The sequence below is a fragment of the Balaenoptera borealis genome, assembly GCF_965194805.1.
Source record: "Balaenoptera borealis genome assembly, chromosome: 9".
In the NCBI taxonomy this organism is placed as follows: Eukaryota; Metazoa; Chordata; class Mammalia; order Artiodactyla; family Balaenopteridae; genus Balaenoptera; species Balaenoptera borealis.
In genome coordinates, this window is record NC_138873.1 from 11,227,223 (window position 1) to 11,371,401 (window position 144,179).

Sequence of the window (144,179 nt, forward strand, 5' to 3'; positions counted from 1 at the left end):
TTATGAGTTATATTCCATTGTATAAATATATTACCATATATTTATCCATTCAACAGTGAACAGTTATTTGAGTTAATCTAGTTTGGGGTTCTGTTACAAAACTGCTAGGAACAGGGAGATCAGCTCGGTGCTTTGTGACCACCTAGAGGAGTGGGATAGGGAGGGTGGGAAGGAGATGCAAGAGGGAGGGGATATGGGGATATATGTATACGTATAGCTGATTCACTTTGTTATACAACAGAAACTAACACACCATTGTAAAGCAATTATACTCCAATAAAAATGTTAAAAAAAAAAAACCCAAAAAACTGCTAGGAACACTTATATACAGGTCTTTGTGTAGATACATGTTTATATTTCTTTTGGGTAAATACCCAAGAATGAAATTGTTCTGTCATATAGTAAGACTACTTAAATTTATAAGAAACTACCAAACTGTTTTTCAAATTATGCTACTATTTTGCAAACCCACTAGCAATGTACAAAAGTTCAAGTTGCTCCACATCCTTGCCAACCCTTGGAATTTCAGACCTCTTAATTTTAACCATTATAATAGATGTGTAGCAGTATTTCATTGTGATTTTGATTTGCATTTCTTTGATGATTAATGATGTTGAGCATCTCTTCATGTACTTATTGACTATTTATATTCTTTATGAAATGTCTGCTCATTTTTTTGCCCATTTTTATTGAGTTGTTTGTCTTCTTATTCTCAATGTTTATTAAGACTTACTGTGAGAACAATGACATAGAAAGCATTCCTGCACATTTCATAAAATTGCTGTTGAAATTATATTTCTTACATTCTTCAAACATGGTTTCTTGTATAAGGAAAATTTACCTCTTCCACATAGCTAGTGTGAGCTTTTTCATCATGAAATGGGAATTGTATTCTCTTAATACTTCCAGTTTTGCTTTGGACAGAGGAATTTCAGTGCTGAATTTAATGCTTAATCATGGATATTATGTTATTCTAGGTTTTTGATATAAGTGATCAGCCTCCCACATGATCTATTTTTCTATTAAGTGTTTATGGTTTTATTGTGTACAAACTTTTAATTAAGCAGCTCCAAATTTCTTTTGAAAGTATCTCACTATCTCACTTTCATCATATTTGAATATGAATAATGCTACTTCTGATCCAACACAAGGGAATGCCAAAAATTTTCATTAGTGCCCTGACATTGTTTTTGGTCTTCTTGGACTGATATAGTCCAAAATGGCCTTTATACAAAACATGGGCACCCAAGTAATTATTTTCCTGTGTTTCTCTAAATAGTTACATTTTATCTTGAATATATACAATGATTTATATGTAGAGCAGCATTTCTAAATATGATATATAGCTTTTAGGCTATGTGATGAAAGTATGACATTGTTTTCTAAAACAGAGTACATAAACTTTTTCTTTTTGAATTTATATCTTTCCTTATAGATAAGGTTATCGTGTCAGGAACTGTATCTTATTAAACATCTTTATATTTCTCATAACCCTAAAAGAACTCCCTGTGCATAAAGTACCTAATAAATATTTGTTAAACAAGCGTTAGATAAAGGAGTAGCAGTAACGACTGACTTCTGTACACCGGTCTTTCGCTTATTCAGAGGCTTATCTATCCATTCTAGTTCTGTACACCGGTCTTTCGCTTATTCAGAGGCTTATCTATCCATTCTAGAGAGTCTGTGGCTGTGCTAAGCCAGCTCATCTCAGATACCAAGAGTTAATTCGCCATAATAAAGTCAGCAAGAGCATTGCCAAAGAGGCCTGCGCAGACCCTCAAGTAAGTAATTAATTCTGGCTGCTTTCCGCTCTCTAGCTTTCATCATTCTTAATGTTATCTAATTGTAAAATTATTCTTCAAACCTTCCTAGTATAAAGGAAGAAAATGCCCAGATCTAACCCACTTTTCTTGAGGGCATGTGTGCCTCCTGCATCTTGGGGGAAGTAGCCAAGATGCTGCTAATTAAGGGTGTGAGAACACTTGAAAACTTCTGATCAACTTTCATAAAACAGCCTACAAAAGACTTCTAGAAAAACTCTTTGTGTGAGCACAGAGCTACCATTCTAGGGGAGACATGGGGTTGCCTCCACAGCTTCTCTGGCCTTCAGACCTTCACACTGACCTTGAGGGACCCTGGGTTGGCGGGGTGCACATAAAAGACAAATGTGTAAGGAGGAGAGAGAAGTTCCTGGCCCGGCCTCTAGTTACTCCTGCTATTGGGGGTGATAAAGAAAATCTCGGCGACTCTTCCACTTTGTAATATGCCAAGGCTCCCATTGTCACGGGTTTTTAATTCATGTCAGTACAGACAGATAACTAAAGTCTTCACCTTTAAAGGGCTCTATTTTATCCTTGTGTCTTCTTCCTTCAAACATGAAGGCCCTCCTGCAGACAAAGTCATTTCTCTATCCATGACTGTGGCAAGAGAGACCAAGCTGTCTTTTCCACTGTGATTACCTGCCGAGACTGTAGGCCTTGGGGTCCCTAGGTATCCTTGGCAACGTAAGTGCAATGCACTATTAAAATAATGACTATTTTTTTCAGTCTAGTTAAAAAATAGAAGGGACAGCCTTGGATGGCATACTGGTCAGGGGGGAAATATCTCATGTGTCTCTGGGGTGAGATAGAAAACTAAGGGCTTGACCTCTTTTGGCCATTAAAGACCTCTCCTGTCTCTGTTTCCTATAAGAGTAGTGGTAGTATTAATTCTGTGGCTGGCTAAATTCTAACTGGGGTAATTATTCTGTCACCTTATACTCCCCTGGAGATTCAGTTAGAAAAGTTACTCTTTGATCATGTTCTTAAATCCAACCGCGCTGGGCTTTGTAACATGGCAGGTGAAGAATGGCTATTGGATTCCGCATGCCTCCCTCTGCTGTGTGAGTGATGCTAATTCTATGTATGTATTCTGCTGAGTGCTTGGGGATCCTTCTGGGGCAAGCTGCTGCAGTAAGCATGAGCTATTATTAGTTGAGTCTCCAAAAAAAGAAATTGTTGTTCTAGCCTATATTCTTTTGATAAATTTTAGTTAAAGCTCCCAACAAACAATTATCAAAAGAGTGGGGAAGATTGCTACAAGTTAAGGATTGTTAGGAGTTCAGGATATATATATATCATGGCAGAGCTAAAAATAAGTTTTTTTCACATGCGACACTTTTTCTTCATAAATGTCCCAGGCGACCTATTGGATCATTGTTGTTTGTTATTGATTAACAGTCTCCCATGCTGATATGGCCAGTGAAATGGGGATACTGGGGGCGGTACCCGAGCTGGGCACCTTTCAGGTGGTTTGATTTAGAGCCAAAATTTATTACTGAAGATGCTTTAACATTTTGGTGAGGGAGTCATGGAGACAGTAGCTATAGACTTCAGTGAAACTTCCCAAATGCTAAATTATTAAATTCTTAAAAGGAACAGCCTAACTACAGAGTTTACAGAGCTTAAGGGCCTGACGAGCACTGAGGGCTTAAATAAAATGTGTGACTTAATGAGGAGCCCACTTCTGACTCCAGTGTAAATTCACGCTTTCAGCGATAGACACCCACATATATAATTTTAGGGGCAAACCTAAACACAACACAGATGCTTATATTTTTTCAGTCTCTTCCTTTGTGTGTCCTTTTCTTTCTCTATATTTATTTTGGTAACTAAACTTATAGAAATAAGTTAGCAGTTTTTATAACCTACATGGAAAAATCTAAATGTATAGTAATTAGGGGTTTGTTTTATAAATCGGAATATGTAGCAAAAAATAATAACATAGAGCCCCATTTGTGAGCATGGAAAGATGGTAAGAAATCCAGTTACAAAATTATATTTTTATATAATTCCATACTTTGTGAAAGTATATATTTCTGAGCATGTATGCTGCAAGAATTAAGTCTGGACATTTACACCAAACTTTGTGATTATCTCCCAGTGGTTTGGTCATTTTTATCTTTTTGAAGTTGTGCTGAATATAGTAATTTATATTTTATAATGAATACCAAGTACTATGTAAAATGAATTAAAAAGAAGATCACAGAGAAACTATAATCCCAACCACTAGTACAAGAGCTTAGGAAAGAAGAATTCATTTTATTGGACTGTATCGGTTATCTGTTGTAAAAGTCAGTAAAGGATTGGTTTATTCTGAATATGGTGTTTTATTGGTTAGGGAAAAAAAGCTGCTGGAGAATTGCTCAGAGGTGATACTTGTCAAATGAGTTTAAATTCTGGGGTTCCAAGTAGAAATTTCAGCAAGACCCTCAAACCTGATTTAACCTTGGATGATCATGTGACCAGTGTGTCTTGCAGAGGGGACCCAATTGTGCTGAAGCTGCAGGTGATCCATCCTCCTTGGGGTGATGGGGCCTGAGAAGGGGCTGGGCAAGTTGAAGCAGGGACCTCAGGGGCCATGTGAAGATGAGGCACTTGGGAATCCTGCAACTCCTTGCACTGCTGGCAGTAAATAATAAATGAAACATCAAAGGAATGATACAATTTAATCACATATATGTTACTACATAGAACCTTATCTAACCTTCTACTGTGAGAGACCAAAAAAATTTTTTTAGATGTTACCTGGCAGAAAGTCCCTTTAATCTTAGTATGAAAATAAGTAAAATAGCCGCATTTTTTAGTAAATGCTTATTATGTCAGGTGTTCTTCCAAGAGCTTCACATGCATTAACTCAACACTTACAATGAGGCTAGGAGGTAAACGCTGTTGTTGTGCCTCAGACACACACACTGGGGTCCAAGGAAGGTAAGTAATTTGCCGAAACTTAGACAGCTAATATATAAATGCTGGAGTACAAATTCAAGCCTTTATCTTTCCCTTCCAAGCCCATGTATTCCTCCATCATTCTAGAAATAGTTTCCAATGAGAATAGCCTTTGAAAATTTTTCTGAGATTCTGTATCTTCACATGTGAAACAAGTACACTAATGTTGACTTAAGAACTGTGAAGGTCGCGTGAGCATTTGAAGTGCCATTAGCTCTTTGTAGCTCTTAGATGGGTGGGCGCTTAGGCACTAGGCAGGCGATGGTTTCAGGCTGTAGAAACACCATATCCAGATCTTGCTAGCTTCTTTCTGCAAAAATTAACACGGGTATAAGTAATGGAATAGGCTTCCATTACTTCAATTACTTCAATTTTCCCCATCTTTTCAAGCCATGGTTACTACCAATTCAATGACCATGCTTTTCAAATAATAACTAAACACATGATCTGATAAATTATTTTTTTCAAGTTTTTGAATTTATGTAATACATGTTTATAATTATAGAATGTTATAGAAGGGTGTAACAATTATTTTTTTCATACATAGAATGAATCCTTTATTGAAAATGACACTGCACGAAATTTCAAATTATACTGCAAAAACTCAAGCATATGATCACCAGACTTTGAACAGATATGATTCATTATGTAAGAGGGCTGGGGGATATACCAGTAGCTGGCGTCAGACTTCCTCTTAGAGAGTATCTTGGTCGGGAAACTACCTAGATGAAACCTGCTTGGGGAAGTGAGAACAAGTGGAGACATCAGAGGTGGGCTCCCTGCATGAGACCAGAGAAGATGCAGATTAATTTTTCATCTCAAACAGAGGGAAGAATATGAGGACTAGTCATGAGAATAAGGGAAGAAGATAGAGAAGCCACAAAGACAAAGAGATTCTGAGACTGCTGCTGTGTAAAAATCCATCCTCCATCTTTCATTGCCTGGGAATCTTAATAAAGTCTATATTCTTACAGGTTGTGTGTGGTTTGAGATATTCGAAAAACTCATAGTGGCTGAATGAAACACTGGCATCAGTTGCAGCAGAACAGAGAACAGACATGAAAAAGCAGAGGCCCAGAAGGTAAAGGGATCCATGAACAGAGTTCAACTTCCCTCTCTCCTTGCTTGGGGATTCTTAGAAGTATGAGGGAGACCTTAGGTCCTAAAACCAAAGTATGTACAAGGGTCGGGGAATGTGAACTGAAAGCACCTAGAACTCAAGGGTCAGGGAGGCCCATGTGATATTTGAATACATTTATAAACACACTTTGATTGGGTCTTTGCAACTTTTTACATTAAACATGGGATCAAGAAGGAATAAAGATTCCTTCTTTATCCCATGGCTTGGAGTTTAACTTTGTAGGATATTAAGACTTTTGTATAAAATAAAACAGAGCACTCATGAGCAGAATTTTGGTCACAGTTGGAATGATTTTTTAGGTAATTGGAATTTTGCTTTATAAAAGATGCTGATACCCAGCAATATGGCTTCCATATGTCCCCAACCTGACATTTAATGAGTTTCTAAACTGATTACTGTATATAATAGTCACCATGGATTCCAGCTGTAAATGACAAGCATATCAACCCACTAGTAACTTATATAATCCCTCTGACTTTGAAATAGTCCTTGCTTTTCTCTTGGAGAAGCTTCTCTGTCTCTTTCCCTCCTCTCTCTCATTAAACTACAGTTGCTTAGATTATTCCCAGTGATATCCTGTGACAGGGATATAACCAGTGTGGGAGCTTAATCCTCCAGCTATGGGATGCCTATGGGCACATGACCTTTGTACTGCATCCCAAGCAGCCTGACATCTGGTGGATGGACAAGTGGGTAGGTCTATCTTGATGCTCGCAGAGCCATGAGGGCAGGACTAACTTAGCCACTAGAGGCTGTAGGGGTCAGAGGATCTTAGAAAAAGTTTAAGCTGAATTGGTACCTCTACTTCTTTATATCCCATTTATTCCTATGCCTTATTTCTATCCCCAAGTACCCAACCACCAACTCTAAAGGGTATCGTTGGCCTCCTAATTACCAATCACAATGACAAATTTTCATCTTTATTTTACTTGATCTCAAATTTGACATTGATCTCTCTCTTTCTTGATTTTTATCCTGAGTTCCCCAGTGACACTATTCTCTTTTGGTTTCTATGTTTCTAACCATACACCTTAATCTCTTTTAATGGTTTCTTCTCTATTCTTTTTTTTTTTTTCATGATCTGATGTATTTCCTAGGCTTTAGCTATCATTCCCAAAACACTGTCAATATTTTAAAAAATGCCCCCAGACTGATTATGTATAACTCTCTACTAAATGTCTACAACTAAACTATTTATTCTCAATCTCTTTCTCCCCCTCCCAACCCCTCACATCAAATACATCACCAGGTTTTATTTATGCTACTCCAGTGACGGTTCTTGTCTTAATTTTATTCTTTATGCTTGAGTATAGTTCCTCTTTATCATCTTCCTGGAATATAATAATTGCTTTAAATCATGTCCTTTTTTTTTTTTTTTTAACCCTCTCATACCATCCTCTACACTGTGGGAAGGTATCTTTCTCACATGTGTAGCAAACCGTCACAATGGTGGGTTCTCAACAAATACATCTCCCGGTATCCATGCCCTTGAGTAGTCATGACCTCTACTGGCTCTGGGATTGGCCATGTGACTTGCTTTGACCGATCATATATCATCACACACAATGCAATTGCAGGCTTAAGTGCTGGCACATCAGAGCTTGTCCTTTAGAAATCGTCCCTCTTGGAATCCAGTCACCATGCAGTGAGGAGGATGGTCTAGAACTGGCTGTTGGAGGAAGAGTGGCCATGTTGTGGGCAACGAGGTGCTGCAGCCGACAGTCAGCACCAGGCCCCCAGACATGAGTGAGGTGTCTTGGATTTTCAGCCTCAGCTGAGTTCCCAGCTGAATGCAGCTGCATGAGAAACTCCAGCTGAACCTACATGGAGAACTGCCCCGCTGACCCATGGAATCATTACAAATGATAAATTTCTATTATTTTTACCCACTAAATTTTGAAGTGTTTGTTATGCAGTAATAGAAAGCTGAAACACCACACGTGAGCTTAAAATCCTCTGTTGGTTTCTAATTTCCCGTGGGTGACGTTAAAATTCATTTCCATGTCTTGTCAGCCTGTCAAATCAGGACATAACCTGATTTGCACTCTCATCTCCCATCTTTGTACCGTTGCACAAGCTGTGTCCTCTGCATGGAGGACCGTCTTCTTCTTTCCCATGTGGTCAGGCTGTCACCCTTCAAAACTGTGTTCAAATATCACCTCCTTTGTTACTTTCTCCAGGCGGTTAGCCACTGACTCCTCTATGTTGCTATAGCACTTAGTACACGCATCTTCTTTATTGTCCGTGACATGCTTGTTTATATTTGGTTTGGTTATATATTTGTCTATCAATTTGTTTTTCCAATTGAACATAGAGATTGAGTGGTCTGGTCCCCACTTACCTCTCTGGCCTTAGTTTTGCTCTCACACTCTGGCTGCTGTACCCACATTGAATCCTGTTCACTCTTCCTGGGTCACTCTTCCATGCTCATCCTTCCACCACCCTTCATCCGCAATTCCATTTTTCACACCTCTATTCAACTGTTAGTTTCCCCCATAGACATCGCTTCCTCAGGACAGCCTTTCCTGACTCTGCAAGGCTGTAGTAGATGCTCCATTTGTGTACTTCTTTCACAGTGACTCTGCTTACCCCCAAAGCCAGTTCTTATTTCACCTCTTTGCTTGTCTGCACCTCATAGGAGAACAAAAATTCTTAGAATCAGAGAATGATTCTTCCTTACACTTGAATCTAGAACAAAGCCAGCGTAGAGTGTGTATTGAATAGGTATTTGCTGCAACAAAGAAATAAATGAATAAATAAATGACGTTCTTCATATATACCAGCCACACATCCTGAATTTTTAAGGATAGTTATGTTTTCGAATGTTCCATGCCAGAGTCTCTACAGGCATAATCGCACTTGCCAAATTTTGGTTTGGAAAAATAAGATCCATGTACCTATAAGAGTAAAGTATAGTGGGGATATTGCCTTTCTTTATTTGGACTATTCACTTAATGTAGCCTAAACTTACATTAACTTTTATTAGCAACCATACCATACTGTTAGCTTATAATGAAATTGTGGTCAAATAAAATCCCCAGGTCTCTTTCACATGAACAGTTGTCAAAGTGTATAAACAAACTGGTTGAATTAATAGCTGGGAACAGCTAATAGGGAAACCCTATTGCTTAAAATGCAATTCTTTCTGGGCCAAATGTTCGCCCATCTTAACAGTAATTGCACAGTGCATTTGCAGCTAAGGCCTCATTAAAACTTCATGCTCACCTGTGCTTAAGCAGCACCGAGGATGCACATGGGTTAAGGCAATGGCCAGGTGATTGCCTCCTGGGCTTGCCCAATTGTGAATTTCAGTTAGAGCCACAAAAGTCTGTGCCTTTGTGTCATGATTTATTATAGGGAGCTTGTATCCCAGGGGAATTTAAGCAATTCAGAAGCAGCGGGAAGAGACAGGGAGGCAGGTGAGCAAAGAATTGAGCGACTGTTAAAGGTATTGTGACACCTTGTTAATTATTAACTCTGGCAGCAGGCTGTCAAGTTAGCCGGAAGGGGAGGGTAGACCTAATTAAGTATCCAAACAGCATTTCTAAGGAGCAGATATAGTCCAGAAGCAGGCAGTTTCCATGGAGTTGGGCATAAAAAAGTCAAACACTTTGAGTCTTAGTGAACCTGGATGTATTCCAGAAACACTTGCAGGTAAGTTCTGTGTACCTGCACTGGTTTCCAGTTGGATTCATGGCACAGGCCTCAAGCTGCCTCCATTAAAGAGACACTATAGGATTGATGGCCAATTTCTAACCCAAGGTAAGAGGAATGGTACATAGAAGAGAAGGAAGAGATGAATATTTGGGCTACATTAGGGCAGTTGTTTAAATTACCTTTCTGTTCAGTGCAAAGTCACTGAGAGGGAACCCTATGACATGACTGATTTTGTAAGAACTCGAATATAAAATGACTCTTTTCTGCAGGATACTTTGGAGAAATTATACATATAAGATAGTGGGTCTCACTAGATCAAGGGGATAAAAATCTAGAGGTTGGGTGAATAGAAAAATGCAACTAGGAGGAGGAGGCAGAGAAGAAGGGTTCTCATGAGAGAAACGACGGCCTCCCGGGGCAGGTCTGCTTTCTGCTCTCAGGGGTCGCTGGGGCTCCTTCATAACTCTTCCTCCTTAGGCCAGCTGCCTAACCACGTCACCTGAGATTCACACGCGTAAGATAAAAGATGGCATCTACTTCCCAGAGTTATCATGACAATTCAATGAAATAGAACACATTAATTTCCCAGGACAACCCTTCTCTCCACTGCAGGAGACTGATAAACAGAAGGCACCTTATCCACACCTGCCATTAAGCCGCGTAGGAACTAGCGAATAGGAGGACTTTTCAAGGAGGAGTGGCTTCAGACGTCTGCGGGCCACTTCCTGAGGTAGAGAACTTTATATTGTCTGCCATGCTCGGCCAGGCACTATGCTACTTTCCAATGCTGTCTCTGAGCTGGGTTGCCACAGGTGCGCCCTTTACAACTAGAGTGGGCCCTTCACATAGACTTGGATGTGAAGGGTTCCTTCTAAAATTGTGCAACATGCAGTCTGCAGAACTGAACATATACGTGGTCCCTCATAAAGTACTTTAAGTGTTTGTAGATTTTTTTTTCTTTCCATGAAAGTGAAATGTACACATTACAGAAAACTCAGGAAGTACAGAAAAACCAAGTGACAAAACTATTCAACTGCTCAGAAACAATCCCTCCTACAGGTTTAACGTGTTGGTCCATTTCCTTCCAGACTTTTTTCTTTACATATTTACCCCTGGCTATTTACTAGCTGTATATTCTGTTCTCCTTCTGACTGGGACTGACCCTTAAGTCATTAATGTTAAGAATGAAAGAAAATCTCTTGTGACTCCCCCTGTAGGATGATAAATTCAGAAAACTTTTTTTCTGACATAATCTGAAGTATTAGAGTTAATTGCTGATACGTTTTTACATTATATATCTTCTCTTTAAGGTTTATTATTTTGATATCTGTAAGTCATAAAATAAAATTAAAATCTTAAAAAAAAAGGAGATAGAAACAAAAGAACCACTACCGTGATAGGTTTAGAACCCACAAGAAGAGTCAGGCAGAGCTGATAACTTTGAAGACCTACGTGTCTCTGTTAGATGCTGTGGTATTCAAACTTATTCAATTTGAAATAAAACTTGAGATTTACATTGCCTCATGTTGTTAATCCTTCTTTCTCATTCAGGATCACCAAGAGTTACCGACTAGATAGTGCCTAGTGGGGCTCAGCTATAAATATTCTTAAAAAAAGAAATTGTTAGAGTGCTTTACAGTTTACAACGTGTATTTACTTAATGCATTATGTTGAACCTCCATAATGACCTTTAACATTTAGGCATCATTGTGTTCATTTTTACATATGAGGTCACTGAGACACAGAATGACTTAGTTATTTTTCTCGGGTAACCCAACTGGTAAGTGGCAGAAATCCATGTCTGAGAGCCTTCTCCAAACCTGGAGACTGCCAGGGCAAGCACTTGACCTGCCTAAAAGAACAAGAATGTCAGTGGGCTACAGTTTGGGGTCAAGGTTGTGAGCTGTTTTGTGTATGTTGGAAGAGTCATGGTCTTTCATTGAAGAGATCACACACTTTATTCACTTTAGGTTCCAAGTCTCATTCTCCTCTTAAAAAAAGAGTCAATAAGTTTATATAATTAGTGTCTACAGAATAAATTTATATTTTTTTCTCACAAGTGTTACTTTTGAACTGCACTGAGCACATCTACCCACAAATTCACTCTTTGCAGAAAAATAGCACATTAATTGCTGTATTAATACATTTTGATTTTTTCTATCTAAATTGTTAAGTCAGAAGAATAAATAGGATGAATCAGTTCTTAAATTTACAGAGTGGGGCCCTACAAGAGTACATTTACCTCAGAGTTTGGTATGATGCTAAAGGGTTTAAAAAATAACTTAAAAAATACCTAGTTCTGTCACCACAATTTTCTTCCCTTCGTCCTGTATGTAGAATATATAGATATGTGATAAATTTGAATATATATTTATAATTATATAAATTATATTATAATATAATACAATATTATATTATAAATATACATATAAATTATATAATATTATAAATATATATATATATAAATATAGACTATGCAATATATCTTCTGCTGTCACTAAAATGGGTTGACTCACCCAGATTAACGCTGATGTAATTTATCAGGGCCTTTAGTCTTCTGCATATACAGTGATGATATTGTTATTCTCTTCTTTCTATGTCCTTAAGAATCTTGATCTAAGTCTCTTCTAAAGGGTAAGAAAGAGAAACTTCAGAAATGTGTATTTTCCTAACAAACTATCCCTTTATTAAAAAATTAGGATCAAAAGAAAAACAAGAACTTATTCTCTACTGAAAGGATATAGGTAATGATAATCCAGTTTAAAGTGAGAAATTTTAAAACACCACAGAGGTAATTTTGAGAAATCTGTTATCACCTTCTATAAGGTTCTTTATAACTAGTAATTTACCTTAATTTAGGATTACAGCCCAAGTTTAATCTTTCTATTATATTAATTGATTTCCAGATTTATTTCCAATTGATGCTGTCATTGGGGCTGTAACCTGAGAAACAGAAAGTGGAAATTTAGGTCTTCGTGCCTTTCCAGAATATTTTTTGATCTTCTGATATTACAGGTGATGAAAGTCGCCTAGCATCCTTGCTTTTTCAGTAGGAGGTAGAATTTAATGTGTAATGGGAAGTATTTACTGAAACTGAAGATTTTGTTAGGTGAGGAAATGGTTGCTGCTGAGAATAGTTACATTTTAAAGGAACTATACTGTTATAAAATACTGTACTTTCAAATCAATTTGGAATACAAAATAGTAAGTTTTTCAGATAAACCACTGTGCTTGTTTTACTGTTACCTACATAATCTATAACTGGAACTTTATGAGTTATTTGACAGTAAAAATATTTATATGTTTTCTTTGTATTATGTGTTATTGACATGAGTTATATCAGCAGGTCACCATCTTATATTCCCACCGCCTTGTGAGATATAAGAATATTTTCAGAGTTACTGTAAATCTGCTAAAATTCCTTTTCTAACTTGATTTCTTCAAGGATTGATTTTGGATTTGCCCGAAGGGATATCCGGCAATGAACTAAGGGCTTTTATAAATTACTCCATGTAAATTCTACCACTTCTGTGTAAAGCAGATCTATTGCCTGTTTTGCTGATGAAAAGACTGAACCTCAGACCAGTTCAATAATGGACCTCAAATCATGCAACTTAGTACATAGCAGAGCTGGCACTGGAATCCGGGTTGTCTGGCTCCAAAATCTGCCTTCATGTCTTTTTTCTGTGTCTTACTTCTTCTATATTCCCCAAGAGTTGGGTTAACTTTATGAAAGTCTTTAGTTTCCGCAAGTTGGTTAAGTAAGTAGGATCTTTACTTATCATTCCCCTATACTGGAGTTCTTATCCCTCAATATATTGGCATTGAAACACTTGGTGTTAGGACTCCTCAGGCTCCAAGTGTGCAGGGAACCCTGGGGAGAAATCAGAGGGTGTTAGCATGCACTTAACATAAGTATCACATTTACATAGCAACTGATTACATTTACATTTCCTCACCTGTCAATTCCAGCCTCTACCCAATCAGGTGGCAAGTATAGAAAACACCTAAGAAGAGATGAAGACATAAAAGAATTCACCCGATTTCTTTTAACATAACCAAGTCCTGTCTTGTGATTTGCAAAAAAGACAAAGTCATTTATGTCTTACTTTGAATTCTGTGGGGTTACATATTTACATTTTGTGAGTAACAAAACTCTCATTTTGTCTGTGTTAGTCAACAAACGTGGATGGCCAGAAATAGGCTATGCTTTTGGTATATGCTCAAGTAATATGAACTAGGGCTATGCCACACTAAATGGAACGCTTTCTCTTTTTTAAGGGGACTGGGACGGGTACTCAAGTGCAATGAATATGCACATAGGGTTGTGACAGGTCTTGGTTTGAATCACATCCTGACCTCTTTGTGCAGGTTATGGATCTGTTGATAGCCTCAGTTTTTTATCTGTAAAAGAACGGTGGTAATGCCCCAGAGAGCGGGCAAAGATTAAGAGTGTAATGCACCCAGCACAGAGATTACAGTGGAAAAAATGCCAGTTACCCCAGGGGAGCAGAGTTCTTTCCTGCCAAGGTGTGCTGTGACAGTACATGGCTTTCATGTCCTTGATCTCACGGTGCCCTCATTTTCTGATGATTGGGATCAGGCTCTTTAGTATTTATCTCCTTGTTAATTGAATGACTAGTTCTGGATAATGGATAATTCTCAATTTTCTATTTTTAGAAAGTGTATAAATAGCTAAATTAGATTTAGGCAAAGTGAGCTGCAGTATTTGATATGCTGAGGACATAATTAGGTTGCTCCGTTTACCTACACAGTCGCAAGCAAACGTTAACTAATTAATCTGTAACAGACTTTGATGAACCTTTGAACTAGATAAAAATATGCCAGTCATGGCAAAGTTCTACTCTATTCTTTGAGAACTTTCAAAGGACTGAAAGTGACTAATATATTTGGCTTTATAATATCATCTGCAAGCTCTGATTTTACCACCCTGAAATCTTCGGAGGTTTCTCACTGCGTCAGAGTCAAATAAAAGACATTAGGGTAAGCTAAAAAATAAACCCTTGTGCCAGGAATCAGAAGACCCACGCTCTGGTTCTGGCTCCTTTCTTTACCCTTGGTAATCTTGGACAAGATGTGCAGCCTTCTGGATGTCAATTTCCTCATCTGTGACGTAAGAATAATAATCACCAGGTCGGAGAGAGGTTTGCAGGCCATAGTGTCTGTGAAAATACGTCTGAGAGTCCTAAGTGCAGGCCTGGTTGTTAGGTATGGCGATGAAAGCCTTGGGGTGTCTCCCCCTCTACCTCCCGGGGCCCTCTCCACCTTCCAGAGCCCTCTATTTTCCATTCTTTGGACCTTCCCTGCAGTGATTTACTGTCTCAGGGCCTCTATTGACATTTGTTCCGGTACGAGAATGCCCCATCCCCAGAAACTCACCCATCAAGGCCCGGCTGCAACGCTGCAACTTCCATAAGTCCATCACCCATGCTCTCTGCCAGTAGGAGAGTTTGCTCGGCTGGCTCCCAAGGCATTGTTCATTCTGTTTATTAGACTTACCACATGCTGCCTTGTTTTATATTATCACATACAACACCAACCTATTTACCTTATGTATCATTACCATTCTTCTCTGGATTTTCACCTACGCCTCTTTTCCTCCTGGTTCCGAGAACTAAACCCACTATGTTTGCCTCCAGTACTGTCCTTTCTCATCTCCTCTGAGTAGTTACTCAATCATGTGGGGTCCCTTTCCTTTCCTTCCTCTCAGTGGAGCTCATGTCCTCAGCCCACAAACATACCTAGATGTCCCCAACCCTAACACAAGTTCCCATTGCCTTCCTTTCCCGGTCAAGGTTATGAAAAAGCAGAGTGCAATGCTGCCTTAATTTCCTCTCCTCCTCACTTTTCCACCCTTAAATCGGGGCCTCATACCCACAGTCCTCTAAAGAAACGTTTCTTTGCCATTTCTGCAGCTAAGCCTTCTCTTTGCTTGATTGCTCTTTCTCCAATTCATCCTAAATTCCTCCGCTAACTACTTCTTTTTCAAATGCAGTTCTTACTGTGTTACTTCCCTCCCTCACAGAAAACCTTTGTCTACAAAAGAACCGGAATTCTCAAAAAAGAAACAAAAAATGGCCAATAAACATGTGAAAAATATTCAACCTTAACTAGAAAGCAAAGAAAAATATCTTATAGTTTGATCCATTTTTTCACCTTTGTTATTGATAAAGTTAAAAAAAATATCCAAAATAATTGAACTTAGGGCTAAAAAAACACATTTTAGGAACAGTGGTTTCAGTGTAAATTGGTACAGTCTTTCAGAAATCCTCATAAATCGCACATGCATAATTTCAACCAATTAAATTCTATAAGGTATTGTAATTTCTTATTGCATTATTGTTTATAATAGCTAAAACTTGGTAACAATTACGTGACAATGGAAAGCACATACCCCTACAATAAAATACTAGGCAGCCACTAAAAAGATTGTGTACAAATACATTTATTGACATGAAAATATTTTATAATATATATTATGCAAAAATTTTTTTAAACGGCATGTAAAAAACTTTCAGTTTCAGAAATATTTACTCAGGAACTATTTATTGAGTACCTGCTCTGTTCCAGGGTACTATTCTAGGTGCTGGGAATATGAGTATGTATAGCAAGTTTGGAAGAATATATACAAAATATTAATGATAGTGAAGGTTTCTAGGTGGTAAAATAATTTTTAGGTTTTCTACAATGTATATGTACTATGTATATGTACTATGTACTATTTCTACAGTAACTCTACAATTTTGTAAATACCAATTTCTTTAGAATAAACATCAGACTCTTCAATGTCCTAGTCATACTTTTTCTTCCAGCCCTACTTTCCATAAGTCTGTCCACTTGACAGCTACTGTATATTTCTGTTTGTTTTATCTGTCCCCTGAATTTCTTATTATATCTGTCACATGGGACGTTCTTGCTCCATCTTGTCATGGCCAAATCCTATATAACCTCCTTTGTAGGCGCCCAGCAGGAAGCAATCTGCCTCATCTCACATATTCCCATGTCTCTGGTCTCTCATAGCATCTCTGTCTCTCTTCCTCCCATGACCAGACTTCACGATCTTTGAAAGCAGAGCCCATAGTCTTTTCTTTATTCCCAAAGGGGTGCTCACTGAACAAATTGACAAATGCATGCGTCCCTCTGTAGATTATACATTCCTTCAGGGCAGGGAATCTTATTCTTCATTGAGTCTTCTACACCAGTATTCACACGGGGCACCATTCTTGAGCATGAATACAGGCATGAAAACTTACAAGGAATCAAAGTCTAGATCTTCAGCTTCCACGTGTACTCAGTCCCCAAACTGAGAATGCAGGCTTGGGATTGAGGTGCCATTCTGGTGCTCCTGTACCATCTCCTTTTTTTAATCACCTTCTCCCACTTTACTAAACAAATAAACATTGCCCTAATATATAAATGTCTCCTGGGCATCAAAGTAAAGAACAGTTGGAATTTTTTCATGCAATCACATCATTTTTTCCATCCCCATCACCTACAAAGTTCCACGAGAGTGGTGGCTTCTTATTCCGTCAAAGTGACAAATTCTTAGCTAAGCTCTTTGCTCTATCTATCTACCTATGTATCAATCATTTTATCATTCTCTATTTTACAATTAGAATACAATAGGGAGAGGGTTGTCATGGAATACATATTAAGACATTCCTTTGAACCGAAAAGTGAAATCATACATTTTCAGGCAGAGGGGGAGTCCAACTGGCCTGGTAGATTTGACAAAGAGGAATTGTTTGCCATTTAGTTTATATGGTGGACGTTCTTTTCAATTCAATGAGCTAAGCCTGAATCTTTGAATGTTGACAGAAATATATTTAAAGCATGAAATGAGATTAAAATATTTTATTGTATTAGCAAAGAACTTTTGAAATGAAACACTTTGTTTTAAATAAATCTTTCTTAGTATATTGTGTATAAAATATTAGCATGCTTAGTGCAACATACCTCCAAGTAAAAGAGTAACTGATATAATTAATAGTCATTTGATATGTCTTGGTAAATCCTTTAAGTTTCTTTCCTGGAAACTGTAGAAGAATGTGTTCAGTATCTGGGTAAAGGTAAAAAAAAAAAAAAAAAATCCTTTTGCAAGTCATGTGTTTTCTAATATTTTGCTTTCCACAGAATTGAAGGAGATCCTCAACAAGTTTTCAGCTCATCGTGAAAATGTTTGATCATAGATCACTTAGTGGTATTTGCATATAACTTAGAGTTTGTGGATTTGAGTGACAGTGCTATAGCAAAATTTTCATTCTTATCTGCTTACTTATGTCAACAAATGTTTTCAGCACTACAACTATGAAAATGACATTGAAAATGGATTTAATGCCAATACTATATAATTCTAGCAATAATGAAGCATTTATAAAATTTAACTTTTATTTTTTAATAATGACTCGTCAAGACTTATAATGATAATGATGAGTCAATGTGGAAGACTATTTTAGTACCTAGACCCTGATGGCCAAGTGAAATAAGTAAATGCATTTTAATTTATATACCTATTTTACTGGCAGAAGTGAATGATTAAGTATAATGAAAACATCAGTTCAAGAAGAAAAAGGAACAATGTAAAAGTACTGACTCTTGAAGAGCTTGTTAATAGTTTTTTTTTTTTTAAAGATTGATTGATTGATTGATTGATTGCTATGTTGGGTCTTCGTTTCTGTGCTAGGGCTTTCTCTAGTTGTGGCAAGCGGGGGCCACTCTTCATCGCGGTGTGCAGGCTTCTCACTATCGTGGCCTCTCTTGTTGCGGAGCACAGGCTCCAGACGCGCAGGCTCAGTAGTTGTGGCTCACGGGCCTAGTTGCTCCGCAGCGTGTGGGATCTTCCCAGACCAGGGCTTGAACCCGTGTCCCCTGCATTGGCAGTCAGATTCTCAACCACTGCGCCACCAGGGAAGCCCGTTAATATTTTTTAATTGATGGTGGTGGATAACAAATTGCTCTGGTATTTATTTATTTATTTATTTATTCTTATTCAGATTATTTTCTCATATAGGTTATTAAAGAGTACTGAGTAGAGATCCCTGTGCTATACAGTAGGTCCTTGTTAACTATCTGTTTTATCTGTAGTAGTGTGTATATGTTAATTGCAACCTCCTTATTTATTCCTCCTCCCACAACTTTCCCCTTTGGTAACCATAAGTTTGTTTTCTAAGTCTGTGAGTCTGTTTCTCTTTTGAAAATAAGTTCATTTGTATCATTTTTTTAGATTCCACATATAAGTGATATCATATATTTGTCATTCTCTGTCTGACAATTCACTTAATATGATAATCTCTAGGTCCACCCATGTTGCTGCAAATGGTATCATTTCATTCTTTTTTTATGGCTGAGTAATTTTCTATTGTATATATGTACTCCATCTTCTTTATCCATTCCTCTATTGATGGACATTTAGGTTGCTTCCCTGTCTTGGCTATTGTAAATAGTGCTGCAATGAACCCTGGGGTGCATGTGTCTTTTCAAATTATAGTTTTCTCTGGATATATTGCCCAGGAGTGGGATTGCAGGATCATATGGCAAGTCTATTTTTAGTTCTTTGAGGAACCTCCATATAGTTTTCCATAGTGGCTGCACCAGTTTACATTCCCACCATCAGTGCAGGAGGGTTCCCTTTCTTCAAATCCTCTCCAACCATTTGTTGTTTGCAGACTTTTTAATGATGGCCATTCTGACTGGTGTGAGGTGATACCTCACTGTAGTTTTAATTTGCATTTCTCTAATAATTCGTGATGTTGAGCATCTTTTCATGTGCTTTTTGGCCATCTATATGTCTTCTTTGCAGAAATGTCTTTTTAGATCTTCTGCCCATTTTTTGATTAGGTTGTTTTTTTTGATACTGAGCTGCATGAGCTGTTTGTATACTTTGGAGATTAATCCCTTGTCAGTAGCATCGTTAGCAAATATTTTCTCCCATTCTGTAGGTTGTCATTTTGTTTTGTTTATGGTTTCCTTTGCTGTGTAAAAGCTTTTAAGTTTAATTAGGTCCCATTTGTTTATTTTTGTTTTTGTTTTCATTACTCTAGGAGGTGGATCAAAAAAGATCTTGCTGCAATTTATGTCAGAGTGTTCTGCCTATGCTTTCCTCTAAGAGTTTTACAGTATCCGGCCTTACATTTAGATCTTTAATTCCTTTTGAGTTTATTCTTGTGTATGGTGTTAGAGAATGTTCTAATTTCATTCTTTTACATGTAGCTGTCCAGTTTTCCCAGCACCACTTATTGAAGAGACTGTCTTTTCTCCATTGTATATTCTTGCCTCCTTTGTCATAGATGAATTGACCATAGGTGAGTGCTCTGGTATTTATACTCAACTTGATGCATTTCCAAGAGGGATGTAATAATTTTATTTTAAAATGTCAATAGTTGCAATAACCAGAAATTAAACCCTTTTCAACAATTTGAATTTGTGATAAAAATTCAGATATTGACCCAAAAATGTGTGAGAGTATACCTGGGTTTTCAAAATTCTTTGGGGGGACATGAGCAGAGATAGTCAAAAATAATTTGCCCTATAAGACAGAGTGCTTTGCACTTCACTGGTGCTCAATAAATGTTTGAGATGGATTAAATCTAAAGCAATAATTAATAGAAGGTATAAAACACTTATGTTATCTTTTCAAAATCCTGTACAGATGGAGTATAATTCTTGGCTAATTTCCTCCCAGTAAAGAGTTTGGTCCACTGGTCATGGTGAAGAGAACAAAAGTGATGGCCCAGTTTTCACCTCCTGCATGGCTCATATGCTTCTCTGGGTTTAATTTAAAAATATGAAAATAAATTCCCTCAAAATTTATCATCTTCTTGACTATAAATAACAACATTGGCCAATTAATCTCTATATTGGAAGCCTACATTGACTTTAAAATATTTTCAAATGTAGTAACTAGAACAAAAGTAACTGAGGTTGTACCAGAGAGACAGGCTTTGACATTGGATATTAGCCAGGGAGTTCAGGCTCACTTGTGGCTCACAGCCCCACATTTTTACAGTTGTGAAGACCCAACTTTACTCTTTGTAGTAAAGGACATATCATCTCATTTTGAGCAGAAGTGATCTGGTCATGGCATTCTCTATTTAATTTTGGTAGCAAATTCTGCCAACCAGGGAGTATTATTAACAACTTTGTCAGAAAAAAAAAAAATGTTGAGCCCACCTTAAAGGTGTTTCAACATTTCCAGAAGATTGAGATGAATGTTTATGTAATGTTTGCATGTGAGTGACTCAGTCTTACCTGAGTCTTTGTCCTTTCACTTTCACCCTTGCTCATGGCCACTCCACCCACACTCACCTCATGCCACTCTTCAAACATGCTCTGTCCTCTGCCTGCATAATGTCCCCATAATAATGGGCTTACTCCTTCTTCTTACATTCAGGCCTTTGCCCAAAAGTCACCTTTTCTGAGAAAGCTCCCCTGACTACCTGCCTAAAATAACACCCTTCCCATCACTCTACTGTAGTACTCTCCTCCTAATAATTATGTTGGGATGAGAGTCTTAAACTGGAACTGTCCCAGACAAAGGGGCCTATGGTCATCTATTCACAGCACATATCACTAGTTGACTTTGCTGTCTATGAAAGTTCCTTGAAAAAAAGAGATTTGTTCACTTGGAGGATTGGCTGGCACATGGTGGGCCTTGATATTTGTTGAATAATAGTAAAATTAGCATCATATACCAAGAATTGTTGCATGACATTATTCTCTGACAATATAAATTTTAAGGATTATTAATACATATTGCCAAATTGATTCCAGAAAGATTTTTATCTTTCAGCAATAGTTTATGATAATTCTTTTCTAACATCAATCACTAATATCTTAATATTGTTACTAATTTGATAGACAGTTCCAATGTGCATACCTACAATTACTGGGAAGAATGAATGTGTTTTTGTTTGTTTTTTTTACATTTATTAGCTATTTGTATTTCATCTGTGATAATCTTTCTATTATTTTTATTAATTTTCCTAACCAATATTTATTGCACCCCCCATTACATGCTTTGCAAAATAGGAGGTAAAGATAATAATTACAATCTATGGTCTCTACACCCCAGAATTTTATTTAGTCAGTGAAAAGAGTATATCATATGGGGAATAATAAGTATGAGAAAAATTTAGAAAATGACCTCACTGAGAAATAATTAAGGAAAAAATATTCAAAAATTTTAAAAAAGCAAGTTTGGAAAGCATCTGCATAAAGTCCTAATTCAGCAAGGTTTAGTTTCTGAGACACACAGATTTAAAAAATACATCCACTGTTTCCTAATTGATTTTGCTACATCTGCATAGTGGATGAGAAAGAAGCAGAGATTTTGAAAGAGGAATCTTTCCACTCCCACTGATCATAAAAAGGGAATGGTACAGAAAGGAGCTAGGTACAACCTGTCTAATTCCTACTGGAAATAATGGAATGAGTTAAAATCAGCTATACCACTTGGTGCTATGTTCATTGGATTGCAATTAAAGTGATGTCATGTGTTATTTGGCAAAGGAACTCAGAAATAACTGAGTTCTGCCCTGTCATAGATACCTCTTGGGGTGAGCTTTCTAGGGAAATATAATCACGAGAGAAAGACTGACCAAGACTGACAAAACTGCCCATTTTTTTGCTTCAACTCTGGCCTTCATCCTTAACAGACTCCAGCCAGTCAGCTGTTCCTGGACCATTCTTCCTCTCTGAGCCACATGGCTTATACCCTAAACCCAATCCTTATTCATTAAAGTTACCAATCTTGTTGGCAGAGCTAAAGTAGACCTCCCAAGCTGGGAGGAAATATAAGTAAAGAGAGATAGAGAGAAAAGGAGGGAAGGGGGAAGGTGTCTGTCTCAATGCAAAGTCTCCTGCTCCAAGCTTTATCAAACCTGGACCCTTGAACCTAGAGCTGCTCTTTGATACAGGAGAGAGTCCAAAGTGGGAGACAGAGAGAGCTAAAGATAAAGAGAGTTGCTTGGGATTTCTCTGAGGGGAAATAGCTTTGGTCCTCATTACCATTCTATCTGCCATGTAAGAAACAGAGACCAGAGAGGAAAAATTCACATTCAGGTGCTGTCACCTTCATCTCTCTGATAGATGTGCCAGTACAAAGTCCTAGGGTTTCAGCCATTCAGATCACAACTCTTTTTCCTCGGGGTTAGGCATATGACCCTGATTCATTCTTGGGGATGGGTGAGTAGGGGTATGGAGAAGAAAGCAGAGATGCTCAATGAGCTTCTTCTGGAGGTCAATGCTCACCATTTTGATGAGAGATAAAGATGGCATAAGAGGAACAGGCCAATAAAGAGGAAGCTTTGCTCTCATCTTAAATGAGGCGAGAATACTCAGCAAAATTAGGTCTAAAGCTCAGAGAGATGCTCTTTGCTGCAAAAGGGTAACACTTGAAATAGAGCCATCTGGGGATTGATTAGCCTGAAATTTTCAAGAACATCAAAGGAAACTGAAAGTTAACTGGGAAAACATCAATTCTCCTTAGAGTTAAGAAATTTAGGGAAATAAGAACTATACATCAGAAAGAAGAAATATTTTACATACAGATTTTTAAAAACTCATTTGTTTTCCTTTATTTGAAAGTATATTTAACCTCAAATGAAAATGGAATTTTTGGAGTCAGAAATTTGAAACTAGAATGAACATTTAACAACTATCCTGATCTTCTCACATTGTAGATAAGGAGGCTGAAACATGGATATCACTAAGCTAGACTAAATCCAAGTTTCCAGGCTCATATGCAGAGTCTTTTTTCACTATTACAGTGGATGACTATGTCTTGCAAGAGAGCAACTTTGTTTAAAAATGATAATGAAAGGCCATGAATGAACCTAGATATATATAAGTTTTAAAAACAGGTTCTGTGTCTCTGATAAGTGAAGAATTGCATCACCAAACTAACCAAAAGCACAGTTTACTGATAGCTTAAACAATCTGCAGATATGTGATCCATTATGCTCTCACAAAGAAAAACTTTTTTTTTTTTTAGTGCTGATGCTAATCAGTAAAGCACATATAAATGTATGAAGCAATATAACGTAATATAATAGTATTTTCTATATGCTGGGCTTTGTTATAAACATTTTACATGTTTTATTACATTTTATCCTTGTAACAACCCAATGAACAAAGTGTTTTTATCATCTCCGTTTTACAGATGAGGAAACTAAATGACAGAGATCGAGTCACTTGTTCAAGTTCACAGTTTGTTAATGACGGAGCCAGCATAAGCTGGGGGAATAGTGTTGACAGAAAACTGCTCGTAAAATCTGAAGGAGGGATCAACTACCACTTCCTGTAGTAGAATTTTATTCAAAATATACCACAGTGACCCCCATCAGAATCTGGGCAAATGTGATATTTGCAGAAGATAATTTAAAGAATGTGTTATTTTGCTATTCACTCAGTTATTCTTGATTTTCGTTTTAACCAGACTTGATCAGCAGAAGGTTACACAATTGAAATATACCATGACCACTCATGGAATTGTCTTTACAGACTTTCAAGATCATGGCTTTGCCTTTCTTGAAGGGTATTGCAAGTTCAGTCTCTTCTTATATTTTGTTTAAGAATGTTGTTGAGGCATTGTCTAGTATACTATTTGGTGCCTGTTACCTGGAGCTCATTGTGAAAAAATTACTTTAGAAAATTGTGCTGGAGAAAGTTTGCTTCTCCTATGATAATTTTTGTATTTGAGACTGTTGCTCTCTTCATTTTAGATGCCAGGGAGCTTAGAATCAAGTTAGAAAATGATCTATTACAATTATGTATAACCATTATGGCGGAGGCATCGATTTTCACTTGCTTCTAGGTTTGACTCCTCTCTTTATTTATTTTTCTCTTGGACACAATTCTGTATCATCATATTGTCCCCCCAAGCACTCCTTCTCCCTCTCCCTTTCCTTCTCCTTTTACTTCTTCTTTACCATTCTGGGGATATATTCTTGTTGTAAACCACCTCAAATCCATTGTGTAATCATGTTAGGTACGAATAAACTAATTCCCACAATTCTACATTGAGTGTAGGGACAAAAATCAATGTCTAAGAACACTTTGAACCAGAACCTTTGAGATCATTATCGTTCAACAACAGTAAACCACTAAAACCTTTATTAAATGACTAATTACACAACATAACATGGAAAAAAAAACCACATAAGTATGAAGAGTAGGGTTACGAAGATCTTAGAAATAATTTTGCAGAGGACGATGCTAATGCTTCAGGAGGCTAAATGGTTTGCCTCGTGTTACTCAGCTGGTTAGTGGCAAAGAAAAGAAACTAGAGAACAAGCATTATTTATATACTCAGTACATAAAGCTGAGTCCAATATTATGGTTTTTAAAATTCAAATATGGTTGATTTACAATGTTGTATTATGTATGCTGTTCAGTTTCAGGTGTACAGTAAAGTGATTCAGTTATACATACATGCATATATATATGAATATAAGAATACATATATATCTTCTTTTTCAAATTCTTTTCCGCTATAGGTTATTACAAGATATTGAATATAGTTCCTAGTGCTATGCAGTAGGCCCTTGTTGGTTATCTGTTTTATATATAATAGTGTGTATCTGTTAATCCCAAACTCCTAATTTATCCCTCCCCTCTCCAATATTATGTTTTACATCTCTTCTAATATACTAAGAAATAAGACTAATTTTTTAGTATATAAGGCTAATCAATAGTCTAAAAATTAAAATTTGATTTTCACTTTATTTCAGCAAAAGCAGAATGTAGTTAGAGTCTAACAAGGAAGCCACAGGAGTATGGTCAAGTCTGTAACAGAAGGATGCATCGGGAAATAAGGGAAGACAGAGGATGGACACCTAGCTTAGGCAAGAAAGGCCAGAGACAGCTTCATGGATGAATGACCATTGAACTGAGCCTTAAGAAGAAAGTGGGAATTAACCAGATGGAGAAGGCTGGAGACATTTGGAAAGATGGGAAAAAGAAAACAAAAATAAGCAGGAATTAGAACACAACCAAACCTCTTCCTGAAGCATATGGCAGTTCTTGAGGATCTTCTGCAAGAAAGGGTCCATGTTCTTGCTTTGGAGTAATTTCTACAGAATGGATTGGAGAAGAGGTGATAGTATGGGCAGGAAAACTGGTCAGCAGGTGATTGTGAACATTCAGGTGAAAAGTAAGAAGGATCTGAACAACACGGTGGCACTGAGGACAGGGAAGAAAAAATACTTTTGAAAAGTAGTAAATGGATATGAAACTCTGCAGACCTTGTGATCCAATCAGGTTGGCAGGGGGTGGGGGTGGGGTGGAGGAGAGCAATGAAGGACGGGGGGAAACATCCTGACTCTCAGGCTGGCAGCTTGGGTGACTGTGTATTAGGGGCACCACTCCACAAGAAAGGAGAAGTGGCAAAAAAAAGTGAGTCTGCAAGGAAGTCCATTGTTGAACATACTTATGTGCTGTTATTAGATGTTCTAGTAGAGATATCCAATTAGCTTTGTGTGTCTGGTACTGGATTGCCATGGAGTGATCTGCAGGGTAAGATAAGAATTAGGAATTTTTACAAGCGATTACTCTCAGTAATTTTTGAAAACTTGCATATATTATTTTGCAGGAAAAAAAAAAAAATCTCCAGAATTGTGATATTTGTTTAGGGCCCTGTGGTGTGTAGGTAGTCTGTAGCATAAGATGAAACTGCACAGAGAAAGTGTATAGAGTGAAAGAGATCTGAAATATTGACATCCCCTCCCCGTGTTTAAATGTTGGATGGAGAAAGACACCCCCAAAAGAAACTGAGAAGAAGTAGTCAGAGGGGCAGGAAGAAAACCAGAGGGCTTTATGTCAGAGAAACCAAGAACAACATTGTTAACTATTACAAAAATTCAACCAAAGAAAAGTGTATTACAAAACAAAGGTCAATGACAAATAATTTTTAAAAATAGAATAGAAACTGTCCCTTTTATTTTGGCAATTAGAAACTCATTGATAATATTATTAAGATCAGTTTTATGTAATATCTCACACAATGCAAGGACCAAACTGGATATACAGTAGATTGTCAATACTGCTTACTGAACCAATGAGGGGATTTTCGCTTCAGGTTAGCAAAGAGAGTTTGGGGTGTTTTATAGGAATTCTGGGTAAGAAAAATGCATAAATTCTCATATGATTAGCATATACCTGTAAAATCAAGATGGCCGTTGGGTGTTTTACATCAAGCAAATCATTTAAGCCTAAAAGTGGGTTAACTTTTAAAATAGGGTAAAAAAGTTCAGTTCAATGTTTTTCTCAGTCCAATTATTTTACATAGACTTAAACAATGAAATGAAGATTCAAACTGGGGAGGGAAGCATGGACGTTGGAGGGTTACATGGGAAATTTTATATTGAATCACCTAGTGTGATTCTGGGTGTGTAGAAGATGCTCATGAAATGATCACCATCAATATCATTACAATATTTCTGGAATTAAAATGTTCTCTAGTCAAAGGCAAGTTGTAGAATCTAATGGTTCCTGCATGATGTGCCTAAGTGGAATTATTTGGGGATTAATCTCAAGGTATTAGTTTTTTTTCTATTGAAAAATATGTTCATAGTAACACTGGTGTGAATGGTAATAAAGTTGAATTATTGACATGATAGCATTCTATTTCCTTGAATTTCTGCTATTCTGGAGACATTGTCAAAATTATCCTCTTAGGCATTCATTCTTTTGTAAATATTGCAGTTCCCAAACTCAGTTGTACATACATAACTATTCTTGCAGGGAGAAGGGTAGAATCAAGAAAGAGAGGGAGTTGGGAATCACTGCTGTTATTCTTTATGTCAGCAAGCATTACAGGCATTTTTTAGCAGCCTGTTTTGGTCTATTGCTTGTTAAAGCAATATGAAAAACTATGTAATTATATTCCACGAATAATTGATATAAAGAATGAATCACAATCATACCTTGTATTTTTTTCTCTCTCCTTTCAAGCCTTGCTCTTTTTACAGTAGCTGCATGTTGGTTCTAGGCTGAGTGCCAGTTGTATCAATTAAACAGTAACTAATTCAAGTACATTTGCAATCTGTGTTTGAAATGCCAGCCCATACAGTAGTTACCAATTAAGCATGAGGCAGATTAATGGAGGCATTGTTCTCCTGGGCTAACTCCACCACATTGTCATTAAGCAGTAAGCCCTAGTGAACCAAAGACTTCGATTTAAAGGGAAAGGGAAACACATGCTTACAAAAAAAGAAGTTGGGTGTTTATAGCAAGCAGAATTATTTAACAGGAAAGGTGGCGGATAACCTTTTGAAGAGAGAAGAAATTATGGCTGTTTAGTGTTTTTCTCAGTCCCTTTATTTTGCATAGATTTGATCAATGCAGAAATATAAAGTGGCAAAATGGAACGGGAAATAATGGGAATGGATCAGACAGACAAATGGCACCTGTAAGTTCACAGTTCTTAAAACAGATGTTCTTTTCAGCTGGCTATAGTATATTATTATCTCCAGGAACCCTGAAGAGAAGGTACAAAGATTCACTAGGGATAGTGGAAATGCAGTGTATTTACTGTGCAAAATACTTGGCTCTGTACCCCTCTGCCCACCCCACCCACTCTTGCCCATTTTAGGAGACAAATATCTGGGGCATTTTAAATTTATAGGCTTATGATTTTTAGAACCTAGTGTAATCATTGCAAAAAAAAAAAAAAACTGGTTTTGGCACTCACTAAACATTTAATGATTGTAGTTCATATAGAACAAATGGAAAGAGATTGAGAATTTAAAAAGGAGTAATTTATTTCTGTCCTCCAGCATGCCTGAATTCCTGTGGAAAATTCCTTTTCCTTCTTTCTTGTTTCTTTCTTTCTTCTTTTTTATCTTTTTGATTGTTTTAGCCAACCACAAAAAATTTGATGCCTAAAAAGACATTTGGTTCTTTCTTGTTAAGGAAAAAGGGTTCTATTTTTGTTCTGTGTCATTTTTCCAGTGGGCTCGATGGAGTTAAACAAAAGGTTGATCCAACCCTCAAGTTGATCAGTTTCCCAAATCTTTAAAAATGACACAACCGATTGTATTAGTTTGATAAGCAATATTTAAATTTTATCTAAAGAGCACAACTGCTTTTTAAATGCATCCACTCACCAAACTCTCCTCTATTTCAGTTTTCCACCTCAGTCCACCCTACTGCAATCCAGAACCGCACCCCGCCCCAGCTGGACATCTCCGCCAGGAGTATCAGTTCAAAGGTAACATTCAAAAGTGAACTCACCACCTTCCAACCCCATTTTTTTGTCTTTCCCCTCTCTTGGCAAATGGCTCTTTGTCTGCTCTCAGGAAGACACTGCCCACCCTTCTGTGTGGACGGGGAGGAGGGATGAAAGCAGAATCGACTAAATCCGTGAGGAAGGTTGTCACTGTGTGATTCATCTTCTTAGATACGTGCAATGTCTCTGATTGCAGAAGGGGTGCGCGCGTGTTGTGTGTGTGTGTGTGTGTGTGTGTGTGTGTGTGTGTCTTTCTATCTCTTTATTGTGGCAATGGAAAGAATCCCTTGTTATAGCTGTCTTCAACTAACTTTAATCATTATAGAGACGTTCCCATTTGGCTGTCATTTCTGCTTCCAGCGCATTTAAGATGTATTTAGGTTTCCCAGATAACTGGAGTGTGTGGCTTTTCTACTAATGAAAGTATCGAAGGGCTTTCACTTTCTATTCCCCTCTCATCCTCCTTCTTCTGGCTCTTCTTTCTCCAACCTCCTCGCACCCTTCTTCTCCCTCCCCCCATTATTGACTCATTGGTAGTGGAACGGAAATGTTGAAATCAATATGAGAATAAATTGCCCCATGGTCTTTATTGCGGAGGCAAGGTTTCTACAGAAAATCCTTGTAATCAGAAAACAGGGAAGATGAGATTAAACTGATTAAACTGAGAAAGTCAAAAAAGGACAACTTGAAAGATTAGCTCTACAAGCCAAAAAGCCTAATGCTCCATGCATACTAAGTGGAGCTGTCTTCTTCGCTATCAGCCCCTTCATCGGGTGACCTTCTGTCGCATTAGCACAGAGCTACTTGATCCAAGGCAAATACTGGAAATTGAAAAGCCAGAATGCCAGTGATTACAGCAGGTATCAATATTATTGTAATGATGCTCCGTTATCATTAGGGAACTTAATTACTTAGGGAGAATGAGAAGGCCAGAAAGGAAAGCACCAAGCCCCCGCTGAAGTCAGCATCTAGATGGGGCTGATATTTGAGAACTGCCTCAAGTTTAGATTCAAAGGTAGTCAGAAAGTGAGAGCAAGGAGCCGGGTTTAAGAAGACTGCCATGAGCACAGCAGGCTTGCATAGTGAATGGTTGGCCACTAAGATGCAAGACAGGGTTATTAGCTCTTGGAATGCCTATCACAATGTCTGCTACGTAGTACGTACTCCATAAATAAGAGTGAAAGAGTACATGAATAAACCAAACAAATAAATCAATGGAACTTACTCTGGTGGCATGCTAAAAACGATTCATTCCTAAGAATAAAGATGCCAAAATATCAAATTTTGAGTACTGATCTTAAGCAACTCAACTCCTTTTTAATGCAAAGCTAATCTTAGATCCCAACCTCTTTTTAACTGCCTTTCAAATTCAATCTCTCTCTTCCCCTCACTCCTGCCTCTATTTTTTCCGTAGAGGTTTATAGTTTTTAGCTTGGTTGTTGTGATGTTGTGATTCTAAAATGCAGAGGTCAAGCTGGGCACATGTTTTCTTTTAACTCTGACCCCTAAATAGAAACGTGGAGCATTTCTGAACACTCTAGGGCCCTGGTTGTGCTGAGGCAAGCCAGAATTAGCCCCAATTATTGATCTCCAAATAGACCTGACCCTGCCGGACCTGCCTCCGTCAGGGTGCTGCAGAAAATTCACATTTCCAAATTTATTGAATCAAATGTATTTATTTTTGAGAAGGCACAAAAGCCAAAGTAAACTTCAAACTGCCTTTGAATGAACTCACATCCAGTCATACCATCAGCAAACTTTGTCCCACTGAAGTCACCACTAGGCCAGTTATTTCTTTGGCCCATTGGAGGATTAAAAAGAAAGGAAGGGAAAAAAAAAAATCTGAAAAGGGAAAAATATGTTTGGAGAAAGGAACATGGAAAAGTTAAGGTCAGAATGGAGTGTTTTGAGGAAAGGTTAATTTAGAAGTCAGTCGTATTGCAGGGCAAGGGTTGTGTTCATTCTTGGCCACTGACTCCTATTTACACTTTGGCAACTCTCTGGCCTTGGGGTAAGGAGGTAAATGGTGATCTAAAGCAAGCTGAGATTATTTACAATTGTCTCTATGGAAAAGCAGGTGGTTAGTCCTGATTAAAACCTTCTTCTTTGGATAAGAGATGGGAAGAACAGAGTGTGAGTACTTTTCATGCTACCCAGGAGGCTACTTTCAGAATCCACAGCCCAAATCTAACTGCAGGGTTTCTCTACCATATTGTTCTCCTGCCAGTTCACTATCCATGTTGGGATATTCAGGCATCTCCATGCCTAGGAGTTGAGGTTGACTCTCATGGCTCTCAAAGACAAGAGGAAAATCTTGCTTTAGGCCAAGGTTTGCCTCCTTAAGTCATCCTTTCTTGTTCCGGATGAACTTATTCCAATGTTGATTGAATGTAGCTACACTCCTTCCCCTCAAGGGTAAGCCCCACCCTCTAGAGACTCTAGACCCAAGAAGATTTTGATCCCATTGGTTGAAATACACTTAAAAAAATCCTAGCCACCAATATTCCTGAGTTGCCTTTGTTAACTCTGTGCTGCACATTAGAATCACCTGAGAAGCTTTTGATAAATCTCCCGCCCCCACCCCTCCATGTTCCAATTAGGTTGACTTGGAATGAGGCTTTTTGTTGTTGCTTTTATTTTTATCTTGACCATTATAAATCATAGGGTGATGTGGTCATTTGACTCATGCTTCCTCCACATTGCTGAACTTTTATTTATTTGTTTGTTTGTTTATTTATTGCTAAAACACCAGCTTTTTAATTTTCTGTTTGGTTCCTGTTTTTGACGGCGTAATGTCCAGAGAAGCAGTGTTTCTCCTGGAATTTGTTAGCTCTAAGTGTACAGTCCATGCTCAACTCTGGTTGCGCATTAAAATACCCTGGTGAGGTTTTAAAAATATATGAATGCTGGGTCCACTCCAAGATATTTAATTGGTTTTGAGCAGAGCTTAGGAATCTGGATTTTTTGTTGTTTTTTTAAAATGAAATCCTCAAGGACCACAAACACAAACTGTTAAGTGAATTTGAAAGCCACAGATACCCTGAAGGCTTTGCCAATTCTGTTTGTTTGTTGTTTTTTGTTTTGTTTTAAAAGCAGAAAAAGCGTGGGATGCATACTATTTTTTTTTCTTGAGACATGTTTAATGGGTAATATCTTTCAGCAATCAGGAAGTCACTGTTGAGTCTAAAAACTGCACTGACATTTGCTGGTTTCAGAATCGTACTACTTTTACCGTGATCTGCACCAGCAAAAAAGACTTTCTACAACTTTTGAAGCCATGGTTCAGACCTAACACCTCAGTTGTAGCTGCTGTAGAAAAGCCTAATGCCTTCATAACTGTTTATCTGCCGAAATGGCAAAAATATTGATTCCACATTTTAAATCTAATGTGTGCACGTCACATCCGGGGTCCTCACTACAAGGGAGAAAATGCAGTTTCTATCATTCTTGCCTTTGTACTTAATTAACAAGAGTTCAAGATTACTAGACGTATGATCAACATGCAAAGGTCAACTGTAATTCTAACAATAGCAATGAGAATTAGAAAATGTAATTTTACAAAAGTGATAGCATGTACAACGGCATAAAGAATAGAGAGTAACTGGGAATGAATCCTATAAAATGCACGCATAGCCTTTTTGGAGGAAAGGATAGCAATTTAAAAAGGTATAATAAACATGCCAAAATAAATGGAGCAATATGCCATGTTCATTAATAGCAAGTGTTAATATCCTAAATATATCTTTTTATCCCATATTTTTCTATAAATTTGATAGAATTCCACATAGACTCTCAGAACTATTTTGCAGAGAATTTGACAGAATTATTCTAAAATTTATATGGAAAAATCAAGGGTTTGAGAATACTCCAAAAATGTTGAAGAAGAACCAGGTAGAGGGGCTTTCTCTACCAGATATCAAAATACATTATAAAACTATTGTAAGACCATGTGCTATAGCCATAAGGAGAGACAAATACATCAACCAATGGAACAGAGAACATAGATATAAATACATATACATAGAAACTTGATTTGTGGCAGAATTGAGGCTCGAGATGAGTGGGGAAAGGATGAGCAATGAAATAGGTGGATCTGGGATTACTGGTTTTTAATGGGATGAAAAAAAGTCACTAAAATGAGTATCATATATTACTCCTGAACAAGAATCAATTCCAGGTTGCATAAATGCTTAAATGTGAAAAGCAAATTCTGAAAGTTTTGAAAGAAAATATAGGACAGTATTACTCCAGGTGTGAGAGCATTTCTTATTTATTTTTTTTTATTTTTTTTGGCTACGTTGGATCTCTGTTGCTGCACGCAGGCTTTCTCTAGTTGTGGCAAACGGGAGCTACTCTTCGTTGCTGTTCACGGGCTTCTCAGTGAGGTTGCTTCTCTTGTTGCAGAGCACAGGCTCTAGGCGTGCGGGCTTCAGTAGTTGAGGCACGTGGGCTCAGTAGTTTTGGCTCGTGGGCTCTAGAGTGCAGGCTCAGTAGCTGTGGCGCACAGGCTTAGTTGCTCCGTGGCATGTGGGATCTTCCTGGACCACGGATTGAACCCGTGTCCTCTGCATTGGCAGGTGGATTCTTAACCACTGCACCACCAGGGAAGTCTGTGAGAGCATTTCTTAACAAGATACCAAAAGCACAAACCATAAAGAAGGAAATTGGTAAATTTGACAACATCAAATCTAAAAACTTCTTTGTATCCAAAGATCCATAAATAGAGGAGGATTATAAACTGGGATAAGATATCTGCAGCAAATGTGACAAAAATTTTACTGCTGAGAGTAAAACAAATTCCACAAAGTGATAAGAAATAGAAAAGCAAAGTAAGTTAGAAGAAAATAAGCCAAACAAATAAATAGGTATTTCACATAAGCAATGGGGATAGGCAAAACATACTTGAAAAATGTTTAAACTCGCTATGGTTAGGGAAAGACACATGAAAACCCTGAGATGCAATTTCAAACTCATCAAATTAACAAAGATTAATATGTCTAAAATTAATATTGGCAAAGGTATTGGCAAAGATATGGAGAAAGGAACATTTCTAACACTGATGTGTGGGTATAAATGAAGGCAACCACCTTGGAAAACAAACAGGAGACTTCTTGAAAAGTAGAACATGGTCAGACTCCTGGATGTATACCCTAGGGAAACTCTCCCACGTGCCTACAAGGAGGCATGTGCAAAAATGCTCCTAGTAGGATGGTTTGTAATGTAAAACTTTGAGAACAACTTACATACCCACCAACAGAAAAATAAATGAATTATAGAATGTTCATATACCGTAAAGTTATACAGCAATACTTCCCAACATTTTTCACATCATGGCACACATAGGAAATAACATTTGTATGGCATGCTGGTATACCTAGAGGGGATTTAGGGTCACTTACATGTAACAGGACCATGCCTCCTGGTTTGTCCAGGACAATACTGTTTTTTCCAGGACTCTCCCAGTTCAATCTATTGTGTCAGTGCAATTGTTAATAGTACCCATTGCACTTTCAAAGTATTCTAATTTGAACAAAAGTTATATGGTCACCCTTTGTTTATGGGGCTTAGTGAAACAAACTCCATTATATTTTCATTTTATCTTATAAACATGATAAAGATAAAATACAAATATTATGGAAGTCTTTAAATATTGAACTGTTAAAAGATAAACTTAGACATATTTTTAAAAATTAAGAGTTTATTTGGGGAAAATTCACTTCTAATCAGGCAGCACCAAGTGCTTAGGAGCTCTCTATCCACAGGAGCCAAGGGAAGACTTTTATAGAGAAGAAGGGGAAGCAAAGCAAAGCAATTGTTTGATTGGCTGTAGCTTAAGCTGTTGCATATTTGGGAAAACCTGGTTGGCCGTTTGTGATTGGCTGTCTTTAGGTTTTGGCTTCTTGACCTTGAGGCATTTACAGGCTTAGGTTTGGTTGCTTATATGGGAGGCTAAGGCATTAAAACCACCTCAGTCTAATGGCCTCCTTGTTTAATTACTTTAACAGAATACGTGTAAAATAATTTTAAAAATATTAATGAGGAACTGGAACATATTCACATTGTTAAAGGATTTCATTTCTATAAAAGGTAAAATTGTGACCCCCATGAAATTATAAAATGAATACGTGTCAAAGATTTTATCCAATTTATTAATTAATGAGGGATTCAGTAAGATGTTAAAGCAAGTTCAAAAGAGAATCCAAAGAATAGACTCATACATAGGCAATCAGTAATGCTGAAATGAATTTACTAATAGAAGCAAACTGATTCAAGAGCCTAGCACAATAAAATGTAATGTTTGGAATCATTTCTTCCACGTAGGAAGAAATCAATTACACTCCAAGAAACAAAGCTCATTTGCATCCCTATGAATAGGACCATTTGCATTACCTTGAACCAGGAACATCTTCATCACCATCAGCCCCCTACAAGGTAAGTTTTATCTCTACAGAGTTATAAAAGGTACAGACTCCCATAGAATCAGACAACCCAAAAGTGTCTGCTAGACAACACCAAGCATTCTCCAAAGGACATCCAGAAACTTGCTACTCAATTTTTTTCATGTGGAGCTAGTCTAGAGTATATTAATTTTTCAATTCACCATTTTGATAACGCTAATCTTTACAGGTAGAAACATTCAGTGAAGAAACATTGGCTCTCAGGGTTTCCAGAATATTTTGAAACAAAGCCCTTGTGTTTTCCTGTTTTTCAGCTGTACCATCAATACAAAATATACACAGTATTTGTTTAATACCTTGTTTCAGAGAATTCATTTATCATTTTCAGTATTTCACACTCAATAGTTTGTTTTGGTATGTCTTTGCGGAACTAATAATGTTCTGTAAAGCGTTTCTCTTGAGGACTTCTAATTAGTACTATTAACTGAGCACACTTAATAACATCTGCAGATTCATCCATCTGCAATAAAGCCATTTTGCTTTTATAATTTTCTGGATCAAAGTTGTCCCATGTTATATAGTATGTTGACAATGAACCTATAACGGTAAATTCAGTAATGACACCTTTTCTATTTCCTATGCTTCATTGGTTCAAAACATAGTATGTATTGATAATTTCCATGCAGGATGGTAAAAGAAGTGACTCTAAAACTGTCTGAGGCATTCTGTGATCTTTAGCTATTAATTGAACTATCTTGCACTAGTTCTTCTCAAATAAAGCCTTTTACTGATTTGGAGCATGAAGACACTTGTAAAAGTCTAATCCTTTTGTATGCATAAGAGGAATGTTTTCTAGTCAAATGCTAGTGTCATTTATTGTCATCATTGCTTCATTTCATAGTTTTTCCATGTAAATAAGACATTTAGGCTGAGGAAGAAAAGGATTGAGAGGATACAGGACTCCAAATTTAAGTGTCTGCTATATATATATAAAATAGGCTTTTCCTATGAATCTGAACCTTTATCATTTTAATGAGAAAGTTACCCATCATAAAGGAAAGAAATCTATTTGAATGTAAATTTCTTAAAGGAAGCCTAGGGTTTTACAAATTCAGGAAATTGAAATTTCAGAATATATATTTAATGTTATTTGCGCTCCTGAGACTATTTTAAACATTTCATTAACAAATTTAAAAAATAAAGATGTGGTAAGTAAAAACTCATTGCAGATGACTGTTTTCTTCTCTATCCTCACGTGGCAAAAAGCAGAGAGGAAGCAAGCTCTCTCTAGACCCTTATAAGGGCACTAACCCCATTCATAGGGCCTCTACCTTGTTGAATCCTAATTACTTCCCAAAGGCCCCACCTCCTAATACCATCACTTTGGAGGGTAGGGCTTCAACATATGCTTTTAGGGGAGACATAGACATTGCCCATAACATATATCAATTCCCCCAATTTACTCCTTTTTCTTTAATATTTTAAGTTTAAATTATTATTATTTTTCTATAAGTTTATTCTTAAATCTGATCTTTTTATAGTCTCTTGTGCTTTACTCACATTTTCAATTTCTTATTTCTTTAAGAATATTCAACATGTCCATATTATGTTCTGTGTCTGATAATTCCATTATTCTTAATATTTTTGTGTTTGACTCTAATTTCTGTTTTTCCTGATTTTCTCTTTTGGTGCCTTGTTTTGTGTCATATGTTTCCTTCAGTTTTTGCTGCTTATTTTTATTTTTTACTCTGTGCCCAAATATCTGGACTTTAATAATATAATTTCTTTGAGGTTTGTGTTGAAATGAGTTCCTCCAAAATGATTTGTATTTTTGTCAGACAACCTGGGAATCCTACTAGCCTGGAATCACTTTATACTAAATTCTTAGCTTGAGGGTTTCATTCAGATCATCCAAGTATTACAAATTCATGTTGCAAACTCCCACAGGGCTAGCTGTTTACAAATTCTCAGGGCAGATATTCTCCCCCTCAATTCTAAATACAATGTTTGAGTCAATTTTCCTGAAAGTTCTAATGGTATGGAGGTCAGTTTATTTCTAATGTATATTAACATTAAGGATATTGACTTCTGGAGGCACAGAGTTAGGTTGGAAGATTCCTAATAGACGCCTCACTATAGGCAGGTCCTGGACTTTAACTCTTCTCTCCTGAGCCATAGAAACCATAGAAACCAAAGGGACCATATAAACATAGTTCCTTCAACAAGTGCCCTAAAACAAAAGCTGGATTTAGTGTTCACTTACCTTTCCTGATTCTTGTTATCACTTGGTATGTTTGTCAGGGTTCTCCAGAGAAACAGAACCAACAGGATGTGTATGTATAGGGAGTGAGATTTATTTTAAAGAATTGGCTCCCATCATTATGGAGGCTTTTCAAGTCCCAAATCTGCAGGGTAAGCCATCAGGCTGGAGACTCAGAAAAGAGTTGCTGTTCCATTCCAATGGCTTTCTGCTAGCAGCATTACCTCTTCTTTAAGGGAGGGCTATCTTTTTCCATTAAGACCTTCAACTGATTAGTTGAGGCCCACCCACATTATAGAGAGTAATCTGCTTTACTCAAATTCTACTTTTTAAAATGTTAATCTCATCTGAAAAATACCTTCACAGAAACATGTAGAATAATCTTTCACCAAATATCTGGATACCCTGGCCTTACCAATTTGCCATTTAAAATTAACCATGACAATTGCTTTTGAAGTTTGTTTGTTTGTATATTCACCATTTGCTTCCCAGTTCCTCATTACATTAAGAAACTACTTTTTAAAAATAAGTCATCTAGTATTGTTCTTTTGAGGTATATTTTATATACAATAAAACTGCACAGAAATAAAACGCTCTATTTGATTAGTTTTGACAAATGTGTACCTCCATGCAACCTTCACACAAAATAAGATATAAATCATTTCCAATAGAGAAAGTTCCCATTTGCTTTTTTCTAGTCAAATCCAACCCACTATCCAAAGGCAAACATTTCTGATTAATAGCAACATAGATTCATTTTGCCTGTTTTTGGGTTGAAAGTAAATAAATTCACATAACATCTTTTGTGTCTTCTGTTTTTGAGATTAAGTCATATTGTTTATCAGTATCAGTAGTGTATCAGTAGTTCATTGCTTTCATTGTTTAGAAGGATTCCACTGGATGGATAAATCATAAATTGTTTATCCACTTTCTTATTGATTGATATTTAGATTGTATCCAGTTTGGCTGTTACAGTAAAATCAATAAGTATTTTTGTAGAGCTATTTCTTTTTTGTAGAGCTATTTCTTGTGAAAAATATGGTTTCATTTTTCTTGGATAATATTTAAGGTGGAAGTGCTCTTTTATAGGGTAATATATATTTAACTTTATAAGAAACTGTCAGTTTTTCTCCAAAGCGATTATGTCATTGTACACAACCATGAGCAATGTATCAAAGTTCCAGTTGCTCCACATCCTCAACATCTAAAAAAGTTAATTATATTTCTGTATACCATCAAAAAATGGAAAATAAATTAAATACTAATAATAATACCATTTACAGTAGCATAAAAATATCAGTTACTTAAGAATAAAACGAGTGAAAGACTTGCAAAACAACTACAATGAAAACTACAGAGTATTTTTTAGAGAAATCACAGGTCTAAATAAATGAAGAGAGATACCATGTTCATGGATTAAAAGTAACGTTGACCTGGAGAACGTTTAGAATGGCTCATGACAAACAGTTGAACATGAATTCCTGATTGCCCATTCCATGACATCATGTTAGCAGGTTGATATCAACCATGATGGAAATAGTTACACTCTATAAATTAGCAAATACTCTGAATCAGTGGCCTACTCCCTCCCACAGAGTCCATTGTTAAACATTTACCAGCACATCACTGATTGGAAGATTCAATATTTTTAAGGTAACTCTTCTCCAAATTGATCTATAGATTTGTCATAATCCCAATCAAAGCTTATCTGAATTTTTCAAAGAAATTGCAAAGCTAATTCTAACATTTATATGGATCTCAAAGGAACCAAACATTCCAAAACAGCCAAAACATTCTTGAAAAGGAACAATAATATTGAAAAACTCATATTCATTGACTTCAAGACATTATTTTAAAAGTATTTTTATAACATTTTTAATTTATGAAAGGTGGGTAGTAATGCTTCCTGTTTCTTTTCTGATCCTAGTGATTTGAGTCTTCTCTCTTTTTTCTTGGTCAAGCTAGCTAAAGGTTTGTCAATTTTGTTAATTTTTTCAAAGAACCAGATTTTTGGTTCCATTGAATTTCTCTATTTTTCTAATTTTTGTTTTGGTTTTTAGATCCATCAGAGAATTGAGGTCACAGGGAAAACTACTGCCTCAACATGGAGAAACAGGCAAATACAGAGTCACAGCTTACTGGAGCAGAAGACTAGCCTACAGCTAGAGCCAGTAGTATACATCATATCTAGCTTTCAACAAAAAAATTACAAGGCATTCTAAAAGACAAAAACACAGCTTGGAGAGACAGAGCAAATCTTAGAACCACATTAGGATATGGCAGATATTTAGGAATGATCAAAACCAGAATTTAAAATACCTATGATTAATATACTAAAAACTTTAATGGAAAAAGTGCAAAGAACGTGCAAGTAGAAATGAGTAATGTAGGCAGAGAAACGCAAACTCTAAAAAGTAATCAAAGGAAAATGTTAAAAACCAAAAAGAAAAAAAAAAACTGTAACAGAAATAAGGATTGACTTTGATGGGCTTATGAATAGCCTGGACACAGGGTAATAAAATAATAGTGAACTTTGAAGGTATGTCAATAGAAACTTCAAAAACTGAAATGCAGAGAGAAGAAAAGAAAAATATGGAACAGAATACCAAGAACTGTAAGACAATTAAAAAGGTGTAACATACATATAATGGGAGTACCAGAAGGAGAAGAAAGAAAGGAACAGAGTAAAAATATTTAAAGTAATAATGACTGATAATTTTGCAAAATTAATGGCAGACACAAAATCACTTATGCAGGAAGCTCAGATAATACCAAGCAAGTTAAATACCCCAAATTCTACACTTAGTTATATCATATTCAAACTGAAGATATCAAAAACAGAAAGAAAAGTTTGAAAGAAGACTGAGGGCGAGAAAAGAATACCTTACCTATAGAGAGCAAGGATAAAAGTTATATTGGGCATCTTTTTAGAAATCATGTAAGAAGAAGAAAATGGGGTAAAATATTAAAGTACTGAAAGAAAAAAACCCACCAACCTAAAATTCTGTATCTAGTGGAATTACCTTTCAAAACCGAAAGAGAAATAAAGGCACTCTTGGATAAACAAAAGTAAAGGAACCCCATTAAATTAACATCTGGCTTCTCAGAATAAACAATGGAGACTAGAATGTAGTGGGTAACATCTTCAAATGCTCAAAGAAAAACTGCCACTGAGAATCTTATACCCAGTAAAGCTCTCTTTCAAAAATGAAGGTGAAGCAAAGACTTTCATAAATAAACAAAAACTGAGAGAATTTGTGGCTAGCTGACCCGCCTTACAAGAAACACTAAAGGAAGTTCTTCAGAGTGAAAGCAAGTGATCCCAGGTGGTAATTAAAATCCACATAAAAAACCAAATAGCTATATAACTATATATATAAGTGAGACACAATTTCACATATACTATACAGTATTATCAATTATAGTCACCATGCTGTACATTATATCCCCAGGACTTGTTTATTTTATAACTGGAAGTTTGTATCTTTCAATCAACTTCACCCATTTTGTCCCATCCCCGCCCCCATCTCTGGCAACCACCAATCTGTTCTCTCTATCTATGGTGGCTTGTTTTTGAGATAATGGAAAAATATTCTGAGATTGACCATGATGATGAGCACACATGTCTGTAAGTGTTCGAAACCCCATCAAATCGTGTATTTGAAATGGGTGAACTGTATGATATGTGCATTGTATCTCAATAAAGCTCTTTTAGAATAAAAGAAAAGAATACGGTGTCCTCATAGAATGTTAGGGAGTGTTCCTCTTTCTCTGTTTTCTGAGTTTTTCTAATCCTTCCTTGCTCCCTTTTATCCATTCTGATCGCCTGCCTTTTTTAATAAAAATAAATATGATTTATTTGTATTTATTTTTACCATCTGTTTACCCTACTTATTTAGTTTTTTTCCTTTTCCTACCCTCTTTTAATTCTCTTTTGAGATTTTGCTTTGTTTTTTTCCTCATTCTATTTTTTTCTCTCCCAAATACGATGATACACTCTATTTAATTTTAACGTATTTAGTTAACTAAATGCTAAAGTAAAACTGCACAATATCCTCCTTCTCTAGAAATGAACAGTTCTTAGAATGTTTATCACTAGTCCTGTCCTGAAGATGTGTATGAAATTGTTTGGTGTTTTAATGCTATATTTTATCCGATTTTTAAACCGCACCTATTTAAGTTACTATTTTTTGTTTCATGGCATCAGTGTTTACATTTACAGGTATGTTTTCATTAATTTCATTCACAGTGCCATCTTTTATCTCTGGTCTGCTCTCTGCTTTCATTTTGCCTCTTCTTGAAGTATGTCCTTTAAAAGTTTCTTTGGTAAAGGTGTTTTGGTGGTGAACTCTCTGTTCTTGCTGATCTGAAAATGTATCTCATCCTTGCTCTTAAAAAGTTTTTCTGAATATAAAATTCTAGACTGATAGTTATTGTCTGTCTGCACTTTGAAGGTACTGATTTCCTCTATTAACTTCCAGTGTTACTGTTAAGTCACCTGTTTTTCAGTTTAATAATTACATTTTTGAGTGCGAATTTTCAAAAAATATAGCTGCTTTCAATATCATCTCTTTATCTTTGGTAGTCTATATTTTCACTTTAGTATACATGGAGAGATCTATTTCTTTTTATTTATCCTGTTTGAAATTCATTAAATTTCCTGAAATTGAGGATTTATCTTTGAATAATTTTTGAAAACTATTAGCTATGATACATTTTAACATTATTTCTCCCTCTCATTCTTTCAAATTCTCTTTTTCTTTGGAAATGCCCATTAAGTGATTGCTGGACATTTTTACCTTCCAGGTCTCTTAAACTCTTTTTTCATGCTTTCCGTCTCTGTCTCTCTGCTGCATTCTGGATAATTTCTTCATACATGTTAATATAATTCACTAATTCTCTTCAGCTCTATGCAATCTGCTATTAAACCTTTCCTCTGGATTTTATTGTTTAATGCTTATACATTTTTTAATTCTAATAGTTTCTTTTCTTAGTGTCCCTATCAGTTTTAAGAGCATCTATTTTATAGTTACTATTACTGTCCCTGTGGATACTCACCCAGTCATTTTTCCCCTTGCATCAGCACAACTTTATAAACAATGGCACACATTGCACTGGAAACTCCCAGTCCCCTTAGCCTGCCTCGCATTGTCTCTGGCCTTTGTGTGATTCCTGGTTGAGCTGCCTAGAGAAGGCTGTCTCTGGAAACTTCCAAACTTGGACAAGGAGGCCATACGACATGGAAAATCTAATTTAGAGACAAGGCTGCTGGACTCAAGAGTCCTCTGGGAAAGTCTGTGAACTTTAGCAAATGCATGAGCAGACACAAGGAAGAAGGGCTTGTTTCAGTCTGATAGACAGATAAATCCCGTATTGGACTGAAAGATCCATCTCGTACCCTTGTGGGAAGCTAGGGAAGTAAAAACATAGCAGGGCAGTATAACAGGATCCCTTAAACCAAAGCTTATGTGCCTGGTGTGTGGAAGCACCTGAGAACTAGAAGCTCAGAAGGTTCCCAGGATAAATCACATCTTTATCCATGTATAGCATACATTCTTTCATTAGATATTACCGATTATTTTTTTATGGAGTTTCAGAATACTTGGTCCATCATATTGGTCAAATACCAAACTCTTAAACATCTTTTGTAGGCACGATTCAGACACCAATCCACTCTGTCTTTCAAAACACAGAGGATAAAATAAAAATCCAGCCTGCAAAGTGATCTTCTTGAAACCTCTCTCATTCAGCTTCAAGTGAGAGGGAAGCAAGTCCTATATCTTCCCCGTGGAGGTAGGGAGAAAAAATAACACAGCAGCCCCAAAACTTTTCCTTGTCTTTAACCTTTTAATAACCTTGAGTCTAAGGATTGCATAACTACTTGGCAATTCTGCATATGTGAATATGAGAATATTTGCCCTCTCTCTCTCTCCATATATCTATCTATCTATCTATCTATCTATCTATCTATCTATCATCTATCTATCTATATATATATCTATATATATATAGGTTTGGGTTTCTTTATTTCTTTAAAAAAAATCTTTTGAAATATCAGCCAAAACTGAGGAAGAAACAGTCTCGTTTTTAAAACTCTATGGTCTCTGAATGTTTATATTTCAATCATATACCTGTAACTTTCAAACAGTGTATTCCCTACATCAAAAACTTTAACTATATTATTTCATTCGAAACATAATAGATGTACAAAAAATAGAGTTTTAAAAGAATGATACAAAACAAATATGAATAGAAATTCTCATTTTTCTTTCTCTATGCCGATTTATTATTTTGTACCTCTTACTTTGGAGATCAGAACTCTGAAAAATAATAAGGGTTTGACTCAATTTATACATTACCAAAGCTACAAAAATTTTGAAAACATTTAAAAACTGCCATGGGCTTTTTCAAGTGATAATTGATAACAAGAATTAACTTTCTCCATTGCGATTCCAGAGAGAGGACATAAAATAAAACCCCCGTAGTGATACAGCTGCAGGCTTATTTGGAATCCCACACAAGATGTACTTTCTAGTTATCCACTACCTCTTCAACAGACTCTCAAAGAAATTGTTAAATATGATTGTTTTTCATGGTTTGAGACTTTTTAAAAATGACACAGCATGGGCTGGTAGATGCTTCAGTATTTGTTGCTGGTATATTTCTGAGCTCTGTGATAACAGCTTCATGCTCCAAAAGTTATATCAATGAAAAAAACTGCACTCTTATGATCATATATGGGAACTGCCGTCATGGCTGCCTAAAACCATAAAATGGCTTTTCTTAAGAAAGGATTCTGGTCCAGAAAGAAATTTGACAATAAAGATTGTTCACTGGTTCTTGTTTAGCCAAAGCTATGTGGTTACAGATATTGTCAAAGTTGCTAATTTTATAGACCAGGAGAGATTATTAGCAATTGATTTGTGCTGAAATGTCCTGTTTCCTATAAATACCTGTCTTAGTCTGTTCAAGCTGCTATAACAAAATGCTACAGACTGAGTAGTTTATAAACAACTGAAATTTATTTCTCATAGTTCTGGAGCTGGAAGTCTCAGATCAGGGTGCCAGCAAGGTCAGGTGAGGGCCCTCTTCCGGGTTGCAAACTCGCGACTTCTCTCTGTGTCCTCACATGGCAGAAGGATCTAGGGAGCTCTCTGGGGACCCTTTTATAAAGGTACTAATCCCATACATGTGGGCCCCACCCTCATGACTTAAGCACTTCCCAAAGCCCCTACCTCCAAATACTATCACACTGGGCATGTAAATTTCAACATATAAATTTTGGGGGAACAAAAACATTCAGACCACAGCAGTATCCTTTTTGGGAAAAGTAGACTTGAGACTTAAAGGGAAATGTCTGGGGTTAGATCAGTTTTGTAGACCCTTCCCTTTATTTTTTTCCTTTCTCTTTTTAAAGGATAGCAGAGTAAACCCTATCTAAATGACACCAGTGAATGGCCTGAGGGCCAAAATACTCCTCTTTCCTGCTATTTTTATGTCATCTAAATTTTACACAAAAAACTTAGTTATGGAAATCAATGGTCCCTCCTCTCTGACTCCTAATTTGATCTAAAGTTTCCAGTGTGTGTTAAGTTTTAGTTTAGTCTTAAAGTATTTGTTTTTGACATCTCTAGTGGGGTTAAGAGCTAAAAGTTGTGCACTTGCTCTATGGGCCTTAAATAATATTTGGCTGAATGCCTATAGATTCCAGTAGAATATTTCCAATAGATTTCAGCAACTTAAGGCACACTTTACTGTTAAATAATAATGACTTCTTTGCCATGAAGTGCTTGACTAATACTAGTTAAGACTGGATAAATCATCTATCACCTTGTGAGAAAGATCATTATCTTCATGTTTTAAATAAGAAAACTGAGGTGGAGGATTTAGGGGATTTGCCAAAAGTAGCATTCTAAGTTAAAAATAGAATCTCAACATTTTCCAGTCCACTGCTTTAAATCACTGGTTTCCTTTAGAGTCATTTTTATAATTCTGTATATTATTTCCTCCCCCCCTCCTTTTTCTTAAGGAGAAAGACATATGTTTTTAAAGGAACACATTATATTCTTAAATTTTTCATACCTTGGAATGCATAGGTGATTTAGTCAGTGAGGGTTGAAGGTTTTGAAATTAACCTAATCACTCTGGAATAAAAGCCAGCAGTTACGATTCAACTCAGATATAGACAATGGACATTTGATTTTAAAGCCATACTCCTTTGCAGCTACTTTCTCATTTCTCCCTTTAGGGTGATTTGTGCAAAAAGGCAGGGAAAATCATCATTATCATTACATTGTTTATGCCCTAATTCCTTTTGAGAAAACTTCCTTCATCCCCACCTACCTCTCTATGGGTCATTTGAGGCATGTCCAAATTGGAGGAGCTGCACACATTTTTCCATAGTAGGTAATTCGGCTGAAGGGTGGGCTGAGCCCACCCCATGGGGCTCACTTTCTTTCTGGTTCAGCCAAGTCCCAGATGAGCACCTGTACCTCTCAGCAGATAGTGCTTTTTTCGTGGATGGGAGCTCAGGAAGACACAGCTCAGGGCTATAGACTCAGCTGATCATAAAAAAGATCAAGAAAAAGAGACTGAATTGGATAAATCCAGGAAAGAATTTAAACTGAAACATAAAAAATAAACCATATTACTATAGAAAAGAAAGTAGGAGTTTACTTCTTCAGCCTTTTATCACTATTGTGAATATATGCTTTTCACTCTAGTTTTGTAACCTAGTACAGAAAGTTGGCTGAAAATGAAAGCCTCCTTTTTTTTTTTTTTTTTTAATCAGTTACTGATTTTGAGGAAGGGTGCAAAAATAGAGGAGAAAAGTAATTGATACACTGCGGTGAATGTTTGGACACTTATACACGTTACACATTCCTATATGTAGTTCTGAGATGTTGTGGGTGATACATAGAATTGTAGCAAATGGTTCCTGTTCTGAAAGAGTTGGAGAAAACAAAATATATACATACATAGATTATGTAAGATTTAAACAAAGTCTATGGTCACCCTTTGAATTGCTAGAGTACAAAGTAAAAGCCTTTGGGAAAATTTGGTATTTGAAACTTCATTATAGAAATGTTATTAAAAGTACTGTCTTGATATCCAGGTCTGTTGATAAATCATTTAATTCCTGATCAAACGCTGTTTTGTATATTTCCACTAAGTACATAGGAAACAAGATGCAATGAAATCAGCTGTCTTTTAAGCATTGTGACAATATTTTTAAAAAGCAAAACATTTAAAACAGACATACTATCTAGACATCAGACCCACAAGGCAAACCAGTTCTTTCTGACCTCCTCCCACTGCCATTTCTGAAGAGGGATAGATTCATCCAGCCTTAACTGACATCAGTCAAGCATTTCATGCCATGAAAAAGGGCTCACTTTTATTTAATTTAAAAAGCATGTTCAAAATTTGCTTAATTCCAGTGGAAATATATTGCCAATATCTACAGGCATTTGATTAAGTATTATGTAGTGAATACATGGGTTTTTGGCATTTAATCCCCTCTACCAATGGCAAAAAGTAATCACCTTAAGAGTAAACTAAAACTGGTTCACAAGATCGGTAGAGCCGGGTTGCCACTCTTCCATTGAGAGATGAATCAACGTGGGTAGCAGGAGAACCTGTGTTCCCTGCAACCGTTTGACCAGAAAGGGAAGAAGGAAACAAAGAGACATGAACAAAATTCCATTCCCACAGAACAGGCTGTAAAGGATGGAGAGCTCTTAGATGGAGTCTTGATAGAGGCAAACCTAGAGGCATAGAGAGAAGTTTGCACAGGGCTGCTCCACAGGACAAGCACACTAGTGTACCCCTCTGCTGTATCCTTTCAACAGACTATTTTAAATGCTGCAGCATCATCTGCCTCCTGACTCTCTTTAGCATATTCTCACCTCTTCAGCCTTTTATTGGCTGCTGATGGGTAGATGCCAAGATGGCAGTTAAGTGCATACAGTTTGTAGCGGTCAGTCAGGTACAGGATGCTGGAGAAACGCTGTGAAGCGGAGTCGAGCAAGACTCAACAGTTAAAGCCCACTCTCAAGACATAGACCCAGGCAGTAACTTTCTTTGCAACAACAAGCAGACCGTGAACATAGCGTTAGAACTTTGGTGTAGATCTCAAGGCTTCCCTGTAAGTACCACTGTGGGTTTCTCAGATGGTCCATATAGCTCTACTACAGTCCTTACAATCGTAGTCTTTTCATTAATATTTTTGGTTCATATTTTTAAAAATCATGTTTTCAAGGTAGTTCATTGTTTTAGAATATACCCCAAAGAATCTTTGTGAATGAGTATCTACAATATTTCTAAGTGTGGTCCTGCTCTCCAAACCACAAGAAGCTGTTATTAGGTCAATTTCTACAAGTCAAATATATCAGAATGTGGCATATCTGACACCTTGCAACAGTCTCTCTATCAGATGGTCAGGCCAAGTCGGCTTTAATATTTGAAGTATATTGACTTAAGTCTTAATTTCTTGCTTTGACCAATATTTTCTCTATTGCTGAGCCATGACTCAATTAGAAGGAAGTCAAATTTTGGGTCAGGTCTACAAAGGATCAAAATGATAAGCAAACTTTCTTTTTTTGTTGCTTCTTCAGGTCAGAAAAAGAACTACATCATGCACAGTTGCCTCCTGTGGGAAAAAAAGAGCAAGGTTGGGTGACCTTCTCCCTCAGTCTCCCTCACTCCTTTCCCCTACAGCTCTCATTCCTGCTCCCCTGCCCCACTTTCTGAAGGTGAGTCTACCTCTGTCTTAGCTTGGGCTACCATAACAATGTACCATAGGCTGGTGGCTTCACCAACAGCAATTTGTTTCTCAGAGTTTTGGAGGGTGGGAAGTCCAAGATCAAGGTGCTGGCAAGGTGGGTTTCATTCTGAAGTCTCTTCTCTTGGCTGGCAGGCTGCTGCCACCTCACTGTGTGACCACATGACTGCTCCTTTGTGCATGTGCACCAGGCAGGTGTGGGGGTGGGGCAAGCTCTCTGGTTCTCTGGTGTTTCTTCTTATAAGGGCACTAATCCCATCAGAATAGCACCTCCCGTGACCTCATCTAACCTTAATTTCTTCCCACAGATCCCATCCCCAAATACCATCACATTAGGGCTTAGGGTTTCAACATACAGATTTGGGGGAGACACAGACATTCATTTCCTATTGGCCTCTTAATAGAAGAACCAGTGACTTTTTTTTTCTCACTGGTTAAAGACAATTATTTCCTATGAGTTTGTGCCATTCAACAGTACATACAAATGAAACCTCAAACACTATTTGTTTATCGCTAGTAAACTAATTAAATGAAGAAAATCTACTATAACCTCTTAAACTATACTGACCACAAGACCCATCACAAGTAGAATTGGATAATTCTAAATAATGTGCAGGTGACATAAAGATAGATGTCAACTCTATCGGGTGAAAAAATGAACTAAAAGAGTATATATGTTCTAAAATCAGAAAATAAGTACTACCCTTTTTGTATCACCTTCCTTTGAAGTAGGCAATTGGTACCAGGTCTTCTTGTGTCTGCCATACTGCAAAATACTTCAGGGTATGTTAGAGATGTCTCAGTGTGCCATCAGTATTCTTAGAGTAGATCATCAAATTTTCCATGTAAGAAACTTTCAATTTTATTCATTATTGTAATTTGTTACACACATAATATGGGCTATTGTAGGATTATTTGAAAATATGAATAAGAACCACAAGCCGACTAGCCAAAGATATCCATCCATTATTACCATTTTACCATTTATACATATCCTCTCTCTCTCTCTCCATACAGAGACACACATATGTAGACACATACATATGTGTATATTATGTAATTTGCACACACATATTTAAGAGAAATATAATAATACTCTACATACAGTGCTATAACCTGTTACTCTCACTTATTGATATGTCATAGTCTTTCAGATCAAGTTTTTATTATAACTTTATGTAACACTGCAGGACAGTTAGACTGTTGTGACTTATCTTTAATATAACAAAGTTGTGATGAACACACTTCTTCATGTATATTTGCACAATTAAACAACTATTCTTAGAATAAATACCTAGAAGCCAACTTGCTAGGATAGAAGAAATAAACAAAAATTGGTTTGATAAATATTGCAAAATTCCTCTGAAACAAATTTAAGGTTTGTATTCCTATAGCAATGCATGCAAATTTATATTTTCCCACATGCATAACAATACATATTATGTAAAATTTACTTTTTTTGTTTGCCAATCAAGAGAAAAAAACTTATGCAATTTATGTTATTTTGATTACTAGTGAGGCTTAATATTTATATGTTTATTGATTATTTCAATTTCTCATTCTCTAGAATTATCTTTTCATGCCTTTTATTGCCATTTTCCTCTTGGAATAGTTGTTTTATTGGTTTATGTGATATATTTGTATGTTATTGATTTTATTCTTTTGTCATTAAAAAATGTTTTATTACAGAAGTCTTGAAACAAATACAAAAGTGAAAGGAATACTTGGTTAGTGAGAAATGATGTATTTTGCAAATATTTCCCCCCATTTTGAGTTTATTTATGAATTTGTTTTAAAATTTAATTTAATTTAATTTTTTGTGTGTTGAGAGCCCAATTTAGTATTTGATGACTTTTATTTTCCTTATGCTACTTTTGGAGTCTATGGTGTACCATCAGCTCTTTGGAGAATATTAACGTGTGATATTCAATTTTTAAAAGGAAATCTGTTTATCATTTTACATTAGCGCTAAGTAATGGAGACAGCGCTGACTCACCTGAGGTCTCTAAACTCACTACACTATTTGTCGGTGCTACAGAGGTTTCTTTCTTCCTTTTGGAAAATGTTTCTTTTTAAATACTGAATTGACCTGTGTTTCGAAAATATAAGCATCTAATCCCTTTCTCTGAGTCGGATACATAAGAAGTACTTAAAATTATACAACCCTACTTAGGGCATTCTAAAATACACTGAGAGAAGAGATCTTTGTTATCTAAAGATATAAAAACAGTATCTAAGCAAAGTGAAGCTCAGCAGGCAATTAAAGAAAATGATTGCTAGAATGAAATGCTTTAAATTGCATGTTTAAAAGACCTAGGAATCCTGATATATGTACTTCCTGCTTCTCTCCCATTATATTGTGGAAAAAGTTCAGAGTTTTATAAGTCGAGAAATACACGAACAGATGTGTTTACTGAAATGTTTGAGTGGATAGCTCTTATTAGCTCTGGCACTGAGTTTCCTCCTTTATGCTATTAATTGCCTTTTCCTATATATATGGATTACTAGATTTTTAAAATCATGATTTTTTCTTAAAAAATGACATTTCTTATTTAGATTGATACTAATGGGAATTTTATTATAAAACCATATTCTTTAAAATTTGACACATAGAAAAGTTGTTGCACAACTTTTCTCACTATTTTGGTAGTCTTTTGAAGTAGAGAATCAGAAATATTATGTAAAAGAGTAAAGAACATTTTTTCAAATAAATGAACATGTTACCTCCCAAAAATCAAATATAAATTATTTCCAGAATTTGTTTGTTCCCCTCATCCTCCCTTAAAATAAAAGAGGAGAGATAAAACAAACTTAATGACTCAAAATTTATCCTTTATACTGCTTTTCCATGTAGCTAAGTGTTGGATAGACAGCTGACAGAAACTGGCTCAAAAGTGATGCGTGAAAACTCAGAATTACAACCTGAAATGTTAAACCAGTGGAAAGACTTCATATGCATCCACTATTTTTTTTAATTGGGGTATAGTTGTTTTACAATGTTGTGTTAGTTTCTACTGTACAGCGAAGTGAATTAGCCGTATGTATACATATATGCCCTCTTTTTTGGATTTCCTTCCCATTTAGGTCACCACAGAGCACTGAGTAGAGTTCCCTGGGCTCTACAGCAGGTTCTCATTAGTTATCTATTTTATACATAGTAGTGTATATATGTCAGTCCCAATCTCCCAATTCATCTCACCCCCCTCCTTTCCTCCCTTGGTGTCCATACGTTTGTTTTCTACGTCTGTGTCTCTATTTCTGCCTTGCAAACAGGTTCATCTGTGCCATTTTTCTAGATTCCACATATATGCGTTAATATACGACATTTGTTTTGCATCCACTATTCTAGAAAACCAGCTCTTTCTAATTTCACTTAGAGTATTTCATGTTCTCAGGTTTGAAACTTTCCCTTTCACAGAAATAAGTGAGTCAGCTTTTCAGAGGCTACGAAGCAGTCAAGTTGACCCACAGAATCTGTTCCATTAGGTCAACCTGAAACCGACAAGGCAGGTGAAATGATTTGGAACCAAGTATCATTTCAGTTCTGGAGCATATTGACATCTGTTACATTTTATTCAACATCAAACTCCACATGGCACTTGAAGGAATGCAAGGAAAGAAAAACACTACAAAATACAAACCTTTTGGATTTTGTCACAAGTGGATAATATTTAAAACAAACCAGCTGATGTCATATTTGTGTACAGAGAAAATAAATATATCAAAATGTGACAGGCAATCTAATCATTTATTTCATCAGTTTTCTTCAAAAGTCATTTTCAATCATAATCGTCAGGTATGTAGTCCTGTCTTCAGCACATACACTTGGACTGCCTCCTATAGGAAATGACATAATACCAATAGATGTAAAAACACAAAATACTTGCAGCAAAAAAACATTATATTACTACTCAAAGAAAATTTAATCGCCGGAGGGCAGAATTTTCTTCCCAGATCCTTTGCTTTTCTTTCCCTTACTTTTACTTGCCTTTTGGCAATTTCATTGTTCAGCAAAGTCATGGAGATAACAAAACAAGGCAAGATTTATTGAAATTTGGCAATGGGTTGTTATTATATTTCACAGTACCTTTCTATTTTCTTTAGACTTGACGTACATGGAATTTTATTTGTAAGGAAACTAAAATCTAACAGAACTGGAGCAGAGATAAAGGCCAGATCTGTGAGACAGCTAACAGGACTTTCTGTCTGCAAGGAGTGCTGGAGACGAGGAAACACTTTTACATTGTTAGTGGGAATGTAAATTGGTGCAGTCACTATAGAGAACAGCATGGAAATTCCTTAAAAAATAAAAAATAGAACTATCGTATTATTCAGCAATCCCTATTCTGGGCATATACCTGAAGGAAACAAAACCAGTATCTGGAAGAGATATCTGTACCTCCATGTACACTGCAGCATTATTTACAATAGTGGAGGTATAGAAACAACCTAAGTGCCCATGAACAGATGAATGGACAAATAAAATGTGTGTGTGTGTCTGTGTATGTGGAATATTATTCAACCACAAGAAGAAGGAAATCCTGCCATTTGCAACAACATGAATGGACCTGGAAGGCATTATGTTACATGAAATAACTCAGACAAAGAAAGATAAGTACTGTATGATTTCATAAGTGAAATCCAAAAGAAACCAAACCTTAGAAACAGAGAACAAAGTGATGGTTGCCAGAGGTGGAAGGTGATGAGTGGGGGAAATGAGTGAAAGTGGTCAAAAGGTACAAATTTCCAGTTATAAGATAAATAAGCCCTGGGGATGTAATGTCCATCATGGTGATTATAGTTAACAATATTGCATGGTATATTTGAAAGTCGCTAAGAGAGTAGATCTTAAAAGTTCTCACCACAAGAAGAAATTGTTAACTGGGATGAATGTTAACTAAACTTACCGTGGTAATCACTTCACAATAGGTACACATAGCAAATCATTTTGTTGGACACCTGAAACTAATATCGTGTTATATGTCAGCTGTATCTCAATAAAACTGGAAAAAAAATTTTTAAATGAAAAGATTTAAAGCTGAGATAAAGATCTGTGGGACAGCTAACAGGGGTACCCACTCACAAGGAGTGCTGTGCTGAGAAATGGAGCAAGGTGAGAGAAACATGTAGCAGAAATCCTCCCAGGGCCTAGTAGAGGAAGCAAGCGATTACTGAGCCACTGGTGGCTGGATGTGACTTCCCCACCGGCAGGCTCCGTGACAGTAGTTGATTGCATTTAAAGAACCAAGGGTCTGGTTAGATTAGTTGCAAAGACCTTCAAAATATTAAATGTATTTTTATGCTGAATGGGGTAAGTCTGACCCAAGATCCAAGAAAATGATGGTGAGGCAAAGGAGTTCCTTATTCTTTTTATTCTTCCTATGCAGCTCTCACCTTTTCCTCTAAATAACTGTTGAAAAAAATATTTAAAGAAGATAGCGTAAGAAGCACTCAATTAATTGCTTGCCTATGACTCTCATATGGCTCATACTGGCCTTGGTTAGAGACAGAGGTATTTTTTTTTTTTTTTTTAGTGCATTGCTATGCAAAGTGTTCTAAAAAAATGTTGTCACTGGAAAATATAGGTGGAATGTCAACTAGTGAAGCACAGAGCATTTTCCTGGTCATGAGATTTGACCAGTATTGTGTGTAGCAGACAGTTGAGAACAAGGCAAAAGTAGGATGGATTCTCTATAGGAACATTCTCTGTGGGGCAGCACTTTTACTGTCTAAAATGGGAGTTGGAAATTAGGCCTGGGTAGGAAACGCTCAGTTTGCTCGCACCTTCCAAAAGCATAGATAACTGAAACAGCATTCGTGATTCTGTAATGTAGAAAAATAAACCTATTGCCTGTCTTAAATTAGAGAAACTCAGTTTGAGCTGGCAAAAAGTCTGAAGGAGAACATTTAGAAAAAGTCGGCTTTATTAACTACGTGGTAGGACAGGGGAGACGTGTGGTGGTACAACTTGAAATGAATACAAATAATTTGTGATTATCATATTTATTATTAAAACAAAAAGGCTGCTGCTTAAATGGTATTTGGAAAAAGAGCATGTAATCTTCGCTTATTGATGTGTTTATTCAAATATATATATAATATGTGTATATATATATATACACATACACATATACATATGTGTATATATATACACACACGCACATATATATACAGTCTCATCTAATATGTGTTAGTGAATTTTTTTCTACCAGCTCTATGGTGATATGACTTACATATAATAAAATTTACCATTTTTAAGTATGCAGTTCAATGGTTTTTAGTACATTTCCAGAGTTTTGTACCATCACCACAATCCAATTTTATAACATTTTCGTTACGCCCCAAAGATCCCTTAAGCCTATTTACAGTTATTTCCATTCCCATGCCCAGGCCCAGGCAACCACTAATCTACTTTCTGTCTCAATAGAGTTGCTTTTTTGTGGACACGATGCCGGGGCCTATGTCTTCCGTGTCCCACCCTCAAGTAAAATGATTAGGGCAGGGGAAACACCTTTTGAAACTTTGGTGAATACCTTGGTTAAGGCAAGCTTTCTATTGAGAGGAATTACAGCGTGGAAAGTTTAGTGCTCAAAGAGATCTCTTCAGATCTTCTCTTTAGGAAAGCAGCATGGTTCAAGTTTGAGCTCTGGAATGAGGCACACCAGGGTTTAATTCCTAATCTACTGCTTTCTAGAAGAGTGACCACAGAAAAATAATTTAAACTCTCTAAAGTGTCAGTTTTCTCATACATAAAAATAGGGTTGTTGGAATATGGCAGGTATTCCGTAAGTAACGTCCATAAAGTGCCTGGCACTTCATATGTATTCAATAGAAACTTTATTTACAATAGCCACGATATGGAAGCAACCAAGTGTCTGTCCGCACATGAATAGATAAAGAAGATGTGGTACACACACACACACACACACACACACACACACACACACAAATATTACTCAGCTATAGAAAAGAATGAAGTCTTCTTGCCATTTGCAACAATGTGGATGGACCAAGAGGGTATTATGGTAAGTGAATAAGCCAGACAGAGAAAGAAAAATACTGTATATTTTCACTTATATGTGGAATCTAAAAAACAAATGAACAAATATAACAAAACAGAAATAGATTCACAGATGCAGAGAACAAATTAGTGGTTGCCAGAAGGTAGGAAGGGTGGAGGAATGGGCAAAATAGGTGAAGAGGATTAAGAGATAGACACTACCAGTTATAAAATAAAAAAGTCACAGTGATGTAGTGTACAAGGAATACAGCCAATAATATTAAAACTTTGTATGGTGCATAATCCATAAAAATATGTTGTACACCTGAAAATAATATACTATTGTACATCTGCTATACTTCAATTAAAAAAATAAGACTTCAGCATAGAAATCCTGCCTGAGTTTCCAGCTTGCTGGTCGGCTCTCTAAGTTTTGGACTTGCCAGTCCCCACAATAGTCTGAGCCAATTTCTTAAAATAGATTTCTTTAGATATAGATATAGATGTATAAGTAGACAGACATTTAACCTACTGGTTCTGTTTCTCTGGAGAACCTTTACTCACATGAGAGGATTTTATGATTCAATTTTTATAGACAGAAGAGAAATGATAAATTAGAACGGAGAGAATTTGATAACTCCTCAGAGGTCAGAAAGAGAGGAAAGAGATAAAGATGAATCCTTGGCATCTTTTATTTTGTCAGCTGAACAATACCACTAATTTCATTAATTCTTCAAATTTCCTCAATGTCCTATCCTTATTTTTATGATGTGATACTATACTACTAATAACACTAATTTATTACCCCTTGTAATGTGTATATGTAAAAATACCTTATAAGATGCAAATGTAGATGATTTCTATTCATAAATATACTGCTGCTCAATTTCTCACTAATGGTTCTAAAATTTATATTTTCTCAACAGGTGGAAAAGAGACGTATAATCTAGGACCAAGATCTAAGCATGTGATCAGCAAGGGCATGACTGTTATTGAAATAACAAAATATGATTATTTGATTTATTCAAAATGCATTAGAGTCTCTCCAAGTAAGTGAGAAAATATTATCAGAATTTCTTAGGGAGTCCCACCATTATCTCAAGGGGAGTGAGAACTCATCAAATGTATCTGGAATGCGGGATTAGGAGAGGTGACATCTGTACCCCGGTCTGTCCTGATCCATTTAAGTCTCTTCATCCCGACCCCATTGCCCACCTCTACAAGTCCTCAATTTCTCTCACAGTTTCACATGATCCCAATCTATAACTAGGTCAGATATTTTGGTGGAATTATTGTCATTTAGTTTTAAGAATGCATTCACAATATTAGATGAGGTTATAAAATTGAGAAATGTAATTCTTGCCATATCCCTCTGAGATCATTTGTGATATACTTTGAGTGAAAAAACGTAGAGTCAGGTAGTTGACCAGGAAAAAAAAAATATGTCAGTAAAGTGATTTTCTTATAGAAATTGTGAAGTCAGAACAGTGGGCAAAGCTCTTCCCTAGGGATTATCAAACAAAATGAAACAAACAACCACAAAAACAATAAAAATCATATAAGCCATCAAGAAGCTAATGGTCTGGTCTCAAAGAAAATATTAGTGTAAATTAATCCCCTAAGCAGCTTGTTCTGCCTTATTACAAGCCTCCATTTCCTTTGCCATTGCTACAGGGTCATGTCCAAGTTCCTCAACATGACTTGTAGGCCAGTGGCTTTACTTCCTTGTCTCCTCAGCCTGTCCTTTTTGCCTCTGTTCATACTCAGTTGTAGCAATTCCAAATCATTTGTAATTTTTAGACAACGTGACTTTAACTTACCATGTCCAAAGCTGTAACCAAGATATTCCTCCCCAAACCTTCCCCAGCTCAGTTTTATTTTTTTCCAATTTTACTGAGGTATAATTGACAAAAATTGTTTATATTTAGGTTGTACAATGTGATTTTTAAAGATGCACATGCAGGACTTCCGTGCCGGGGCAGTGGTATAGAATCCACCTGCCAACGCAGGCGACACAGGTTCGAGCCCTGGTCCGGGAAGATCCCACATGCCGCAGAGCAACTAAGCCCGTGCGCCACAACTACTGAGCCTGTGCTCTAGAGCCCGTGAGCCACAACTACTGGAGCCCGCGAGACACAGCTACTGAAGCCTGCGTGCCTAGAGTCCGTGCTCCGCAACAAGAGAAGCCACCGCAATGGGAAGCCCACGCACCACAATGAAGAGTAGCCCCTGCTCGCCGCAACTAGAGAAAGCCTGCGCACAGCAATGAAGACCCAACACAGCCAAAAATTAAAAATTAATTAAAAAAAAAAGATGCACACGCATATCATTTAATATGCATATACCTTGTGAAATGATTCCCGCCATCAAAATAACATATCTGTCACCTCACATAATTTCCCTTTTTTTTTGAGAATACTTAAGAGATTATTTAAGATCTACTCTCCCATCTCAGTTTATGATAACTTTGTCTTTCCACTTGCTCTGGCCAAAAAGTGTGGAGTCATCCTCAACCACTTTTTTTTTTTTTCATCTCATATCTAGTCTGCCTGCAAATCCAGCTGAATTTGCTTTCCAAATAAATCCAGGATCCAACCATTTGTCATCACTTGACCATCCTGGTCTGAGCCACATGTCTGAGAGAAAAATGTACTGTGAGCCTGAAAACAAAGAAACAAATGAACAAACAAGTCCGAAACTTGGTGAAAAGGTCAATTTGTTTGATCCTAGTGATGGCCAGTTAGTCTGTTCAAGCTGCCATAACAGAATACCGCAGACTGGCTGGCTTCAACAGCAGAAATTTAATTTCTCACAGTTTTGGAGGCTCAGAGTCCAAGACCAAGAGCTGGTTTCTGGTGAGGACTCTTCCTGGCTTGCAGACGGCCGTCCTCTCACTGTGTCCTCACATGGTCTTTCCTCTGTGAGCACATGTAGGAGAGATCTCAGGCGTTTCTTCTTTTTCTTATAAGGACAGCAGTTCGACTGGATTAGGGCCTCACTTTTATGATATCATTTAACCTTAATTACCTCTTTAAAGGCCCCACCCCCAAATATAGTCACATTGAGGGTTAGGGCTTCAACATATGAATTTTGGGGGGACACAGTTCAGTCCTTAGCACCTACCATAGTCTCTCATTTGATCTTTGTGGTATTACTTATTCTAGTTTTTAATTCCTGAATAATAGATAATACATATTCCGAACTGCACTCCGAATACTGTTAAATTTAACAGCTACAAACCTAAACCATGCATGAATTTATTGTTCATTAAAACGGATTATTTAGATGCCTTCCACTTGCTGTTCTTTGCATACTTGCTGGCTAGTGTACAAAATTGCATTATCAGAGCACAGGTATAAACACATCACATAGTGAAAAACTTGAAGTATTTAATTTTAACGGATATGGTACACCTTTCAAGTGAAGTAGTATTTTGTCTTATTCCTCTGTACTAAAAAAAAAACTACTCTAAATGTCAGTTAGGTTTTAGTGAAAATCATTTATTAAACGTTGTATACTCAGTTTAAATCTAACTGGGTAACTAAACATTAAAGTAAAGGGGAAAAAATCTATATCGGTCTAATTTGAATTATATGTTCTTCTCAACAGGAATAATTGCTATTGACTGCCTAAAGCACCATTGTCTAAGTCATGAATAATCATAAAACATTACAATTGGCACAAGAAGAATGGAATGAAACCCATAAAAAAAAAAAAATAGCCAAGCACAACATACCAACAATCGCCCCCTCCTTTTTCCTCTGCCTAAAAGAATAAAGCTATGCAAAACACAATGACTTTATTACCTGGGAAAATGTGCTACATAATAATCATGAGAAGCCTCATTTATTATAGATAGTATTTCACGTTGGGTTTGACATTTTATTCTGGAATGAAGCTCCCTCATTACTAAGTGTGTGTCATAAAGAAAAGAGAGACACTTCGTACCTCTCCCTCCCCTCTCATTAGCTGAGTGCTCCATTCAGAGCTAGTAATACAAATTTTCCTTTAGCAGAATATTTTCCCCAAAGCTCCAGAAGTTGGCAAAATGTCACAAGTTGAATACTGTGAAGAGGAATTAAGGTTTGAAGTCAATAAGCCTCTTGCCTATGGGGACTCTATAACCACTTTGCAGAGCGCGTGGCTAAATTGTCCTGTACTTAGTCTTTGGCACCTTGAGAGTTTAGGATTCTAGTAGTGTCTCCCACACCAGGTGACATTAGAATAACACAAAATACATGCCTTTCTAATACCTCGGTCATTAGTTGAAAAACCCATAGATTAAGCTGAAAGTCAATTTCCTTTAAATTACAATGTTAGTTTTGTAAATAAATATTATTAAGTAAATTTGCATATAACCAAAAATGCTAACATTCTGTTTCTAAAGTAGTGTGCAAACCTTAGGAAAGGGTTTCTTAGCCTCAGTGATACCTGCATTTGGGGTGGATAATTCCTCGTTATGTGGGGCTGCCCTACGGATGCAGGATGTTTGGTGGCATCTCTGGCCTCTATCCACTAAATGCCACTAGATGCCAGTAGCACTCCCCACGTTGTGACAGTCAAAAAGGTCTCTAGATATTGCCAAATGTCCCATGGGGGGCAAGATCTACATACACACACACACTTCTGCCCAAGCCTCCTCCCAATCCCCTCTGGTTGGGAACAATACTCTTTGAAGTTAAGTTCATTGTAAGATGATTAAAAAAAAAAAAAAAAAAAGCAGAGCAAAAGCAAATTCTCAATTGGAAATATAGTGAGATATATTTTGTCCCGCTGTTTCCCAGCAGCTGTTTGAAGTACCTGGAAGAGATGTCCCGACACTAGGGAACAGCATTTCCATGGCTCCTTTGATGGTTCCCACCCATAACTCTGTGAAGTCCCTAGGAGACAACTTGAACAGTTTTCCATGATCAATATTAATTAGGACTCTGACTGACCAAATTAACAGCAACCAAATAAATGAACAAATGATTTTGGGGCAGTGTTGGTGAAATGGTATTTTAAAGTTAGCTGCTTATTCCAAGGATGTCCCTGATCATAAAGGGACCCTTAATGCCCAGGAAATGTACATTTCCCACCTTCTTGTTTTCTGATCCCCACAACTGCTTAATCATGCTGCACTTTGATTATTTGATAAAGTATGTATCCACCCACTGAGTTGTGCACTCTTGATGAGCAGTGAGTGTTTCTTATTTTTATATTCTCTATGCCCAGCATATGGGGGACCATGAAATAAGTGTTGGCTAAATAAATATGTATTATACTTGCTGATTTATTTTTTAAAAAAACATTTATTAAGTAGTTTGATATGTCAGACCTTGGTAATAGAAAAGTTAATGTGTTGATACTTCCTTTGAGAATGCACGCAGAGTGGAGATGAGAGCCTAAGAATAGATAGAACAGGTAAAAAAAAAAGTGCTAAGGAGCAGACAAAGTGAAGAGTAACCAGTAGTAAGCTAGATTTGTTCAGAGTAAGGAAAGCCGTGGTTAATTTAGAGTAATATTTTATTCTGCAACTATGTATTCAATTTTTTGTCAGCAGAAGGAAATTTTGTATAAAATTGTGCCTTGAAGATCAATTTCAGTTAGAATAATTAAATATGGAGAAGTAAAAGCTGATTATTCTCTTCTTCCAAATACTAAAAAAATTAGAAACAGAATTGCTAAGTGGAAAGCACAACTGGAGTGAGAGTTAGAAAGTCTGGGTTAAGCTCCAGGTTGGCACTATTGGGGAAAATAACTTAGGCTCCATATCTTTAATGTATGGGTTTTTACTGTTTTTAATGGGTGGGTTCTATTGTTGCCATAACAAATTATGAAAAACTAAGTTGTTTAAACCAATGCTAATCTATTATCTTACAGTTGTACAGGTCTGAAGTCTGATGTGGGTCTCACTGGGCTAAAATCAAAACGGCAACAGGGCTGCATTCTTTCTGGAGGCCTCATCCAGCTTCTAGATGTTGCTCACATTTGTTTGGCTTCTGCCCCCCTTCTTCTATCTTCAAAGCCCAAAACGTAGCATTTCTCTAACCCTGCCTCTGTTGTCACATCTCCTTCTCTGACCACAGCCAGGACAATCTTTCTAAGTTTAAGGATTGATGTGACTAGATGGGGCCTATCTGAATAACGAAGGAAAATTTCTTTATTTCAAGGCAGTACCCTTAATCACATCTGCAAAGTCTCTTTTGCCATGTAAGGTAACATATTCACAGGTTCTGGGGATTAGGATGTGGACATCTTTAGGGTAGCATTATTCTGCCTACCACATGAGTAAAATGAAATTGGCTCCTGCAGTCTTAAAGATGAGTTCAGACCTGAACATCTGTGGCAGAGAACTACTCCTGTCCCCTGCTTTTCCCAGGAAAGGGCCCTTTTCTCCAGTCAAGTGGGTATGTGAAGATCTGTTTGCAAAGAGATTCATTATTTGTAGTTCACTATATTCAATGAGAATGAAAAGTAGAAAATGGCATCAAAGGAAGCATAGATGACTTGGCTTAGTCATTAATAAGAATTTCCCCAGTATTGGAGTGTAATGGAGCACCATTGAACATCCACAGTGACAGATTCTTATTGGTCTGAGATGTGCAAGATTAAAGATAAAGACAGCATAGATGATATTTTGAGATCTCCAGAGACCTAGAAATATTACATGATTATTATTACCTTTGTGGAAAAAAAAATGGACACAATCAGAGTTCCAGGTACCATATTATCAGAAGCAATTCTTGTATAATAGATATACCAAGTGTTTTCCAATTTAAAAGAAAGATGCCATGGAGGGGTGGTTTCTTTTTGGCAGTTCTCAGCTTTTTGCATTTAAAATGTTGGTAGCACCAGCTCTTTGGACTGTGGGATATTGAAAATGCTCATCACTTACAAAATACCCTTTGGATTTGGGGTAATTTCTTTATTGTTTTGAAAGGGAAAAAGGAGGAGAGAAGTTGAGTGATATATTGTTCTTTCTATTTATGAAATGGTGTGAACACATAAAAACTTCCTTCCTAGAAAGCAAACAAACAAATAAATATAGTTCTCCACAGTTAGCAGTTTTGTAGCCAGGAAATTCTGAAACATTTGTTATGTTTTTCTTATCCTACTCCCTAGTCTGACAACTTTGTGGGAATTACTAAACTTTGAGAAATACTATTTGGACATTTTTACTGCTATGTTTTCTCTTCAGAAAAACCTACTTGGTAGAAAGCAGAGTGAAGAAAAACTACTGAATCAATTAGATAATCCTAAAGTCTAAGAATTTTAGAGTTTAAAGGAATCATACAGGTCATTTAGTTCAACCCTCTACAAAGATGGGTCTGCTCAGTTACATCCTCTATAAATGGCTAAACAAATATGACTGGACCTTCACCTGTTCCTCACCATGCCAGTTTCTAGGGTCTCACTTTCTGATGACCCTCACCTGGACACATTCTAATTCCTTACTGTTCTTCTGAATAGCTCCCAGGGTGAAGCCGTGGTTCATTGTTGCTGCTGAGATCTGAGCTGTGAACAGTAGACCAAGTCTACCATCTTCTTTATGTTAGAGACCATAGAAGTCTATTATCCCACCTGTGTTGCAATCCCTCAACAGCATTAACATCTAGTGAGAGCAACAAGTCAACTCCAACTACTTGAGCACATGATGCTGTGCCATTGTGTCCCTTCTACATCATACAAATAGTGCAATGTGCAATCATACAATGTGCAAGTAGTTGACATTCATCTGTTTGGATTTCATCTGTGAAGATGTGAAAGTTCAACTCTATAATTCAATATTTCCCATTCCTCTCAATGGCAAGACATCCATCAGTTTGGAAATTCATGCCTCCTGTGCCGTCATCCCAGGGATCTTAACGGCTGCTACTGATGTCCTCGGCCAGGCTGACTGCAAACTTGCTTATGGGTGAGGTCCTCAGCAAAAATTCATCTAGCGGTACCTAAAATAGCTTGCAAGATAGCTTGGCCACGTGCTTGTTGAAATAAAAAACACTTGTAATTTTATCAATATGGTTTATGGATTTGTTTTATATTTATTTTGTTATATGTGGTCAGAATAAAATAGAGTTTAAATGCATATGTGTGGACAGAGGAACAAATCCATTCAAATAACAGGGCAAGTTTTATTACAGGAAAGCTGCAGAGTTTGGATTATGATTCCCCCAGGGTCTTCAGCTTAGAAGAAAGCCCTGCCTGTGCAGTGACGCTTTGAATTCCTTTAATTTGCAGTTATTGCTTAATTAGAAGTAAGCTTTAGATTAATACATGTGGAAAGTTAGCATATTGACATGATTTCCTACAAAAGAAGAAACAACTCATACCAGATTTGTTCCCGAGCAGATTTGATTCAAAACAGTAAGGTGAGGATAAGCGCGGACTGTTCTCAATTTGGTTCTGTAAATAATTTGTGACAATTCATTTATCTGCACAACTGAATTGAGTGATTTGGGACTAAAATTAGAATCAACATGGCACGTGGCTCACAGCTCCTGAGGCAGCTTCTTCTCACTCCTTCCAAAATACTTCTGAAGGATCAGAAAGGGTGAAAATTCTCCAAGAAAATGGAACATCAAGACTTGACATTCTACTAGCTGCTAGAATTTTGGAGAAAATTCCACCAACCACAAAACCTATGGAGAGGAATAGAGAATTATAATCAGAAGCACACGCAGATTTTGCTGCTTGGAGGAACAAATCTGTCCCCATAAGAAGATAAGCTGGAGCTTCATTCCTCTCCTCCTGCCACCCCTCCACACACGCCCACCTGCATCTTGGCTCTTTGTTCTGAATCTGAAGCACCAACATGAGAATTATCGGTCTCTCTCTCTCTCTCTGAGGTGGCACTTTTTAAGGTGATCTGAATTCTATCTGTGCCCACCCTCCATTAAAAATTTTCCTTTAAGCCATGTATTAGACTTCAGGAGAAAAAAAAATAGGAGAAGAAGAAGATGGGCAGTGATATTTGGATCCAGGGAAGCTTAGTTACAATTAATTAAGCAGATCAGATGGAGAGGAGTCTGAAAAGTCATTCCATTTTTCCATGTTCTTTAGTTCAGCAACTATTATCCCAGTGTTTTTCAATATGATTTAGTTTATATCACCTTAAATGTATCCTGACTCAATTTCTGTGTATCTCCTCCTAGCCATGATTTTGTCAAGCTTTACAGAATTTAGTTTTGGGTATAAAACACAACAATCACATGAAACATGCTTTTTTTTTTTTTTAAAGCAACGCATCCCCTCCAAAACACCATATGCATTTGACCCCCATTCTTACTGTGCAAATAAGAAACACAGAGTTAGACACTGCAAACTGGGCTGAACACCGACCTTGTCAATCTGTTCCCTAGGTTTAAATCTGAGACAAGGAGAATTCTATTAACCTCTTTGGACTTACACTGTTATCCTCCTATTAATTTTTCCTGGAAAATAAGTAGGAAGAGCAAGGATAAATTAGATGCTCTGTCCAGTGCCAAACACAAGGACTGCAGACACATCCTCTCATTTTAGAAAAGGAAAGAGAAAGATTACAATGTGGGGTAGTTGGTGCATCATCCTGAAAAATATCTCTGGAAAGGACTTCACAAGAATTTTTTAAATGTAGCAAATTGCTCTGTATTTTCAATATGATAGAAAAATTAATAAGCTCCGTGAATTAGGCACTGCAAGGGAAAGAGGAGAGTGTCGAGACCAGAAGGAACTGGATGAGGTAAGAAAGGGTAGCAATCATAAAACTGAACTGAGCATTGGGAACAGTAAAGAACAGAACTGATGCTGTGGAAAATGGAGACACTAATATGGACCATTATTTTGAGAAGCTTTCCCAGAACGCAGAAGAAAAAAGATTAATAGAAACAAAACAGTGAGAGGAGATGGTTGAAATGGAATACAGAGAAAAAGGAGCTAACCTGGGTGTGACTAACATGCTTGAAGAAAAGGCAAGACAAAACCTAACCAAAGCAATAATAAACTTTTGGCAACGAGAGCTTTCTTGGATTGAAGACTTATGTCCTTAGAGCCAATGAACTCAAGTAACGGTGAATAAAAATAGATTTGCCTATAGACATATGGAGACAATATTTAAATGTGAAAACAAACAAAATGTCTTACACTGCATCTCACATGGGGAAAAGGAAGGTCACCGCTAAAGGAATACATCATTCAGATAGAGAGCAGACTTGTCGTTGCCAAGGGAGAGAGGGTTGGGGGAGGGAAGGAGTGGGAGTTTGGGGTTAGCAGATGTAAACTATTATACATAGAATGGATAAGCAACAAGGTCCTACTGTATAGCACAGGGAACTATATTCAATACTCTATGATAAACCATAATGGAAAAGTATACTAAAAAAAAAGAATGTATATATATGTATAACTGAATCACTTTGCTGTACAGCAGAAGTTGACCCAACATTGTAAACCAACTATACCTCAATTTTAAAAAAAAAGAAAAAAATGAAATACATCAGTCAGGCCTCAGATTTCTCTTCTGCGATTCCAAATGCTGGAGAACAATGAAAGAATTACTATAGAGATTTGGGAGGGGAGAAAAACATACCCAAGAGTTATATACTTAAGCATGTAGTCTTTCTTATATAATCACAACAAAAGGAACTTCTTACATACCGAATTATAGATTAGGGGTAATAATACATACTTCACAGAACCGTTGTGAGAATTATAGGGAGTCATAAATGGGAGAATACTTGATTGCTACCAGGTACTGCATAAATGTAGGTTCCAGTTGCCTGAGTGACAATCCTAGTCTTTTACTAAGTCTACATTGGAGCAGGCACATGAGGGATCTCGCACATTGTTAGCTGTCCTTAATCTTTGTTGAATCTGAGACAGGGACATATTAAACCAGAGTCTTTTCACTCTGAGCATGCGACATTGTTTGGACGCTATATTTTAATATTCCTTTGTTTTCGATGCTAGGTTTGACTTTAGAGATAACGCTTACTTCAGGCAGACATACTGAATAGGCAAGTAGTGGGTTTCAAATAAATAGCATTTTGATTTTGTATTTTGTAAGTCTGGTCAAAAAGATCAGGGAATGAGCCTACTTGAAAATGCGAACAATTAAACAAATAGGTTCTGGGTGTATATAAAATGCTTTGGAAGTTATATTTAGGACCAGATAAAGGTTCTAAATTCTCCAACCCACAATACCATAATGTTCGGGTGGGTGAGAAGTGATAGAGCTGTAATAGGGTTAAAGAGGAGCACAGTTAAGGTTTGTTAATGGAATCTCTATGTGGACTGTGTAGGAACTTAAAACGCATTAATAATAAAAGCCCCACATTAAAAACTGACCCTGCAGTTGAAAGATATGCACTTGTATCGTTACCAATAGTGTGTTAGGTAACATAGCTTGTACTTGGAAAGCAGCAAGGAGGAGTCTCTAAATGATATTCACACATCTTAATTAGTGTCATTAATAGTTCCTTTGCCATCTTTCATGAAACCAATGGTATTACATTGCAAGCATCTTGTTAGAAGCCAAGCCAGGAAGTGAGGTTTGAAGCCAAGTCCTTAAAAGTGGTTTTAAGTTATGGTGCCTATATGACCGGAATGTTTCTCTAGGGTCTCTTCTTTAGCTGCAGGGCTTTTGAAAGCAATTAGCCATAGCGCCAGACCTGAAGGAATGGTGACTCCTGGGCAGTATTACAGGGGCTGTGATGAAATCAGGATGCAAAAAATATAAGTAGAATTACACAAACCAAATTTTTTCTTATAGGGCCCTCCCCCATCATGGACCAGTGATCTTAATGTTGTTGGTAATGAAGTATAAATGGTTCACCTATAAATTCAGTATCTGCTACTGAACAGCTGCAGGAATTTTGAGAGCTAGGTTCTGAAATTTACTGAAAAAGAAAGCCCAGTAAAAAGCCTTATTATTGAAAAATGTCGGGGCGGTAGCTTCTTGTGGGGCACAGACAAACTGGTATAATTTAGGGCCTGACCTATAATGGGTGTACTTTAATTCTTTTGCCTTCTCTGGAAACTATAATATACACTTAAATTTTTTTGTTGGGTTTTCTTTTTAGTCTAAAAGCACTATATCCTTTAAGTGATATCAGAGTGGGGACTGGCAAACTACAAAATAAAATGAAGAAGGAAAAAAAAAGAAAAAAAATGGATGAGCTACCATTCAGCATTTTTTCTATACATAATACTTTCTTTTCTATATAAGTATAATTATTAACATATATTCATAAATACAGTATTTAGCATAAGTGCATAGTTTTCTTTTGTCTCTTTCTTATGTCATTAACATTTTTCAAAAGCACAATAAATATAAAACAACTTACTTTATAGATGTACCATAATAACTTAACCTGTTACTTATTGTTGAACATTTGAGTTATTTCCAATTTTTCGCTATTGAAAATAATCTTGCGTTAAGTAAATTTGTTCATTAATTTTATTTACATATCTAATTATTTTATTAAAATAGATTCCTGGGAGCAACATTTTTTAAGCCAAAGGGTACATCCATCCTTAAGACTCTATACATATTGCCAAATGGTTCTAAACCAATTTATACGCCTACCAATTTTATATGAAGGGGTCCAATTTGCAAACTATTCATTTTTGTTTTTAATATTGCTCTTCATCAATAGTGAAGATGAATGTTTTCAGATTTACTGGTTCTTTGTGTTTTCTCTTCTAATAATGATCTGTTAATATCCTTTTGGACACTAGGATGTTACTAATTATCTCTTAGAGTCAATTAGGTGCATGTGCATTGATAAGCATTTAAATTTAGTGATTTATAAATGATAATAGAAAGATCAAGATCTCATCCTACACTGTAGAATAAAAACTGTATACATAAATATGATTTTCTAAACAATTAACCACAAATAATATAATAGAATATGGCAGGATCCACATAAAATCTGAACAAAGACGCCTAGTGTTTTGTTGTTTAAACATTTTAGGCTCATTTATTTGTGGGCTACATAGCACAGTTATTGAAGGTCAAATGACTATGTCTCTAGAATTAACACATTTTTTCAAGATCATATTAAGAACAAAAATGGAGTGATTGTAACCAAAGATCTCTTACAATACCAACTGTGGTAGCACTATTTTTTAAAGACCATTTTCATGACATTAATATTCATTTCTCCACCCCTTCCCCACATCTAATTGGTTTTTAGTCATTTTGCTTTTTTTTTTCTCAAGCAGTACAATTTTTTAGGCAACTTTACTCCAATTTAAGCATTCTAGATACTTAACATTTTTATAGAAGCATTTTTTGAGTGTTAACAAAAATACAAAGCCGAAATTATGGGGCTTTTGATCCTTTCTGTAGCCGAAGAATGGTTTCATTGGTGAAACAAAATACAGTATTGTAAAGCTGCATTAATATTTTCATTTCTACACAAGGCCGATTAACCTGATTTACAATTGAGGCAAAAATAATTTTAACTAATGACATTCACACATCTTTCTTACTTTTTGCATGTAAATGCAAAGTTAAATTCTAGGGTAGTTACTATAGCAATGGTGTATTCTACTATATCATGTGAAAATTTTTAGAAAATATGGCAATAATTTTTTCTTGGAAACACCTCCCTTCAACAAAATAGAGACCCATTGTAGAAAGAAACTTCTGAGGGCAGCCTAACTTTGTGTATGTAGCTGGAGAAGTGTGGAAATGAATTTTTTTTTTTCTAAAAACTTCTGAAGTTAACTGAAAATATGCTTGGAGGCCTAATTTTTATTTGGCTTTAACTGGTCTGATATTTTCATATTTACTTGGCTCCTTTAAAAAATGCCTTTGTTATGAAAGTCTTCTCTTCCAAGGCACATACCCATTTCCTGTTTGGGCTCTGGTCCTAGGGTCTATACAACTCAACAGTAGGAGTGGTTTCTGTCTCTTCTATCATGTACAATTGTCTTGAAAGTCTGGCCTACCATATATTACTTAGGCATCTTATTTTTTTAAAAATTGTACTTTCTTTATGTGGCAGAAATGAGTAGATTCAGCATAATATCCTATTTAATCATTGACCAGAAGAAATCTAAACATTCCCATTTTATTCCAGTTCAAATAACTGATCTTCAAAAAAATTTCTAATTTGGCTATGTCTCTCAGAGCTGTTAAGCAGAGCAGGAAACTTTTGGGAGAAATGCCATACATGTGACCATGAATAGAAAGTAGTCTATATCCCACACAAAAATATTCCAGACAACTTAAACATATATATATATACACACATATTTAAAATGTGGATTGAATAGTCAAATGCCTTCCTACATTGTTTAATTTATAGTAAATCATATGTACATAGTTAATTCCGTTAGGTGTGTGTGTTTGTGAGTGTGTGTGTGTGTGTGTGTGTGTGTGTGTGTGTGTGTGTGTGCTGTTCTTTCCACTTCCCCATTACCTGAAAACAATTTACCCAGCTTTCACCTGCCTGGTTGACATCAGTAATCACCGTCTTCATCTTCTTAGTGCTGATTTTTGAGTCACCTAACAAAGTGTTCTGGGGTCTTCCTATTCAGAGTGGGGTCCTGAGACCCCATCCCAGGCCCTGAATCAGGATCTCCATTTTTAACAAGATCCCCAGACGATGAGCATGAAGGTTAAAGTTTGAGAAGTATTGCCATAGGACACGTCATTTTTATTTCTAAGTGAAATTTTTAAAATAGAGTATTCCCTTCATCTGGGTATGTGCTGACAGAAGTTTCATCTCAGGTTACAAACACCTTCACTTGAACATTAGGAAAAATTTTGCACTTTGTGCTATAAGAACATTTCATGATCCATACAACATAACCACTGGGTGTATCAGCTTAATTGACCTATTAAACAACATCTACGCCTAGAAATCAGGAGATTCTGCCTCCAAGAATAATGGCTAAATCTCTACTAAACTTAACTTCTTAAAAAATGTTTTAAACGTATTTAATCAGATGATCTTCATAAGCATCTAAAACCAGCATTGTCTGAGGAGGTTTTAGAGGGGATATGTTTTCTCCAAAGACCACTCAGCTGTTAAAAAAAAATCAGCTCACGGAGGGGTATAACCCAGTGGTATCAAAGGCTTTGTAAAAATATGAATACAGGGAGGATTAATTCGGAGGTGAGTAAAAGCCTTGCCTCATGTTTGGGAATATATGTTTCTTGCTGAATGCATTTAAATGTAAATATTGACAGAACACTTCATCTCTTGCTCTATTTTGGGATGTTCAAATATGGTATATCCTTGGAGGTCCTGATGGGCATGAAAAAATATTTCTTTCTTTCTCAATAGAGTTGCTGGAGACACATACACCACATGTGCATATACATACCTATACAGTGTAGATGTCTAGTCAATCACCACACACACACACACACACACCCAAACATGTGTGACAGAGGAACTAACGCTTCCAGATGCCTCAAGAACCTGGTTTAATGATAATTTCAACTGGACAGTGAAGGTTTTAGGTGAATCCAGTTCCCCCTGAATTTAGATGGATCCCCCTCTCTGTAATTCATGGGAACCCATCAAACTTCACAGTGTGACTCCAGGATGCCTCTTCACTTCTGTTGTTTTCCTCACTCTTGCTGGCTAAATAATGTAGCACACCTAATAAATTCAAATAAAGCTTCTGATTGGTTTGTCAGCAGTTTAACAATCTAGAATAATTTACTGATCTCAGAGACTTCATATGAGCCCATAATGTTTAGACGAGAAATAATAAAATGCACTCAATTGATTAAGCTGTTTGTAGATGTCTAAGAATTAGCATATTGTATAATTGCAAATATTTTATAATTACCAAGTGGGGCTGATAAAAGGGTTCAGTGCTATTGACTACTGGTCTAGTAACCTTGATGAGAGGAGAATCTCAGTGAAAGAGGAATTCTCTGTGGGCTGAAAGCAGAGAAAGTCTGGGCCCCTCCTTGCCCAGCTTCTTCAGTTGCTTGTTACTCTGCCTGCAGCCAGGATTCCCCACAGCCCCAGGCTTTGGGACCTCACTGCTGCATGGATCAGTCCTGAGCAAATGCTCTAATGAACCCCTTGGCCACCGGAGACTATATTTTTTTCCCTGGAGTTCCTACTGAGGGACTGAAATCTTTAGAACTCATAAAAGCAAAGTGTGGAAAACCAACTGAGAACCTCGTCAGCTGTAGTTTTCTAATGAGGTCTGTTTTTGCTTTTGCTTGTTTTAAAATAATTCCTTATGGTTTTCTAGTTTGTTTTTTTTTAGTTTGTTTGGGGTTTTTTTGGGAAAACGTCAATTTAGGATTGTTGCTAATCCTTTTAGTTTCCTAAAAGTAGCACATGTTCATGAACCTTCAATTTTCTATTATTACCTCAACTCAGTAAATGAAAAGTGTGATTACTTACCCCTTACTAAAGCCACAGTTTTCAGAGGCAACCATTTGAAAGTTTTGTTTATATTCTTTTAACTTTATAATTTCAAAATAATATGTTTTAACCTATATTTCTTGTTTTATTAGCTTTAGGTGGCAAATAAATATCCTCCCCAATCCCCTTCTTAAATTTTATAAATTAAAAAACAATCAGCTTCAGTTCTTCTTTTGCTTACTTTTGAATTTTTAAATAATATAATTATTCTCCTGTTGCCTCACCTCTAAACTTAATACAGAGGCTCTTGATTTTCTACTATGTAGGACAAAGAGGAAAGTAATGCCTAAATTGTCAAATTTTATACATTCACATTTAGTCTATACTGTAAGTAAGTCTTCTGTGCCTTGTCTATGGATTAATTCTAGAGACTGGAAACCAATATAATTTACAAAGTTTTAATAACATAATTAAAAAATATATAATTTATTGTAGATCCATGTTAGGTTACCTTTAGGAAAATACTAAAATCCTAGGTTACTAGGCTTAGCCTTTTGGATAAAAATATTCCAAGTTTCAAGGTTAAATGGATTGTCCTTGCTTATATTGATATTTGTTCATTACTTAAAACTATGACATATCTTAGTTTACTACATATTTGATCATTCTCTGTTATCTACAGCTATTTGTTTCCATAGGGTTTTTACCTGTCTTTCTTTTTTTTCCCAGTTTACAAAGGAAAGATATGCTTTTTTGCCAAACCACAAAGATATTTCAGATTTTATTCTGTTGGAAACAATTCTTCCCATTCTTCTTCCTGTATAAGTTATTGCTTTTTGTTCTCACTTGACCTGATTATTTCTAAACTTCTATACTGCTGATAGTCTGTGATTTCATTTCAGAGCATGCCTCAGTTTTACTGTTTCTGTTTTTAAAAATAATTTTACCAAGATATAATTCATATACCATAATATTTATCCATTTAAAGTGTACAATTCAGTAGTTTTTTGTGTATTCTCAGATATATACCATCACTATATCATCACCAAAATCCAATGTTAGAATATTTTCATCACCCACAAAATAAGCTCTTTTTCCTTTAGCAGACACTCCCATATCCTGCCCTCTCTAGACTTAGGCAATCTCTAGCCTATTTTCTGTCTCTATAGGTTTGCCAGTTCTGGACATTTCATATAAATGGAATCATATAATACATGACTTTTTGTGACTGGTGTCTTTCACTTAGCAGATGTTTTCAAGGTTCACCTGTGTTGTAGTAGTACTTCACTTCTTTTTATTGTTGAATTATACACCATTATATGGATATTAGCACCATTCATCAGTTGATAGACATTTGGTTTTTTCTACTTTTTCGCTATTATGAATAATGCTGTTTTGAATATTCATATACAAGTTTTTGTGTGGACATATCTTTTCACATTTTTGGGGTATGTACCTAGGATTGGAATTGCTGAGTCAAATGGTAACTCTCTGTTTAACATTTTGAGGAACTGCCGAACTGTTTCCTAAAGTGCCTGTACCATTCTACCTTCCCATCCTCAATATATGGTTCCAATTTCTCCACATCCTCACTAACAATTGTTATTGTCTGTCTTTTTTATTTTAGCCATCCCAGTAGGTGTGAAGCAGTATCTCTTGTGGTTTTGATTTGTATTTTCCTAATGCCTAATCATGTTGATCACCTTTCCATGTGCTTACTGATCAATTGTATATTTTCTTTGCAAAAAAGTCTATTCATATTTTTTGCCCATATTTTATAATTTCCTCCCAACTCTTTGGACTGTCTTTTTACTTTCTCCATAGTGACATTTAAAGCACAAAGATTTTAAATTTTAATGAAGTCCAATATATCTATTTTTTTCTTTTATCTATTGTGCTTTCTGTGTTACAGCTAAGAAGCTATTGCCTCACCCAAGATCACAAAGATTGATTTGTTTTCTTTCTTCTAAGAGTTTTATAGTTTTAGTTTTTACATTTAGGTATATAATCCATTTTGAAGTAATTTTTGTGTATGGTGTGAGGTAGAGGTACAACTACATTTTTTTGCATGTGGATATCCAGTTTTCTCAATGTAATTTGCTGGAAAGATTATTTTTCCTCTATTGAATTATCTTTGCACATTTGTTGAAAATTAACCATAAATGTAAATGTTTCTTTCTGGACTCCAGATTCTATTTCACATTTTTATATGTCTATCCTTATGCCAGTGCTACAGTGTCTTGATTATTGCAGCTTTCTAGTAAGTTTTGAGAGTGGAAAATATGGTTCCCCCAACTTTGTTCTTCTTTTCAAGATTGTTTTGGAGAGCTTGACTCCCTTGCCTTTCCATATGCATTTTAGGATTAGCTTGTCAATTTCCGCAAGATAAAAGCCAGCTGGTATTTTGATATAAATTGTGTTAAAACTGTAGATTAATTTGATATTGTCTTTCAACCCATAAATATGAGACATATTTTATTTAGATCTTCTTCAATTTCTTTCAACAATGTTTTGTAGTTTTCAAAACTATAAGTATTGCACTTTTTGTTAAATTTATTCTTAAATATTTTATTCTTTTTGGTGCTATTATAAATAAATTATTTTCTTAATTTTATTTTTGGATCATGCATTGCCAATGTATAGAAGTACAATTAATTTTTGTACTCATTGAATTTTGCAACCCTGCTGAACTTATTACTTCTAATATTGGTTTGGCTAAAAAGTTCATTCAGTTTTAAGTAAAAATAAGACACATTTTTCATTTTTCACCAAGAACTTTATTGAACAATGTATTCACTAACTGAATGAACTTTTTGGCCAGCCCAATAAGTTTTTAGTGTATTCCTTAGGATATTCTATATATGATTATGTCATTTGTACACAGAGGTATTTTAATATCCTCCTTTTCAATCTAGATACCTTAAACTTCTTTTTCTTGCCTAATTGCCCTGGTTAGAACTCCTAGTATAATGTTGAATAGAAATAGTGAGAGCAGATGTCCTTGTCTTGTTCTTGATCTTATGGGGAAATCATTCATTCTTTTGTCATTATGTGTAATATTAGCTATCAGGTTTTTGTAGATGGCTTTTATCAGATTCAGTAAATGCCCTTCGGGCTTCCCTGGTGGCGCAGTGGTTGAGAGTCTGCCTGCCAGTGCGGGGGACACGGGTTCGAGCCCTGGTCTGGGAAGATCCCACGTGCCGCGGAGCGACTAAGCCCATGAGCCACAATTGCTGAGCCTGCGCGTCTGGAGCCTGTGCTCCGCAACAAGAGAGGCCGCGATAGTGAGAGGCCCGCGCACCGCGATGAAGAGTGGCCCCCGCTTGCCACAACTAGAGAAAGCCCTCGCACAGAAACGAAGACCCAACACAGCCATAAATAAATAAATAAATAAATTAATTAATTAATTAAAAAAGTTAAAAATGCCCTTCAATTCCTAGTTTCTTGAATGGTTTTATCATGAAAGAATGTTGAATTTTGTCACATAACTTTCCTATGTCTATCAATATGATAATGCAGATATTGTCCTTTATTTTTTTAATATGATATGTTACATAGTTGTTTTTCAGATGGTAATCCAACTTTGCAACTTTTTCTGGATAAATCTCATTTGGTCGTCATGCATTATCCTTTTTGTATGTCTGGACTTGGTTTGGTAGTACTTTGATGAGGATTTTTGTGTCAATATTCATACAGGATATTTGTCTGTAATTTTCTTTTCTAGTGATGTCTTTGTCTGGTTTAGCGTCAGGGTAATACATGCATCATAGAATGAGTTGAAAAGTATTCCTCCTCATTTCTGAATTTTGGAAGAGCTTGTGAAGAATTGGTATTCATTCTTCTTTAAATGTTTGATAGAATTCACCAGAGAAGCCATCTGGGAACTGGGTTTTATGGGAAGTCTTAAAATTATTAGGTCAATCTCTTTCCTTGTTATATGTTACTTATTATTCTGAAGGTAAGGACCTAAATTACACAACTCTAACCAAAATCAATTTCTCTTCACCACACACTTTCCAAGAGACGTTTCCCATAGATAGCTCCCCAGCCTCATTTGTTTCATTGATCAAATTTCTCAAATTTCTACTGCATTCACTAAGCACTTCCTAAGCAGTGGGAGGTAGTCAACCCCATGGGCCACTGCTCTATACATACAATCATGAGGCCACCTGAAGAGCAATGCCTTGTAGTGGGCTCTGACGTCATGCTTATTTGAATAGCCAATTCCCTCTATTTCTAGGCAGCCGTACATTAGAACCACACGCACCTGGGTCAGCTACTTCTTCCTGTAATTTCTCAGCCATTTGCTTGTTATTTAACATGTTGTTGTAAGAAGAATATGACTTTATGGTAGACAAATAAGAATCTAAAGATGCATGATGAATTTCCTATTCTGATTGAAGACTTTTGCTGAATGTGGATAAGAAAAAAATCTAAGCTTAAATACTCATTGAGACATAACTAGCTGTATATTCAAAAGATTAGGGATAGTCGATTGTGGATTCTAGTCCAGATTAAAATACAACTCTCTTGATGGAAACTTTCAGCAGAAAAACAGATGATGATCATGAGATAAACGCTGAGGACATTGGCAGAAGGGGAAGTCTCATGAGTTTTCAGAGTCTGACTATTTAGACAGACATTGCATACTAAATCTTCACTTTCAGAAGTATCAGAGCCATGCCAAACATTTTGTAGCAAAATGTGCAAGCTGGAATTGGGGATTATGAGACCTGCATTTATTTCTGGATACATGTTTGATTCACAGAGCAGGCAGAACACATGTGTTCATCCATTCTGAACTATTAACAAAGCAGAGACATTAGTAAAATATGTCTTTTGCTGGTTTCTGGAATGGAAGAGGGAACAATTAAGCTGTAAGACACTCCAGGGTGGGTATTATGACCTAATAATGACATGCCCTGGTAATTTTGACTGAGTGCCATTAACTGCAAAGGCATATTATTGCTTGTCTGTAATATGCACTCCGGAGTGGTATTATAAGATAAGTGGTATCTTATCGGGAGGATATAAATGTTAATTCCTAAGGAAACTCTTTCAGCAAAAGAAGACGCCATTGCTCTAAGATGGGAAATGTGTCAAAACCTCCATGTTGTGTTCAGTTTTTTGAGGCAAACTGTTTTTGCATTTATCCACCAGAAAGCAGTGCAGTATCACCCAAAAGAGCCAGTGTGTCAGGGATGTGAATTTGTCTTCCAGCTCTGCCAGTTTCCATTGATGTGTCCTTGCCCTGTTGCTCCAATACCCATATTTTGTTTCCTCTCTCTTCAGGTAAGACTGATGATGCTACCAGCTTATTTTATAGTGTACTTGGGAAATCAAACGAGGTAAAAATAGTTTAAAAGTATTTATAATAAACTATGAGCTGCTTAACAAATACATAATAGGCCACAATAAACAGCACACCACTTAAGAGAATTTAAAAACACAATATCAAGTGGATGAATATTTTATTTCTAAGGAAAAATTTGATGTGTATAAAGATTTGGTACCTAGTTCTTTGTTCAGAGTTGGCCTTTGCAATTGGCACTCCCTCCCTGGGGTATTGCTAGCCTTCCTATTGACATTGCCTTCTCTGCAAAACACAATAAACCCTTCTTGGCAAAACACAATAAACCTTCCTTCTCGGCAAAACACAATAAACAGTTCAAGACCACACAACCATTTCAGGAGTAGGAGGACAGTACAGAATTCTGTTCCCCTTGAAACCTGTCACTTGAGACCAAGGGTGAATATTTTAGTCAAAATAAATCTCTATTTCAACTCGGAAGCTCAGTTTTTGTTTTTTTTTTATTTATCTGAATTTTTGTTTCACTATGAAGGCATTATCTCTTGTTGATAACTCTGCGAGTGTGATCCTGTCATTTTTCAAGGATTTTAATGAACATTTGTCTGACATGGGTAGAGGTTACAGAACAATATGTCTACATTTTGGAGGGTCCCTCCACTTCCTTGCCTGTGTGGACCATGTGCCGAGCATGAAGAGAAAAATTTCAGTGTTTGTTTTGACCTGTGTAGCCTTGGTAACATCACTGATAGTAACCAAATCAGCAGCACTAATGTTTATGAAGGATAGATAATACTATCTAATACTTTTGTGCGCATGATGTGAACACAACAAATCAAAGATTATTATATATCTGATTCCCTGATAACTACATGCACAGAAATAAAACTGAATGGGTTCCATTGTTTGCAACTGAGGCTTCTCTGAAATACATAAAATAGATGTTATGATAATGGATGAGAATTTTTCTTGGTAGAGAGGGTAGTTTGCCAACTTATAATGAAGCAACATTATTTATTTTTTGTTTTCCCATGGGTCTGTTGACTTTCCCTATCCTATGAGCGAACCATGTAACCCGAGTTCCACCTAGCCATTTTTCAAATTCACTAACTAGAGTAGCAGTATGAAGCAGTGTGAATAGATCAATGCAAATTTATCACCACCACTAAAAACAAAAAATTCAAAACACCCCCAAATAACCAAAAACCTAGCTCATCAGCGCTACATTTGTGAAGTTTTTTTTCTTGCGTCTACCTGCCCTTACTCTGTTTAGAGAGCAAAGGGATAAAAGGAGGACTCGGCTGATACATAAAGCCTAACAGTTTGAGTAGAAAAGGAGATGCCAAACTGGGAAGCAGCTGTAAGTTAGGTGGGAGAACGCCTCACGGAGATGTAATACGTAAGATAGCTGGGAAGAATCCTATGACTTACAGAAACAAAAAGGAAGCTTTTGCTGTTGTTGTTTTGGTGTTTCTTTCCCTATTGGAGAAGCAATATAAACTAAGACTCAGTAGTACTTAATATCCAGGTTTGCCTGAAGCAGAGGGGTTTTGAGGTACAAGGAGAAAGATAAGAGAAGGATGGTGAGACAAAATTAAGCTATTATTTTTAAAAACATTTTTTCTTTTTTTTGAATTGAAGTATAGTTGATTTACAATGTTTTGTTAGTTTCTGATGTACAGCAAAGTGATTCAGTGATATATATATATGTATATATATATGTATTCCTTTTCATATTCTTTTCCATTATGGTTTATTACAGGATATTGACTATAGTTCCCTGTGTAATACAATAGGGATATATATATATATATATATATATATATATATATATATATATATCCATTATATATATAATAGTTTGCATCTGCTAGTCCCAAACTCCCAATCCATCCCTCCCCCGCCCCCTTCCCATTTGGCAACCACAAGTCTGCTTTCTATATCTGTGAGTCTGTTTCTCTTTCGTAGGTATGTTCATTTGTGTCATATTTTAGATTCCACATATAAATGATATCATATGGTATTTGTCTTTCTTTTTCTGACTTACTTCACTTAGTATGATCATCTCTAGGTCCATCCATGTAGTTGCAAATGGTATTATTTCATTCTTTTTTATGGCTGAGTAATATTCCACTGTACATATATATATATATATATATATGATATCTTCTTTATCCATTCACCTGTCAATGGACATATAGGTTCTTTCCATGTCTTGACTATTGTAAATAGAGCTGTTATGAACATAGGGGTGCATGTATGTTTTTGAATTTTAGTTTTATCCAGATATATACCTAGGAGAGGGATTGCTGGATCATATGGCAACTGTATTTCAAGATACATTTTTCTGTGTGAAAGCATATGTAAATCAATGGGATTTAGGAAAACATAAATATGAAATAGCATGGCTCTTGCTTTCTAGGACTTTGCAATTTATTGGAAATGAGCTAAGCCATAATAAAAATAACTTTAATATAACATTAGTTGGGTCATTGCCATGAAGGTTAAGAAGAATGGGAATTATACAATGATTTGGGTCTCCCTGGAGGGCAAGATAGGGGTGAAATCATGTAATGGAAACTTACAAGGAAAGCTTCAAGGAAGAGGCAGCCAGATTTCAGGATGGGATTGGCTAAAACATAGCAATCCTGGAAGATCAGAAAAAATGAGACATGATAATGGACTTACACAAGGGAAGAAGTATCAGGGAGGTTCCAGCAGAGAGGCTGAAGTGTCAGGTGGAAATATCCAAGACACAGCGATTGAGTACTGTATTGGTCAGATCCCTGGGACAGACACTTAGGATTTTCTAGGCCCAAGTGGGTTATGATACTGAAAAGACTTCAAAGATGGAAACACAAACCAGAAATTTAATTACTAAGATTAGGATAGACAATGACAAAGCTGGATGTTTGATCTAATAACTATTTTGATTTTGCTGTTATGCCCAGGGAGGAAGAACATAAGGAATCAGGGAGGTGACAGATAGGTATAGCAGGGTTTACAGATGGGCTGAGAATAGCTGGTGCACTCTTTCTTGGTAATTGAAATGTACCTAAAATTTGTTTTTCTAGGCCATATCAAAATATCCCTATCAAAATGTCCATCAACATAATCATATTAAAATGTCAGTCACCGTAGCATGGGAACAAAGAAAAGCCTCTGTTATTATAGTTGGAATAAAGGTTTATGGCTAAAATAGCAGCAATGTTGGCTTAATCCAGAATCTCAAAGTGTTAGCTGGATTAATTTAAATCCCTCCTGCCTAGGTAAAAAGGGTCTACACCCAGGAGAAAAGCTGAGGCTCCCAGTGGGCTCCAAACCAAAGGCTTCTGTGATAAGCCTTTGGTGCCTATGGTTGTGAGTAGACAACCACTTCCTAAAACCCAGGAGGAACCTTGGAAAGGGTGCATTCAGGATAAGCCTTGAAGAATAGTGAGAGTTTATCCCCAAAAGGAAACTTTAACAAAAAATAGAAAAATAAACAAAAATTTCAACTTACATGTTCTCATCTCTGTAGAGTACAACTTTTAGCTTTGAAGGCAATAAAAGGATGCACAAAGAAAATAGCAATTGTTTCCACCACAAGTTTTTGTCTTTAAAAACAATATGAAACTAAAATAAAAGGAAAAGTGTTTACTTCGTGACAAAAGGCTAATACCATAGTATATAAAAAGCTCTTATGAATTGGTAAAAACATATAAGACCTCAAAAAATAAGTGTGCTTATTTACAGCACAGAGATATCCTTAGTGTTATTTGTGCATCAGGAACAGTGCTGAGATCTACTATAGGGTGGAAAATAAGGCTGACATAGCCCATGACCTTTTGAAATTTATAAATTTAGCCAGAAAATAACACAAACAGACATAAGATGAAAATGCAATAAACAAAATTTACATTTCCTAGTATTAAACATATGAAAATTAATACATTAATAAGGTAGAGTTGCTTTTCTTTTGAGCCAGCAAGTTTGTAGTAAAAATAGTATACTCAGCTATATTATTGGTGGCTGTATGAATTGGTATAACCTTTTTGGAAAACAATTTGTCAATGTCCATCAAAAAACGATAAAAAATTTTATATCTTTGGCCTAATTCACTGCTGGAAAGTTATCCAAAGGTAATAAACCCATGGGAGAATGTTATACATGGAGCTATTAATTTCACCATTATTTATAATAGCTAAAATTGCACCATTATTTATAATAGCTAAAATTTAGAAAAAACCAAAATGTCTGACTATAGCTAGAAGAATGGTTAACTGAATTATAGCACATCTGCTGGTTGGAACATTATGCAACTATTAAAATGAAAATTATGACGATTATGTGGCCAAATGGAAAGGGATTGTAACTGGAATGCAAAAATATATGTAAAATCAACTCTAGTGATGAAAATACATATGCATGTATAAAAATAAAAGAGAAAGGACTATGTAAAAATTGAAATAATTGTGTTAGGAAAATAGCATTACGTAGTTTTGTTTCTTTTATTTTTTTTTAATAAATGAAAAAGGGTGGAGATTCAATAGCATATGGGAAAGAGTAAAAGAAGCATCGGCTCACATACATGATATAGGAACCATCCTAGTTTGGCTCAGTCATAGGCTATGAACAGACAAATAGAATAAGATAATTTGTAATGCTATTGAGAGGTTTCCAACTCTGGCTAAGGAGTTTTGACGTCATTGCCTAGAAGTAATTAATCAAAAGTATGACTTTGTGAAAGCAAATAACAGGATGAGAATTGTGAACCCTAAAGGTTAATTTGAATTGGAGAAGAAAGAAACTGGAGGCTAGGAGACTAGAGAAAAGGCTGTTGCAATAATTTAGATGGCTGTCATCAGGACTTGGATGTGGGAGGTGAAGGACTGAGATAAAGGTGAGGTCATGGATGGACATGGGCTCTTGAAACTGGGTGACAGGGAGAATGGCAGTGGCATGAACAGATGTAGACACAGGGAGCAAATACAGATTCACCAGGTACTAATACATAGTGTTAGAATACATAATTAAAATATGTTTTCAAATATGGTTTAGCCAGCGAACTGTGAAATTTAAAATTGACTGAGGGGCTCCTTCAAGATGGCGGAGGAGTAAGAAGTGGAGATTGAGCACCTCTACATGTGGAACAACTCCTACAGAACACCTACTGAACGCTGGCAGAAGACCTCAGACTTCCCAAAAGGCAAGAAACTCCCCACGTACGTGGGTAGGGCAAAAGAAAAAAGAAAACAAAAGAGACAAAAGAATAGGGATGGGACCTGCACCTCTGGGAGGGAGCTGTGAAAGAGGAAAAGTTTCCACACACTAGGAAGCCCCTTCACTGGCAGAGATGGGTGGTGGGCAGGGGGGAAGCTTCGGAGACACAGAGGAAAGTGCAGAAACAGGGGTGCAGAGGGCAAAGCGGAGAGATTCCCGCACAGAGAATCAGTGCCAACCAGCACTCACCAGCCTGAGAGGCTTGTCTGCTCACCCCTGGGATGGGTGGGGGCTGGGAGCTGAGGCTTCGGCTTCAGAGGTCGAATCCCAGGGAGAGGACTGGGGTTGGCCACGTGAACACAGCCTGAAGGGGGCTAGTGTGCCACAGCTAGCCAGGAGGGAGTCAGGGAAAAAGTCTAGACCTACCTAAGAGGCAAGAGACCATTGTTTCGGGGTGTGTGAGGAGAAGGGATTCAGAGCACCACCTAAACAAGCTCCAGAGATGGGTGAGAGCTGCGGTTATCAGCGTGGACCCCGGAGATGGGCATGAGACGCTAAGGCTGCTAGTGCAGCCACCAAGAAGCCTGTGTGCAAGCACAGGTCAATATCCACACCTCCCCCTGGGAGCCTGTGCAGCCTGCCACTGCCAGGGTCCCGTGATCCAGGGACAACTTCCCCGGGAGAACACAGGGCGTGCCTCAGGCTGGTGCAACATCATGTCAGCCTCTACTGCTGCAGGCTCGCCCTGCATTCCATACCCCTCCCTCCCCCCAGCCTGAGTGAGCCAGAGCCCCCTAATTAGCCCCTCCTTTAACCCTGCCCGTCTGGGAGGGAACAGATGGCCTCAGGCGACCTACATGCAGAGGCGGGGCCAAATCCAAAGCTGAACCCCAGGAGCTGTGCAAACAAAGAAGAGAAAGGGAAATCTCTCCCATCAGCCTCAGGAGCAGTGGATTAAATCTACACAATCAATTTGATGTACCGTGCATCTGTGGAATACCTGAATAGACAATGAATAATCCTAAAATTGAGGCAGTGGACTTTGGGAGCAACTGTAGACTTGTGGTTTGCTTTCTGCATCTAATTTGTTTCTGTTTTTATGTTTATCTTAGTTTAGTATTTAGAGCTTATTTTCATTGGTAGATTTGTTTATTGATTTGGTTGCTCTCTTCCTTTTTTTAAATATATATATATATATTTTCCTTTTTCTCTTTTTGTGAGTGTGTATGTGGATGCTTCTTTGTGTGATTTTTGTCTCTATACTTTTGCTTTTGCCATTTGTCCTAGGGTTCTGACTGTCCTTTTTTTTTTTTTTTTTAGTATAGTTTTTAGCGCTTGTTACCACTGGTGGATTTGTTTTTTGGTTTGGTTGCTCTCTGCTTTCCTTCTCTCTTTCTTTTTTAAAATTACTTCTTTATTTTTAATATTTTTTTTCCATTTTAATAACTTTATTTTATTTTATTTATTTATTTATGTTTCTTTCTTTCTTTCTTTTTCTCCCTTTTCTTCTGCGCCGTGTGGCTGACAGGGTCTTGGTGCTCTGTCCGGGTGTCAGGCCTGAGCCTCGGAGGTGGGAGAGCCGAGTTCAGGACATTGGTCCACCAGAGACCTCCCAGTCTCATGTAATATCAAACGGCAAAAGCTCTCCCAGAGATCTCAGAGATCTCCATCTCAACGCTAAGACCCAACTCCACTCAACGACCAGCAAGCTACAGTGCTGGACACCCTATGCCAAACAACTAGCAAGACAGGAACACAACCCCACCCATTAGCAGAGAGGCTGCCGAAAATCATAATAAGTTCACAGACATCCCAAAACACACCACCGGACATGGTCCTGCCCACCAGAAAGACAAGATCCAGCCTCATCCACCAGAACACAGGCACCAGTCCCCTCCACCAGGAAGCCTACATAATCCACTGAACCAACCTTACCCACTGGGGGCAGATACCAAAAACAATGGGAAAAATGAACCTGCAGCCTGCAAAAAGGAGAACCCCAAACACAGTAAGTTAAGCAAAATGAGAAGACAGAGAAATACACAGCAAATGAAGGAAGAAGGTAAAAACCCAACAGAACAAACAAATGAAGAGGAAATAGGCAGTCTACCTGAAAAAGAATTCAGAGTAATGATAGTAAAAATGATCCAAAATCTTGGAAATAGAATGGAGAAAATAAAAGAAACATTTAACAAGGACCTAGAAGAATTAAAGAGCAAACAAACAATGATGAACAACACAATAAATGAAATGAAAAATTCTCTAGAAGGAATCAATAGCATAATAACTGATGCAGAAGAATGGATAAGTGACCTGGAAGAGAAAATAGTGGAAATAATGACTGCAGAGCAGAAAAAAGAAAAAAGAATGAAAAGAATTGAGGACAATCTCAGAGACTTCTAGGACAACATTAAATGCACCAACATCCGAATTATAGGGGTCCCAGAAGAAGAAGAGAAAAAAAAAAAAAAAGGGATGGAGAAAATCTTTGAAGAGATTAGACTTGAAGCTTCCTTAATAAGGCTAAGGAAATAGTCAGTCAAGTCGAGGAAGTGCAGAGAGTCCCATACAGGATAAATGCAAAGAGAAACACACCAAGACACATATTAATCAAACTATCAAAAATTAAATACAAAGAAAAAATATTAAAAGAAACAAGGGAAAAGCAACAATTAATATACAAGGGAATCCCTGTAAGGTTAATAGCTGGTCTTTCAGCAGAAACTCTGCAAGCCAGAAGGGAGTCACAGGACATATTTAAAGTGATGAAAGGGAAAAACCTACAACCAAGATTACTCCAGCCAGCAAGGATCTCATTCAGATTCGATGGTGAAATTAAAACCTTTACAGACAAGCAAAAGCTAAGAGAATTCAGCACCACCAAACCCACTCTACAACAAATGCTAAAGGAACTTCTCTAGGCAGGAAACACAAGAGAAGGAAAAGACTTACAATAACAAACCCAAAACAATTAAGAAAACGGTAATAGGAACATACAGATCGATAATTACCTTAAATGTAAATGGATTAGATGCTCCATCCAAAAGACATAGACTGGCTGAAGGTATACAAAAACAAGACCCATATATATGCTGTCTACAAGAGACCCACTTCAGACCTAGGGACACATACAGACTGAAACTGAGGGAATGGAAAAAGGTAGTCCATGCAAACAGAAATCAAAAGAAAGCTGGAGTAGCAATTCTCATATCAGACAAAATAGACTTTAAAACAAAGACTATTACAAGAGACAAAGAAGGACACTACATAATGATCAAGGGATCAATCCAAGAAGAAGATATAACATGGTAAATATTTATGCACCCAACATAGGAGCACGTCAATACCTAAGGAAAAGGCTAACAGCCATAAATGGGGAAATCGACAGTAACACAATCATAGTAGGGGACTTCAACACCCCACCTTGGGTGTTGGACAGATGGACAGATCATTCAAAATGAAAATAAAAAGATCATTCAAAATGAAAATAAATAAGGAAACACAAGCTTTAAATGATACATTAAACAAGATGGACTTAATTTATATTTATAGGACATCTATCCAAAAACAGCAGATTACACTTGCTTCTCAAGTGCTCATGGAACATTCTCCAGGATAGATCATACCTTGGGTCACAAATCAAGCCTTGGTAAATTTAAGAAAAGTGAAATTATTTCAAGTATCTTTTCTGACCACAATGGTATGAGACTAGATATCAATTACAGGAAAAAAAATCTGTAAAAAATACAAACACATGGAGGCTAAACAATACACTACTAAATAACTGATAGATCACTGAAGAAATCAAAGAGGAAATCAAAAAATACCTAGAAACAAATGACAATGAAAACACAACAACCCAAAACCTATGGGATGCAGCAAAAGAAGTTCTAAGAGGGAAGTTTATAGCAATACAATCCTACCTCAAGAAACAAGAAACAACTCAAATAAACAACCTAACCTTACACGTAAAGCAGTTAGAGAAAGAAGAATTAAAAAAACACAAAGTTAGCAGAAGGAAAGAAATCATAAAGATCAGATCAGAAATAAATGGAAAAGAAATGAAGGAAACGATAGCAAAGATCAATAAAACTGAAAGCTGGTTCTTTGAGAAGATAAACAAAATTGATAAACCATTAGCCAGACTCATCAAGCAAAAAAGGGAGAAAACTCAAGTCAATAGAATTAGAAATGAAAAAGGAGAAGTAACAACTGACACTGCAGAAATACAAAGGATCATGGGAGATTACTACAATCTACTATGTGCCAGTAAAATGGACAACTTGGAAGAAATGGACAAATTCTTAGAAAAGCACAACCTTCTGAGACTGAACCAGGAAGAAATAGAAAATATAAACAGACCAATCACAAGCACTGAAATTGAAACAGTGATTAAAAATCTTCCAACAAACAAAAGCCCAGGACCAGATGGCTTCACAGGCAAATTCTATCAAACATTTAGGGAAAAGCTAACACCTATCCTTCTCAAACTCTTCCAAAATATAGCAGAGGGAGGAACACTTCCAAACTCATTCTATGAGGCCACAATCACCCTGATACCAAAACCAGAAAAAGATGCCACAAAAAAAGAAAACTACAGTTCAATATCACTGATGAACATAGATGCAAAAATCCTCAACAAAATACTAGCAAACAGAATCCAGCAGCATACAACATGATCAAGTGGGGTTTATCCCAGGAACGCAAGGATTCTTCAATATATGCAAATCAATCAATGAGATACACCACATTAACTAATTGAAGGAGAAAAACCATATTATCATCTCAATAGATGCAGAAAAAGCTTTTGACAAAATTTAACACCCATTTATCATAAAAACTCTCCAGAAAGTAGACATAGAGGGAACTTACGTCAACATAATAAAGGCCATATATGACAAACCCACAGCCAACATTGTTCTCAATGGTGAAAAACTGAAACCATTTCCACTAAGATCAGGAACAAGACAAGGTTACCCACTCTCATTGCTATTATTCAACATAGTTTTGGAAGTTTTAGCCACAGCAATCAGAGACAAAAAAGAAATAAAAGGAATCCAAATTGGAAAAGAAGTAAAACTGTCACAGTTTTCAGATGACATGATAGTATACATAGAGAATCCTAAAGATGCTACCAGAAAACTACTAGAGCTAATCAATGAATTTGGTAAAGTAGCAGGATACAAAATTAATGCACAGAAATCTCTTGCATTCGTATACACTAATGATGAAAAATCTGAAAGAGAAATTAAAGAAACACTCCCATTTACCACTGCAACAAAAAGAATAAAATACCTAGGAATAAACCTACCTAAGGAGACAAAAGAACTGTATGCAGAAAACTATAAGACACTGATGAAAGAAATTAAAGATGATACAAACAGATGGAGAGATATACCATGTTCTTGGACTGGAAGAATCAACATTGTGATAATGACTCCACTACCCAAAGCAATCTACAGATTCAGTGCAATCCCTTTCAAACTACCAGTGGCATTTTTCACAGAACTAGAACAAAACATTTCACAATTTGTATGGAAACACAAAAACCCCGAATAGCCAAAGCAATCTTGAGAAAGAAAAATGGAGCTGGAGGAATCAGGCTCCCGGACTTCAGCCTATACCACAAAGCTACAGTCATCAAGACAGTATGGTACTGGCACAAAAACAGAAATATAGATCAATGGAACAGGATAGAAAGCCCAGAGATAAACCCACACACATATGGTCACCTTATGTTTGATAAAGGATGCAAGAATATACAATGGAGAAAAGACAGCCTCTTCAATAAGTGGTGCTGGGAAAACTGGACAGCTACATGTAAAAGAATGAAATTAGAACACTCCCTAACACCATACACAAAAATAAACTCAAAATGGATTAAAGACCTAAGTGTAAGGCCAGACACTATCAAACTCTTAGAGGAAAACATAGGCAGAACACTCCATGACATAAATCACAGCAAGATCCTTTTTGACCCACCTGCTAGAGAAATGGAAATAAAAATAAAAAGAAACAAGTGGGACCTAATGAAACTTCAAAGCTTTTGCACAGCAAAGGAAACCATAAACAAGATGAAAAGACACCCCTCAGAATGGGAGAAAATATTTGCAAATGAAGCAACTGACAAAGGATTAATCTCCAAAATATACAAGCAGCTCATGCAGCTCAATATCAAAAAAACAAACAACCCAATCAAATTTTTTGATTGACCCAATCAAAAAATTAGCAGAAGACCTAAATAGACCTAAACAGACATTTCTCCACAGAAATAGACATTCCTCCATATACAGATGGTCAACAAACACATGAAAGGATGCTCAACATCACTAATCATTAGAGAAATGCAAATCAAAACTACAATGAGGTATCACCTCGCACCAGTCAGAATGGCCATCACCAAAAAATCTACAAATGGGGCTTCCCTAGTGGCACAGTGGTTGAGAATCTGCCTGCCAATGCGGGGGACACGTGTTCGAGCCCTGGTCTGGGAAGATCCCACATGCCGCGGAGCAACTAGCCACAATTACTGAGCCTGAGTGTCTGGATCCTGTGCTCTGCAACAAGAGAGCCCACGATAGTGAGAGGCCCACGCACCGCGATGAAGAGTGGCCCCCGCTTGCCGCAACTGGAGAAAGCCCTTGCACAGAAACGAAGACCCAACACAGCCAAAAATAAATAAATAAAAAATAAAGAATTAAAAAAAAAAAAAACCAACCAACAAACAAAAAAATCTACAAATAATAAATGCTGGAGAGGATGTGGCGAAAAGGGAACCCTCTTGCACTGTTGGTGGGAATGTAAATTGATACAGCCATTATGGAGAACAGTATGAAGCTTCCTCAAAAAACTAAAAATAGAACTGCCATGTGACCCAGCAACCCCACTACTGGGCATATACCCTGAGAAAACCATAATTCAAAAAGAGTCATGTGCCACAGTGTTCATTGCAGCTCTATTTACAATAGCCAGGACATGGAAGCAACCTAAGGGTCCATGAACAGATGAATGGATAAAGAAGATATGGCACATATATACAATGGAATATTACTCAGCCATAAAAAGAAACAAAATTGAATTATTTGTAGTGAGGTGGATGGACATAGAGACTGTCATACAGAGTGAAGTAAGTCAGAAAGAGAAAAACAAATACTGTATGCTAACACATATATATGGAATAAAAAAAAAATGCCTAGTGGCAGGACAGGAGTAAAGACGCAGACATAGAGAATGGACTTGAGGACACGGGAGGGAGAAGGGTAAGCTGGGACAAAGTGAGAGAGTGGCATGGACATATATACACTACCAAATAGATAGCTAGTGGGAAGCAGCCACATAGCACAGGGAAATCAGCTCGGTGCTTTGTGTCCACCTAGAGGAGGTGGGATAGGGAGGGTGGGAGGCAGAGTCAAGAGGGAGGACATATGGGGAGATATATGTATATGTATAGCTGATTCACTTTGTTATACAGCAGAAACTAACACACCACTGTAAAGCAATTATACTTCAATAAAGACGTTAAAAATAAATTAATTAAAAAATAAAATTGACTGAGCAGAGATGCTCTGGTTGAAAAGGAAAATCAGAGCCCCAGTTGCCTGTGGGGATCCCTGAATCATGGCAGAGACCTTCAAAGTATACTGGGTATATATCTCTTTCAGAAATGTGCGATAAAGACACCTGTATTTTTGGTGGCTCAGGCTCAGTGGTGCTCCCCACTGCCTCTCTGAATACGATGTCTGTTTTCACCATTTCCAGCAACCCTCCCTGCTTTCCTTCCTTGTACTCAGCACTGCTAGTCCTTTGGCGTTTTGACCCCTGCATTAGTTTTACCTGAGCCAAATGCTGCCCCTGTGAGATCTAATCCCAGGACGCTTAGAGGGGATCTCCCAACCTACAGAATCTTTGAGGAAGAGGCTTGGCATGTGACCAGACACCTGGAGCCTTCTTTCTCATTTTAAAGGGGAGGAAACCCAGACCAAGGGGACAGTGGCCAAACTCAGGTTTCCTGACCCCTGGATCAACGCTCTTTCCACTCTGCCACCAAACGCCACGACTGTCTCTGTCATTGGAAATCGAAATGAACGCTGTGCTCTGGGCAGTGTTTCCTTCTCTTTTTTCCTTCCATAATAACAAACATGATTGCTCAGTTACTCATAAAATGTTCATTACTCTCCCCACCCAACAACATCCTGATTTTTAGTTTAAACTGTTAGCTTGAAGCATGAGGCATTTCAACAATAAAATGCCATTTTCTTTTCAATATACCTTCAATTTTTTATTTCTTATAAATATTCAATTGAATATTTCCATTTGTGGTGGAAGTTTGCTAATTTACTGGAAGTTGATTCTATTCCCCGGAAATGTCACTTGGGTGGCCCTGCTGGGCTAAAATGCAAAGTCTAAGCACTGATTTTTGAACCCACAGTTCTGCGTAAGATCCAACAGCTGTTTGCTTTCTCTAAGGCATTTGAGAATAATTGTAATTTCAAGAGTAATCAGAAAAGACTCGTCTTTGAAAATTGAAGCTTCCCCTAAAGTAGGATTCATATTTTTAAAATATAAAGAACTTAACTCTGAAGAGATGATTACCTATAATTCATATTTTATTGGTAACCCAGCATGGAACAGTCTTTCATCAAATAAAGCTGTAGCATGTTGATAGATTAAAAACCTAACATAGGCATCATATTTCCCTAGCTGATTACATAAGAACTCGACCAATGGAGAGTTTGTGAGACATTTTGTGAAAGATATGCTTGCACGTATTCAGCTCATCTCTGTGAACACTCAAATAGGAATTAGAAAAATACACGTGTTGCTAATGATGAAGAAAACAGACTCTCTTCTTCATAGGCAAATGGCCAATCAGTCTACAGCAATTTTGAGTACAGGAAAGACATCACACACCCTTCCTCAGAAAAGTTGAAGAGCCTGACAAAAATTTAGGAAAGAGGATCTCAGGAGGTCTGCAGAGGGTATGGAAAGACCAGGCTTTATCTCTTCTTACAGATAAACCTACCATAAGAATGACTTAGAATTCTCTTAAACTCCACTCAATGGCAAGAGCAAAGTGCAATTTGTGAATCATCCGGTTGCCTCATAACCCATCTAAGAATTTAATAAAATATTTTTGGGTGCAAATGACATTGCCCTAGAGCCCAGGGTATATTGGTGAAAGATAAATTTATATTAAACAGTGTTTCCTTAGCTTAGACACAGCATTTCTGAAATTTCAGGGACCAACAGCCCTCTGGACGTCCAGTCAAGAATCCAAGGGTTGCAAGTAGGGTAGGGCTAGCTGCCCCAGGGTCCCAGTGAGATGAGAAGTGTGTTGAGTCTGAGAACAAATGGCATGAGGCACAGGCTGTCTGCTAGGGTGGCAGCAAACACCTGGTTTCGCTCATCTTACACAAGGACTGCAGAATCCTAGAGAAGATCTACACAAGACCCCAGTCAGGGGCCAGGAGTATAGGTAGAGCTAGAGCTAGTGGAATGGCTGGGGTTTGGAACCATATACATGCTGGGCCTGCCAGGAACTTTTGATTTGGCCTTTTGGGAAAGAGGACAATACTACAAATTTGCATTTTGAAAAGTCTATGTGGGTGGTTCTAATATGACAACTCCAACCCTCTCCCTCACTTCCAGACACTCTTTTATAAACCAAAAAAAGACTTTTGGAGGTGAAGTTTGTCCTTTAAAGTTCTCTGTCTCTCTTGATTGGGGAGTGTATAATCTGTTTTTCCTTGTTACTTAGAACATTAATATATTAAAACAGGAATATTTCTTTTTATACCCCACTGAGAAAAGTATATATTTCCTCATGAATCAGTTCATTGATACCAATTAATGGTTTATCATAAGATGAATTAAGACCATGGTTCTCAACCCTCAAGACACCCTGGAATCACATGGGTCAGAAACTTTGGGGGCGAACCTCAGATATAGAGCATTTTTCAGAAGCACGCTGGGTTAGTTCTAATTGCAGCCAGGGTTGAGATCCTCCGCCAAACAGTGTCGACTTTCTGCATTTTCACTTAGTATTGAGTGATTTCTTTATCACAGTATAGCATTTAGTATTCAGATTTTCACTCCAATTGATAAAATTCAGGCAACTAGAAAGTGAGGGGTGGGTGGTGAGGAAGGTATGTACTTATTCTGTTTAGATGATTCATGGCTGTTATTTACTCCCTGTGTAACCTATGGTCACAGTCAGACATTTTTGCCTTCACAGTATATCCTACACCCTGTTCTTTCTCACAGTTGCTGTAGTAACAGTAAATTGCCACCTTATTTTAAGGAATACAACTGTGACATAAAATATAAGGTTCAGCTGTAGGTGTGCAGATGGCTGGCATCTGGATGAATGAATAAGTTCGCATTCTCTTTCTGTCTTTCTCAAATGGTCTCTTTGCTACATGCTCCAGTTCGTTCTCCCAACAATTCTCTTTTCATTAGGGAAATAAGACTGCTTTCTGCGAGATAAACACATACTGGATAAAATCAGAGATATCCACCTTCCAGAGCACAGTGAATGACTTAGCTATAACTTAATTCAAATACGAAGGAGAGGGTGCCCTTGTTTCCGCTGCCGGGCATGTCCCTGTTGCAGAAACAGATGCCCAAGGTTTTTGGATCCAATTATAAATTCAGTCATTGTTAAGAATTATCATTCATTTACCTTTCAGTAATCTGTAATTCAGTGCCTTCCTGAAAGCTCCTCTTGCAGGATAATTTTGTCAGCCTCAGCTCTAGGAGCTAAGTGCAAGGGTGCTTAGCCATAGAGAGGAGGCAACAAGAGCCAAATGCAAATATCAAATAAAGCTTAGAGCGGAGCTGTGGCAGAGGGGCCAGATGCATGCTGACGGTCAGGGAAGCGTTCCCTGTGGAAGTGATCTGCGTGCAGCCGGACTGTTGCAGCCAAGTTAAGCTTTTGGGGTAACGGTGACGGTGATCATTACTGCCTATACAGCATTGCTACACCACCACGCCTGCTGTTAACGAGACCCCTGCAAGTAGTGACAGCGCTGACTCTAGCTGGACAGTGCCAAGTAGTTTACCTATCCAACCTCTTTTTTCCCCGGAACGAATCTGTACAAGTAGGTGGTGTTTGCCATATTTAACAGATGGGGACCCTGAAGCTCAGAGTGGAAAGTCAGCTCAGACCCGCACCCCTGCTAAACTGCCCAGGCAGGATTTAAGCCCAGATCTGTCTGAGTGGGGACCCCAACACTCTTAATCACTGCTCTGTGTGCTGTAGAGCAGTGCTCTGTGCTCTGTATTTCTGTTGCACACACTCTGGGATTTCATTGCAGATTTCTCTGGAGGATAAACACGTGACAAATTACAATATTTGAGATCTGCTGTAACATTCGTTACACTGTTTTAACTGAAGCTTTCAGGAGGTGATTTCCATCTTCTTTTGGAACAGATTCCCAAACACCAAATTAAAAATGTTTGTCTTCCTTATGAAGGACACTCCGTCAGGTGTTAGGCAGTCAGGGATTCTTGCAGCCAGATCCAAAAGATAAGTTCTAATGAATTCTTTTAAGAGAGTGTTGGAAATGTGTCCTTTTGAGCTCTGCATACATCAAAGAATTCAGCATACTTAATTGGAATTAGAAGGCTGGATATAGTACAAAAATGGCATTTACAGTTACTGGGTTATATATCTGCTGTTTCATTGAGGTGGAATTCGAAAGCTATCATGGTAGAGAGCTTTTTGGTCTTTCTCGTTCTTCCTGCCATGTTTCTTAGAGATGGCCTTTAAAAGCATTTACATTTTGTCTTATTCTGCCCTGAGCCTCAGTTACCACTACCACTTATTGTCTTTCTGTATTATAATCTTCCGTATGTCTTTCTCTTTGCTCTGCCTCTCTCCACGTTACTTTCTGAATCCCAAGCCTTTCACATCATAGATTGTGTTTATTTTTGTTTTGTTTCATTCTACTCTTATTATCTTTCTATACCTTGAAAAGTCTTTCCTATTATTTTTGGACTTTTGGACTATTTCATGGTTTATATCTTTTTTTTTCCTTCCCTCATACATGAAACTACACCATCCCCCTGATGGCTTTTAAAATGAGTTTCATGTTCAGAAGAGTCTAATGCTATTTGGAGATGCCTAGACTATAGGCCCCCATGAGGGCAGGGACCACGTGGTGCTCAGCATTGAGCGCTGCATGTATGTACAGTGCCTGACCATAAAGCACACCTCAAAAATAGTGATTGGATGAATAAATGCTCATGAAGTAATACACAAGATCTGAACATAAAATAATATTGTTTTCATGGTAACTCATCACAACAAAGTGCTTTAAGAAATTACAAAAGATGGATTCTAAAATTGTTTTTGAACAATTGGAGTATCATCGGAAGAAGTGTTCAGTCTTTAGCCAAACTACTTTTAAAAGGATGTCATTTGCTTTTGACGTGTAAGTTTGGCTAAGTAGTTTTTGAGCAGCAAGCTGTTTAAAGAAACCTGTTTTAAAACATTTATCTAATTTGTGTAATTTGGATATGAAAAGGCTTCCTTTCAAATGTTATTTTTAACTCTGAATTGATTCAAATGCACAGCAAGATACAGAAAATAATAAATAAGACATCCATGGATCTAACAAACCAGATTTAATAAATAGTACCATGTTTCCTTCAAATTGATATTTTTTAAAGAAATAAAGTGTTTTATGTAGCTAAATCTCCATTGAATTACTCTGCTTATATCCTGAAGTTGGAAAATGCATTCTCTCTCATAGTTCGTACTTTACTTTTTGTGTAGCTTACATAGGATATAGTACTATTCTGTCTGAAAATTTTACAAAAATAGTGTCATATGCTAACTTTTCTTTACAACTTACTTTTTCACTCAGTATTCCGGGTATTTAGCTATGTTTATACATGCAGATATACCTTATTTATTTTAATCATGTATAGTATTTCATTTCATGAATAAATGAAACTTTATTTATCCACTTAATTTTCAGTGTTTTCTTTACTACCATCTTGTAATGAAAATCTTTTATAGCTTGGGTATGTATGTATGCATGTATGTATGTATGTTAGCATCTGTTTTCTAGAGAAAAAGAAAACATTAAAAACAGAAAAAGAAAAAGAAAATCATTAGTTTGGTCCAAAAATATGAAAAGTTTTAATTTATAGGACTCATCTTGTTTTATTTGTATTCTTTTTCCCTTTACTTTCTAAGTTACCATCTATGTCATTTACTGTAGGAGTTATGCTGAAAGTTTTAATCTGTTAAATTGAATTAACAAAGTTTAATTTAAGCAATATGTCTACTATCCTTCTGAAAGGTTTAATTGCAAATATTCTTTCTCCCTTTTAAAATGTTATTATCTGGTATTTCAGTTCTATCCTGCTTTTCAACTCCCAAAGGTAATCATTATCATGATTACTGTTTTAGTCACTCAATATTTGTTTATGTTTAACCACATGCATACCAATTTTCTAAGTTCAATATTTTTTCTGGAATACTACTCTTTAATCATTGTTTCTTTACTTTTGGTGAAGAACTTCAGGCAGTAAAATCTCTCACTTTTTGTCTGAAAAAAATAACATTTGAATAATAGTTTTGCTGGTATAGAATCCAATTTCCCTCAAAACTTTAAGTATATGATTCCATTTTTTTTAACCTACATTGTTTTGTTGACAAGTCTACAGTTATTCTATTTTCTGTTTCATTGGAAGTGAATTCCCTTATCTCTCGTTATTTTTAATAATTTTTCTTTCACTTGTTTTGAGATTTATTTTTATTAATCCTGTTCAGGAGTTATTGTGATTTTTTTAATCTGATGAGTCATATCTTTCACTGATTCTGGAAAATTTTCTGCACTATATCTTTGAATATTACCCCTCCCAAATTTTCATTATTGTCTCCTAATAAACCCTTATTAGATAGATTATAAACTTTTAATTCTATCTTCCATATCCTTTAACCCCCCTTCAATATTTTCTATAGTTTTCCTTGTGTTCTGTATTCTGGGTAATTGCCATCTTATGTCTGCCAATTCTTTCTTCAGTTGTATCTAATCTGTTGTTTAATTTATCTACTGAATTGCCAATTGTTTACATTTTTCTAGTGAGACTTTAAGTTGATATGATTTCTCTGCCAGGCAATGTGGCAATATATATTGAAAAACTTAAATGTTTTCATTTTTTAGGAATTATTCTAAGGAACTCATTGAATAATTTACTCACTGTAATATTATGACAACAGTATTTATTTTAGTGTTTCTAATTGCACAAAATCAGCAAGGGAATGGTTAATAAGTTATTCACTATCCATGAGATAAAATACCATTCAGAAATAATGTTACTGAACAAAATATTATGGAAAAATATTTAATATATTTTAAGTAGGGTAAAGCATGTTAAAAGGAATATGCAGAATATGAACACATTATTGTGAAATAAAAACATTATATTAGCAAAGAAAAGTGCTATTAGAATATAAATCAACATGCTAACATTAATCATTTCTGTTTGATGGGATAAAGAATGATTTTTATTGTTTTCCTTTTACAGAATTATTTATTTAAAAATTTCTACAATACCTAAAATTCTTTTGTAATAATAAAAGAAAACAAATATGTTTTTATAGTGTTCATCTTTTGATAGAACACAGAATAGTTTTAAGCAAAGAGAAAATCAAGCCCATTGAAAATTTAAGAAGCTAATGTAGCAATTAAGACATTATGTGACACAATTTCAGTGCACATTGTACTAAATTTGAAATGATGAAAATAAGAAATATTGTGAAGGAAGATCTAGTATCTGATTGATTATGGAAGGGAGGAAGAAAAACAAAAAGATTCCAAAGTTTTCTGACTGGGAGAACAAGGATACTAGAAACTGCAAACTATAGAATTATATTTCTGGAAATATAGAGCTATGAACCAAACTCATGCTATACCTTACCCCTGAAGGGGCTACTCTCCTATGAAAATCTGCTTCAAGGAGACGGCAGGCTTCTCTCTCTGTTATCATTCTTTGATGGCTAAAAAAGGAAAAACAAAACAAATCATTCATCCATTAATTCAGCAGAAAATGCATTGAGTATCAACTATATGACACATGCTGTTAGGTGCTAGGGCTATATCTATGAACAAATATTCTAAGATTACTAATAATCTACCCATGGAATGTTTGACTCTTCTCTCTTGTCCAATCTTCCTTCAGTTCTATCAAACTGCTTTCAAATCTGACTCCCTGGGGGAAACTTCCCTAATCCTTAATCACCAATAACTCCACGTTAGGTTCTAATGTGGCATTTCTTTTTTTTTTTAAGCTTTGAATTTTATTTTATTTATTTTTTTATACAGCAGGTTCTTATTAGTCACCAATTTTATACAAATCAGTGTATACATGTCAATCCCAATCGCCCAATTCATCACACCTCCCTCCCCGCCCCCCCCCCCACAGCTTTCCCCCTTTGGTGTACATACCTTTGTTCTCTACATCTGTGCCTCAATTTCTGCCCTGCAAACTGGTTCATCTGTACCTTTTTTCTAGGTTCCACATATATGCATTAATATACGATATTTGTTTTCCTCTTTCTGACTTACTTCACTCTGTATGACAGTCTCTACATTCATCCACGTCTCAAAAAATGACCCAATTTCGTTCCTTTTTATGGCTGAGTAATATACCATTGTATATATGTACCACATCTTCTTTATCCATTCATCTGTCGATGGGCATTTACGTTGCTTCCATGACCTGGCTATTGTAAATAGTGCTGCAATGAACATTGGGGTGCATGTGTCTTTTTGAATTATGGTTTTCTCTGGGTATATGCACAGTAGTGGGATTGCTGGATCATATGGTAATTCTATTTTTAGTTTTTTAAGGAACCTTCATACTGTTCTCCATAGTGGCTGTATCAATTTACATTCCCACCAACAGTGCAAGAGAGCTCCCTTTTCTCCACACCCTCTCCACCATTTGTTGTTTGTAGATTTTCTGATGATGCCCATTCTAACTGATGTGAGGTGATGCCTCATTGTAGTTTTGATTTGCACTTCTCTAATAATTAGTGATGTTGAGCAGCTTTTCATGTGCTTCTTGGCCATCTGTATGTCTTCTTTGGAGAAATGTCTATTTAGGTCTTCTGCCCATTTTTGGATTGGGTTGTTTGTTTTTTAATATTGAGCTGCATGAGCTGTTTATATATTTTGGAGATTAATCCTTTGTCCATTGATTCGTTTGCAAATATATTCTCCCATTCTGAGGGTTGTCTTTTCGTCTTGTTTATGGTTTCCTTTGCTGTACAAAAGCTTTGAAGTTTCATTAGGTCCCATTTGTTTATTTTTGTTTTTATTTCCATTACTCTAAGAGGTGGATCAAAAAAGATCTTGCTGTGATTTTATGTCAAAGAGTGTTCTTCCTATGTTTTCCTCTAAGAGGCTTATAGTGTCTGGTCTTACATTTAGGTCTCTAATCCATTTTGGGTTTATTTTTGTGTATGGTGTTAGGGAGTGTTCTAATTTCATTCTTTTACATGTAGCTGTCCCATTTTCCCAGCCCCACTTATTGAAGAGAGTGTCTTGTCTCCATTGTATATCCTTGCCTCCTTTGTCATAGATTAGTTGACCATAGGTGGGTGGGTTTATCTCTGGGATTTCTATCTTTTTCCATTGACCTATGTTTCTGTTTTTCTGCCAGTACCATATTGTCTTGATTACTGTAGCTTTGTAGTATAGTCTGAAGTCAGGGAGTCTGATTCCTCCTGCTCTGTTTTTTTCCCTCAAGACTGCTGTGGCTATAGGGGGTCTTTTGTGTCTCCATACAAATTTTAAGATTTTTTGCTCTAGTTCCATAAAAAATGCCATTGGTAATTTGATAGGGATTGCATTGAATCTGTAGATTGCTTTGGGTAATATAGTCATTTTCACAATATTGATTCTTCCAATCCAAGTACATGGTATATCTCTCTATCTGTTGGTATCATCTTTAATTTCTTTCATCAGTATCTTATACTTTTCTGCATACAGGTCTCTTGTCTCCTTAGGTCGGTTTATTCCTAGGTATTTTATTCTTTTTGTTGCAATGGTAAATGGGAGTGTTTCCTTAATTTCTCTTTCAGATTTTTCATCATTAGTGTATACGAATGCAAGAGATTTCTGTGTATTAATTTTGTATCCTGCTACTTTACCAAATTCATTGATTAGCTCTAATAGTTTTCTGGTGGCATCTTTAGGATTCTCTATGTATAGTATCATGTCATCTGCAAACAGTGACAGTTTTACTTCTTTTCCAATTTGTATTCTTTTTATTCCTGTTTCTTCTCTGATTGCCATGGCTAGGACTTCCAAAACTATGTTGAATAATAGTGGTGAGAGTGGACATCCTTTTCTTGTTCCTGATCTTAGAGGAAATGATTTCAGATTTTCACCATTGAGAATGATGTTTGCTGTGGGTTTGTCGTATATGGCCTTTATTATGTTGAGGTAGGTTCCCTCTATGCCCACTTTCTGGAGAGTTTTTTATCATAAATCAGTGTTGAATTTTGTCAAAAGCTTTTTCTCCATCTATTGAGATGATCATATGGTTTTTATTCTTCAATTTGTTAATGTGGTGTATCACATTGATTGATTTGCATATATTGAAGAATCCTTGCATCCCTGGGATAAATCCCACGTGATCATGGTGTATGATCCTTTTAATGTGTTGTTGGATTCTCTTTGCTAGTATTTTGTTGAGGATTTTTGCATCTGTATTCATCAGTGCTATTGGTCTGTAATTTTCTTTTTTTGTAGTATCTTTGTCTGGTTTTGGTATCAGGGTGATGGTGGCCTCATAGAATGAGTTTGGGAGTGTTCCTTCCTCCACAGTTTTTTGGAAGAGTTTGAGAAGGATGGGTGTTACCTCTTCTCTAAATGTTTGATAGAATTCACCTGTGCAGCCATCTGGTCCTGGACTTTTGCTTGTTGGAAGATTTTTAATCACAGTTTCAATTTCATTTCTTGTGATTGGTCTGTTCATATTATCTATTTCTTCCTGGTTCAGTCTTGGAAGGTTATACATTTCTAAGAATTTGTCCATTTCTTCCAGATTTTCCATTTTATTGGCATAGAGTTGCTTGTAGTAGTCTCTTAGGATGCTTTGTATTTCTGCGGTGTCTGTTGTAACTTCTCCTTTTTCATTTCTAATTTTACTGATTTTAGTCCTCTCCCTCTTTTTCTTGATGAGTCTGGCTAATGGTTTATCAATTTTGTTTATCTTCTCAAAGAACCAGCTTTTAGTTTTATTGATGTTTGCTATTGTTTTCTTTGTTTCTATTTCATTTATTTCTGCTCTGATCTTTATGATTTCTTTCCTTCTGCTAACTTTGGGTTTTGTTTGTTCTTCTTTCTCTAGTTCCTTTCTGTGTAAGGTTAGATTGTTTATTTGACATGTTTCTTAATGTAGGATTGTATTGCTATAAACTTCCCCCTTAGAACTGCTTTTGCTGCATCCCATAGGTTTTGGATCATAGTGTTTTCATTGCCATCTGTCTCTAGGTATTTTTTGATTTCCTCTTTGATTTCTTCAGTGATCTCTTGGCTATTTAGTAACATATTGTTTAGCCTCCATGTGTTTGTGTTTTTTTATGTTTTATTCCCTGTAATTCCTATCTAATCTCATAGTGTTGTGGTCAGAAAAGATGCTTGATATGATTTCAGTTTTCTTAAATTTACTGAGGCTTGATTTGTGACCCAAGATGTGATTTATCCTGGAGAATGTTCCATGCACACTTGAGAAGAAAGTGTAATCTGCTGTTTTTGGATGGAATGTCCTATACATATCAATTAAATCTCTCTGGTCTATTGTGTCATTTAAAGCTTCTGTTTCCTTATTTATTTTCATTTTGGATGATCTGTCCATTGGTGTAAGTGAGGTGTTAAAGTCCCCCACTATTGTTGTGTTACTGTTGATTTCCTCTTTTATAGCTGTTAGCAGTTGCCTTATGTATTGAGGTGCTCCTATGTTGGGTGCATATATATTTATAATTATTATATCTTCTTCTTGGGTTGATCCCTTGATCATTATATAGTGTCCTTCCTTGTCTCTTGTAACATTCTTTATTTTAAAGTCTATTTTATCTGCTATGAGTATTGCTACTCCAGCTTTCTTTTGATTTCCATTTGCAAGGAATATCTTTTTCCATCCCCTCAGTTTCAGTCTGTATGTGTCCCTAGGTCTGAAGTGGGTCTCTTGTAGACAGCATATACATACATGGGTCTTGTTTTGGTATCCATTCAGCAAGCCTGTGTCTTTTGGTTGGAGCATTTAATCCATTCACGTTTAAGGTAATTATCGATATGTATGTTCCTATGACCATTTTCTTAATTGTTTTGGGTTTGTTTTTGTAGATCCTTTTATTCTCTTGTGTTTCCCACTTAGAGAAGTTGCTTTAGCATTTGTTGTAGAGCTGGTTTGGAGGTGCTGAATTCTCTTAGCTTTTGCTTGTCTGTAAAGATTTTGATTTCTCCATCTAATCTGAATGAGATCCTTGCCGGGTAGAGTAATCGTGGTTGTAGGTTCTCCCTTTTCATCACTTTAAGTATATCATGCCACTCCCTTCTGGCTTGTAGAGTTTCTGCTGAGAAATCAGTTGTTAACCTTATGGGAGTTCCCTTGTATGTTATGTGTCGTTATTCCCTTGCTGCTTTCAATAATTTTTTTTTGTCTTTAATTTTTGCCAATTTGATTACTATGTGTCTCGGCATGTTTCTCTTTGGGTTTATCCTGTATGGGACTCTCTGTGCTTCCTGGACTTGGGTGGCTATTTCCTTTCCCATGGTAGGGAAGTTTTTGACCATAATCTCTTCAAATATTTTCTCAGGTCCTTTCTCTCTCTCTTCTCCTTCCGGGACCCCTATAATGCAAATATTGTTGTGTTTAATGTTGTCCCAGAGGACTCTTAGGCTCTCTTCATTTTTCATTCTTTTTTCTTTATTTTATTCTGCAGCAGTGAATTCCACCAGTCTGTCTTCCAGGTCACTTATCCGTTCTTCTGCCTCAGTTATTCTGCTATTGATTCCTTCTAGTGTAGTTTTCATTTCAGTTATTGTGTTGCTCATCTCTGTTTGTTTGTTCTTTAATTCTTCTAGATCTTTGTTAAACATTTCTTGCATCTTCCCGATCTTTGCCTCCATTCTTTTTCCGAGGCTCTGGATCATCTTCACTATCATTATTCTGAATTCTTTTTCTGGAAGGTTGCCATCTCCACTTCATTTAGTTGTTTTTCTGGGGTTTTATCTTGTTCCTTCATCTGGTACATAGCCCTCTGCCTTTTCATCTTGTCTGTCTTTCTGTGAATGTGGTTTTTGTTCCACAGGCTGCAGGATTGTTGTTCTTCTTGCTTCTGCTGTCTGCCCTCTGGTGGATGAGGCTATCTAAGAGGGTTGTGAAAGTTTCCAGAGGGGAGGGACTGGTGGTCGGTAGAGCTGGGTGTTGCTCTAGTGGGCAAAGCTCAGTAAAACTTTAATCTGCTTGACTGCTGATGGGTGGGGCTGGGTTCCCTCCTTGTTGCTTGTTTGGCCTGAGGAATCCGAACACTGGAGCCTACCTGGGCTGTTTGGTGGGGCTAATGGCAGACTCTGGGAGGGTTCACACCAAGGAGTACGTCCCAGAACTTCTGCTGCCAGTGTCCTTGTCCCCATGGTGAGCCACAGCCTCCCCCCTCCTCTGCAGGAGGCCCTTCAACACTCGCAGGTAGGTCTGGTTCAGTCTCCCCTGGGGTCACTGCTCCTTCCCCTGGGTCCTTATGTGTGCACTACTTTGTGTGTACCCTCCAAGAGTGGAGTCTCTGCTTCCCCCAGTCCTGTCAAAGTTCTGCAATTAAATCCCACTAGGCTTCAAAGTCTGATTCTTTAGGAATTCCTCCTCCTGTTGCCGGACCCCGAGGTTGAGAAGCCTGGCATGTGGCTCAGAACCTTCACTGCAGTGGCTGGACTTCTGCGGTATAAGTGTTCTCCAGTCTGTGAGTCATCCACCCAGCAGTTATGGGGTTTGATTTTACTGTGATTGCACCCCTCCTGCTGTCTCATTGTGGCTTCTCCTTTGTCTTTGGATGTGGGGTACCTTTTTTGGTGAGTTCCAGTGTCTTCCTGTCGATGATTGTCCAGCAGCTAGATGTGATTCTGGTGTTCTCGCAAGAGGCTGTGAGAGCACGTCCTTCTACTCCGCCATCTTGGTTCAGGGCCACAAATTTCGGTTCTTCCTTTATTTTCTCCCACCAAAAGTATCAGCTTTGTGAAGGCACCGTCAGTGGCTGCTTATTTGTTGTATTTCCAGTGCCTCACTCTGTGCCTGACAAATAGAAGCTATCAATGAATACCCTTTGTTTTTAAATTGGAGTATAGTTGCTTTACAATGTTGTGTTAGTTTCTGCCATACAATGAAGTGAATCAACTGTAGCTAATGTGGCATTTCTAATGCCAAGTATAACCAGCTGGTAGTGGCTGCTTGAAGCCCCATGTGAAATTGGTACCTTGACTCAATGGGAAATGATGCCATACTTGATGAGTGATGCCTTGCAAGGCCCCTGGTGGGAGAAGTGTCAGGAAACATACCTATGATCTGTGCTGTGTGTCACCCCATTCCCTCAAGCCAACCATAGCTTGATTACTTTTATTAATGCATTACACTTTCAAAAGCATGACATGACCTGAAAAATATTTCCTCCTCACAGAGTACCTGTATTTAAGATAGTACAGACATAAAACAAGTAGACTGGGAAGCACTGTATGTGTACTTTCGTTCTGATGGAATTTAAGGACCAAACCTCTTAAGAGCTATAAGTGCTTAGTATTATGCCTTTTTCTCTGTGAGACTGAAAAGGGATAATGGATAAAAATCAATGTATCATATAAATGTTCTTCCAATCTGTCAGGTTGTTTTGTCTGGTCATTGATAGTGGAGGCTTTGATGCAGGGCTCTTGGTTGCAACTCCAGATGATTCTTCCATTTGTGTCAAGCCTCCTGGGCTTGACCTGGTTTCAAGCAGGACTCCTGCCACTCTTAGAGGCTTCCCAGCCTCTTTCCCTTCTGGCGAGTAGGCTGCTATTGATTGAAGTTGTCTCCAGGCTGAAGCTCTTAGGTGAAATAGCTGTTCGCTCTGTGTGTGTGTGTGTGTGTGTGTGTGTGTGTGTGTGTGTGTGTGTGAATGCCCATATGTGTGCAGATGGGAGGCATTCTGAGATTTCTCTAGGAAAGTTTCATTACAAATAAAACTATTGTTTTTGTGTTGCTATTTGCTATTTAAGTATTGGGATAGAGTGGGAAATTGGACCTTCCTCTACTATATATGCAACTTCATGTGAATCTATAATTATTTCAAAATAAAAATGTTTAAAAAATACATAAATAAAAACTTCTAAAGCATGCTAATATTCAACTACAAGCATCAATGGAAGAAAAGCAAGTGCTCTCAAAAGAAGAAAACTGGTTTGCAATAATCTTCTGCAGTAAGAACCTCCTGAAACAGGAAATAACTTCCATCATTCCAATATATGCTGCAAAAATGAAATACTTCAAAAAGAAAGGTTAGATATTTCAACTATTTTTTTCTATTTTTAATTGACTAATATAAATACAGTTTACCTATTCTTTTTTCCTGAAAATAGTAGTTCTTGATAGATGGAAAGTTTTAATGATATATCATATTTCTTTTTCAGAGTTTGAAGAAATTACAAAACCCTCACTAGTTGGGTTACTTAGAAAATCTTCTGCTTTCCTCTCCACTTCAACATGTCTCACAAAAATCTCTTGAAATTTAGAGAAAATATAGAAACAAGCTAATCTGCTTAGTTTAAAATGTATGTATATTTTTATTTCCACAGACCTCAGGATATTTTTGTTCTGATTAGGACCAAAATCCCAGTCTTCAATTTCTCTTTTTTTGAAGGTACAGGTATTAGAAGTTCTCAGAAGAAACATTTATTTCTTCCCCTCTGTCTTCCTCTATTATATTATATGCTATTTTGTAAACATTACAAGTTTTAAGTTGCTTATATATATTTAATACATATATATTAAATTGCTCATATATGTGTGTATATATGCACATACATATCATATTCAGTGCTCCAGTGATCCTCAACTCTGAATAACAGTAATGTTTACTGAGAATTTACTAAGTGCCAACACTGTGCTAAGCACTTGACATGGCTTATCTCATTTAATCCCCACAGCCACTCTCTGAAGGAGGGGTTGTCTTATTCCCATTGTACTTTTGTTGTACCTGAGGTGTTGAGAGGTTAAGCGTCTTCCCAAGGCCACATAGCTAGTCAGTTAGTGGAGCCTTTCCATTATAACCATTGCACTCTGCTTCCTACTCTTAGGTGACTGCTTTGAAAATTATTATATTATTTTCCCCCGGTCTCCTGGTGAATCTCCCTGGCTTCATGGGAGCCCACGGAAGATGCTAAAAAACACAGTGGGGTGTACCTGAAATGCTCCCATACCTCAAACCTTGTGTGTGTATCGCCCATATTAAACAGCAGCAGATATGCTCTGGTTTACAGTTGACTAGCAGAGTGTAGCTGAATTCTATGCTGACCTATTGGTCAGCCTGTTAAAGCATACCATAGGGTGCATTTGTATGCTTGGCATTCTCATTACTGTATTAAGTTGTAGTTGAAAGACCAGATTCATCAGAATTTCACATATTCCACTTCCTGCTAACATATTTGGAAAATATTAGTTTTTCTCAATGTTATAGATTAGTTCTCAGAATTAAAAAGGAATATGCTTGATAATATTAGAAAGCCCTGTACTAAGTACAGAGGTGGGCCGGATGGGCACACAAATATTTGAGATCTTTGGGTATAAGGTCTTGCTGGAGGACTGCCCCTCTCACCCTCCAGCCCTTGAAATACATCCCAGAATCCTCTAACTCTCTCTGTCTCTACCCTTCCTGACCTAGCTTAGTAATTCCACCCAAATTCACTATGTCCCAGCCTTGTTTCCTGCTGCTGCCTCTGCTTTGGGCTAGGACCTTACCACAGACAGGTAACCCACAAGCCCTTGACCATGACTCCTTAACTTTTGGTTTTCTTGATCCTCAACTACATGCAGTGTTTCCCTTACCAGAGTGACCTTCCTGAGAGAGGCCTGGACTCTCTTCTCCATGCCTGAGAGAATGCTGAATAAGAAGAGGTTTAAGTTAGATTAAGAAATAAAACAAAAAACAAAAAACCCCTTATGTTTCCAGATGCTGATTCCAATCAGCCCTTGTTCTGATTCTTAAAACAGTTGCTTAAGAATCCTGAAGACTTACTTTTCTATGAAACTTCTAGTGCTCTCTGCAGCTATTACTCTAGAAGTACAGGATTTCTAGAAGTACTTGAGTCTTCCTGAGAGGTATTTTCAAATGTCTATTTATAGCCCCATGCAAATCCATGGAAAAGAAGCACACCTAGAAGCAATGTGAGAGAGGACGGGGAAAGGGGGCCAAACCAGATTGACGACACCTCTGATCATGCTCTCTGGACCTTCCTATCAGGGTGTTCTCATTCCTGGGAGTAGAGGTCCCAATGCTAACTGGATAGAGCCATATTCTACTGTGTAAGAGGAACTCGTTCTTACAATAAGCTGGTCCTTCCCATCAGGGTAGGACAGTGGGGTGTCCAAAGTCAAAATCTCCTACCAAGTTTGTAACCTGCAGGGACAGAAGAACCACAAATATTCTTTAATCCCCCCAGGCTTCTTAATTTCAATCCTACAGGAGTGCACCTTTTTTCACATTTATTAGCACTACGCTCTAACCAACTGAGCTAATCAGCCACCAGATAAGGTTCACATTTATTAAAGCAGTACCTCTTGCCTACCAGAAAGAAAAAAGAAAGGAGAGGCTTAAAAATAAGCATTACTGGGACAGCTTACTCAGTGAAAACTGCTTTTAATTGTAAATGGAAAGAAAAAGCCAAACCAGATTTCCCTGGGGGTGTGTGTCTCGGCCCGATGTAGCCCTATAACCTCATTGAGAATTAGCTGTACATTACAAGGGCAGACTCAAACTTAGGGAAAAAAGTTCTAAAAGTTTCTTCAAAAAATGTTTATCTCATCACAAGGAAAAAATACTTTTTATTTTGTATCTACATGAGATGTTGGATGTTCCCTAAACTTATTGTGGCAATCATCTCATGATGTATATAATTCAAATCATTATGTTGTATACCTTAAACTTATATAATGCTGTTTGTCAACTATATCTCAATAAAACTAGAAGAAAAAATGTATTGAAATAATTTTACAATGCTGTTAATTTCCAACATTAATGTATAAACCTTGATCATGTCATAATATACTAGAAGGACTGTCAAACTCAACCAATTTAAACATTTTGTAATGGGATGGCCCAGGTGAGACTAATGCTTATAGTTTTCTTTTGTTCATTTATCCATCCATCCTTTCATTCATTCAAAATTTTTTGGCTGAAACTGACACAGTACCCATTCAAGGGGCCTGTGGAGTAAACAAAGAGAAAAGGAATGCCAATGAAAACAGGGTGTGGATAAGGAGACTGTGACACAGAGAGGTTAAGTAAGTTATTCAAAGATACACAGCTAGTCTGGTAGTATAACGATTCAAACTCAAAGAAGTAGGTTCCAGAGTCTATATTCTTAACCATTATGAATCTGTGCTGCCTCTACTTGATATAATTCAATGTGCCTTTATATGTGTTTTCATCACTTGTAAATTTGCTTCTACACCATCTAAAATATCTTGGAGTCTTCTCATTAAGCCATATCCACAGAATTCATCCACCAATACAGAGCCAGTAACCAAAACTGACACATTAATTATCTCCCTACAGATGGCATGATTTTTAAACAGTCAAGAGCATGTGGGTCTCTAATTGAGTAGAGAAGTCTAAACAAAGCTGGAGGAGCACACGGGAAGGAATGGATGATTCAGAACAAGGATACTTATTGACTTTTGTGTTGAAGCTTGGAAGTAAGAGTAAAATGTCATTGAGAAAGTGAGATAGAGCAGGACCTCCCTGCAGAGGGCACAGCTTGGCCAAATGTAAGACACTTAGGACCCAATGTCTGACCTCATGAACATAGGAATAAACCACCTAGAGGAGCAACAGGGACCGACAGAAATCTGTGTTGAAGCACAGCGAGGAGAACACCGGTGGTGAATATCATGCCGAGATTATTAATGAGCGTGTCATATGAGCCAGGATCTACACCTTGCTGAAGTCAAGATAGATTATGTCCATTATTTCTTCTCAGTCCAGGGGCCCTGTCATTCTGTCATTAAAGGTGATTAGATCGGTCTAGACCTGTTCATAACAATACCGGTGACCTGTTCTTCTGTAGATGTTTTAAAATTGATTTTTGGATGATTAATTAGACAGTCTTTTCAGTCTAGAAATTATTAGCCAATAATTCATTGAGTTCTCTTTCCCTTGCTTTAAAAAAAAGAAGCAATATAGAGTATAGTATTTCCTTCTTGGCATAAGACATCTCACTAGGAATTCTTAAGAATGACAACTATTAGGCTTATGATGACTTTCACCAATTCTTAGAGTTCCTTCATGGCCAACCATCAGGGACTGCAGGTGGAATAAATCGTGCTTACCTAAGTAATCTACAGTCTGTTCTTATCTAGACTAACATGTTTTCCTGCCCCTCAGTCTACAAACTATCATTTTAGGCCAATAATATTTTGTTCAGAACAATCAAACTCTCTATTAAGATCGTTATTAAGATCAGTGACGCCTACCATGCATCAGCAGCGATTTCTTGAGGAAATTCCATGATTCCTATCGATTAACATGAAAACATCAAAGAATAAAATGTTGCCTTCAGTTATAGGCTAGGAAACAAATAAGGGAGGAGGGGAGCCAGCAGTAAATTAAATAGGAAATGCAGCATTAAAGGTGACTTGACCTTTAACTCAGAAAAGGAGAGGCATGCAAGAGAATAATTCTGAAACACAGAGAACCATAAGACCCACTGATAAGGCAGAATGAGTTCTTTTTTATTCAAATTATCTGAGCAATAAACAGCTATAACCAGGAACTGCTTCTCCTGTTGATCACTGATGTCGCTACTGAAGATAGTATCTCATAAAACTGAAAACTAGGCTGGCCATCAGCAAAATTACAAAAAGGTCTTTTTTGTCTTTAACACTAAAACACCACCCATATTTGCAGCACCTCCAATTTCACCTTTCCCATTTCTACCCCTTTCCCCATCATTTTCCTCCCCAATAACCCTTCCCCTGACCCTCAGGGACTCAGTTTGTTTGTTTAATACTCAAGCCCATGAGGTGTGAATTGGTAGTGTACAATTTCACTCAGATATATCTGTAAGTTGTTAGACTTATGCAGAACCTTAAAAGAATAATCACAGGTAACATTTTTCAAAGTTGATATGGCAGAGTCTTTAAGTACTTATGTATATCAACTCATTTAATCAGCTTAACAACCCTATGTTTTAGGTGCAGTTAACAGCCTTATATTTTAGAGGAGAGAACTGAGGCTCAGAAAAGTTAAGTAACTTGCCCAAGCTAGTCACACATGTAGTCCACTTGACCTCCCAAAATTCTTGCACTGGAAACACTAATATTATACTGCCTTATCTCAAGGAAATTTCTGGAAGAAGGCTCTGTGTTTGCTGTTTTTCTCCTCCTAGTCTTTTAAAATTTTTGTCATTAATTTTTTTCATGTCTGATTTTTATTTCATATAGAACTTTGCTACTACAATTTCTCAAACTATGATTGAACTATGTTCAAATGATATTTCTCCTCTTTATTCTCTCATTTTTATTCTACTTATGGCAAATACACACACAGTCATGTTTTTTGGTTACCACCCCCTGGCTGGAGCTACCTGTGCTCTAAACATATGGCAAAAAGTATAGATCTGCTCAGAATCTCCAAATAACTCAATAATAAGAGATCAAACAACCCAATTAAATAATGGGCAAAAGATTGGAATAGATACTTTACCAAAAAGGAAACATTTGCCAACTAAGCATAAGAAAACATTATCAGTATCATTAGTCATTTGGGAAATGCAAATTAGAGCCACATGAGATAATCTTAAACACCTATTAGAACATCTAAAACTAAGAAGAGTGACCGACCATCCAAGTATTGGAAGGATGTAAAAGAACCAGAACTCTCACACACTGTTGTTCAGGTAAAATCATAAATCAATTTGTAGACATTTGGCAATTTCTTAAAAAGTTCAATGTACACCTAATATATGATCCAGTGATTCTATCCCTGGTATTTACTGAAGAGAAATGAAAACATATATCCACACAAAACTTACATATGAAAGTTCATGGCAGCTTTATTTTCAATAGCCAAAACTTGGGAGAAAAAAAACAAACAAACCGAGTACCCAGCAGCCAGAGAAAATATAAACAAATTGTGATTTATCTATATAATGGAATACTACCCTGCAGTAAGAAAGAATGAACTATTAATACATGCAGCAATGTGAGTGAGTCTCAAAATAATTCTGCCGAGTGAAAGAAGACCAACGAAAAGGATCACATGTTGTAGGATTTCATTTAGGTGCAATTGTAGAAAATGTAAACGGATCTGTAGAAAGCAGACCAGTGGTTGCCTGGGTGGTGGGTAAAGGAGGAAAGGCCAGCAGGAGGGGAAGCTGGGGGCAGGTATTACAGAGGGCAGAGACAACTCTGCCGGTTAATAGATAGGTTATCATGTCTATTATGGTGCTGGTTTCCTGGGCATATATCATAGTCCGAACTTACCAAATTGTGCCTTTAAATAGATGCTGCTTATTGTGTGTTAATGAGAGCCCCAATAAAGTTTTTTAAGCCAAAAAACTGTAAGTTATTTTCAGAAAAGTCTGTCTTCCATCCAAGTCCACTCTACTTTGTTCCCTGCCTCATCCTATACGTAGTAATTTGTATTACTTTTTTGTATTTTGTATTACTTTTTTGTAATTTGTATTACTTTTTTAGTAATTTGTATTACTTTTTGTATAAGTAGTAATTTGTATTACTTTTTTTAAAAATTTATTTTATTTTATTCATTTATTACTTTTTTAAAAAAATTTATTTTATTTTATTCATTTATTTAATTTTTGGCTGCACTGGGTCTTCGCTGCTGCACATGGGTTTTCTCTAGTTGCTGAGATCAGGGACTACTCTTTGTTGCAGTGCGCGGGCTTCTCATTGCGGTGGCTTCTCTTGTTGCAGAGCATGGGCTCTAGGCGCTCGGACTTCAGTAGTTGTGGCACATGGGCTTCAGTAGTTGTGGCTCATGGGCTCTAAAACGCAGGCTCAGTAGTTGTGGCGCATGGACTTAGTTGCTCTGCGGCATGTGGGATCTTCCCGAACCAGGGCTCGAACCCGTGTCCCCTGCATTGGCAGGCGGATTCTTAACCACTGAGCCACCAGGGAAGCCCTGTATTACTTTTTTATATGCCATTCGAGTGTTCTTTTGCACAAATATAAGTAAATCTGTGGGTGTATTTAACCATATTCTCCCCTAAATACCATCTACCTATACTTTTATGCATTTTATCTTTCCTTCCTAATAATATATCCCTAGAGGTTACATCATATTGGTATAACAGAGATTCGTATCATTCATTTTTACATCTGCATAGAATTCCTTTGCATGGTTCTACCAGAGCTTATTTTACCAATCCTTTACTGAGGAACATCTGTGTTGTTTCCTTTATTTCATTATTACAAATAATACCACTATGAATAATCTTACCCATAAATCACTGTATTTTTGACAGTTTATCCAAATTTGAGGTAGATTCCTAGAAGGAGTCATGATAGGTTAAGAGGTAAATGTTTAGGTACATTTTCTAAATTATTGGTATTCCCAAACTTGCCATTCTTGATTTTAACTATTTTGGGACAAGTTTGAAAGAGTGGGATGTGATCATTTTTTATTTTGATTCAGCCCAAAATTGAACAATGCAAACATTTAGGTTTATGTGTGGAAGTAAGTTTCTGGGCAAATAAATTAGTCTAGTCAGACTGTCTTACAGACACATATCATAGTTTACTTGTTGTAGGATCCAAGAACAGACCTCAAGGGTCCTGAATCCTGGAACTCTAGGAGGTACTTTATCTGTGAAATCAAGCTTTGATTAATCTCAAGAATATGCAGGGGTTGTTACCAGCTAATTGTACCTAGTGGACAGGCAAGCTGTTAGCCAGAATCTCCAAAAGAGTTGCCAGTTGAGTTGGGTTTGAAGATCATGGAGAGAGTATGTAGACTGGAGCTTATTAAAGGACCAGAAGGGATCACTCCCCTTGCGGGCTCCTTGTGGGAACTTAAAGGTGAAAGGAGCTTGCTCCTGAACCTGGGAGTATGCCTCTGGATGCCTTGCTCTCTGTGGCTCTTTGTGCCCAAATAGGTTCTCCTATCCTTTCCTTATATTAAAGGAATTTGTGTTCTCTGCATGGGTCTGTGGGTGGCTTTCTGCTGGCATTTTGTGTAGTAATCAAGAGTGTAGGATCTGAATTAGGTTATCTGGATTGAAACTGGCTCCACCAGTTTTTAGTCGTACAATCTTGGGCATATTACTTAACTTCTGTAGAGTTTCCTCTTCTATAAAATGGGGATAATCGTAGTACTTACCATACAAGGTCCTTGTGGGAATTAAATGAAATACACAAATGTGCTTAGAATGAATGATGCCAGGCACACAGTAAGGAAACGCGTATTATTATTTCCATAATGGCTGTCACTTTGGAACAACCACCCATTAATTACGTATTATAGGAATTAAAAGAAAATTTTTCAGTGGTGTTTGAAACTTGGAAGATTTTCTAGGCTTGCAAAGAGGCATCTATTATAAATGTAAGAGTCTTCTGCACACAATAAATATGCATATTAAATTAAGAAAGATATACATTGAGTCTGATATTAGACACCAATTTTTCCTTTCCTTGGGGACTGCATGCTCCCAAGTGAGCAGTGCCCTTCTCTACCTTGTGACAATGTGAAGACTCTTTACATGGCTTTTGCTAGAAAGAATAACTTCCTGCTTAGCGTCTTTCCTGTAAACAAATTCTGCACTTGTGTAACATCATGGCACTTCCTGTTTAACTCCATTAAACATCTCCAGGCAGCAGTAGCTTGGTGGGTTGCTGCTAAATACTTAATGTCCCTGTAGGTAACCCATTATTCTCAGAAAGGACGGCCCACTGGAGACCTGAGAGGATCATGACCGGTTTGAGCAGAAGTGAGTGTGAGTGTGTGTGTGTGTGTGAGTGTGTGTGAGTGTGCATGTGTGTGCATGTAAAATACTGATGAATTTCAACAAACATTTCTGGAGATAGATGATAGATAGGTAGATAGATAGACAGACAACAGAGCAATTCCATTTAAAGGAGCTTTATTATTTTCTATTAAATTCTAATTAGGAATGGTTATATAGTTTTTACTTAAGCATTCCACTCAGATGGAGTCAGCAAGAACTCCCTGTAAGATGGAAATTTTAATGCATGTGTGGTGCATTTTAATCAGTTCACTTTTCAATCCCTGTGAAGTGGCTGGATAGAAGAGTTAAATGAATGTAGACTATGAATACTAACATGATGCTTTTTCTACTCTATGGTAAGAATTTTAATTTTAAGTGTCTTAGAGCCATCACTTGTTTCAGAGGAAACAGAGCTCCCGATTCAAAGTGGAAGTCAACAGAAAATCTTTCTTTAGAATGATGCCAGGCACATAGCAAGCATTCAATAAATGCAAGCTATTGTTTCCATAATGACCATCACCTTGGGACAACTACTCATTGAGTATGCATTATATGAATTAAAAGCACATTTGGCAGTAGTTTTGCAATTTTGGGAGATTTTCCATGTATGGTTATTTATATTGTATGCAGCTTTATAATAGTCACCTAATGACAAGGTATAATATAAAATACACTGGATTGAGTGTCAGAAAAACTAGGCTTGACCTCCAGCCTTACCACTAATTGTGTGAGCTTAACTTGCATGGCACTTCCTTTTCTCACCTGAAAATGATGACTTTAGGAAAAGTTATCTCTCTGGGTGCGTTTTGTGCACTGTTCAATAGCTCCCCTACTTAGGGCCAAAGGAGAGCTGAAATTTAGCAGAAGGAGGGGCCACCTCCAGACCGTCCTCTCCTCCCAAGCCACAGTCCTGATGCGGTCCTGCATCACCCCACAGGAAAGGGTTCCTCCTCCCTCTGTAAAAGCTAATAGAGACCCCGTTCTCCCGCAACACCAACCCCAACCTCAATTCAGGTAACGATGGGGTTCAATATGCTAGGTGATTCTGGTTCCCCCAGAATGAGAGTTGCATTAAGAAAATCAACACTTACCGTGCAAAGCATGCAAAGTTACATGAAATATTCTGAATGATTCTCAGCCCAGAACGAGACTTAATTGTACACAGATCAATGGATTTTCTCCCAGTTTCTTAGCCCGTTTTCCTACTCAGCTTGTACAGTATGCCTAACCAAACACTGTATATAATTGGTACCTTAACCTCCATCCTTTTGTCCTTCAGCCAGAATCTAGCCCCATGGAGAGGGGAGGGGATTAGGGGATACAGAGAGAGAGATATAGAAAACCCGAGCAACAGGAACCTTCTAGTCACTAGGGAGGTGTTTTCTGTGCCAAGGGAAGGATGCTTTTGGCTCTAACCATAGCCTGGATGGTTTACACTCAACACTTCTTTGTATACCAAACAACATTTACATCACTGAAATGATTTTTCAGGTACTCTGTTATCATGCAAGTGTTCACTGTAAATACAGGAATTGGGCCCTCTGGTCCCCTAAAAGGTAGATTTTTCCATTGTAAATATATAAATGAAGATTCTGGGATTATACTTCAGTGAATTATGACTTTAATTAATACTTCTCAGTTGACTTGGATCTCATGACCTTGGCACTCTGAAAAGCTTAAGTCTTGGACCTGAAAAGCTGAGGATTAGCCCCTGGACCATGGTGAATTTACCAAGATTATCTTACCCTGGAGGTATTTTTTGACAGCCTGTTATCTCCCTTAGTAATAACTCTATCTGAACAGAACCCCAAAATATGCAGAGTCAGGACGGCCAACGCAGGAGTTTGACTGTTGTGTTGTCTTGCGTACTTTGCGCGTCGTCCCTGTTCCAAGCTACTGTATTTTCCAGTGATGTTGGAGACCCTTCTAAATTGTTTAGAGGGCCGGGGTATCATTATTATTAAAGTAATGAAACAATGCCTCTTTACCAACTCTCTGACAATGCCCTTTATATTAACAAAATATGCATTATTCCATCTCAGTCTAATTAATATTATGTTTAATAGATATCTCACTTCATGCTAGGTTCCTGCACTCTTCAAAAGCAGCAAGCTTCAGAATTTTTACTAATTTAATTGAGAGCAGTCTTAGATTAATTGTATAATTAATCTTGTCAAATTAAGTAACATTTCATACACTACCTTATTAAAGAAACTTGAATATTTTAAATTACCATGCTATTAGGCATTAATAAAGAAGTTCTTCTTCTGTATTGTTCTGCTTTATAACACAAAGAAGGTAATTGCAATATAAATTGCAATATGAAAGCTAATTTCTATAGTACATTAATAATTAGATACACATTATTCCCCATTATATCTTTTTTTAATTCAATGGATGATCTTTTTTGAAATAAAAATTATCCCCCAAATGCCAGGATTTAACTACTGTATTAATGATCAATTTCAAAACTGGACCATGGAGCATGTTCAGAAGTGGTTAAATTAAACCTAAAATATGCCGGCTGTGAATGGCCATAGTGTCAACTCTCGAAAACTTGAACACCTTGAGCTCTGATGTTAGTGAATATGCAGCACATCTATTTTTTAAATGTAAGTAAAGAGCTCTGATCTTTGCTAATTCCTTGGAGGTTAGAAAACAGTTTCCTCACATCTGAAACCAGAGGTCTTTTTCCAGAGACAGTCAGGTGTGACCAGGAGGACGATGTATAGACAGGGAGAGTCTAAATTGGTGGTGAGTAGCGGGGTGGGCAGGGAGGAAGGAATGCATAATGACTCACCATCAATATTTTATGAAAAGATAGAACTTACTCTCAAGGTCAAAAACCGTAGCTTCTTAACTTCTGTGAGCACACACATTTTCATAAATATTGGTTCTGAATTTTAAGTTTCTGAGGCAAGTGCCAATGACAACCTCACTGAGCTATGCTCACATTCCATATTTGCCAGGCATGGAATCTATCCTAAAGTAACTCAGAAGCTGGCTTATGCAGATTTCCAGGCAGATTTAGATTACATTTTACTGGTGATGCTTAAATATTAGTTAGCATTGATCACAAGGGTTCAAAGGATTGATATAGTCTGTGCCCAGCAAAATCCTCAGCTCTTAGTAGGCATTGAGAAATATTCTGGTAAAGTGAATAACTACAGCTAGATAAACAAACCAGATAAATAAAAATACTCTAAAAAAACTTACTAATGGCAGTACTCTGGTTAAAACTAGTAAAAATTTTTTTCTAATATTTTTCTACCTTTCTTTGGTAGTGGCTGATATCTGAAAATGGCCAATCAGCTTAAACTTTTTTCTTTGAAAAAAATGAAATAATATCTGTCAATTTCCTTTTTAAGCACAACAGTTTTGGGGGACTAGAAGAAGTGTAAAAATTTTTTACCATGCAACTTAAAACAAACCTGTTATGTGAAAAACATAAGTTTAATGGGTTAAATCCACTGGACTCTTACTGATGTCAGTTGTTGCTTGTCCTAGGATTCTACAGTTGACATTCATTCTGTTCATCAAACTTTTTGGCCTGTCTTCTTCAGAGCAAGTGGTAGGATTTTATTTTTCCACGCCTTTGTGGTGAAGCATGGTCATCAGACTTCCTTTGGCTCATGAAATGTGAAAGGAAGTGACTCACCTCACTTTGGTGGAGAGTATTTAAAATCCAATAATGTGGTTCATCATACTCCCTTTTACCAGCAAATGTGGAAGCACAGAGGAGACTCCCCCAGCCTGGGTACCTGAGTTGAGATGAGTTAGAGCAAAGACCCAGGAGACCATTGATGGACTTATAACCAATCCATAGCATGAGCAGGAAACACATGTGTGTTTCTTTAAGCTACTGAGATTGGGGATTACTCATTATAAAACCCTAGCTGAGCACGTCTTGACCACGTGTAACTGTGAACAACAAATAACTGGAATGTTGGGGAGGAGGGTGGAGTCATATGTATCAGTGAGAGAATAGAAAGATAAAAGCGATTTTCTTAAATGTTAGGAAGACATTTCTACTCTGTTCATAAGTTCGAAAAAATGATCTAACATTCTATAAGCCCTTTTGATATTCTAGGAGATTAGGTTTACCTAATAAAAGTAAAAATGGGATGAGAATATATGTAGAGTGGAACTTGCAAAATAAACAGTTCTTAATAATAGTGGAGGTGTTCTATATTAAAGGTATTATGGCATAAATATTTTTTCTATTCAATGGTAATTTTAATGAAATTTTCTAAAGTTATATTTATTTACTGTAGGAATTTGGGTAACACAGAAAAGCACAAAGAAGATAAAGTTTGCTTCTCATTTTACCAGACCAATAGAGCCAATGTTAACATTTGATTTACATACTTTTGTCTTTGCTTCCATGTTTATAGAAAAGATAAGTGTGCATGTTTAGATTTGGATGGGAAGCATTTTCACAAATTATAAAAAAAAAAGTTCTCCCTTTTCCCCTTTACCTGTCCCCTACATGTATACCTACCTTTGAGATAGCCCCATTAACAGTTCTTGTTTTTCCTATGTTTAAATACACACACCTGTATCTATATTATCTCTCTGTCTATATTTCATATGTTACATATAAATTCACACAATTTTTTTTAACAGAAAGTGATTCATTCAGAACAACACACTCTTCAAGCACTATAAAGCTCTTTGGCAAAATCATGCCAGTACTGAAAGAGCTGTCACTCTTGTTTTAATGGCTGAATAGTATATATATTTAAATACAAACGTGTGCCTCTGCATTATATGCTTTATATAAAAATATGTTTATTTTGCTTTTTGTTTGTTTTTTTATTAAATGTTCTTATTAAATCATGCTAACTACGCCACTTGGAATCTTTTTCTTTCAGCTAATAATGTAATTGAGACTTGCTCTCATTTTATTAGCTATTTATAAAAATGCAGAAGTCCTAGTAAAAGCTTTAGGTTGTCTTTCTATCCCTTCCCCATTGATAGAGTAGGTAACCGGGACATTTTCTACAGGTGCTTTTTAATTTTAAAGTGAACAGCCACAAGCCAGTTGATCCTGATCATATCTGCCTCCAGGCAAAGCTGAGTGCATCCTATCTCCATGGTGGTCATTTGTGCCCCGCAGAGGCAGACGTCCTGGGCAGGCAGCCTGTCTCCTTCACATCAGCTGCCTTGTCAGGCACACGCCTGGCTTTGCTTAAGACTTGACTCCATTCTGTCAGCTGTACCACTCAGCCTGTCATTGCCCTCCTGCCAGCAGGAAAGACAGTGGGAATGCCCACAGCTTCAGGTAAATCTGAAATCAAGATTGGGATTCAACAGTGTTTAGTCACTAAAGATTCTCAAATTTTCCAGTTTTCAACAAAGATTTATTTTCAATGTTTCTGAATGTCATTATATTTTATTTGTCACCTATAGCTGATATGTATTTCTTCTAAAGATATACTTTATCTCACTTTTTATAATAGCTTTTTCTCTATTTTAATTTTATTTTAAAAACTAAGTTGCAGTGAAAATTTTATTTGAGCATACAGTTCTGTATATTTTTAACACACGCATAGATTCACCACAAGATCAGAACACAGAACAGTTCCGTCACCCTCAAAATTTCCTTTTGTGTCCCTCTGCTACTTCTTTGTCAGCACATCCTTTGTCAGCCCCTAAACCTTGGCAACCACCAATCTCTTCTCCACCCCTACCGTTTTGTCTTTTCAAGTACACCACATAATAGAAGTATACAGGGTGTAGCATTTTGAGTCTGGCTTCTTTCACTCAGCCAATGCCTTTGATGTTAATTCAAGATTTTTCTGGTATCCATAGTTTGTTCCTTTTTATTACTTTGTAATATTCCACTGCACTAACACATTTTGTTTATCCATTCATCTATTGAAGGACATTTGTTTTTGTTTTCAGTTCTGAATTGAGCTGCCACAAACATTCATGTACAGGGTTTTGCATGACCATTATTTTCATTTCTTTAGGATAAATGCCCAGGAATGGGATTGCTGAGTCATACAGAAATATGTTTAACTTTATGAGGCACTGCCAGATGTATTTTCCCCATTTCAGTGTGCTATTTTGCATTCCCACCATCAATGTATGAGAGTTCAGCTGCTCAGCTTAATTATCAGCACTTGGTATTATCATTATTTTTTTATTATTATTTTAGCCATCCTCATAGGTATGTAGTGGTATTTTATCATGATTTAGCTTTGCATTTCCTTAATAGCCAATGATGCTGACCACATTTTTATAAGCCTGATAATGGATATTTACTGACCTCCACAGCTTATATCTTCCTATCTTCCTATGTGTAATGTGTTCAAGTCTCTTGCCTACTTTTTAATTGGGTTGTCTGCTTCCTATTGAGTTTTGAGAATTCTCTATGCTTTCTGGGTATGAGTTCTTTGTCAGATATATGATTTGCAAATATTTTCTCCCAGTTTGTAGATTTTTAAAAATTTTCCCAGTAGTTGCTTCCACACAGAAAAATGTTTAATTTTGATGAAGTATAATTTATAAATTATATCATGGTTTGTGTTTTTTGTTTCATTTCTAAGGACTCTTGGCCTAAGTCTAGATCACAAAAATTTTCTCTTATGTTTTCTTCTAAACATTTTATAATACTAGGCTTTATACTTCTACATATTACCTATTTTAAGTTAAATTTTACATGAAGTGTGAGTTTAAATTTCCATACTAATTTGCATACTAATTTTGATTTCCAATATGATTTGTTGAAAAGACTATTTTTCTGCATTGAATAACTTTTGCACTTTTAACAAAAATCAACTGGTCATACTGGTGTGGGTCTATATCTAGACTATAATTTTGTTCCATTGATCTATGGGTCTATTCCTTTGCCAATATCTCACTGTCTTATTTACTTAGTTTATAGTAAGTCTTAAAAGAATAATCTGATTCCTCCAACTTTATTCTCTTTTTCCAGAATTGCTTTGGCTATTCTAGTTTCCTTCTGTTATACATAAATTTTAGAATCAGTATTTCTACATTACAAAAAAATTCTACAGTGGATTACATCAAATCTGTAGATCAGTTTGGGAAGAATGAACATATTTGCTATGTTCAATCTTCCAATCCATTAAAAATCTATGCCTCTCATTTATTAGGTCTTTTCTGATTGCTTTCATAAGCACCATGTTTTCAGCATGCAGATCCTATATGTGTTTTCTTATATTTGTACACCAAAGTCTTTCATTTCTTGGGAATTATTTTAAAATATTGGTTTCCAGTTGTTAATTGCTACTACATAGAGATATCATTGATTTTTTTGTGTTGATCTTGTGGCCTGTGTCCTTACTAAATCAACTTAGTTCTAGATGTTTCTGTGCAGAAATTCCCTTGGGAATTGCTATATAGATAATCATGTTGTCTGAGAATAGGGACATTTTATTTGTTGCACTTCAGTGTGGATATCTTTTATTTCTTGTTCCTGTGTTATTGCACTGGCTTGAACTTTAATTGCAATGATTAACAGAAGTTGTGAGAGTGTATATCCTTACAATATTCTTGACTATAGGAGGAAAATATTCAGTCTTTCACCAGGAAGTATAAGGTAAGCTGTGGGTTGATTGAGGGATTTTCCTTCTATTCCTGGTTTGCTGAATTTTTAAAAAAAATCATGAATAGAGTTGAATTTTGTCAAATGTTTTTCCACATCAATTAATATGCTCAGGAGGTTTTGCTTTTTTAGGCTACTAATATGGTGAAGAGCAATGATTTTTCAAATATTAAACCACTTCTGCATCTCTGTGATGAATCTTAGTTAGTCACGATGTATAATTTTTGTATGATGCTGAACTCACTTAGCTAAAATTTTGTTAATAATATTTGCATCTATGTCCATGAGGATGTTGGTCCATAATATTTTTCTTGTAATGTCTTTGCATGATTTGTTAGCAGGATAATGCCATCCACATGAAAAGAATTATTATTTCCTCCTCTTCTAATTTCTTGAAAAGATTATGCAGAATTGGTTTTATTTCTTTATTCAATGTTTGATAGAGTGAACCAGTAAAACCATCTAGATCTGGAAATTCCTCTGGGGGAAGTATTTTTTCAACTATGAACTCAATTTTTTTAAATAGTTATAACACTATTCAGGTTATCTCTTTCAACTTAGGTGAGTTTTGGTAGTTAGTGGTTTTCAAGGAACTGGTCTATTTCACTAAATTTGTGGCTTTATGTGCCCAGATTTGTGATATTTTCTTATATCATTTTAATGGCTGCCAAGGGTAGTGGTAACCTTTCTTTCATTCCTGATTTTGGTGATTTGTGTCTTCTCTTTGTCAGTATCATTAATCGATAAAATTTTAATCAATTTTAATGATCTAGTCAAAGAACCAACTTTTATTTTTATTGATTTTCCTGATTGGTTTTGTGTTTGTTTCATTCATTTCTGTTCTAATCTTTATTATCTCTTTCCTCCCACTTGCTTTGGGTTTATTTGCTCTTATTTTTCTGCTTTCTTAAGATGGAAATTTAGATTATTGATTTAAGACCTTTTATTATTTTCAAATATAAGCAATATTGCTATGAATTTTCCTCTAAGCACTGCCTTAGCCCTATCACACAAATTTTGATATGCTGTAGTTTTATTTTATTTCAACTGAAGATATTTTCTAATTTCCACTAAGACTTTCTATTTAATCCATGGATTTTTTAGACATGGGTTTTTAATTTACAAGTATTTAGAGATTTTCCTGTTATCTTTTTGTTACAAATTTCAATTTACTTTCTTTAAGGTCTGATAACCTACTTTTATAATTTAAATTGTTTTACATGTTAAAATGTTTTTCCCTCCTAAGGTGTGATCTATCATGGTGAATGTTCCAAGTGCACTTGAGAAGAATGTATATTCTGCTGTTGTTGAGTGGAATATTCTATAAATGTCAATAGGATCCCATTTGGCAAATGGTGATGTTCATTTCTTCTGTATGCTTGATTATTTTCTATCTCTTACTTCTATAGATTATTGTGAAAGAAATGTTAAAGTCTCTAACAATAATCATGGATTTGCCTATTTCTCCTTTTAATTCTGTCAGTTTTTGTTTCACATGTTCTGGGCTCTGTTGTTAGGTGTATACATATGGAGGATTGTTATGTCTTACTAGTAAAGTAATACTTTATCACTATGCAATATCCTTTTCTGTCTCTGGTAATTTTCTTTGCTCTAAAGTCTACTTTGTCTGATATTAATGTGACCACTCAAACTTCCTTTTGAATAGTATTTGCATGGTATACCTTTTCCCATCCTTTTACTTTTTACCTACCTATATCGTTATATTTCATGTTAGTTTCTTGCAGAAAACATAGAGTTGGGTCATTGTTTTTATCCATTTTGATAATATGTATTTTAATTAGTTTTTAGACCATTCACATTTAATATAAGTACTTGTATGTTTAGGTTCAATTGTAACATTTTATTATTTGTTTTATGTTTGTTCATTATGGTTTCTGCTTCCCTTTTCCCCTTTTTCCTACCTTCTTTCTGTATAGTGTGAACATTTTTAAGATAACATTTTAATTGATCTATTGTGTTTTTTATCATATCATTTAGTATAGATATTTTAACAGTGTGCAAACTTAGCTGGGGTATTCTGACTCAGGATCACTTATAAGACCACAGTCACCCCATGACTCAGTTGAGGTAGAAAGATCTGCTTTCATACTCATTAAGTGTGATTATTGGCAGACCTCAATTCACTATGGATTGTTAGAGAGAGGGCCTCAGTTTCTTATTATGTGGGACTATCCATTGGGCTGCTCACAGTATGTTAGCTTGCTTTTCCCAGATTGAGTGATGAGAGGGACAGAGAGACAGACGAAGGGAGAAGCTGCAATTTTTTATAATGTATTTTTAGAAGTGACCAACCATTTCTTTTTTACTCCATCCATATGATATTTGTCACACAGATCAGCCCTAGTAATGTTTGAGGGAGACTACAAAAATCATTAGGGACCCTTCTGAGGCTGACTACCTCATCATTGCTAGGTCCATAGTACAACGTTCTCTAACCTGATATGAACATTCCCATTCCAGTCAAGTCAGTTTATTTATGACTAGCTTATTACTTTTAGCTGTAATCCTGGTACTCATGCAACTGGTGGAAACCATGTAGAGTAGATGTAAACCTTTGCATTTATCTAAGGTCTCTCCATAGTTGAGAAAAGTCCAGTCTATTTCCTTGAAGCTTACAAAATAGTAAAATATTTGCCAAGAGCCAAGAGATTTGCAAGAATTTTGGTATATTTTAAATGTCTATATTTAATTAGTTAAGGTTTTTAACAAATACATGCAAATGTAATGATTATATTTATCACCTCTTTTGATGATACTCTGACAATTCTTAATCTGAAGATTTTCATGACAGTAAAACAAAAGAAAAATAGCCCCCTGAACTATCTCTTCTAACAACCTATAGAGAACAACTGAGATACCACTTTATTTCTCAAAATCTATCAGTAAGGCTCACAAATTCATTTGTCTGTAAGTCACTGATTTTTCCTGTTTTGATGTTCTAATAATGTTTGGGATCTAAGAGATAGCTGCTTAGCAACAGCTTTTCTGGTAAGCATACAAACCCAGCATGCTTGCCTGACCCTCTTAATCACTAATTATATTTGAGTTGGAGCTCAGTGTAGAATTGGGACCTGGCAACTGACCAGTCACTCTGTGGCATTTATTGAGTTCAGACCATTCTACTGGAACTGCAGATAAAAGGAGAAGGGAAAAAGCAGTTGTTAAGTTTCAGGGTCACGGTTGGTGACATTCATGATGCTGCAGCCACCAGTATTGCCCCCTCCCATTTAATTTAAGCTTGCTATACTAGATGCTTTAGAGTGATGTTTATGGGTGAATTTTCTCAGGGCTCAGTAACTAAATAATTACACCTTTTCTGAGCAAATATTTTATTTATCCAAAGCATTCTATGAAACAGGTATTTGATCAAATTTTCCTTTTAGTTTCAGAAACACAGAAGCTCAGAGCCCAACTGCAGCTTCCCTGTACTAAGTGTAGAAGACACATGCCCTGCTTTTTTCTTACTAACTTGACCACAGGCTTCATCTTATTTTCCCTCCTTCTATTTTCTTCTTACCCTTATTTAGCCACCTAACTCCCAGTAGTTATTTTTTTAAAAAACACTTCAAATTATATTTGGATAAAGAAGGCTAGGATAGAAATAAGGGAAGAAGAAAGGGAAGGGATGTATTCATAAGCCTTATAAGAAAGCCTCTTAATAGTAAGACTATGTTTTGAATAACTAGAATATCCAAACTGGAAAGAGGTGTGTTCTGGGTTAGCGGGGCATCCATCCCTACAACAGAAGCCATGTGGCCAATTTTCAGATGAGTTTTAAGTAAGGTTTAAACCTTGGGTAGAGAATATGTGTCCACATGCCCATCAATTAAGGCTGAGACTCCCTTTCAGGAAGCTTAAAATTATATTAAATGAACTCTATCCCTTTTTCTAACGATTTCCTGTGTGTGGGAAATATGATACATAAGTGTTATTTAATCTTCTAGACTTAAGTTTATCTAGTCTTAGTGATAGGTACCTTCACACACTTTCATATATCATAATGATGCCTGTAATAAGCCCTGAAAGAACCGAATATACCTTTCAAATCACAAAACCAAAAAAAAAAAAAAACCCCAAATAAATACCTAGTGTAGTTTCAAGTATATTTTAATAATATATTTAATTTTAAAATGGTGATACAGAAAATTGATATTAACCTGAGTGTCCTTCCTCAACTGCTGTGTGAAATAAAATAGAATTTATAGGATTACACGTCAGAGTTAAGACCTAGTCATGGTCGTTGATGATTTGGTTTTGTGTATGAAGAGTAGATGCTTTTTCTAAATATCAAACTGCTTCTCAGAATCTTTTTTTCTGTTCTGGGTTCAGTAATGAAATTCTTTTCAGGAATGTCTTTAAAATTAAATATTGGACTTCTGAAGTCAGTGCAGACTTGTCGTGTAAAACAGACATTAAGAGACTACTCATGGATTATAGTATTCTTATTCAGTGACACATGTCACATGTGCTGGGATTCCTTCTACCTAGTTTTCAGAAAAGAAGGCAGCTCAGAAATTCACAGTTACTGTGTTCATATATTTCCATTATAATCAGATAGTTTCATGGGCTCCTAAGTGTTACAGTTCAATGAAGACTGCTCACTCATTCTCGTACTTGACATGTCACCAGCAATTAAGATCCAATCTACCTGTCGTTAGACATCACAGGGTAAACATACCTCAAAACCCAGGGCAGGAAGGAAGAGCAAAATGGTGTTTGGCTAGAATCAGATCTAGGTGAAATGCTACCATGACAGATCTGCCCCTTAATTTGAGCATCTGCAACCAATAATACAGACACCACGTGGGGCACTTTCTCATGCTGGATGGCAGGTGTGGGAGGCTTTCGGTGCTGGGTTTCGTTATTTTTGTTGTTGTTATATAGTGCATCTGTTTATAGTACAAAGACAATAACTCACATGTATTTGTATGAGATTTTAATAGACTTCAAGGAGTGAAAGTAAGATTGTCCCTAGAGAATCTTCTTACTCTAGCAAGTCATCTTTAGAACCAAAAGAAGTTCTGTCACCACTTTTCTTTGCAAAAGAAACTAACAAAAAATATGAAATGAGTTCATAGATGCACAGAAATTCTGGCAGATTCATTAGAAGCCATTAAAAAAAACCTCAATTGAATGAATACCTCTGATCCCCATACTTTTATAAGGGGAGTTTTGAGGTTACAGGTTGGAGTGAAATTGGAAGCTGTATTTCATAAACATTTTGACAGAATTGCATGACTATATTCTTAGCGGTCCCCTACATATATGATATGAAGGAGCTCAGTTGAGACAGCAGACGACTTCCAGCTTCTGGATTCAGTTTTCTCTGAAATCTTCTGGCAAAGCAAGGGCACTACTGTTAAAACTTAACAACTGCATAATTATATCTAATGAACTTCTTCTATGGAGGCAGCTTTGGACAGCAAATGTGATTTGACCATGTGACTAGAGCTACACTACTATTTGGGCCAGGATTAAAAACTATAAGAAGTCATATAGGGACAACTCGGTTTATAAATATTAATAGAGGAAGGAGAAAATTGCAAGTTGTCTGATCATGTCATGGACTTTTTACTTTTCTTATCATTTCCACAGATTTGATTAGTAATAAAAATTACAAATCTAAAGGAATTTATAGTTCCTCATACAGTACCTAATTTGGTACTCATAATTCTGTAAGAGCAGGTATTATTATTGCAATTTTACAGGCGAGGTGAAACAGAGTAATTTAAGAGACTTACAATGATAAAATTGTAAGATGAGAATGGAATTTAGAGATCATCACGTAATTCTCAAATGTATTTTCCCCCTTTCCTCCTTTTTTTTGTTGTCCAAGAAAGATTATTTTTTTTCTCACCACAATGTTCATGTAGAAACTCATATTATAAAACAGATTAAAGTGATATTTTATTTATTTTTCAGTTCAAATTTATAACATTGTCTATTTATAAAATCAATGTGAGAACAATGAGACCGCTTTGACAAATCCAAAATTTGAAATTGTTATTAGTGTCAGTAGGCATATTATATTTTCCATGAAATCCTCCTTTACTTCCTTAATTTGTGAATACATTTTATTTCCTATTTCCCATTTATTTCTGTTAGTTCTTTTAGTTGCACAGTACTAGAAATAATTGTCATTCATATCAGGTAGTACTTGTAGCTAGTAACATTTTTGTTCTTTTACATAGACTGCCTTGTGATTTCAGAGTATCCCTAAATTTAAAAGATTGTAAAATCTAAAATATTAGTAACTAAAAAACTTTATTTTAAAGTTGAATGACTAAATATCTGTAAGTGCTACTTTAAAGTGCTACTTATATAATAAGTGTTATTTACTATAATAAATGCTACTTATTATAAATACAAAAGTCAGACAGAAAACATTAGAAACTTATATAGCACAGCTTATAATCATGTATAATTTGATGTTATCTTGAAACTGTAAGTTATCAGTTGCTTACTATAAGAAGTCATATAGGGGCAACTCGGTATATAAATGTTAATACAAGTTACTATCATGATCAAGTTACTATAAGATCATGCAATAAATAGATATCACTCAAGCCTCTCTTGGCAATTAAAAATACATGCTGGGACTGCCAGTAAAAGATGGTCAGTTAAGCACATGTCTTTATATATACTCTTTCATGTTTATGTATCTACTCTTTCGTAGAACTCCACTAAAATAATAAATGGAGAGTATAAAAAAAATAATAAAACTCTCAAGGACAAAGAACATGGGTAAGGAGCCATTGAGAGATATCACCAAATTTTGAGAAGGTACTGAACATTAAAAATTTTCATATCAGAACAAAACACATAACACCCTACATTTCTGCAGAGAACAAAATCACGCAATCCCCCTTACAGTCACAGAAAGCCTCCTGTGTAGCAAGAAACAGGTGAACTGGAAAGTGGCGTAAGACTCAAGGATGGATCTAGAGGGACTGACTGGACATCTAGGTAAGGAATAGTTAGATACCTGGATGCCTCCTCGCCCTCCACACAGCCGGTAAGAAACATGCCCTAAACACTGCAGTAGACCATAACTTTATGCTCTGGAAAAAATGATCTAGTGAGAGCCTGGATTTGGGGACATCCAGTTCCATGGTGGTTGGAGTTTTCAAAATGGGTAGCAAGGATTCTTCTTTGCAGAAACTGAATTGCTCCAGAGGAGACCCACAGAAATTGACATTTGCATGCCTCCATGAAAATGCCAGCTTTTTTTTTTAATCACTCTAGAGCACAGCTCACTGATAACAAGCTCTGTCCAGGAAAGTAGTCTCTTCCAGTTATTTTATTTTAGGGCCTATTCTTTAATATGAATGGCAGCCAGTATCATCATAGATTATAGGGAAGGCTTCAATATGAAAAGCAGAAAATAAAATAAACAAACACTATAAAATGACCCAAGAAACAAAGATAATCCAGGGAGCAGAAGAAAACCTCAGATATACTCACTGATACAGGAGTAGAAAAAAGAGAATATTAATTCATTAAATGAGGGAAAAAAGGCGATTAAAGAAACAGAAAAATTGTTAACAGTCAATAGATATATTGGGAAAACATTCCAATATGCATATAGAAACTAAGAAAATAAAACAGTAATTGCTAACTCCAGGAGAAGAAGAAGTAGAAAGAAGAGGAAAAGGAAGGTGAGAAGGAAGAATAGGGAGAGGGGGAGGGGACAAAAGGAACAGGAGAAAGAGAACAAGTACTAATAGTCATACCAGAAAGGAAAGTAGTACATTACTTAGCTTACAATGTTTCAAGGTCAAAGTAAGCTAAATCTTTAACAATGTTTCAATCAAAAATTGTGATGTAACTTTTTAGATGAAGAAGGTAGGTAATTGGAGAGGGGAGATTTTTTTCCCCATTTCCTATAAAACAGGAAGTCAATAGTAATACCTAAAATAAATATAAAATAGAAACAATATTAGAAACATGCTTCTAAGGAGGAGGCTTTGAGATCGGGAAAGCGTGAGGCAGAGCTTCACCCTTTGTTATAATATTTTAATGCTATTTGTGTTCTTTCTGTCTTCCTTTTTAAACTATATGCATGTGTTGCTTTGATACACACATAAACAAATTAATAAACAAACCTCCAGGTATAAGGGCCAGTCTGGGACCGGTAGATGGATGCTTAAAATGCTCTGTTATCTGGGACACTTAATGCCTGTAGAGATTTTGAAGATATTTGAAAAGAAAACGTTTGGGAAGTATAGAAAATAGAGTTACTGAAACCTATAAACTGAGTCTCGTACAGTGAGAATCTTTGTGGCGCTTCTGTAACAACATCCTCTTTGATCTTACTTGGCAGTCTCATGGTCATTCAGCTGCTTACGTGGTGGGATGAAAGATTCCAAAATGTTCCATGGCCTCCTGTCATTGTGCTTATACTTATAACACCCCATGAAGGTTTTACATTAAAGCCACGTCTTAAGGGAAATCCCTGGTCCTAATGCGTCCTCTGCAGGGAAGCAGTTTGCACTTGACACAACTCAACAGTCCTCTAAGTATCAGCTCTGTGGACTCAAACATAAAATGGACAAGTAGAATCTATTTAAATATAATATGAAAAGTATGTGTTAGTAGATACTATGCTATTGCAACGGAAGAATTTGTCCAATTAGCTAGTAGGAAGTCAGAACTTGGAGAGAACAAGACAAAGGATTTCTAGACATTGAAATTGGCGGTGAGGGGGCTGAGATCCTGGTAAATCAGTAGGAAATTGGATTAATCACAGAAGGAATGAAAGCTTTGGCATTGAGAGGAATGTGGTGATTAAAAAGCAAAGAGGAAGGGAACTCAAATACAGAAGCAGAAGCAGATAGAACCCAAGACAACCTTCGACTAGCTTTTAATTTCTACTTAGACTTGCTCTCAACAGCTGCTTCAAAATTAATTTTTCAGAAATCTAGATTTTCACACTAAATAAGCAAGTTGAGTACAGGGTTCCAAACCCAAAAATGTGCCCAACCCAGCCTGTGTCAAATATCAGATACATAGACCACAAGGGGCAAGATGCTTCTCCAAGGCTATCCTCAGAAGCATTAGTCATCATTATGGATTTCCTGAACTTGCAGTAAATTGTGTCATTCCCAGTAGCAAGTTGAACATTTTCCAGAAGAGGGAGAGAAGTTGATGCTAATAATAAGCTATAATTTCTTGAGAAAATACATTTAAACATTTTGTTGGGAAGACAATTTGTTGGTAAATAATAAAAAATGATAAAAATGGATTTAAAGTGAGGTTAAAAGTTATAAATTATTAAAATCTCTTCTTGATTCTTCTAGAAGAGCAAAAAGAGAGCAAATGCACAAGTTGCTTAAAGATTCCATTTTTGTATGTGGATAAAACTGATATGCATTTCCGACCCCAGATTTTGATATTGTAATAAAAAATCAAAAAGTCAGGAGTCCTGCCTTCATCTTCCCCCTGCTCTCCAGATACTGCCCCTGCGTGACTTTGGGCATATCATTTAGTCAAGACACACATATCCTCACCTTTCAAAGGTGTTTGTATTTGGGGGGCAGAGACAAGAAAACAAGACTAGGTGTGGAACATAATCTTTAGTTAATGGAGAAGATTCAAAAAATATAGTTTTATCCCATGAGTCCTTCAAATATTTGTTTATTTTAATCCAAAGTTAATATTTTATTGTGGTTGGAACCACTGATAATTTTGAGTTTTTGGAGCTGCCACATTTTGACAAATTAATGAAATATTTCTACTGCTCCTGATTCTGGAGGGGCAAAGCCATAAGCCATAAGCCTCAACACTTCCATCAGAAGTGAAAGTTTTAGCTCCCAGAAAAAGCCATTACAGATGCTTTGCTTTATTAAATGTACCCATTCTATAGCCCAGAAGACTAATCTTTGATCTATTACTTCTTAACTGTACTTTTGGAAATGTTGTACAATTCTGAATACTTATGAGTCTGTTTTGTGTCCCTCTTTGACTTTAGCTTTGGGAGAACAGAGATAATAGGATATATTAAGGATATATTATACCTTCTGAGTACCCAAACACTTGTTTATCAGTAAGATAAATCAAAGATACATTGGTTAAATTCAGAGGCAATATCTTCTATGAAGAAGCTTTAGGATTATTGGACAGTATTGGGACTTGGCCAATTTCAAAAGGAAACACACTGTTCAACAGCATCAACTGGGTGCTTTTTTAAATGGTTATGCTCACAACCCAGTGGAGTGGCATTTCTAAAAGTGAACATTGGTCCCATTTCACAGCACAGTTGGTCAGGTCTTTGCATTCTGGGGTTGTCTGGGGCCAGAGAGCTCTGTCAGCTAACAGAGCCCATGGAGTTTCAATGCCAGGTGCAATGAGTGGACACATTGTCTTTGGTAGCAGTCAATTTTACCTTCTAGTTTGCCCATACTTCTAACTGGCGAAAGAGAAGAGATGGAAGAACCCATGTACATTGTCATTACTACCCTATTTCATCAAATCTAAGAAATCATTGGACATAGAACATTGTGTAAGTTTAAAATATACAGCATGTTGATTTGATACATTACATATTGCAGATCTCAGAGATGCTAAAATGTAAGGGGGGTGGGGAGATGCTTTAAAATTGCTGAAATACAGTATTTGAAGAACAATTCTGGCACGTGGCTCTGCTCACCATAGGTCGTTAGTGGCCTTCCTCAAAAATTAAAATAAACACCAATTCATGGTCATTTGAGTTGCAAATCCCTTGGGATTAAGGACTCCTGTTCAATGACTCCAGCAATGGCTGGGGCAGCCACCGTTTTAAGATTTCTCTACTGTGACAAATCTCATTTCAGTTTTAAAATGCCTGGTGATTACACAGTACTATTTGCATGGTGCCCCTTTTAGCTTTTAGGTCGCTTATATTTTGTCAATCAGTCCTACAGTGTTATTTATTTATCTATCACTTAATAACCATGCAGCAGAGAATAATTTCTCTGGCCTAGCATGGTAATTTGTACTATAATTTCTCCCCTGCTGCTGTAAACTTGAATTCAGCCATAGCTATGATTGCTAAAATTAAGATTTCTAGGTCACTTTTCAGCCTCTGTGGTTCCTGCCTTTCATAATTTCACCCCACTCCATCTTCTTCAGTCAATGTATGGTTCATCAAACATATGAGCAATGAAAAATGTACCAATTGTTTCTCTCAAAATGTGGTGCGTACTTGGCAGAGCAGATAACATTTAAGTACTTACGTGAACTTGACTTTTATAGTGTAGTCCTGGGTACCCTGAGGTTAAACTCAGGGAGATGTGAAAGGGAGTATTTTTAGAATCACCATCCATTTACTTCCTAGAAACTGCCGCATTAGGAAAAGCCAAGTGGATAGAGAGAAAAGAATCAGTATTTCTAACTGGGAAAACTAAGTGCATTCCAGGAACAAATAGAGATTGTGGCAGGATTTCTCCATGTCATTTTAGTGGTAAAGTCTTATGAAAAGGGATATTTTTCCTGTTTTCTATTTTTGCACAGGAATTTGAATTGTGCCAAATTAAGTAGTGTATGGACACTAGTTGGGCAGGAGGATAAAGTCTTCTCAAAACTCATTCTAATTAATATTGGAGGGTCTATGAGCTGCACTGTGAGTTTGTAAAAGAATCACCACCAAGATGGGAGCACAATTCCTGAACTCTCAAAGCCTTGTCCTTTGTTTTTCTAGATGCATGAGTTTTCATTTGTTATTTTAAAAGGAACGTAATGAATTCCCTTTGTCTCAAATTCTTCAGTGTTTTTGGTAATAGATTCTGGTTGTTTATTTCTCTTTTATTTTGGGTTTTTCTCTTTTGGGCCAAGTCTCTTATTGTTTCCACCATTGTGGGCTTTTAGCTGGTTAGAGTAACTTTATGATGAGACAGCATCATTACCCAAGGAGACAGGAATCTCATCTGCAAAATAATTGAAAAAAAGGGGCATTTCCTTCTTAAAAATCACAGCTGTAATTTTTATGAACTCCTTTGCCATAGGCATGCATAGATGGAGTGAATCAAGGTTCTTGGGTGCTTCTGATGCCGAGCACGGAGACTTGGACAACAAAATCCTGCAGTATTGCCTTTTATAAGTTACAGATGTTGAGTTTCTTAATAGCTACCTCCTGACTGAGGCCACGCAGAATAGAGGCGATCCAGAAAAATGAACTGGAAACTCAGCTTCAACACTTTCTGAATGTGGCTTTGGACAATCTACTCACATCTTCTAATATCTCTGTTTTCTCATCTGAAATATGGGAGAAATAAGATCCATCTCTTAAATGTATCACAAGGAATAAACTTTTAATGCATAAAACCTCCATGCTTCTGAACTGCACATAGTCAGCATGTAATAAATGTTGTTTTCCTTCTCCCTAAGTAAGAAGGACTGCTAATAAACTATAAAAGCTTTATATGAATACAAGTCATTTTTATTAATATTGTGTTGCTTCCGGATTCAGGTTCTTACAAAAGAGTTTTAGAAAGGGAAAAGAAATTTAGTTACTGTCTTACAATGCCTGGCATAATATAAGTACCCAATAGAAGTCATCTTTCTCACCATTTTCCAAACTTCTTGGCACTTTTTAGCCCAGAAATGGTATGTCAAACAAAGGATTTTCCTACATCAAAGAAATGTTTCTTTGTTTTGTCTTTCTTAGCAAACATCAAAAATATCCTTTTGAAGGGTCATAAATATGGTAGAGAAGAAATACTAAATCTAAAGCTTCCCTCTCTCTTTCGTAGACAAAAATCAACAGTATGCATCAGAAATCAGAGCAAATGATGAAAAGGTGTTCTGATCCAGCCAGTGGGATCCTTAGCCCCACATGTGCACTTCTCCAAGTGGACATGCATCTCTATGTTTGCCACTGCTGGTCATATGTTCATTTTCCATCCTTATAGGAATTAGGACAAGTCTTCAGTGATTACCTTCTACAAAGTCAGTGTGGGGTATCCATGCTTCCTAAGTAACTTGGTTCTACCATCACTATTAAAATCACAAATCCAGGATCCATGCTGAATCATTTCAAATTTATCATTTGTATATCTAGTTAGAGAAACAAGGAAGTATCTAGGTAAATTTTCTGGGTAGCTATAACTCTTTTTATTTTATAAACTTTTTATCGTATCATTGTAAGATACACACTTTCAAAACAGGTATTTTAATTTATTTCATTGGCTTGATGAAAGTTTTTTATAAATGGTGATGGTATTTTAGGAGAACATGTATTCTTTCCTTTCATTATATCTTCTCTATCCTTTCCACTTAATCACCTTGTAACTTCAGCAACTTGCTTTGGATAAGGGATTGGGCTTTATTCTCATCATATAGAATTGCAGACTTTTAACACTGTCTTAAGTTTAGAAAGTTAGACCAGATGTTTTTTCATTAAATATGCCTCAGTAATTTATAGCCATGATAAATGAATAGAGATTTGTATCTGTATAAGGTATATAAATATTTATTCTAACACCATATACTTTTAAGTCAAAAAAAATTCAGTGCAAAGGCACACCTTTTATGTGTAAGTTATCTAGCTCTGCATGATTTTAGTAACACTCAGAGTGTGTAATGTCACACAAATCCCAAACATAGCAAAGGTAAATTGGAATCATGTAGGACTACGAAATACAAGATATATCACTAATTTGAAAGTATTATCACTTATTAGAACATCTATAGGATATTTCAGCTATCAATTTGGAGAATCAAGTTATCATATTGAAATTCTACTCAAAGAAACCTAGGAAACAGTGGAAATGTTAAAAGTAGATTTTCCCTATGAAAGAGTCTTCATAAATCTTACAGAGTTTGCAGTATATAAAACATGAACTAGAAAACCCATGAAAATATATAAAGCCTTTGGGTATAATAATTATATCTCTCAACTAATTGATGTATTATAGTATATTGTATCACATGCTTTCCACAAAATAAAACATGAGATTTAATAAATGTTTTTATTGTATCTGAGATTTGCCAGTTTTTTTTTCAGTTTTATTAATAAATGTATAAACCATGAAGCATGATATTAAAGCAAGCACCCATGCATGAACTTACCACCTAACCTAAGAAATACGACCTATGCAATGGATGGTAGGTTTCAGGGGCTCTTTCCTCAGCTCACTCCTTTGCTTCCTTCTTAGAGGTAACTGCCAACCTGAATTTTGGGTTATTATCATTCTGCTTTTCTTTAAAATTTCACTATATATATTTGCAATCATTGCCAGAATGTTCTTCAATTTACTTTGAATTTAATAAAAATACTGTACGTACTGTTGGCATCTTTTTCCACTCAACATTATGTTTCTAAAATTTATTGAGATCAGTTAGTTTGACTACAGTCCACTACTTTTTACTTACGAATGGTATTTCATTCAATGACTATAGCACAATTTATTTATCCAGTCTTCCATTGATGGGAATTTATTTGTTACTATATATTTTTCTTACCACACACCATACTGGTAGACTGTTATAAATATCTCTTGGTGCAGGCATGCAAGCATTTTTCTAGGGTATTTATCTAGGAGTGGATCAGCTAGATAATAGGGTGCTTTAGTTTGCATTCCATGAAATCCAGATCCTGAGACAAGGATTTGAGTGCATGAATTTATTTGAGTGGTTATTCCAGAAGGCACAATGAGGGAGTGAGGAAATGAGGAAGTGGGGAAAAAAGAAGGAATGCCAATAAGTGGTGTATTAATGAGTGGTCACTGCTGTAGGCAACTGAAGAGTCAAGAAACTGTTAAGCTTACCTCAGAATTGTCCCTCCAAGGAGGAAGAATGTTGAGCTCTTTATCCACCACTTCCCGTCCCTTCTCACCCAGGGTTGCTCTGGGGGGAATGGACACCTTGGCACTTCCAACCTGATCCAAGCACAGCTTCCAGCAGATGCTTGCAAAACCACAAGCATGTATGGAGTCCATTTATCTGAGCTGCTGTTCACCTCCAGGGTTGGCCAAGGTGGGAGGGGAGGGTACTTGACTACAAGACAAGTTAAACTTTGCAAGACAATGATAACACCACCTAGACCCCTGGTACCAGCATAAATTTCCACCAGCCCAGGATGCGAGGCCCCCTTGCTCAACTCCATTGTATTGTCAGAGTTTTAAACTTTTGCCAATCTAGTGGGTATTGTATGGCACATGGTGTTTTTAAAAGAAACTATTTTATTTCTTTGATTGCTAATGAGACCAAGCATTATACAAACTAATTAAATGTTTGTATTTTCTTTCCCCCAAATGCCTCTTTATGACCTTCATTCATTTCAAACAATTGCCATATATATCTATATACAATTTTTTGAAATTCTTTATATATTTTGGATACTAAGCTTGACAGTTATATGTGTGTAAAGAAGTTCTTAATTTTAACAAAGTTGAATTTACCAATCTTTTATGGGTACTGTTTTTCTACATTTTGTTTAAGAATATACAAAACAAAATACATTTTATTTAAGAATACCTCAACAATATAAAGATATGTTCCTGTATTATATTTTAAACTTTTAAAAACACATCCCTTTTAAAACTTAATTAAATGTTTAATCTTTTGTTTTAAATATATAGATATTTAAACTGTGAAATTTAACTGTATGCATGTTGTAAAGAAGGATCAAATTTTCTGTTGGTTTTCATATGAATAATCAGTTTCCCCAGCACTGTGTATGGAATGATCTATCTTTTCCCACTCATCTGCAATGCCACTTCTCTACTATGTTAAGTTTCCTTATATATGTGGTTTTAATTACCATAACTATGTATATAGTTTTGGTATCTGTTAAGACAGATTCCCTTATGTTTTTCTTCTTAAAGAATGTTTTTGCTATTATTGGTCCTTTTACTCCTCTCCATAAACTTTAAAATCTGCTTTTGAAGCATAAAAAATCCTTGTTGGGATTTTGACTGCAATTACATGAAATCTAGATATCAGTTGAAGGCAATTAACATCTTAACAGTACTGAGTCACTCCATGTTTGAACAAAGATTATCTCTCCATTTATTTATGTCTTATTGATTGTCTTTAGGTAAAGATTTTCTAATGTTGCTATGTTTTCTTTTTCTTCTAGATACCCATGTCAGGTTAAGAAGCTTGCTTTCTATCCTAGTTTGCTAGAAAATTATTTTATCATGATGAACATTAAACTTTACCTAATGTTCTTTCTGCATCTAAAGCGATAATCATATGTTTTTTCTCTTTTATTTGTTAATGTGGTAAATTACATTAATATATATTCTACTGTGAAACAACCTTTATGCTGTTTTGATAAATATGACTTGTTCATGATATTTGACTTTTCTGGACAATAAGTTTATAGCAGTGAATACCACGAAGTCCTTGCTTCATGGACTTACATTCCAGTGTGAGTTGGGAAGAGAAAATGATAAACAAATGAACATCTGGATGTATTATGCAGTATCAGGCACTGGTATTCAGGGAAAGATATACATATTAACCACTCCGTTTCCCGCAAAACCAAGAAGATATCTGCTAAGCAACTGAGATTATAAAAATAAATGTTGCACATGAATCTGAACATGACATTGTGCTAGAAATTGTTGCATATGACATACCTGATCTCCTGGACCTTTGCAAGTGTGGACAAGCATAAAGAACACAGAGGAACAACACTGCAAAAACACAGCAACTGAGAACCTAAGAGTGGGAAGCTTTGTGCATTCTCTACCAAAAATGGCAGCCAAAGTGAATTAGAATTCCTTATGTTACTTTTTGGCTTCATGCTTCTTAAAGGTGTTCTTTGGACATTTTTCTTTATAGTTTACAACATGGGTATAAGCAGTATTAACGGAAATTTGTTGCATTAATTTCATGATATCACTATCAAAAGAAACCTGGAGGGAAGTTATGCAGTCTCCTTTAGAGTACCCAGTAATAAGACACCAGTATCCATCAATATTTATAAAGAAGTTTAGCCATCCAACATTAGCTATGAAATAAGTATCCCTCAGGCTCCTCTGGCTGTGGTAGATAAACCAAGCATATCTTTTTGGGCTGTGGCCCTGGATTCTGAGACTGCATACAGAGTAAAAAAGGGGCAGAAGGTCACAGCAGAATATAGCTGGGCAATCCCACTGGGAAAAAATGTGATCAGATGAACACATAGCACTGTGTGAATTTCCAGACAGCAATGCAAGGTGCAGCTGTGAAGGTGAGAGGAAGTAAGGAATGGCCAAAATGTGTGTAGCTGGGAGAACTACGTGGACCCAAAGGGAGCTCTACCCACAGCTGCCTGTCTCTTCAAAAGGAAGTGAATCCCCAAAGTGTCTTCATGGCGAAGGACTGCTGGGATGACGTCACAGTACTCCAGGGAGGGTTTGTGGAAGAAGATGCCGCTGAAGGTTAGCTTTGTCTAGAAGTTTGTTGAAACTTTTGCAATAGAGAAGCTGCTCTGGGAGAAGGGACAATGGTGCAGCGTCAGTGCCCATGAGCCCCAGCTTCCAATACCTCTCAGAAAGATGCTGTGATTTGGATGACTACGGATTGTCCAAACTGTGGATTGCTCCAGTGGCCGGGAATGAGAAGAGACACAGTGGGCAGAGTCCAGCTCTTGGAGTCCCCTGAAGACTGGAGCAAGAAGAGTGCCAGCCATGGCGAGGAGAGTCAGAGCTGGGCTGCGGGGAGAGGAGGAGAGGAAGGGGCAGGATGGGGCAGAGAGCAGGAGTAGAGGCGGTTTGCAGAGCAGCTCTGGAGAACCTGGATAGTATTTCATCAGCCACCACGGGATACTGTTAGGTACATTGTTCTAAAGTCAGACCAAACTGGGTTTAAATTCTGTTTTTGCTTCTGCAAGTGGGGTGACCTTAGGTACATTATTTAACCTTCAATAGCCTCAGTTTCCTTATCTGTATAATCCTACCTCCTTGGGTAGTTTGGGGAGTATAATTGAAGTCATTTACATCAAGTGCTTACTTGCTTATCATAATGCTCAGCCAAAAAATAATAATTAAAAAAATCATTCCATAAATGGTAGCTCACGTTCATCTTAGATGCTGGAGGAAGAAAGAGAAGTGCTCTTCAGTGGTGCATAGCAAGATGGAAAAGTGTCCAGGAATGGGGTGGAGAGATGCTTGGGAAAGGGTTCCTGCATCTTGAATCCAGAGGTAAGCCAGATGCAACACTGAGCCAAACAAAACAGTCATCTGTACCCTTTCCCTCTCCCTGGCCCTTGATTTCATAGCAGTTGAGATGTAAGGCACGTTTAGATTTGGAAAAACTGTCAAAGGCCACCTAGTCCAAACTGTAGCTCAGTGTTGACCCCACGTGCAAGGGCTGTTCCTCTCTTTAGCATGGGTATCTCTAGTGAAAGGGAGTTTATAAACTCATTACACAGCCATTTCCTATTGACACCCATCTTCAACTAGCAGAAAGTTCTTGTTTAGATGAGCGGAATCCACCTTCCTGTTACTTAGTTCAGCCACCCTGGAGCAACGCAAAATAAATATCTTCCTGCTTCTAAGGGCTCACGTGTACAAGGCTCAGTTCCCGAGTGTCAGAGAGTGTGAGAAAGTGGCTTACATAAAAAGGAAACCCTGAGGGATACTCTGATTACTAGAACTGTTTAAACTGATTTATAGAGGACATTTAATGAGAATAGGAATTGAAATTACACTTGACTCAATTCAGAGCAGTGAGTTTTTATTAAGCAGCCAGAAGGGGTGCAAGATACTATAAAGGGTAAAGAAAAGATGTAAACCCTGCCCTTAAGGAGCTTAAAATCTGATTAATTTAGCCATGCTAATGATAGCATAAGAAAGTCTGGGTTGGCAAAGAACACAGTTCAGATACAAAAAAAAAAAAAAAAAAACTCTCTGAAAGTCTGCATCTATTAAAGCTAAAAGGCAAATTTATAATTAATATGATTTATTATTTCAGTATAAAAGCAACTTATGGCCATTGTAGAAAAAAAATGAGAAAATAGGAAAAAAGGAGAAAATGAAAACCGGATATGACCAAGGTTAATTTTGTAGATATAAGCCAAGGGAATCTTTTCTATAGACCTATATAGGTTTTTATGTGGAATTATACTATACATGCTATCTCATAAACTTTTTCACTGCATTTATTATGGGTATTTTTGATAATAAATTTTCATTTGCGATATGTTTAATGTCTAATTAGTATTTCATTAGGGCTGTATTATCTTGTATTTAACAAATTGCCTATAGATTGACATTTTGGTCATTTCCAAATTTTGCTGGTATAAACAACATTCTTGTAGCTAAATCTTTGCATAACCTTAATCACTTCCTTAAAATACATTTCTGGATGTGTGGAATCGCTGGGTCAAAACATATGTACATTTTTAAGCTTTTTGATAAGTAGTGCCACACTGAATTCCAGAAACAGGGTAAAAGTGATAATTTCTTTATCATTTACCAGTGATGTGAATATTGCTGTTTCTTTAGTATCTGCCAGTTTAACAGGTGACAAATCATACGTCATTATCTTAACTGGGTTTCTTCGATTACTAAAATGTCTTTGAAAATGATTATTTGTCAGTCATTTTCCTTCTTTGTGAGATGATTATTTTTTATATAGGGTATTAATATTTTTCATTCCACAATTAGTTTCTGAGCATCTACTATGTTTCACAAATTATTCTAGGTGGAACTATATTAGTGAACAAAAAAAAACAAAAATCCCTGCCCTCGTGAAGCTTACATTCAAGCACGAGTCTATATTCCAAGAGGTTTAACGTGGAAAGGATATTGACAATTCTATCATATTGCACCACTGTTTTTCAGCCTCAGTTTGTCATTTGGAAGTGAATGTGTGTTGTGTAGGAGAGACAAGTAAGTGGGATCAGAGGTGGGCCAGACCTGTAGAATAAAATCACTTCACTTTATACATGAGGAATCGGAGGAGGCACATGGAAAGAAAAAAAAACTGTCAGGCTCAGAATATACTAGTGACCTAGAGACATCGCAGATCCCAGGGTAGTATCCAGTTCAGATAACTGGCAATTAAGTCCTCTTTAATTCACTATTTTAATTTTATTTTTTGCTTCCGCACTATACAATTTTACTAACATTTACTAAGTAACTTTACCGGGGTCTTTCTACGTGCCAAACATTGTGCTAAGCACTTTACGTGCATCCGTAATCCAAGGTGGTGGTGGGGGCAGCCCTAGGGAAGGAGGAGGAGGACGGTCTGCCGGGGGGTGCTGGGTTGGAGCGCGTGGCCGATGTGTGGAAGGAGGGCGGGGCCTTGGCGACTTCAGCCAAAGTCATTCTGAATGACTTCAGCCCGTGTCATTCTGTCCCTCCTCCGCTCAGCTTTCAGCTGCCCGGTGCCCCCAATCCTTTCTCGTCCTCTACCCAAATGGTCTTTCTGATTCCTCTGTCATATTAAAGTGTAAACAACAGGACAACAAAGTAAAGAGTTATTCAACCAACCAGCATGTGACATTTTCATTCATAAATAAGTCAGGACCTCGGACTAAAGGGATTAAGCATTCATTGAAATTGCAGGCATCCACGTGCTTTCATGATGAGAGACTTGCTCTTTCTTTGTCTCCTCTCTTCCTCCCTCCCTCCTTTCCTTTCCTTTCCTTCCTTCCTTCCTACTTTCCTTCCTTCCTTCCATGCCCCTCTTCGCCCTTCCCTCCCACTCTCCCTCCCTCTTCCCTTCCCCCTCCCGTGGAGGGGAGCAAGTAATTGAGACCCAGTTACCTCACCACCTCAGCGGGCCTACTTTTAGGGCTAATCCTTTTGCCAGAATTTTGATGTTGCCTCCAAAGTACATGTCTAAATTCTAACAGGAATAATATCAGGGAAGTGGGACAGACCTGGGCTGTGACAGGCTCGCCTGTTCCTTTCTCTGGATGTGGAGGAGCCCCGCTACCAGTCTTTCCCTCTCATGTCTCTTCTCACGCCAGGACCAGAGAGCAGGAACCCCTTCCTCTCTTAGCCTCCCAGCCCTTTCACCTATGCAGGTGCCACCTCAAATGGTACAACCCAGAGTGGGTGGCAGATTGCCAGTGATGCACAGTAAGAGCTGCCCATCATGGCTGCGGGTCACCTGCAGACTGGAGTCTGCAGTCAGAATGGTCCCACTGGGAGACGAAAGAATCACAGAGACCTCAGCTTGGAGGCCTGGAACCTGAAGTCAACACTGACTTCATTTGTAGCTGTATTCCTGTTGGGTAATAGCAAATTGCAGATTGGCAGAAGAGCATGCAGATTTGTTCATTTGACCACAATCTTATAAAAGGCTAGTATTTCTTTTGAGCTAATTATTGGTTTTCTTTTATTCATGATGCATAAAGGATTTTTGGAACCTATGAAAACCCAATGCTGATAATATTTCTGTGTCTTTTCATAGCTAGGAAGAAGTATCGATTACGTGTTTAACTACCCGCAGTGCTTTCTCAGGTCTTGTGTGTGAAGTGAGTCACCCGGATACATTCCAGGCACTCGGAGAAAATTTTGAAATGAACTAGCTAGCTCAAAGGACATTCAAGCAGCAGAATAAGTATGTATGGAAGCAAAGGCAAACGAGCTCAGGCACAAATGTAACTCACATGCAATGAGGCAGTAAGGAGTAAATGATGTAAAAGTGCTGAAGAGCACATTTTGCAGAGGAAGACAGCAGTTTTAAGTTTGACGCAGCTTTTGCTTATTGACTTCAGCCACCTCGTTTTTAGAAGGACAGTTTCATATTATTTTGGCTCATCAGCAAAAATATCTATATATAGATATAGAGATATATATGTCAGAGAAGGTGACTGGACTGCCATGTTGCTTTGTGTAGCTCGTGGGACAGAGAGGGCCAAAGAAGGATGTGACCAGAGAGAAGGCTATCACATGAGTTGATATAAAGGCAGTGGTAGAATCCTAGAACAGAAGGGAGACTGAGACTGGTCTCTGCAGGCCAGGTAGCTAATGAAATTATGGCCTTGAGGTATAAAAACAAAGAAGAAAATAGGAGATAAGGTGGAGACGTTGCAGTGAACATAGGGTAACGTCACACAACACACCTGTAAGAACAAGCATGTGAGACAAGCCACAGACCAGGAGAAGATATTCTTCAGGACAAGTATTCAATAATTTGTGCCCTAATACATAAAGAATTCCTTTTAAAACACTATGAAAAAGACAACCCAATAGAAAAATAGGCCAATCATATGAATAGGCTTTTCACGGAAGAAGAAATCATCTTTTACCATAGAAAAAGAAAATTAAGAGGTCTTAAAAATACTGTGTTGGCAAGGATGTGGAGCATTTGGAGTGCCCATACACATATGAGTGTAAATTGTTGTAGCCATTTTGGAAAGCCATTTGGTATTATCCTTTTAAACTTACACAGATGTATACTCTTTGATCCAGTAATTTCATTCTTAGGTATGTAACGTAAAATAACACTTGCACACATGACTCAAGTAGATACTTATAAGAATGTTCTAGAAGCATTGCTCTTCACAGCAGCAACAGGGGGAAAAACATCAGCAAGAATATAAGAATATGAAATTGAGGAATATGCATTCAGTGGAATATTAAACAGGAGTGATAGCTCTAGGCTAACAACCTGGGAGATTCTTAGAACAAAATATTGAGGGAAATAAATCAAGTTGTTTAAGTTTCCATACTGTTTAGTACTATTTTTTAAAAAGCTCAAATGCAGCAATGGATACATATGTTTTAAACAATGTTTTTAAAAATCACAGGCCTACCCTGAAGCATTTGATTTAGTGGAGGGAACACTATGAGCTTCAGAGACATATAGACTGAGCTTAAAACCTAATACAGGTGTGTAGCATCTTTGTGTCTGTGAGCAAGTCTTTTCACTCCTCAGTTTGGTCATAACATAATATAACATAACAACAGTCTGAATGATAGTTATTAACCCCATTTAGTAGTTAAAGCTCATTAATGTTATGTTGTTCATTTTGGAATCATTACCATAAGAAAGACAATGACCAATTTGGTCATATCATCCAAGGAGAGGATGAGGAATACCAGAAACAGAACAGAGAACTTGTTTCTGGACATCGTGATGGTATGCATTTACCAATCCTTTGGTGGAGTCATGCCAGGGACCAAATGAGTCATACCTTAATATACATAACATAGTCATAGATGTGAGTGGAAAACTCCAAAATATTTTTCTTGTATTATTACCTTAGCTCTCAATCTTTTGTTTATAAGACCCCGTGTTAAAAAGAAAAAAAAAAAAAAGAACTTCATTCAGGACTAAAGTAGAAACACTGAAACCCAGGTAGACCAAAAGACCACCTGGTTGCAACTTTGGAACTAAAGCCTAGGGACCCTTGCTGA

General features: G+C 36.7%; 1 long non-coding RNA gene across 2 annotated transcripts; it reads left to right on the forward strand.

Moving 5' to 3' along the window:
- Positions 1-8,365: 8,365 nt before the first annotated feature.
- LOC309634501 lies at positions 8,366-69,585 on the forward strand. Of its 2 annotated transcripts, XR_014248150.1 has the most exons (5): positions 8,366-28,953; positions 35,132-35,242; positions 48,085-48,140; positions 56,178-56,300; positions 57,180-69,585. It is a non-coding gene; the product is annotated as an uncharacterized lncRNA (long non-coding RNA). The 2 variants fall into 2 exon arrangements; XR_014248151.1 differs by lacking the exon at positions 8,366-28,953 and having other exon boundaries at positions 29,054-35,242; positions 48,085-48,222; positions 56,178-69,585.
- The last annotated feature ends 74,594 nt before the right edge of the window (positions 69,586-144,179 follow it).